The sequence below is a fragment of the Ipomoea triloba genome, chromosome 12 (assembly GCF_003576645.1).
Source record: "Ipomoea triloba cultivar NCNSP0323 chromosome 12, ASM357664v1".
NCBI classification, from domain to species: Eukaryota; Viridiplantae; Streptophyta; class Magnoliopsida; order Solanales; family Convolvulaceae; genus Ipomoea; species Ipomoea triloba.
Genome location: NC_044927.1, coordinates 1,501,638 through 1,623,533, shown reverse-complemented (window position 1 = coordinate 1,623,533; position 121,896 = coordinate 1,501,638). Strand labels below are relative to the sequence as shown.

Sequence of the window (121,896 nt, the reverse complement as noted above, 5' to 3'; positions counted from 1 at the left end):
ATTTACTCATTATCCATTTTGAGCATATAATATATCAAATTCATTATTCTCTCAAATAAAAGAATCTAAATCCACTTTGACATGACAACGTGTAAGTGGATGAGTGGATCTATTAAAATTATACCTCAAAATAACTACTTAAAATATTATTTTTAAATTAATTTTTAACAGTATTTTGAGATGCTTTTACGCGATTCTATTTATTTATTTTAATCACAACTTCTTAGATCTTATAGACTCCATGAAAATAATAATAATAATAATAATAATAATAATAATAATAATAATAATAATAATAATAAATAAATAAAAAGTGATTAAACGACTTTTGTTAGCTCAAAAAGTAACAATAATAAATAGATCTAGGACATGGTCTAAGTATATAAAAAGTCTCACTTAAAAAGACTTACTTCTAGTGGTATATTGGTATGATGTGACAAACATTGAGAGTTTTGATTTAGGATGTGTTCATTGAACTTAAAATTGTATAATTTTGTGTTGAATCTTAAAAATAGATTAGCTTGCTTTACCGCTTCATGAACCTAAGGCACATATTTGCTTTAACTTATGTGCTAGAATAATGTACATAATGAATTATAAAAATATATATTATAACGAGTTACGTGAAAAAAATTACACAAAACGACGTCATTTTTAAACATTGATCCACACAATAACTATTGGGTCATAATGGCCAATGTAAGTCTAGACGCGGCACCTCAAATTTTCCATCATGTCCACTTTCTGTTTTAAAATATCAATGCAAATAGTTGGAAGATACTTTATAGGGCACTAATTTGTTTTTATACTACTGATTTTTTTTTTTCGATCAGAGTATACTAAAATTCTACCGTCGAGATTAATCATGTTTGTACGGATAAAACAATACTAAAAGCAATGCTCCAACCTACCTAAATACTCTAGTAAGGGATTGTAAAGCTTTCGCAATTTCCAATACTAAAAGCAATACACTAGAGTTTTTTTTTTTTAGCAAATAGCAATACACTAGACTTATTCACGGTTTATACACGGTTGGATCTTAGCGCTACACTATATTTACTTCCCAATTGCTTTCTAGTGAATCACATCTTATGATTGCTGAGATATCTGGTTGTATGATTGCTTCCTAGTGGGTCACGACTGCTGAGATATTTGGTTGTCATATTCAGATATTGATAAGTAGGTGTAAGTCCAAGTGTCACATCCCGATCGAGCATTGAGTAAACTCGGCCAACCAGGCTGACACCCGACATACACTTGTTCTCTATGGTTTATGTTAGCCGATCTTTAACTTCTATAGTTGTATAACCAACCTAGATAGAGTTTGTTGTTTTTCTCTTTTTCTTGGGCAGAATCCTAGGAGTGAATAAACATGGGTTTTTACTTTTTACAGACATGATCATGATGGATGAAGTAATAGCTAATAAGTAACACATAACAAGGTTGATGAAGATGAAGAAATCAAGAGTGATTCAAGAATTATGTTCCATATTTTCAGCACTGCAGCATCCAATGACCAAAATATGGATCCATTTTAGGTATGTTTTTTTTACAGTATATGCAGAGGTAATTTTATTAATTTACTGTTCAGAAAAGACTGCCAAACCCCTTGGCTTTCTCCCTCAAAACAAACTTCTGTATCTTCCCTGTTGAAGTCTTGGGCAAATCCTCAAACACAACAGTCCTAGGTGCCATATAATGTGGCAAATGATCCCTGCAGAAACTGATAATCTCCTCACATTTAACCTCAAACCCCTCCTTCAACTTCACAAATGCACAAGGTGTCTGTCCCCAGTGGTTATCCGGCCTCGCCACCACCGCTGCTTCGAGAACCGCGGGGTGATCGTACAGCACTCTCTCGACCTCGACCGTGCATATGTTTTCGCCCCCCGATATTATGATGTCCTTGGACCGGTCTTTCACTTCGATGTACCCATCGGGGTGTTTTACAGCCAAATCGCCGCTCCTGAACCATCCATCTTTAAACGCTTCTTCTGTCGCCTTTCGGTCCTTCAAATATCCGCTCATGACGGTGTTCCCTCGGAACATAACTTCCCCCATTGTCTTACCATCGGCTGGGATACTTTGTGCGGTGACAGGATCTCGAACGTCAACGCCCTGCAGACAGAAATGCGGGATTCCCTGTCTCGCTTTCATCTTCTGCAGCTGTTCTTCGGGCAAAGAATCCCACTCGGTCCTCCACAGACAAAACGTGCTCGGGCCATAGGTCTCGGTTAGGCCATAGATGTGAATCAGCCCGAACCCCATCTGTTCCATCTTGCAGAGGACTTGGGGAGGCGGGGGAGAACCGCCTGTCATTATCTTAACCATATGAGGCAGTGGCTTTCGAGCGCTTGGTGGTGAGTTCAAAATCATGTTCAACACGGTTGGGGCAGCGCCCAAATGTGTGACCTTATGAACCGAAATGTTGTCAAATATGTCTTCGGGACTGAATCTCCTGAGGCATACATTAGTCCCACCCAATGCAGCCATGCCCCAAACCATATTCCATCCATTACAATGGAACATAGGAACGGTCCAAAGATAAACCGGCAAGAAACTCATCTGATGAACAAAAATCGTCGCTATAGTATTAAGATATGCACCTCGATGATTATACACAACCCCTTTCGGCCTGGAAGTCGTGCCAGAAGTATAATTCACACTGATTGGATCCCATTCGGTTCTCGGCCACTTGATCCCAAAATCGCCATCCCCATTCTCCAGGAGAGCCTCGTACTCGTACTGGGGCGGGCTAGAATTGGAAACCGGATTGGAAATCGGAGAGACATTCTCGGATTCTGAGATCAAAACCAGAAGGGGCGGTTTTGTTTTGCCATCTGCAAGAAGATTAAGGGCTCCTTGAGCAACTGGGAGAAGCTGATAGTCCACAAAAAGGACTTTGGCTTCTGAATGTCTCAGCAGGGTTGACACCATAGCCGAATCGTGGCGAGCGTTTAACGTACACAGAACTGCCCCTGCCATTGGCACCGCAAAATGCAGCTCTTGCACTGCTGGTACATTTGGAGCCAGGGTTGCCACCTGCATAAAAATGCAATGCTAAGACAAACAAGATAAAGCAAATCCCAATAGATACTCAAAATCCAATCTTTAATATCACTAAACAATCTCTCACGGATCCAATGTGTCCACTCTAGACTGCTCACAATCTAGACTCTCGTGGAACCCTTAAATTTAAGTATCATTCTACAATCTCTTGTAAAGTCGAGATATGATCGTATCCTTGCCATCTTGCTCTTCTATGGGTTTTTACCTAATAAACATTAAATTCCTAGCAAAATCTCTTACACGACCGGCTCACGGAACCTCTCGGAGCCAATGTGTCCACTCTAGACGGTTCACAATCCAGACTCTCGTAGAAACCTTAAATTTAAGTATCATTATGATCGTATCCTTGCCATCTTGCTCTTCTATGGGTTTTTACATAATGAACATTAAATTCCGAGCAAAATCTCTTATGCAGCGGCTCACGGATAAGCATCCGTGGGATGAATTGCATTTTTCATAAGTATTACATTTACACTCATAAATATTATAAATTTCCTCCTAAATAACTATTCAACACTAATTCCAGGAACAACCAATTCAAGCATGTGTTCCATCTCAACTAAAAGTCTAAGCTGACAATTAGATTGCACATTTATATTTATATATTATATGCTCAACACAGCCAAACTCAACAAGAACAATCATGGGAATTGAACAGGAACAATAATGAAATCGAATTACAGAAACAACTCAAGAATTGAATCAAAGAAATTGAAAAGTTGTTTGAATAAAGGGCTAACCACATCTCCACGAGAAATGCCGAGATGGGTGAGGGCAGAGGCGAGTTTGAGACATCTATGGTAGGTCTGCTCCCAGGTAAACCTAACAGAACAACCAAACAGAACCGATGTTCTGTCCGCGTAAACCACGGCAGCTCTTTCCAAGAAACTTATAGGGGTCAGAGGCGCATGATTCGCCGCGCACTTTAGCAGCCCCTCCATCGATTTCCATGACTCCGCTTCAAGCTCCCCGGAAAACCCGCACATCCGCCGCCGACTGTTCCTCACGCGCGGCCACAACCGCCGCGTCAGCGCCGCCGCCGAATTCCTGAACAAGTGATTCATAGCGGCGGAGGAGCAAATTCTCTTACGAACTTTCGTGGCATCAATGGCTTCTTCGCTGCAAAATCACAACTTTTTATGCTATGGTGGGGCCGACACTGTACTCCCAGTAACCCATTTTTCTTCACTAAAAATTAAAATGGATTTTTGATGTTCATCATTTATCATTTTAATGTTAATGAATAGACAATATTACCTACCAGATCAGAAGTACATGGTCATGAAGTTGACATGTAGCATTATCTGCATGCAGATCATAACCTAGTCAATCACCAGTGAAACAAAGTTGTTGTTGTGATCTTATCCAATTCAGATCAATTCTAGCTAGACTACAATTATAATATTAACTTATGGTGATTATGCAATTTTAAATTTCTAAATTACTAATTATCATGTATTTTCGACTTCATGCAGCTGAAGGTGTGCATTATATAAATCATACTTTTTAATAATAACTCATAAATTACACATAAAAAGTAAATTGTATTAAAAAAATTATATATACGTGACAGTCTCACAAATCCAATCAAGAAAATATTGGTAATAATAGGACTATTTTTAGATTTTAAATACAAATTAAAATCATGATTCACCACTACTTGACAACTTTTTCGTGGTTGTGGTAAATTTTTGTATATATATTACACTTTTTTTTTGGCTAAAATGTTGTATAATAGAGAACTCGGGTTCGATTCTCATAAACGACGATTTTTTCTGGACCAGCTCTTTGCTTCTCGGAGTGAATATGGGTGGACTTGGACCGTTAAACAGACGGAAAAAGACCCCGTAAATTTGTCAAAATAAAAAAAACAGAGAACTTGGGAATGATTGGAACGTAACCCCATCCATTATTATATGTTAAGGCCTGCGTCATAGAGCTCTCGATCACAAGACAAAATCTGACCCAAATCTGATCCACCTATGAACCCAAGGCGTTATTAGTATTTTATGAAAATTATATATATTATCTTGTAGACATGATATTGTTAAAAATGAAAAGAAATTTGATTTTGTCATGAATTCGTAGCATAAGATTTTCTTTCTATATATATATATATATATATATAGTTTATAAACTATTACACCGGAATATGATTTATCTTATACGTACATTCAAACAATGCAAGAGGCATTAAAAATGAAAATAAATACTCCGTAATAAAATAGATATATAATACTGATGGAGGAAATGTTCCTCAACTAACATTTTATACAAATTCTCGATTAATCCAATCTTATGTATAATTTATGAACTATTATGTATAAGCGAAATTTTTATATATAATACACACATTCAAGTAATCATTGTGTTTCTCTCATAACTCCACAAAAAAAAAAAAAAAAAAAAAAAAAAAAAAGGTGAACATAACCCCATCGCAATCTTTGGGTCAAGAAATTAAGTCCAAATCTTGCATAGCAGGTTTGGTATGTCAATGGATCAGTACCTAATTTGAGGCTTGCAGGGAATGCAGGCTAGGCTTTGTATGATATGGCAATGGATCAGCAAACATGGTCCATTGGGTGGTGTTGCTTTTACTAAACATATGGTATCTGGACTTTTAGCTACTAGGCCCTTAGCTTGTAGATAAAATGGCCATTGACCCAATAAGAGGTTATTCCTGTCGAGTTCCCATTTTGAATTAACGGTTGGATGTGATTGCAGGTAGATTTTAATTTTGAACCGGTGATTTTGGAAAATAACAAATCAGAACCAGAACCTTTTAGGAATATTTTGGTTCCGATTCTAGAGAATGACAAATCAGAATCGGAATGTTTTAGTAATATTTTGGTTCCAATTCTAAAATCCGCGATTCTAATTTGAACTGTCGGTTCGAACGTAACAGTATATTTACAAAACATTTCAGGGTTTATAAGTATTCAGGAAGTGAGGAAAATCTTTTATTCATTGTGACAATAAAACATTCTTAGGATGTTTGGTTCACGGAATAGGCAAAGAATGGCATAGCATTTCCAATAATAGCCTATTCCGTTGTTTGGTAGACATCTGTATTCCCAGGAACAATGTTTTTGTTCCTGGGAATGAGCTATTACCCTTGTAAAGGTAATAGCTATTACCAGCACCCCCTGGTATTAGCCTATTACTGGCCTATTAGGAATAGATATTTTATTTTATTTCCATTTTTACCCTTTTTGGTAACAAGATTTTCCTGACATATTATTAAAAAGATTATTATCATTATTAAAATAAATAAATAAATCAGATATGATCATGCAGCCTAATTATGTAGTAAAACTTAATAATAAATACATTAGATTTTTTTCATCTATAAACACCAAGGGAGCTCCCTCCATTGTAGATAGTTCAGCCACGCCCGATGCCATGAAATGATTGAGAACTACGACGGGGTCAAAATTCATTGGAGGGAAGATCTTTCTTGCTAATAAATAATAACAGAAATGTATGATGAGAGCACTGGATTCCATATTGCCCATAAGGTCTTTCCTACTTGTAAGGCACCATAACCTGCATAGAATCGATTTGACGCCTCCAAGTTAGGCTTCCTAAGTTGTCAAGCATGGCAAATCTAATGAGCAGAGAAGTGACTAGAAACTGTTTTTTTTTTTTACTTAATATGTAGTTATGTACAAGCATATTGTTGCAATGTTGGAGAAAAGCCACTTACCATGTCTATGCCAGCTAGAATGCCAGCCTCAACAGAATATGTGTAGTTTGAATGAGCAGGAGAAGTAATCCTGTCAATACCCTGCCAGTCTGATATAAAAAATCCCTGGTGGTTCATTATAATCCATTAGAAAATCCTTTGGATCTGATGATTAGAACAGTAAAAGCATACTTCGATTTAACAGAATCAATGAAATATGATTATAACAGACGAAAGCCAACATTAATTATAAACACAACACCTTACCTCTGAGTCTGAAAACAGCATCCACGTCTGCTTAGAATAAACCCATCACATTTTATAATAATATTAGAACTCTTAAATATCTAATTATTTGTTGCAGGAAGAATTTTTGAAATAAGGAGAGACACACATCTCAACCAACTTTTTGAATACTTAATCATTTTTTCTTCTGAATATTATTAAATGCTCTTTAAATTTGTTTGTTATTTATATGAATATTTTTTTACATAATTTATAGATTATTTTTTAATATTGTAATTCCTATAGAATAATATTATATAAAAATATTATATATTAGTAGTAGTAGTAGTAATAATAATAATAATAATAATAATAAAATTTGTACAAGGGCATTTATGTCTTTTAAATATATATTCCATTTCTATTCCTTCCGCGAACTAAACGCTGGAATACAATTCCCAAGTCTATTCCTTCCGCGAACCAAACGCCGGAGTACAATTTATATTCTATTCCTTACCTATTCCATTCCTTATGGAATAGTATTCCTATTCCCTTAAAATTAATTCCGCGAACCAAACGTGTTGTCAAGGTTATATAACTTATAAGCATCACATTTATAGACAAACTTAAAATTATATTTGTAAATTTACATTTGTACCATAGCGCGGGGAAGCTGCCCATCACCCTTGACCCACTCAACAAATTCAGTTTGGGTTCGAACCGCGAAAACAAGTTTTGTTGAATATACGATTTTGTTCATACTGAACCGTGATCATGTTTATCCCATCTCTAAAATAAAAAAGACTTGTGTTAGTACATACATGGTATAAGACAAGAATTTAAGCCCCCAAGCAAAGAAAAACCTTCCTGGATTAGGGCATAATTTCAATGTTTCATTAGGTCATCCTGCACGCCAGCAGCCTCCAGGCTCCAGTAGAGATGATAAGTTTCAAACTTTCAAAAGCAGAGTCTCAAACCTTAGACAAGACATTGAAATTCTGTGGGAAAGGACTGCATTATATTATCCTGTTGGCTGTCGTGTATGGCCTCATATAATATATTATGAAGAAGTGGAAAGATTATACCTGACAATTTATGACACGACTAGTTAATATGATGCGAAACAAGACATTAAAAGTAACATGTTAGGGTTTAGATTTAATGTATTATAAGTCATCAACATGTTAATCGGTACACTATACTAGTCCTAAGCTCCCATAGCCTCTAATCCTCTGTCTAAGAATTACCAAAAGTAAATCTTAAATTGTTCGATCAATCATCATTAATTTTTATCCCTATATATACACTTTGTGAACAACAGATTTTCATCTTCTCTGATCAAGGCCTCACAATGATCTATTAATAAGTTATTATGAGTAAAATTTTAATCCACATTAAGATTACAATTAGGGAGTATATTATTTCTTTGTTTTGTTCTTTTTTAAGGTGTTTTGTAGGTCTTGTTCCTGGACGCAGTTAAGGGCAGATACAATGCAGCATCCGTCGTGCAATACGCCAAAGCAATAGTGTTATTGTTGCTCCTTTATTTTGGGTGTCCTTCACGTGCGTCACAGAGTGCTATAGACAAGACAACCTAGGCCCGGCCGGCAAGTCACCAAAACGCATTGTCGGCGGCGGTGCTTTGTTCGATGATTACGCATGTTGAATTTCATCCACACCTTTCTTCTTCCTGAGCTTTTTAACTCTCACAATTGGAGCATGTGTTCAATCTCAATTAAAAGTTTAAACTGATAATTAGACTGGACTTTAATATCAGATTGAAACATGTGCTACATCTCAATTAAAAGTCTAAATTGATAGTTGGGCCATACATTTTATATTATATGCTCAACACTCACAATGATTACAGACTAATTGGCCTACCTAATAGAGGTGTCTACAATTCAGTCAAAAAATTAATCATTGTGTTTGACAGTAAAAACCATAAGTTACATTCAAAAAATACTCTCACAGTAATTAACCCTCTAAGATTATCTTTTATTTACATTTTTCAACTTTTACAAAAGATTAAAAATGTAATTCAGTCCAATGACTAAGATGTCGTATTTAAAAGTTTACTTTTCGGAATTAGACTCCCCAAGATGTGCCGGAGATGAGTTTCTCAAGGTGTGCATCAAAATACTTGATAAATAAAATTCCAATTCAAGCGCAATTTTCCTAATACTCATGTTCTTCTAAATGCTTTCTTAAGAGATTAAAAGTCTAAAGGTACTTGATTTTGGATTTATATATGTGGACTAACCTCTAATAAAATCAACATTGGTTTTGTTTGTGAGACAAAATAAAAATTTACATGTTCAATATTTGGCATTGCACGAACTTGATTTTGAATGACAAGAACAAAGAATGGTTGATCACAATTCGCATTATTAGCTTGCTAAGCTACTTCAAGCATTGCTTGCTTTCAAATAAAAACATATTTAGTTCTTATTCGATCATTGTTTAGCAGTTAACGAGTAATAATTAAACAATAATTTGTAATTTATTACTTCAAACATGTACAAAATCTTCAAGAAAGTAAGTTGGAAGGTACGTTCATAACTAGGAAATACCTGTAAATCACTAAATCTCATTTCAAACTTATTTTTCTTGAAATCGTGTTCTTACATACATTTCATGAGAACAACCTAAAGTCACTTTATTTTTGAGTTATGTTGAGTCGGCACTAGCACTAATCTAACAAAGAAATTGAGCTAGCGATGGACTACTCCTACCGTCAAAATTTCAATTGGACGAATAAGAGTTCAGTAGAAAGGATGCAATCAAAACAATTATTAAATTATTATAATCATATTATTATTATTATAACAGTTTTAATTTTACTGCTCTCTCAGAATAAATTTAAATAATATAGATTGATAACAAGTTGGAAGTCCCATCAACCTCTTCAAATGTAAATCTTGGTGCCATTTCTCTCTATGGCTTTTTACTTATTATCAAAGTGGATTTGGTAAGTTGCCATTTGGTAGCCACCAGGAATCTTTGTCCTCAACCTCAAACAAAAAGCAATAAAATAACTAATAAAATAAACATTCATATCTTAACCACAGAATATGTTTATCCCCCTAGACGACCGGACCCTACATAAATAATAATAATAATAATAATAATAATAATAATAATAGATGAAATTATAAGGTGATGTGAAAGAGTTAGCCACAAAATAGGAGATAAAAATGAGAACCATTGTGGATGAGTAATTTTTGTACCACATGATTTAAACCACATTTACAATAAGCAATTATTAAATATTTTCAAAATTTAATAATGGCAAATTGTTATATGTTCTTTTTTTTTTTTTAAAGAAATTGTTATATGTTCTTAGTTATCTAGTTATAATATATTGTTTGAAGTAGGAGAAAAATTAAAATATAAAATAAATAAAAACAATGAACAGATACCAACAAACAACAATAATTTTAAAATAGATACTTTCACTTGAATCCTTACGGTTTCCTATAATTCCATTGAAGACTCTTAACTTTTATTAATTACACCTAATCCTTGAGATTTAATTTGAATTAAAAATTAGATCAACTTCATTTATACTATATGAAAGTATTAGTGTGATTATCGCCAAAATAATTAAAGAAAATCGATAAAGAAACAAGAAATTGAATGAAGAAAAAATTTGATTATTGTATTTTAATTTTTATATATAAGGTATAACTGCGCATAACAATCATCAACAACAATTTTCAAAATTTTCAAAAATAATATCGTCCATAGATAAATGTAGTGTATCGAGTATTTTGAAAAGACTAATTGTGAACTTATGAGATAAATTGGACTGCACGGTGATATAAGACAAGCCCAACACGAATAATGAATCATGCCAATATATTTATTTTGTCATTATACTATAAAGAAACTCGAATTATATGTTGTGGTTTGAATAATGATCATTGTTTTTTTGGGGTGCTTCAGATGCCTTCAATCGAGAGTGCTATCTAATTTTGAGTTGCAGAGTGCTATGGGCGTTAACCCAAAGCAGGTTTTCTATGCCATTCGGGGCGTTATGAATAATATAGAGCCCCCAATCATTCGATTGCCCGAGGTTCGCAAGTCAATATGCACATTGGTTTCATTCTCTGTATACTACCATAAAGGGAAAAAAAAAGTACTAAAAAATCATGAAAGTTCTACAGTATTGAATAGAAAAAAATAATCTCGACCACCATACTTAGTATAAATAGCAAGCAGTCAAAATATTTCCGTAAATGTAATATTCCGTGATAAGTTTATTTTCACTATTTACAAAAATATCATCATTTTTTCTATTTATTAATGTAATCGTCATTTTTACTATATGGTATTAAAAAAATCATATTATGAAGAAATTACTCCGTAATAGAAATGTCCCGTCAAGCTAGCTCAAATTGTTAACCAATCAATGTTCAGTCTTGCTTCTAATAATTCGTGGTGATAAAACACTCTTGTGCGCAGAATTGTACATGCGGACAGGGACCTGAAATAATTTAGACAACTCTAATTTACATTTTTCTTGAGTCTTGGGGTGGATTCATTGGAATCTAAGATATAGTACGGTAAAGTCGAGAAACCTTGGTTATATAAAGAATAATAAATAAGTAGAAATATGGTGGCCCAAATGAATATTTCAAAAACATAGATGAGAGGTTGATATGGAAATACAGTAAAAGAATATGGTGCACCACATGATCCTTCATCATCATCATCTTCTACAAAAACCATTGCAACACAATCATCCACTCTCTCTTCCCACTTCATAATTGCATGCATATTCCCATGGCGAAACCCTAGGAGCTCATAGCAGCAAGGTAAATATTGGTTGGATGGCTTGTTTGAGCAACGACGCTCGCTTTACTCTGATCCAAATGCTCTCGACCCGGAACAAAGAGGAATCTCCTCCCGATAACTACGGGCCCAACCCGCCGGCGGCCATGGCTGAGTTCCGGCTGGAAAAAGTCTTCCCGGTTTACGCAGTCGGAGTTTCGGAGCCCGACCCGAACCTGGTAGTCTCGCTCGCCAATTCGGGTAGTGGAGTTGGCGACCCTATCTGGGATGCCGTTCGAGAAGAAGCCAAGTCAGAGGTACCTATTTTTGGTATCGTTTATGTAGTTCATAATTCCATTCAGTTAAATACTCCATGTAACGAACCTTTCTGCAATTTTGCTAGTTTTGATGGTGAAGAAGAGATAAGAAGCAAAGAGATTGCATTTTTTAAAGTTAAACTTCTTACTTTATTATACTGTAGTGTATTTAACTTAAGTTTTAGGTAAAGACTAGAATCAAATCAGGTTTACAGTAGTGGATTTGAAGCTTCTTTGGTACAACTGAGGAAAATGGATTCATTATAAGTTATAACAACAGTGGCCAGTGGTCATGCTGCTAAACCATAAAGTCTTTGGGTAACCTGGCTGTGTGGTTGAGTGGCAAGGGACTTATCCATCCTTAACAAAAGGGTTCGATCCTTGGTATTGGGTATGGAGCAGCCTTAAATCTCTAGGCTAGCTGTCCCACCAAAGAGGGGCCTAAGGGGCCTACAATTCCCAATTCAGCGAGGGGATTAGTCACTATATTCGTCGGCAGAAACCCTGGGTACACAAAAAAGAAGAAGAAGAAGAAGAAGTATTTGGGTGAGTACAGTAGGTTGCTGCTATCTTTGCCCAAAAAGGCTAAATCCCTCGGGCCCTCATACCCTGGCTCGACAGGATTTGTGGAGGTGATTTCATACCCTGGCTCGACAGGATTTGTGGAGGTGTTAAATCACGGTGACTCAGCGGTCTATTAGGGTGTTGGTGACATGGATTTAGCTAGAATTCATATGGAGTACTGTAAACTCAACCATGATCAGTTTGCTAGAAGGAAATAGCTTGAGTATTTTAGTGTAAGATAAAATTGAAAAGGGGATGATAAGAGATTAAAGAGTGAGATGAAAAAGTCATTTTTCCACAGTTCTGCTTCTAAGTAATAATATTATAAGCATCTTGGTATTTGAAATGTTCTTAAATAGTCAAGTTTAGAAAATTTGATATTTTGTTGATATAGGAAGGTTTTTCAGTAATTTTTTTTTTGGCTGTCAAATGTTTCAGGCAGATAAGGAGCCCATATTAAGTAGCTTTCTATATGCAAGTATTTTGTCGCACAATTGCCTGGAGCAGGCGTTAGGTTTTGTTCTTGCGAACCGGCTGCAAAATCCCACGCTTTTGGCAACACAGTTGTCGGACATATTCTGTGGTGTAATGTTGCATGATCGAGGGATCCAATGTTCCATTCGAATGGATATACAAGTATTTACATTTGCAAGATCTGTTGACCTTATTTATTAATTTGGCTTTCTATCTTAGTGATTTTGCATTTGTGTTCCACGCAGGCATTCAAAGATAGGGACCCCTCTTGTTTGTCATACTGTTCTGCTTTATTGTACCTTAAGGTAATGCTTTTCTTTCATTTCTCATTGATGGATAGCTTTTAGCATATTTCTTCTTCTGATACCATAGAATTGTTCTTAATAAGTACGTTGTAATGATTTTATTCTAAAAAAGGCCCATTCTTTATACCTTACATAATTTGGGAGCACAATTTTTTTGATTATACTATAGAAAGTACATAGAAGTTGATAGTACCCTGGCATATACAAATCTGGAGAATGAAAAATTGCATTTTTTTTCAATTTTATTTGAATAGGGTTACCATTCGTTGCAAACACATAGAGTTGCACATGCATTGTGGAATCAAGGGCGCAAAGTCCTGGCACTGGCATTGCAAAGTCGAGTCAGTGAGGTAGTGTTATATATATTTGCTCTGATTTGATGGTACTTCAACTTCAGCAGTGTTAGCCTTTTTCTGTTGTTTGATCTTAACATGGAAATGCTGCTAATTGCAGGTTTTTGGGGTTGACATTCATCCAGGTAATTCTGTCTTCAATTAACTGTCTTCAGTTTTATTACATTGGACCTATGTAGTCCTATGAATAGGTTGTCTTGTGTTGAATGTATTTCTATTATTGTGTTGCCTATATTGTCAACAGCTGCACAAATCGGAGAGGGCATCCTTCTCGATCATGCTACAGGTGTAGTCATTGGTGAAACTGCCGTCATTGCAAATAGAGTTTCAATAATGCAGGTACTTGGAACGCCATTTTTTCATTAATTTGTTGAATATGTGTGTTTGAGAGTGATCATGACCCAATAATGTTAAGTACAATCTTAACCGCTGCTTACATGGAACAACCAACTTCATTTTTTAATCCCGTCATTGTCTGCTACAATCCTTCTAGTTGCCTATCCCACCCTAGATCTACCCTGAATTAGATTTCAGTTATGGATAATCCAAAACGCACATGACAAACTTTATATTTTCCTAGTATCTGTATTGTGGATGCGCGTGTAAGTGGTTTTCTGCATGTAAGTATTTCCAGAATCTGCAATCGTGCAGGGTGTGACCTTGGGAGGCACTGGGAAAGAAATTGGCGATCGCCATCCAAAAATAGGCCAAGGTGCACTTATTGGAGCTAGTGCAACTATCCTTGGGAATATAAAAATAGGAGAAGGTGCGATGATAGCCGCCGGTTCACTTGTATTAAAAGACATTCCTCCCCACAGGTAGGATACTAGTCCTAGATATCTTTGTTGTATCCAAAATTGCATTACCTAGTTCACGATGTTAATTTGTCAATAACGATGTGGCTTCTAATGCTTTTCGGTTTTGACTTTTGAAGCATGGTGGCGGGAATTCCTGCAAAAGTGATTGGTTATGTAGAAGATCAAGATCCATCTTTGACAATGAAACATGGTATGTCAAACATGGAGGGCAAATGTAAATATCATATTGCTTTTCAATTTTTGGCCTTACTGAGCCAGAATTTTTTGCGGGAAAAAAAATAGTAGGTCTAAAGAAAGCTAGATATAGAAGGTATATATGAGGGTCAACATGACTTTAGTTTTGCAGGTAATGGTAAGTTTTGTCATTTACTATAGTCAAAATTACGACGGTTGATTTGATTTTGGCTTTAAACCTGAACTTATGTGGGCCAAACTATAAAAAACAGTGAAGAGTTAAAAAAGAAAATTCTTGTCGATCTATTTCAGTCACGGTCGTCCTGTAATTTCTAATACTTTGAAGAAAATCATTATCACATATTCACGTTTAGCAGTGGCGCTGTGTTTGCTAGAATCAACATTTTCCTGCTGTTTCTCAACTTTATCATTTTTTTTTAATTACTATTATGAATCTTTAATTGGTATTTGCAGATGCTAGCAAAGAATTTTTTGAACAAATTGCTGGACGGTTCCCTGCAATGTGATTCGACGGTGAGATTCATCATCCCATTCTAGGTCTACAATCTACTACGTGGGAGAGTATTTCTTTTATTTGGTTAGCTGCTACAAGTAAATGAAAGGGTCTGCTTTTAGAGAATGTTCTTAGTGAATTGATTATTCTAGTTGATCCAGCTGACCCGAAAACCTGACAATAAGGATAGATCTCTTTAGCAGTTGAACATGTTGCAATAGGGGCAGGTTTGATTGTTCGTTGATTCCCAACACGAAAAAAGCTTATGTAATCCGATTCGTGCGTTCTTTACAGGAAGTGTTGGGTCATATGCAGGCTAGGGAGGAAGGATTCATGAATGCAGATAACTGCATTTCCCTGCTCGCTTCAATGGGGGTGAAAATGATCTTGGGTTTTCACCTTGGTAAATATAGGGTGATGAAGAAAAATAAAAGAATAAAGGCTGTTACAGATTGGACACTGCACTAATCATTTGTATTTTCTGCAAAAGATGATGTACTTTTTATTCCAGTGGATAGCTGCACTTCTCCCTTTTCTGTAGTATAGTTGATGCAATGTTAATGGGCAAATTATTCTGTGGACTAAGGTCCAAAGTACACAATTTACATATTGAATGTTCACAAGTTATACACCAATTTGAGACTCTCATCATAGTGAAGCAAATAAATGTGCAAATTAGATGATAGGCAATCGCTTCCTCATCCCTCTTGGTTTACATGTGTTTGAGACTCTCCTGACTTGTCTAAAGTCGCTTCTTTCTATTGACCTTTGTAGACTCATAAGTCATAATAGCCTAGATATTTGTAAATTTTGTTTTGTTTTTATTCCCCCTACACCAAGGGGAAAAAAAAAGGAGTAAATTACATGATGTGGTCCATATGGGGGGAGGGGGGTTACACAGTTCATTCATGTCTGGTAGGAAATGTTTGTAGCCTGTTGGGATAGTTCAAGTGGTCGACTAATTACCATTTTCAGTAGTAAGTTGGAATTTGAACTTTATTGAAAACTGAGAAGTTATTGAGGGATTTTAATCAATCATTTAGACAATTTGAAATTACTTTATGTTCTTGAGAATTCAGAATATAGTCCGACATAATCAGGAAATTTGAGTTGTACTTCTATTGGGGGCCAACCTTATGCTACATTGGTTTTAGGGTTTTTCTTCCATCTTTTTCGCTTCTTTTCGGCTAAGTCGTATGATGAGAATATATATTCTTGAGAGTGGAAGTAATATTTTCATTATACTTGGACAAAGTAGTATCACTAAAAGTACCAAAAACATGAAGGAAAAAAAAGTGTCAACAAGTCCTGTACTAGACATGTAAGGTGCCAGTCCACTCAGCAACTGATGATGCTTCAAGAATCAAGATCATGATTCTCCACTTGACAGATTCGATGGATGGACGGATGGAGAAATACTGCCATTTTTGTCGAAGAATACACTGTAAAATCTGCATTTTATTGTGACATGGTCCCCACAATGTAAGAAAATATTGTGTGTCAGACCATTCAGAAATGCTGCCATTTTATAATGTTGTTTTGGCATCTTATGCCAAAATTAGAGTTAACCTCTCATCGTCTATAGTGTCAATTCATAAAGACACTTTCAAACAAAGTTTGTATATTAGAATGTCAAAGAATCAGTCTGGTGTTCAACAACCCAACAACCAAATTTTAATTAAAAGAACGGAAAGTGTTCCAATGGTTCATCAGTCACTTTCTGCATCAAATGGGGGAGTAAGGGATGGTTGGTGGATGATGGAAATGTTGCCTCTCATTAACCCACAAAACAGTCTTCTAATTCTTGATTTACCAAGCACAAATCACAGCTACGAACAATCTAGGCAGGTTGGTTTGATTTACCGAGCACAAATAATAGCTATGGGCAATCTAAGTATCTTATTTGAGTCGTCAGCTATGCACAATCTAAGTACCTGATTTGAGTTGTCAACTATGGGTAATCTAAGTACCTGATTTGAGTCGTCAGCTATAGGCAATCTAAATTCTTGGTTTGAGTCGTCAGCTATGGGCAATCTAAGCTGATTTACCTCCTTGTGGTCTTTTAATGACTAAGATCACAAGGTAGGCTTTAGCCAAAGCACACACATTCGGGTTACCAGACTTTCCTGTAAATCAAAGAAATGACAGCAACAACAGAAAATCTACAAATTCTTCATTTTTTTAACCTCAAACAACATCCGATTTGGGAGATAGTAACATTTAACAATAGTAAGCAGTGTAGAGCTATACCACACTGAAACTTATACCTTAACTCAAGCAAGCAAATGGTATACTGTTAACACAAAGTTATGCAAACCTGATGAATATCAAAGTTCTATCAATCACAAAGATGGTTGCAGATTCCTGTTTAAGAGCAGCAGCTGAATACCAGTGGAACTGTGGAAGTAGCAAAATTGACAGCAAAGGCAATATCTGTTTATAACATTTGCTAATAACTTCCATATCTCTTACTCTTAAACAAGGAAAAAGAACAGGATATGCATTCATTCTTATCATCAACTGTGTTTCCAGAGCTATAAGAGATTCTACCCAAATAGACCAACCAACATAACATCAAAAAAGAAGAATTACCAAACAACAATGCTAAGAAAAGAAAGTTAAAATCTTGAAACCAAAAAGCCAGATAGGAAAACAGGACCTTAACCATGCTTTGCCATGAAATCTTTCATGAAAGCAACCAGCTTTTCAACCCCAGCCAAAGGCATAGCATTGTAAATGGAAGCCCTCATTCCACCCACTGATCTGTGCCCCTTCAGCTGCACCATCTTCCCAGCAGCAGCCTCCTTAATAAACTCACCTTCCAGCTCTGATTTAGCCAATGTAAAGGGCACATTCATCAAAGACCTGACAGATTTCTCCACTGGGCACCTGTAAAACCCATTGCTTGAATCAATAGCCTCATACAAGACCTCAGCTTTCTTCTTGTTCTTCTTCTCAACCTCCCCCAATCCTCCTTGAGCCAATAGATCCTCGAAAACTAGCCCGCACATGTAAATCCCATAGCAAGGGGGCGTGTTGTAGAGCGAATTGTTATCAGCGTGGATCTTGTAATCCAGCATTACAGGAGTGATTGGTTGCGTATTGCCGATTAGATCTTTCCGGATTATCACGATCGTGACGCCGGAGGGGCCCACGTTCTTCTGCGCGCCGGCGTAGATGATTCCGAACTTGGTAACGTCGACGGGTTTGGAGCAGAAATTGGATGACATATCCGCGATAAGAAGGGAGGTTTTGTTTTTAGGCGTAGGGTAATCTTTGAATTCAACTCCGTGAATAGTTTCATTGGCGCATATATGCAAATACTTGGCGTGCGGGTTTTGTTCCAAGGAGTCAAAGCTCGGAATCTTAGTGTATTTCTCCGATTTTCCACTCCAGATCACATTAGGTTTGCAATACTTCCCGGCTTCCTTGTAGGCCTTGTCTCCCCACGATCCGGTGACGATGTAATCGACGGCGTCGTCAGGGGCGCAGAGGTTGAGCGGCACGGCGGCGAATTGGGTGGTGGCGCCGCCCTGGAGGAAGAGAACGGCGTAATCCTCGGGGATTTTGAGCAGAGCTCGCAGATCCGCCTCCGCTTTCTGGATAATCGACATGAATTCCTTCCCACGGTGGCTCATTTCCATCACGGACATCCCGGAGCCCCGCCAGTTCACGAGCTCCTCCTGCGCCTTCCTTAGGACATTCTCCGGGAGGGTGGCGGGGCCCGCCGCGAAATTGAACACGCGATCTGAGGAACCGCCGGCCGTCTGCTGAGCTTCGACGGCGGCGGAAGAAGCCGTGGCTGCCGACTTGCAGGTGATGGCCGTCCGTTTAACGGCGGCGGTTTTGGACGGGAGGGAGAGGGCGGCGGGGAAGGTGGCGACGTGCGCGGCGGAATTTAGATTGCGGTGGTGAACCGTTGTGGTGGGATTTCTAAGGGTAGCGGCGGCTGACATGGCGGCCATGTTTGATCTTCTTCAAGCTCCCGTAGAACTTAGAAGAAAATAGGTTTGTGCGTTAATGGAGTTTTTGCGTCAGGAGCACAAACAAGTTTCTATACAACATGCAGAGTGCAGACCAAACGGCAATTGCCTTCCTTCTTTATAGTGGGGCCCACGGAGGTAGGTGAAAACTCCTTAATAAAAATGTCTTTGATTGATCAACTATTTTATTTAATTTAAGATATTTTCTTATATAGAATAAAATTTTAATTAAAATATTCATTTAATTTCTATATTAGCATTGTATAATTCAATTACCTTGTTGTTTAGTGACACGATGTGATTGATATTAACTCTTTGTTATTCAGAAAATAGTTATGAACAGATTCTACATTATAACATAGTCCCTTATATATCAAAATGTAAAATTATTACTATACATTTTTCTTCAAAAATATTTAATTTTTCCTTATAAATAATAAAATTTTATTCTTAATTAGTATTACATTTGAGCATATGACATTTGCACATATAAGTATAGCATTTGCATGTTGATTCAACATGACCCGACCCGTCTCACAGATGTCTCACACAAGTGTGACCCGTGAACAAAAGTTGAATATTTTTTTTTGAATATTACTCACTCTATTACAATGCAGTATCTTCAACAAAAGTTGAATATGAGATTGAGAGTTTCTTTTTATATATATTTATATGTGAAGGGTTAAAATAATGACATAAAATTATTGAGTTAAAAAATAAAATATTTTGAAAATTTGTGAATTCCACTTGACTGAAACGTTGAAATATGAAGTTAATTTTAAGACAAAAAATTTTTTTTTTTTGAAAACAATTTTAAGACAAATTTAAGATACTAATTCATACGGAGTATTAGAAACAAGCAAACGACGTCGTGGTGTGAAATTTGTGCTACCAATGTCAAGATCTAGGGTTGGCGGCGCACTTATTTGTCCTCCACCAACCATGAACCAATCACAATTAAAAACTTAAAATCTCTACAATATTTAATTAATTATTACGGAGTATTTATTATTGGATTATTGAATCTGATTCGTTAATTTTGCTTTTATTTTTTTATTCTGACTTTTTTTTAGCTACTAAGAAAATTAGAATCATTATTCAAATATATACACTAAATTATGTATTGTAACCTTAGGAGTAGCTAATAAAAGACTATATAAGGAAGTAAATTAGCCTATAAGTGGCTTAAATCAAGAAGCTTAATAGGCCGCTCCCGTTATAAGTTAATTATAACTTTGTGGTTATCAAGTCAACAGTCTTACCAACTTGGAGTTAATTATAAAAGTTTTACATCAAGCTCTTCCAGTCTCCTTACCTATTAGAATTCTATTCAAGGAAGCGAGTCTCACCAATCCATTCTCATGTAAGAGAGAACATTCGGTTTATCCACTCTATTTTGCTCTCAGTAATTCTGAGTAAATACTAGATGAAGTGATGAACTGAGTTATTTATAATTTATTTATTTATTCATGTGTTTGCCTAAATGTTATTTTTATTGACAACAAGTTTTTTCATGTGTTTGCCTAAGTGGTGCTACTCATCCCCTCCTAAATTTACCTTATATATTCACCACCATTCGTATCTATACTCTGCCGTTTTTCACTAGGCCTAAAACATGTGTTTGCCTAAGTGGTGCTGCTCATCCCCTCCTAAATTTACCTTATATATTCACCACCATTCGTATCTATACTCCGCCGTTTTTCACTAGGCCTAACACCTTGTTTGTTTACCAAAACACAAAATCCACTTAGTTGGTTAAGCTAAAAAAAAATAGACAAAAATTCTGGATATGTTGAACAGAGTTGAGTTAGATATCAAACTAGGATGATGGTGAGTCGAGATGAATAAATATAAAAGAGAGTTAACAGTTGAAACAAACAACACTTATCATACCGGAGTAATATATAATAGAAGAACAATTTGTGAAATAAAAAAAAAAATCTCCAAATTGAATGTTCATCAACCATGGAAAGCAATCAAAACACCCTTCCCAACAACTCAAACCTGGGGGCAACTCAGACTGTTGCTTTTTCTAACTTATTTCTGTAAAAACACTATACTTAGACTCACCCCCTCCTTCCCCTCAAACTATAATCATCACTCAACCAAATCCATAATTGTAATTTGCAGAAAAAGCCATGTAAAACCCTCTCAACAAGTGACCTGTACATGCCTCTCTCTCTCTCTCTCTATTCTTGAATAAGCAGAAAAGTGGCTGGCTCACACTTTGCCACACCCCCAAATCTTGAAATGCTGTACTTCCTATACACCCCTGTAAGCTTCCCTGTTGCTGCCTTCTGGTGCAGACTCACCATCATTCTTGAGCTTTCCCTGCACAAAACAACCATTCATAGAGGTGTCAAATAGGTGGGGGCCAGGCTAACCCAACATCTGATCAGGTTCTAACTGTATGAGGCACCTTTAAGCCCTTATCATACTCAAACTAACTGGGCCGGCCAAATTAAGGGGCAAAATGCTGGTCAGGTTGATTTTTTCATACCAGAGGGGTTCAAACTCCTGACCTCTCTTAAGGGACAAGAGTGCACGACCACTCATGCTAACCAAGCTGGTTGCGACAACTTTAATTTAATGATAACTAACAGAAGCCAGTTATTATGGTGGGAGTACTTACAGAAGTTGATCTTCTGAGTAGCCAGTGTGCCATTCACAGGTTTGGTTCCATTGCCTCATACAGTGGAGTGAGCACTGTGCAGTGTAGACTGCAGCTGCAGCCAAAGTGGATGGTGCAAGTTTGAGCATTTTGTACTCCACCAGGCACAGCTCAATCAAGAAAAAAGACAACAACTCCAGCTGTTATAACCAGGTTCAATTATCAACCAATGTTAGCAAACTAATCAGAACAAGAAAACCCGAGAGACAGAAAAAAAAAAAAAACAGTTCATTCAAGTTCATACCTTCTTGTCAGCCTGTGTGGCCTTGAGGAATCTCCTCAGAAACACATAAGGAGTTGGGACTGACATGTTGAATTGCAATGTGTTGAGCATACAACTCTCCTGCAAAAACGAAAAACGAACGAGTGATGAGAACTCGAGAAAAGGGATCAAGAACTGCTACTGCTACTTCTGCTACTAACCATGTCAAGAACTTCTTGTTTTGTGTAAGCCTTGTCTGAAATGATCACCAAATCATCAACGATCGGGACAGCAACCTCCTCGTACTTGCAGGCTAGCAGCATCGCGACCAATCCAACGAGCTGCAGTTTTTTTCTCACGATGCCTTGTTTCTCTAAGAATCTATCTATAAGGTTGACAGTAAGGAACAAGGTCTCTTCCCGGAGTTCAAACTTGTGATGCACCTATTCCCGAATAACATTAATTCAGACGGTTTCACACAATGCCAACCAAAACAAGTTCAGCATGAACCCATCAAAGGAAACTACTTTTTCGTGTATGTATAGTATAGTACCTCAATAAGCCAGTCGATTAGTATCGCCCTCATCCTCTCATTGATGTCAGGCTGATTTGCCATGTAATCTGGGGATACACAGCTTGAGTTCTGCAAATGATGGTAATTATTAGCACAGATATTTGAAATCGAATTCTGACATCCAATAAATATACTGCCCAAGTGTAATAAATTCACTCTTAACAGTTAGTAATAGCATTTTGTTTGTGTCAGTGCCAGATGGGCATTGAAGAGGCAACATATTTGAATATTTCATGGCACAACTAGTACTACTGACATAAGTTTGAATAAAAGAATCTCAAAAAAACATTTTTTACCCTAAGGTAAGATTCCACATATAATCTCATGTGAGTTTGTTATCTAAAAGCATTGCCCATAAGGTGATTTCTCTTCAAATGGGACAAAGTCATCTCACATTTCAAAATGCAGATTTGAAATATGTCTACTGAAAACTAGCATTCAACAATGGCTACCATGGGCCCTTCATACTGAAACTAGCATTCAACAACAGCTATGGGGCAACTCCAGCCAAGTTGATCAGTAGACTTAGTAACCACAAAGTTACAAGTTCACCTCATAGCGGGAGCGGCTTATTGACCTTCTTGGTCTGAGCTGATAAGCTATAGACAATCTAGATTGATTTATCTATTTGTGATACTTTGCTGGCTAGGGTCACAAAGCCAGATTTATGCAGCACACCACCAGATAGTTACAACGTTTCCCTCGTCACCCAAAAAACTAGCATTCAACAATGTAGTAGTACAAGAATTTCTTTGTAAGACAAATGTTATTACCTCCATTTTTCTGTAATAGGCATAAAGATCTTCAATGTATTCAACAACTGCAAGAGGATTCCTGGCATCACCACTGTCAATGTCCAATACAGCATCCTCAAATATATCCTCCATTTCAACCTCCTCCTGCAAAACACATATGGATTTCATCTACCAATATAAATCCCATAAAGAAAATAAAGAAGATATGATTGTAAACATCAAACTGCTCTTACAATTTGAGTCTTTTCATTTGAAACCACTTCTGTATGCTCCAAAGCCATAGGAACTGGCTGGTCTTTATCAACACCTTCATCATCAACCAATACCCTCAATTCATCATCATCAGCCACAGTTCTTGGCTTCTTGTTTTCCTAATCAACATCATTAAGCCATATTCAGCCCTTAATTGAATATATTATTCCTAATCAACTCAGCAATCGCATACATATAAGACAAAAGTGAAATTGTACCTCATGACAATGTTGCTGCTGGGAGTCAGAAATTTGGGCAGCAAATTTTCTTTATTCAGAAAAAAAAATTGAAATTTTAAATAATCAGTCTACTGATATCATCAAGTTACACACTTTAGAAATCCCAGATAAAAATTGACAAGAAATTTTTTGAATCTCTCTTATCTGAACCTTGTGATTGGCCTATTAGCTGGTATACCAGGATTCTTGTCACCCACCCTAGTTCTTCTGGGCACAAGAACATAAATAAATAAACAATATTTAGCTTTTCCAAAACACACACACAGAGGGTAAAAAACAATTGAAAAAAAAGGACAAATCTTTAGATTTGAGATGAGAATTACTCTGATAATTCTTTCTTCCTAACAACACATGGGTATGGATGAGCTCCCAGATTCTGATTTATCACACTCAAAACTCTCCTGTTCTGCCTCCCCTCCATTCCAAACTTTCTTCCATCCATCTCTGCCCCACCTTCCATCCATCAAGAATGAAATCAATAAATAAATAATAACAGGGCAACCCAATCAAGTTGGTCAAACCGGTAACCACAATGTTACGATTCCCAACGAGAGTGACCTTTTGACCTACTAATCGATAGCAACCAAAGGTTTATCCTATGCACACCGTCTCGTCACCAAAAAAATAATAATAATAAAAACAAAAAGCCCCATTTTAGATTCATACGCTTGAATTCAAATTTTAAAAAAAAATAGCAATAAAATTGGGTTACCAAAACCCATTATACAACTTTCCTTCCGAAGGAAAATAATTCAGGAAAAAAATGGGAATTGAAAAAAGATTCAAACTTGACTGGCAAGTGACAGCTGCCCACATTCTCTCTAATCTTTTGTTACCTTGAACATTTCTGGGTTTAATCGAGGCGCCATTGTTCTCATCAGATACAACAACCATGTTTTCTTGATCCATCAAACCCCAAAGAACAATGTAACAAAAGAAAGCGAAAACAACCCTCCCCTTTCACCTCTTCAAGCCCCAAGATTCCAGTCTGGGAGCATCAATAGACCCAAGAATACGAAGAAATGGACGGAGAGAAAAATGGGTTCTTGTCTGAGTGATTGGGCAGACGGATTGGGGTGGTTTTTATTCAAATCCAACGGCTAGTAAAGGAAATTTTGGCCGCTGGGTCCGAGCGCTCAAAATGACTTTACGGCTATGGGCCACAACGGTCATTTGGGTTCTCAGCATGTGGCATGAGTTTGCGTGAGAGAGAGAGAGAGAGAGAGAGGGGAAGAAATGAAGAGAGAGAGAGAGGGAGAAGAGAGACGTTGCTTTCAAATTATGCTTAATTAGTGTGAAGTGTTTTAGTAAGACATTAATCACTTTCTAAATTTGATTAAATAAATGTTTAATAATGGTGATTAATTGAGTGATGGATTGAGTTTTAAATAAATGTATTCTATACTGCTATACCCACAACGCAACGTTTGACGCGCATTCCTTTTTTTTCTCGCGTATTATAAGATTTGACGCTACAAAAAGAATAATGATAACTCTACAGCATTAGAGGTTTGAATGCGCATCCGTTTTCTTGTTTGTGTATTACAAGATTCGACACTACAAAAAGGATAATGGTAACCCCACGACATGAGAGGTTTGAGTATCTGACTCTGTTACAATGTAGTAGTCACTTCGAGTCACTAGAGTACAAGGTCAGTTTAGGGTAAGATTAATCAATTCATAAACTGTTAAAAAATATAAAGAATTTTATTGTTACTTTATGAAGTAAATTTAATAGAAGAAAATAACATTTTATTTTTAAAAATATTATTTATTCTCTCAATATATACTTCTGTCGACTCACATTGATCGGTCAAAGAAAACGATATGCAGGTGGTCTCGTTAAGACCAATAAACAATTACTCCGTGACATGATTAATTAAAGAAGGAAAACACTAATTATATAGAGTTATACTTTGATTTGTGGAAAAATTTGTAATTATTACTCAAATGTGTTTTATGTGTGAAATTCACATTGTGATTCTAGCATGCAAAAAATCACAAAGTAAACCAATCTAAGCTCTTTATAGCTAACGGGTTCAAACTAAGTATATCAATAGACAATTTATATAGAAAGTTGAATTTAAAATTTTGTAATTACCAAATCAATTATCCAATTAACTTGGCTAAAAGATTATAATAAAATTATATTCCTGCAGCTCAGTTGATCATAGAAGGGAAGTTTAAAAGAAAGACTAAGGATCAACTTTCACGAAACTGTAAACAAATATCTAGTCTCTAGTAGACTGTTACAAGTAGTAAAATATAATATTGTGTTGATGGGATTTGGGGTTTGCACTTTTACGAGGTCATTGATTATGGATTAGGAAGCGCTCTTGCCCACTATGGTGTAGGGTAGAGTGGCCCATCTTGGTAGGGCACACCTAACATTGGCTCCTCCTTATGAGAATTTTGATTCTATAATTACCTTTTTAAAAAGATAGAAAATTTGGTTGTACCTTTGGAACATTTGGCCATTTGGTGTGAAATGTCTTTTTCTACGTTTTTTAGGATGGCATGCAGGAGAGCTTGGGTTTTACCGTGTTAGTATCATTGGTAAATCATGATTCCAACCTTGAAAAAATAAGGCTGATAAATGTATTCATTAATGGGAAAACAAAAAACATAAGTGTTGTTATAATTTTATCTCAACTAAGAGTTTGTTAAAAAGAATTGAACTTTTAATTTTTTTAATATGAGAATAATGTTTTATCTACTTAATCATTCATTTCGAGAATTTTAAAGACAGTTCGACGCTCAAAATTAGTACACTAACAATTTTTTGAGGAAAAATTTAACCTTGAATTTTAGGATGACATTTGAATGTTTTTTTTTTTTTTTTAATAAAAGACATTTGAATGCTAAAATTTTACTGTCTCATTTTATCCATTTAGCTTATTATTTATTAGTTAAATACTCAAATCAATAATTCTTTTTTCACTTATTTTTCTTTATCTTTTATTTTTTTATAAATTTTAAATTGTCACACACACACTTAATTACATATTACAGAAAAATAAATAAATTGTAAATAACTTGAATTAATCATTATTAATATTAAGTATAAAGGAAAAATGTCATTTTTTAAAGATAACAATGAGAGAGAAAAGAAATGTTCTCATATCAGTTTTGAATATACCTTCTCAGTTATCAAACGTTCACAAGTTTGCTTATAACGAAATGCAAGAGAGGCTCCATTATCTTTTTACTTTAATAGTTTTAAGGATAAATTTAGAGAAACTTGAGAAATTGGAGGACTGAATATGCAAATTTGGTATCAGAAGGGACTAATGCACACCCTCCGGAAAAGTTCAGTGGCTAAATGTAAAATATATCTCCTGATTGAATGTGGACACCTACTCCCTGACCTCCCAGAGGGCCAACAAAATAGGGAGGGGTTTGTAGTTAACTACAGACAACTAAAAACAAAAAAATACAGGGGTCGTTTACTTCATTTTTCTGTTTTTCCATCTCTAGTTTTCCATTTTTTCATTTTTCCAGTTTTCCTTCTCCATTTCTCTATTTCTCCAGTTTTCTATTTCTCCATTCCTCTAGTTTTTTATTTCTCTAATTTTTTTATTTTATTAAATACAATAATAATAATAATAATGACGACGACAACAACAACAAATCAGTGTGTAAAAGGAAGATGAAAAAAGGAAAAAGGAAAAAAGATAATAATAATAATAATAATAATTTAAAAATAATAAAAATCAAATAAGAAGAATTTAATAATAATAATAATGATAATAATAATTTATTATTATTATCATTATTATTATTATTATTTAACTATGCTTGAAGGTCAAATATGGTATTAGCTCATAATAATAATAATAAAATTAATACTAATAAATATGAAGGAAATAGAGAAGGAAAAGGATTAATACTAATAAATATGAAGGAAAAGGGAGCAGGAGAAAGGGGAAGGGAAATAGAGAAGGAAAAGGGACGCAAAGCGTAGATATACGCGTGCAAGCAGCCAGCAGGATTCGATGCCTTGACCCCAAGCTAGCACTGTTCACTCGTGTGTTGGCCATTCCTCCATTTGGAGAAGTTGAAAAAGTTGGATTTCAACTTCTCCAAAATCCTTAAGAAATATGGAGAATGGAGATAGAATAAGGAGTTGGAAGGATGAATTTAGTAAACAAGTTTTCCATTTTCCATTTTTCCACCCCTCTAATTTTTCATTTTTCCAGAAAATTTTCCATTTCTCCACTTTGCTAAACAACCCCACAATGTTCTGCAACTAAAACATACTAAGAATTAAAACTAAGAAATTTCAAGTTCAATCCTCATTCTTCAAAAATGTCAAAAACCAACATTGAAATGTGCCTACACTGCAAATAATTGCAAATGACCTAGAAGGCAAAAATTTCTAGCTTAGCTAGCATCAGAGTTGTTTAGGATACTATTTTGGGCATCTAACATACAGGAAACTAAAGTTAAACTCACTTGAAAAGATCGAAGAGGGTCTTCTTGCTCTTCTTTTGTTCAACCTTATCATCGGCTCCCAAACTTTTGCGGTGCAAATTAGGCTTTCTTTTTACCAATTCCTCACTGCTTTCTTGCTGTGTAAATTCAGACTCATCTACAGATTTCTTATGCTTAGTTGCACTTTCGTGCACCTTTTGCAAACACTTTGAATGGTCGAAAGCAGTCTGCTGATCTGCAGATTTCTTATGCTTAGTCACTGCTCCTTCCTCTGAAAGACTGTCACTTGTGTGAGTAGACTTCCGCTTCTTTGCTCTAGCTGGTTCGAATTCACCTCCCATCGGTGAGATGTTACACAGTTTATAGTCTTCTTGCTTCGTCTCCATTTGTGAATGGGAATTTTCCTTCACCTTCTGCAGGCCATCAATTTCATCGTACTCACTGTTCCTCCTTTTGCTCTCACCTTCTTCCAAGATGACCCCCCCTAAACCCAAAGTATCCAAGATTATTTTGCTTAGGAGATACCTTGTCTCATGGGCGATTCCATTTTCTTTTTTGTGGGCGGTTCCTTTTTGAGGTGATGGATTCTGTATCTTTAAGCTACATCTTTTTTCATTGAGAGATGTAACATCATTTGTCAAGATACCAAAAACCTCCTCAACAATCTTCTTTACCGTTTTATTGGATACAAAGACCTGGAAAACCAAATATCTTCATCACATCAAGGAAAAATCTACTCATTTAACAACTATAGTGATGCCAAGGATGTTAAAACCTAAGAGGTCTCAGATTCAATCCCCATTCTCATCATTCCAAAAAAGAAAAAAACTACGATGACGCGGCAATCACCATTGCAATACTGTATCCCTATGGCCTCTAAGCAAACAGTGTGTACAGGAAAAAGAAAACACACACACACACAAATAAAAACCCACCTACTATATGATGTATCACTCCCTAACCTCTCTTTTTTTTTGGTTTCCCCATACTCTCTCACACACACACACAATACCATAAACAAGAGAAGCTACTTTTAAACCTTGACTCATGAATTTAAGTTACGGTCAATTTCAAGCTTCAGTTCAAATAGCTCAAAATCCCCAGATGACGAGTCAAGTCGAATTTGAATTAATACTCAAGTAACTCACAAGCTTAATCAAGCTTGTATATTTTAAAATAAATTTTTTTATATAATATAAATAAATATGATATATTTATCACAAAGGGTCTTGTAATCCAGACTTAAGATTTACTTTACAAGAAATCTCAAATTCAATTTCCATTCTCTTCAAATGAAATATATATATATATATATATATATATATATATATATATATATATATATATTATTTATCTAATTACAATTTTAGCTTATTTTATTTATTTACCAAAAGTTCCTAATAAAAACTAGTTAAACGGCTCTCCAAACAAAGCCTATTCAAATTTCAAGCTGAAGCTCAAGCAACTCAAAGCTTGAGTAAGTCGAGCCCAGGCTCTAAAAATAGATTTGGGTCGAAGTCATGCCAAGATTCAAGCTTGCAAACTCAGGCTCAATTTCACTCGATTACACTGCTACTCTCTCACACACACACAAAACAAGGCATTTTTTTCTAGATAAATCTGGCCCTCTCCTAGTGTAACAGGCATTGCAGGCACCTGCAACTGTTAACTATTCTACTTTCATGGTCTTCTGACCAGGCCATCCTGCCAAGGACAGGTCAAAAAATTTAAACTTAACCTCATAATTATTGCATGCCTTCCATAGAGGCCGCTTCATACTTTAAAAGTGCAATAGGGGCGGGCCATTGTTTATTGTTTATAAAAATACAGACAGCATGATTTGGTGCTTTTTCTAATCACCATGTTAAATTGGAGAATCAACATCCTGGATGCTAAAATCAGAGAATATATACTTACCAAACCAGAGTGTGAAGAACCTGAGAACTTGGATGTCACTTCCCGGAGGTTGTCTGCATCAGTCAGCATATTCACTTGTACTGCCATATTCTCAACTCTTTTAGCAAGTTCATCTTCTGACATGGAGCCATCAGAATCTGAAATTTCAGGTACATATAAACTTGCTGCTTTAACATGTTGTCTTGCAAACTCAACACCTTGTTTCCACTTTCTATGATACATCACAGAGGCTAAAGTCAGGACCACGAACTTGGGCTGGGGGTTATTGACTAATGTTAGATGAAATGCCAGAAGTGCAACCCTGTCCAATACAAAATACTAAGCCAACAACCTCAGAAAAAAAAAAAAATAAAAAATTGAGAACCTTCAAATATACACAAAAATGTTTCCTGATAGACCCATCCTCTCAATGATGGTAACAATTCATGAAACACACAAAACTAGAAGAATAGAAATCAACAAAACTTCATAATACCAATTCTAACTGCTTTTTTTGAAGAAAGCAACTCACCACAAGCTCTCACGAGCAGGTCTCTCGCAAGATACCAATTGATCTAAACTGGAAAATAGTTTCTGCAAAAGATTACAACAACTACATTATACACTTGAAAAGACAGAAAATAACAACATATCTAAAAGGAAATGAAAATTTTGGTTGTGAGAATGTGGAAGCAATCATCTCTATCATAGGAAAAGAATGCATATAGGTATCGACGTATCCTATATATTTGGTAGAATGACTCGTTAAAATTTTCACAGGAAAATGTCGAAACAATCTATGATTTCATAGGAAATGGATGCAGATTAGAAAAAGGCATACCATCAGCATAGAAGTATCTCTGGATTGTTTGTTGGCCTGTTGAGTAAGGTATGCTGCCTGCAAATGATGGACACCTTTTGAACATACAGATACAGTCTAGAACAAAATGCACGAGATGGTTTTGGCAAACCAATAATGGAATGGGTAATAGGAACTCACATGAAATGGTAGCAGACCCTCAAGTAAGTTATATCTCTGAAGCAAGCAAAGAGAGGGCACAGCAGCCCCATAAGAAAGCATGTAATTGATTTCCATCATTAATCTGGACTGCCAAAAGAAATAATGGCATTTCACATAAAAGGGGGGAAAGTTAGTAAATTTTCTAGAAACACCACAAAAGTTGGTAATTTTGCATTATTTATTTTGTTCCCTTCTTTTTTCCCATTGCCCATAGAACAAATGAAATGTTATGAGTCACTCAGTTACTGCACCTTGTCTAGACTCATGACGGACGGTGACAGTTTCCTTATAGCAGTCTCAATTTCCATTGAGAACGAAAATTTAAGACGAGCTGCAAGTCTCAAACCCCGCAATATTCTTGCTGAATGAGACATGTAGAAAATTATTCATGTAGATTCAACAAATAAATAGAGAAACTGAGACACTAAGTCTAGTACTCTAGTGTTTAGGAGAACTTTTGCCAAGTAATAAATGAAAGATAAACTAACCACAATCCTCTTCAAATGACAGCTGAGCAGGTATTAATGTTCGTAGCTGAAGAAATGTTATGCAAAAAGTTGGTTAGTTTCCAATTGAAACACATAGCACAGACTAAAAGTAACAGTTTTACCTTCTGGGACTTTATATCTGCCATAGCATTTGCATAATCATAGATTTGATAGACAAAGGGATCATAAAACAAGCTGTTTCCACCATTTCACAAATACATTCAATGAGCTGACGAACATTAGATAAAGAGCAGGAAATATAAGATATTCCAAAAAATACCATTAACAAATAAAAATATCCTTCAGTGTGCTAGTTTGTTCGAATTATTCTACCTAAACTAATTCGAAGACTAAGAGTAATAAGTTAAATAACTATTTAGTAATTTATAAATAATTATTAAGTAGTTTCTTAATATCTAACCTACGCAATGTAATAGTAATAAAATAAGACTTCCTCAGCATATATCACAACCACATTACCAAAAGAATAACACTTTGCATTTACTATACTTTGCAGGAAAGTAGATCCTGAGTTGTGTGGCTTGGCAAGTGAAATATATCGTAGAGTAGTAAACCAGATGCTAGGCCAATGATTTCTCTTGTAATGTTCAAACTGCCAATTGACCAGCCAAACTATTCAATGTGTTCACAAATAGAGAATTAGAGATAACCAAAACTTGGCAACCAAACCAAATTGTCAGTTCTCAGCCAAACCATCCTCTTACTTAATGCTTGGCTTCAACCTCATACTTAGACTGAAGACAGCTTTTAGTTCCAACATTGCACACAAATAAAAAGTAAAAAGGGTAATACCTGTTTATAGTGAAGTCTCTGTGCAAGGAATTCCTCCAGCAAATGACATCATTCTCGTTACATCCCTTTGGCATTCTAGGAACAAAAGAATTCTTTCTTTTAGTTTCATCACCTTTATTTGCCACAGTGTCAAAACTGGATACCTGCAGGTAGAATATATGCCAAAGTATTAGCAAACTTTGACTATTATGTGAAAGACTGTAAAACGTCTGGTGAATCAAGCAAGACCCAATAAACCAGTTGCACAAAGATCCAGACTAATAAGTACATGTCCCACCAACCTCAACTATGGAACCTCTTATATGCACCCTGCATATAGGAAATCGCCGACCAACAATTTCAGCTCGATGAAACTGCTTCTTTATCTGCATGAAATATTAGCATAACATAACATATTGAACTATACCAGGATGTGCACAAACAGCAATACAGCATCCCAGGATTATTAATAATCAATAAAAGGGGATTTATGTTTAAGGAGTTGTAAACAGAATTGAGAACCTGATTAAGCCGTGCTGTTGTAATCACATCAAAATCTTTTGGTATTCTGTTAAGTATTAAATCCCTTACACATCCACCAACTAAGTAAGCTTTGAACCCTGAATATCAGAAATTTTACATAAGGTTGATTAAGAGCAGAAAAGGAACAAGTATGACTAGAAGAATAACAGATAGCAAAGCAAACAAAATGTGGAATGGCTAATGCTAGAAAATTAATAGTCTCACACTGTCCAAAAGCATTCCAGTGCCAACTAGTCCATCTGATCTTATGCTGCCTAATAGCAATACAGACTTTAGGACAGTTTTAAAGTATCATACTATCCACAATTTTCTTAGAATATACACTAGCAAAGCTTATTGCACTTTTGTGTTGAAGTATTTTGTATATTAGTTCATGGTGGGCCAACTCTTGAGATTATGGACAAAACACAACAACTGAGGCATGATAATTAAACAACTCATCATTTATATTAATAGAGATGATAATTTTGAACAGAGCCATGAAAGAAGATTATTTTGTTACAAATTAACAAACCAGATGGAGCCACAGTCAAATGTAGGAGGAAAAAAAAACCAGCACTCGTTGTGAATTTGTAAAAGTGTATTGAAATTTAAGATCTCAAATATGAGCTAAAAAATGCAGATTGAACCAAGTGTGTGACCTTTCTTTTTGAGAACATTCAAAACAATCCAAGAAGAAGATGATATCTTCGATCCAGTTATCCCAAAGCTCCTTGCGTCCAGCTTCCTCCAGTTCGAAAATTCATTTTGGCCTACACGGTAAACGAAGATTCAAACTACAAAGAAGCTACCAGCACTAACCACCCAAACATTTGTCGCACAACAAAATGAAGCATTTTATAAATGAGCTTTACACTTATCCGGCTGAAAGTTGGAGTCAGCAGCCCTATCTGTAGTGGACTCAAGCTGGACTCCATCTCCAGCTAATGTTTCATTAAACTTCTGCAACAGTGACATATACAGAGCAGTTACCAACTGTTCGACGAATTGTTCCACTGAAAAAAAAAATACAAGGTAGAACCATCGGCAAGAGCTTCGAACCTGAAGAGTGACGAGGGCTTTGAGGCGGGGGAGCAATAAGGTTCTTCTGGCGGGCTGAGATATGGCGGCCATCAAATTAGTGAAGCTACGAGCATGCTGTCAAGCAGTGGATTGAAGCATAGGCGGGCATTGCAGAGCGGGATCAAGAAGGCGCGCGACTATACCCAGCAAATATACCTACTCAAACAAATGCGTCACTGTTCTTGTGTTTTTTACTATAATAGCCTCTTGAGTGATATTCATAAGGCAATCAAAGTACCTGTAAGATCAGAAAGTACCTGTAAGATCAGAATTTTGTTTAATTTAGTTTAATTTAGTCATTGTAACTTAGTTTGATTTTGTCGCTATATTTGAAAAACTTTGAGAAAATGGTTAAATAAACCTTCAAACATTGCTCAAAAGTGGAATTAAGTCCTTCGATATTAAAAAAAGCTCAATTAAACATTTAAACTTGTCATTTTAATACATTTAAGCTCAAATAACCGGTTATTCACCGAAAATAACCAGTCATAAATTTACGGCAGTCGTCGAACTTCATTCTGGCAGCCATTTAACTCCATGCTACACGCGTACAGTATCTGCTTGTCTTCAACGGAGAAGACGGCTGTGCAGTGGTCTTTTCAGCGGTGGAGAACAATCGATGGCGACGACGGTCATCTTCAATGGAGAAGACATCTGCAAACTTCTATTTGTCGTATCCGTTGAGAAAATGAAGAGTAACGAAGAAAACGAACAGAAGTTTGCTCGTCTTCTCCCGAAGAAGAAGACTGCACTATTGTCTTCTCCAGTGAAGAAGATGACAGTGCAATTGTCTTCTCCATTGGAAAAGACGAATGGAGAAGACGAATAGTCTGTTCGTCTTCTCCGTGGGAAGACGAGCAAATGTTGAGCGCCAGTAGCATGAAGAAGTTCGACGGCCGCTAGCGGTGGAGAATGATCGGTGGTGGTCTTTACAGTGAAAGTGACCGTAAGTCAAGCGTTTGGGCGGTGAATAACCGGTAACCTATTGGTTACGGGTAAATATGATTTATTTGATTTATTTTAACAAGTTTGAGTGTTTAATTGAGTTTTTTTTTTTTAATGTTGGGAGGCTTAATTGCACTTTTGGATAATGTTTGAGGGCTTATTTGACTATTTTTCCAAAAAGTTATATAATTAAAGACAATAGTTAATGACATTAATATGATTGTTAATTTAGTTGACGAGGCGTTGACGTTATCTCAATCACATTAACATATATATGATACTCCCTCGTCTCATTTTATGTGTATGATTTAATTAACGATGCTTGACTATAGTTATTTACAATTCAAATTTCCATAATATTGCGTTTGGAATCAATATATAAAATTTATATATTTGAAAACTGCATTAAAAATACTACAGACTATTAAACACACACAAAAGAATACCAAATAAAATAAATACAATAGAAGTGCCTATAATCCAGCGAGATAGATAATTGTCCGCATGAACAGCTCAGTTGGTCATAGAGTGAAGTTTGAAACCAGCGACAATATGAAAACAACTTCTCAAAGTAATGAGTGGTCAACTGAGTTACCACGCAGACTTGAGATAGATATGAAACTATGATTGTGACGTAGACTTGAGATAGATATGAAACTATGACCGTGAAAAATGACGATGGCTAGCGTGATAAAGTTGACAATTGATATGCATTTAAGATAATAATAATAAAATTGAAAATTTAAGTATTTATATTTTATATTTGAACAATCTAGATAATATTTTGTTTATATAGATTTATATAAGTTTATCATTTTCTATTTATAACTTCTATAGTTTGTTTTTAACCCAAAGAAAAAATACACATTTTGCCCATTTAATTATTTATCATTTCAAAATGTAGTCCATTAGCTTTTAAGTGAATAAGTATGATTCATTAATTTTTACCTAAGTTGTTAGTTTGGTCCATCAATTACTGATCATTTCGTTAGTTGAAAGGACCAAGTTGAGAAAAATCTAACCAAGTTAGTAACTCCAATGTCACAAGTTCAACTCGTAAAGAGAGTAATATTTTACGCTCATTTACCAACTAGAATCACAATAGAAAATTTACCCAGTGCATAATTACACACTATCATCAGTGATTGCAGGTTTTCCTTTAACGCTTACAGAAAACCAAATTGACAAAGTTGGCAAACAAAAAAAGTTTTTGTTGTGGCAAATCCGTAAATATGATATAGTGAGGTGGTGTACGGTGTAATTACTGGAAGTACTTTTGTGTGTATTTCCAAATTCCAACGCACCGTATTTCTGCAACTCGTCTTCCGAAGGCTAGGGCATCGAGTGTGTTTCACTCCACTGATCAGCAGCTCAATTTCGCAGGATTCTCTCTCGATTTTCGCTAATTCAGATTGGAATCGTTGAAAAACCTCCCGGATTGTCAAGGGGAGGGGTTTGAGGATGGATGGCGGCGATGCTAGCGTTGCAGGAAACCGCGATGGCGGTGGTTCGGACAGCGAAAACAACGCCGAGGCGGGCGGTTGTAGCGGGACTCAAGTGGCCGTGTTTATCCGATCCTCAAACGGCTCCAAGTTCGTGGTGGAGGCGTCTCTCGGCATCACCGTCGGATCCTTCAAGTCCTTACTAGCTCAGCAGTGCGACATCCCCCCCGAGCAGCAGCGGTTGATCTACAAAGGCCGGATCCTGAAGGACGAGCAAACCTTAGAAAGCTATGGCAAGTCAATTATCGTCTATTTGTTCATTTTCATGTAGGGAATGCTTATACTCCGAGGGGAAAAATACTGGAAAACCTGATTATTTTTCCAATTTAAATGCCGGCAGCCTTTTTTCTTCGTCGCGTAGCCGATAGAGAGGTTTATGCACTTCGCTAATCGTTTTTTTTTTTTTGGTATTACCTTATTGCCAAATTTCATTTCATTGATTAAATTTCTTCCTGAAATACAAAAGTTCTTTTATATTCTCTTGTGTTAGTTGTGTTCGGGTGAGTACATTGATGTGACAATGCATGATTAACTGGAAGGATGTGGTACAATTTCTTCATCAGTTGCTGTAATAATGTAATCCTATATACGGAGTATTACTTAGCAAACCAATTAATCCATATTATTTTTTGTATGGTTGATAGGTTTGGCGGCCACTCACACTATTCATTTGGTTCGTGGCTTTGCTCCAGCTGCCTCTACAAATACCTCTACAAATACTGCAAGTGCAGGTAATCCTGCTGCTCCAAGTCCTAACCAAAATGCACCAAGGGATACTGGCCCAGATGTGAATGTAGGTGGAACATTTGATGGATCAGGTTTAGGAGCTTCATTGTTTCCTGGGCTTAATGTGAACAGACCTGGAAGTGGTGCAGGGTTATTTGGAGCTGGACTTCCAGATTTTGATCAGTTTCAGCAGCACATGAGTCAGAATCCCAACATGATGAGAGATATATTGAACATGCCTCTTTTTCAGAATCTAATGAATAACCCAGAAATTATCCGCAACTCAATCTTAAACAATCCTCAGATGCGAGATATTATGGATCGCAATCCAGAGCTTGCACACATACTAAATGATCCTGCTACTCTTCGCCAGACAATGGAGGCTGCAAGAAACCCTGAACTCATGCGTGAGTTGATGCGTAATACTGACAGGGCTATGAGTAATATTGAATCTTCACCAGAGGGATTTAACATGCTGAGGCGCATGTATGAAACAGTCCAAGAGCCATTCCTGAATGCGACCACCATGTCTGGAGATATGAGAAGTGATACGGGGTCAAACCCTTTTGCTGCACTTCTTGGAGGCCAAGGTGTGGGTCAAGGCCGGGATCAACTGAATAATCCTCCAACTACTGGTTCTGAAACATCTCCCACATCTCCTGCTCCTAATACTAATCCACTTCCTAATCCTTGGGCATCTGCTGGGAGTAAGCTATCTACTTTTAGCATTTCTATTTTAGCTTGTTTTTCAAGATATCTACTTTCAGTGCTTCAATCCCAGTTTGCTATTTGGGATTCTCCTGTAATTAGGATTGTGTTTTTCTCCCTTTGCTTCCAGAGGCTTGAATTCTAACATTTGAAATTAAAACCTGAGATACATGACATTTTTGCATGGAAATGTTATAAATTAGTAGTTGAGATGCATGACTTTAATGCTTAGAAAGCTGCATTGTTGACATGAAGTCAAGCACTATAAACCTGCTCAATCCATTTATACTAATAATCAGTCTTTCCCCATTGTGGGTAGTTTTCTTATGAAATCAAATATTTCAAGTTTGCAATTGAGATCTTAATTTCTAGATTGAAGATGCATAACTTGATGGCTAGTTTCTTGTGGAAAATAAAAGAAATATACCCACTGAAACTTAATGTCAGGCCTTGTCAGTTGTCAATCTAGTAAAAAGTTTGGTGCTATTGAAATATTTTCTGTATCTTTCTTTTCTTTGTTAGTTCTAAAACTTTATGTCTTGATTTAAAACACATGCATTTGATGGTTAGTTTCTCATGGGAAAGAGATATACATCGACTCCACTTTGAAGCCAGGCCTTCTCAGTGTACTAGAAATTTTTGTGATGTTGAAACACTGTCTATATCTTTCTTTTCTTTGTTAGTTCTGAAACTTTTCATTATTGATACTTTGATAGTATATATGTGCTAAATATTTTCATGTCAACCCAAACAATGTTTTCATTCATATTAGATTGCTTGGTTCCTAACTTCTTTCTTTATTTGGATCTTTCAGCTGCAGGCACACAAACAAATACCACTGCTAGGTCTAACCCTGCTGGGGATGCTAGGGCAGCACCGCAAGGTCGCTTAGGTCGACGTGGCTTACCTGATCTGCTCAGTGGCATGCCTGATGCCAACACAGTAAATCAGTTAATGCAGAATCCAGTTATCTCGCAGATGATGCAATCTGTTCTCTCCAATCCTCAGTACATGAACCAGGTTTAACTTATTTTGTCATGTTCTGCCCTTTTTTGCGTTGTCCCTTTCTCCCGTATTTCTCTTTTGATTGGAACCTTTTCACTCAAGTTTCTTTTTCTATTTCCTCTTTTCAGATTCTTGGCCTTAACCCGCAATTACGCAGCATGCTTGATTCCAATCCTCAACTTCGAGAGATGATGCAAAACCCTGATTTGCTTCGTCAATTGACTTCCCCTGAGACAATGCAGGTAGATCTCCACATGTGTGATATAATATGGTCTACGTGTTAGGGATGTGGCTGGCTTGGAGCACCATATCATCTGGGTTGAATTTGCATAGTCCTTGGTATCCAATATGCATATTCATGCTACAAAATTCACTGGGATTTGCGCACCACTTTTGCAACATAAACATACAAGGATTCCATGTATAAGTTAAGGGCATAATATAAAGGACAAATTTACGGGTTTGATAGGAAATCTTTGTATTAGGAGTTTAGGACATATGTTCATAGTTTTTTTTTTTTTTTTTTGAAAAGTGTGTTACTGGTTTTGTATTCTCTTCTTGTCTTTGTTTCTCATTTTTTCCCTAATTCACTTCCTGTTCCTTTCAGCAACTCATGAATTTTCAGCAATCACTCAGTTCACAACTTGGTAGAAATCGGACTAGTCGGTAAGTTGAACCTATCTTTTAGAGTTGGTTGTTTGGCAATGGCTCTTTTGAAGCTCTATTACCTATCCTGCATAACATTAACTGAGATTATCTCAAATCTCTGCTTCATGGCCGGAGATTCTGTTGATTTTGTGCAAAATATGCTTACATGTTAACCTTTAGGTAATTAGGTTATAACCTCTTTTACACTAGATGTAAAATGCTTGATAAGTCCAATCTTTTTATGCATGTCCAAAGGCAAAAGAAACTTATAATTAAGTAACGAAGAAATATGATATCTTTTGAACCTGAGTTGGGATAGTTTTGAGGAGTGACTTTTATATATTTTCATGTAAGAGATGCTTATTTTCTATCTTGGCTGACTAAGAGTTTGTCTGCTGCAGAGATCCAGGTCAAAATGGTGGAGCAGCAGGTATATTTGTGCACTTGAAAGTTAAAATTTTATTTTATTTTCCTTCCCTATGAAAGGAGCACATAATACTCTTGTAAAGTATACATCTAATTTGCCCGACAACCAACGGTGTTTTTTTTTTTTTGGTTTCCCTAAGTTTATCTATTGGAGAAGTCTTATGACCTATTCCATATATAACATTGAGATTTTATGAATGTGGTATAACTATATTCAGTAATTGGTAGTGTACTATTGACTAGTTGTTACTTGTTTACTTAGTTGACTCAAGCTCCTAGAGTGTATAACAAATGAATGTTTGATAACTTGACAGATCTTTTTCTTTTGCAGTTATCCAGAAATGTGTTTTACTTTGCTTGAAGCTAGATTGAGGTTATAGTAGAAAAGATAGATTGACATAAATAATTAAATTCTCATATACTCCACATGAATATGTGAACTCAAAAATCCGATGGGAATACGATATTCGCTGAAGGTGTAATTTGCTAGGATTCTGAGTCATGACTTTTGAGTTTTGAACAACCATATTCTTAAAATCTAGTGTTTGACTGAATGGGGATTCAATTGACACCTGACTGGGAGGTTTTGGAAAATGTTCAGAGTTGTTTTTTGTAAGAAATTAACTGATAAATCGAGTGTTGGATTTAAATCTTGCAGCTCCTCACCTCCCCTTTGAGTAGATTAAGGAATTGTAGAGAAGAAAACATTTTGTTTGATAAACAAAGCAGTGGGCATCATAATAAAATGTTTGGAGATAATGCACTCAGGTGCCCAGAGGAGTTATCTTGTCAGCTTTCATAGTTTATTGTTTGTCTCTTATTCCTTTCTGGTGATTAATTGCAGGGTCGCCCGACAATACAGGATTAGAAATGCTGATGAATATGTTTGGTGGACTTGGAACAGGGGGTTTTGGAGTTCCCAACCAACCCAATGGTTAGTAATTTCTTTTTACCTCCATATCATCTTCTTGCTTCATTTTATGATTTCTACTGTCTCTCTCATCATTGTCCCCACTGCAGTGCCACCTGAGGAACTATACGCCACTCAGCTTACACAGCTTCAGGAAATGGGTTTCTTTGATACACAAGAAAACATAAGGGCACTGATAGCCACTGCTGGGAATGTCCATGCTGCTGTGGAACGTCTTCTAGGAAACCCCGGTCAGTAGAATTCTATTCGATGTTACTATATAGCTTCTGTTGGGGATTCGATGTTTACTATATAGCTTCTGTTGGGGACAAGATGGAAACCGGCCAACTTGGACAAACCTGCATCAAATCTTTGTTTGGAAATAATTGGATTAGAGTGATTTTTTAAACTCTTTGGCCTGTCCCCATTCTCTATCTACATATAGACCAAACAAACAGGAAAAAGAACAAATTCTGGAGTTCCTTGTACATACAATGTTAAGATTTGTCAGCTTAAGTGTTGGTAATAAACGTTTGGTTCTCCAAGGTTTCTTGTATGATGATGTACCATATCCAAGTTCTTCTGCAATGTTGCATACATTTTATGTATATTTCAAATCCCTCTGAAAGAAGTTGTAGTTTCGAATTCCCAAATTGCATCTCGATGCTTTTGAAGCTTAGGGCAAGTTATACTGTGAATTATGATCCACACAAGGTGGATGATAAATGTTCATTTTTAATATAATGAATATTCATTTGTTAGTATATTAAGTTAGTATATTAAAAATGAATTTACAGTACATTAGAAATGAATTTTCAAAAAATAAACTTGTAATCTACAATGAATTTTTTATTATAATATAATAAAAATGAATCTGTATGTTAGTGGTCTAAATGTAAACTATGGTGCATAATATTAAAGTGAACATTGGACAGAGTATTCCAGAGATTTGTCAGAAAAAAAACATTCCTTATATCATATCTTCGACTAGTGATTTTGACGAAATAAACAGAAAGTCAAGGCTTCTACGTGGTATGAAAAATGGATTAAGGAAAAAACAGATTAATTGTTTGAGGTCGAAGTATTTCTTAGTTGATATATTAAATAGGAAAAATGTTCAAATTAATTACTAACTATACAAGAAAATATAATTAGGCTACTTTTTTTTTTTTTGTTTGTTTGTTTTTAAAGTGCAATTGGCCTCTAAATAAGTTAAAAGTGTGCAATTGAAGTGCAATTGGCCTCTCAATAAGTTAAAAGTGTGCAATTGAAGTGCAATTGACCTCTCAATAAGTTAAAAGTGTGCAATTGAAGTGTAATTGACCTCTCAATAACTTAAAAGTGTGCAATTGGCCTCTCAGTTGAACCAAATAACAGGTTTCCCAACTCACCAATAGGTCATCTTATTATTATATCTAATTATGTTTTTTTTTTTTTTTTTTTTTTTTTTTTTTTTTAGAATTACTAAAATTGTTATGCATCTAAGCATTTCTTCACTAAAAAATCTCAATCACAGCCATCATCAAAAAAATATATCATGGTTTCATCTCAATATAAGACGATCAAGCAGTAAGCTTCGTCTTTGTGATCCTCTAAACGAAGCATCATTCTTCCTCTTTGAAATCTTAGAGACAAAGCAACTTTGTCTTGGAGAGATGAAGATGAAGCATGTTGCTTCGTCTCCAAGATCCCAAAGATGAAGCATGTTGCTTTGTTTTATAGTCTCATAGACGAAGCTTGCTACTTTGTTCGTCTCATATCAAGATAAAACAATGATATCTTGACGATGATTGTGACTAGGATTTTTAATTAAAAAATCTTTAGATATATAATTAAAAAAAAACACATAATTAGATATAATAACTGTTGAGCATATATAATATATCAACATAAATGTGCAATCCAACTAGTAGCTTGGACTTTTAATTGGGATGGAGCACATGCTTCAATTTGGCATCAGAGCGAAACCCATGTAAAAGATCATGAGTTCAAATCTCCGCCCCACTCGATAAAAAAGAGAGTATGATCTACGTGAGGGATGGAACACATGGAATTCGCTACCCTCGGACCTCATCCATAAATGAAGGAGAAACTGTCCACCCCCACAATCAGACATGGAATTCGCTACCCTCGCTCAGACCTCAACAACACGTGAACTTTATTTGAAGGAGAAACTGTCCACATCCATTCCATAAACGAAGGAGAAATTCGCTACCCTCGGACCTCGACAACACGTGAACAACCCGCATCCATTCCATAAACGAAGGAGAAACTGTCTCGGACCTCGACAACACGTGAGCAACTTTATTTGATATCATTTAACAAAGCAAAAGTCCATTCCATAAACGAAGGATAAATTCGTTACTCTCGGACCTCGACAACACGTGAACAACTTTCTTCCTATTAAATATAACTAGAACTTCACCCGCACGTTGCACGGATTACATTTATAAGAATATATATATATATATATATATATATATATATATATATATATATATATATATATATATATAATGAATAAAAGTATAAAAAAGGAAAAAAAAATTAGCAAACAAATTATTAACACATGATTCAAAAATTCAAAAATTTAAAATATATAGAATTACAACCATAAATCTTCTTTACCAACCAATAATTTGTTAAGTGTGTGTTGTCCAATCAAATGACACAATCTTTTACTCAAATGTGTGTTTTAAGTGAAACTTGCATTATACCTTTAGTCCGCAAAGAATCACACAGCCTCCCATGAAGAGTAATTGAACTTTGTAGTTATAATAAAACCAATTATTTGACTAATTCTATTAAGGATGTGTTTGGAAATCCGGAAAATGATTTACAGAAATCATTTTCCGGGTTTCTCGTGTTTGATTGTGATTGGAAAACTCAGTCAACGGACAATGATTTCCGCTGACTGGGAAAAATAACATCATTTTGGCGGAAAATGACTTTCGTCCAAAAAGACCGGAAGTCATTTTTCGCCCAGGAAAACAGGCGCACATCCTCGACAGGTGGCCAACGCCCTCCACACTGCTCTGGTTTCCATTGCGGAAACCATTGCGTTTCTCTGGTTTCCGCTGGGAAATCGGAATTCTGGTTTCCGCAGCGGAAACCAGAGGGGGTGGGTTTTTTTTTTTTTTTTAAACTATATTATTTTTAATATGTAATATTTTTATAAATATTTTAATATTATAAATAAAATAATTAAAATATATAATTATATAATTTTAATTATTTTTCAAAAAAAAAAAAACCAAACACACAAAGACAATTTTTCAGGATGCAACCAAATACCGAAATGAAACTGTTTTCTGAAAAATGACTCATTTTTCAAAAAACATTTTATAGAAGTCATTTTCATGCTTTACAAACACACCCTAAAGCTGCCTTGACTAACTCAAACCAAGAGAATAATGCTCTTCATTATTGACATATATATAAGTGCTATATACATGCATTGCATTGTGTGCTAATTATATTAATGCTGAATTGCGACTTGCCACGTAATTAAAGTATTAATGAGTTCCTTTTTTGCAAATAATAATGATCTTTGAATATCTCATTTAAAGAAAATATTTACATTATTGTGCTAATAATTAATGCTGAATTGCAACTTGCCATGCCATTACAGTATTAATGAATTCCTTTTTGAAAATAATAATGATCTTTGATTAAGCTCATTTTGAAAAATAATTCAAACCAAAAACAACTTAACATTGTTTAATATTAATTTTTTAATTGAAAGTAATTATTATAAGTAACGTGAAAAGGTCACGAAACTCACCTGCGCTCCACGCTTTAGTTCATTACACTTCACTTCATCACATGCATAGTCACATAATGTCACAACTTAAAACCTAATCTATCACACCTCTCGTAAGTTACACAAAAGGTCACATAAATCACCATTGTTGCCTCCATGCTCTAACTCATGCATGACAACTCATTACACAGTTGTAAAATTTCATTCCTCAAAACCTAATCTATCACAACAAACTCATCATAAAGAATGTGAGAGGTTATAAAAGCTAGTGCCAATACTTTCACCCACATCGCCAATTATCACTAGTTAAAAACATATATATATAGTGACACCTCCATCCCCGACCAACCAGCAATATAGTGCAACGACACCTCTATTCTCCACCAATCAACAACGTAACGCTTCCATCCGGCCACCAACAATGACGCCAACTCGAAAGGTCAAATTTTGGAAACTAATGTTCAATTTATTTATCTAATTTCCTTATTTGTTACCTAATTTATCAGTATTATATTGTTAAAATGGTAAGTATATTTTATAGAAAAATAATACTTCAAAACACATTGGTATCTTTTTCCCTTTTTAATTTTGCAATAGGTTGAAACTTGAGAGGGGCGAGCTTGAAGCTAGAAGGGCATTTTAGTCTTTTCACAAGATTCAATTCAGCGGAAATCTCAACGGTCGTCACTTTCATTTCTTCCCGCCCGGCCACCGAAACCCTAATTTCACCATTCTCGAATCGAAGAAAGAGATCGAAGATGAGTTCCAGTTCAAGAGAAAGTTCATTATCGTCCGGGGGGAAGAGCTCAATCGAAACCGCGCAGCGAAGTCCTGGAAGCAATTCCGGCGGGTCAATTCCCCCGCCACGCGAGGGTGCGATGATTTGCTTGGTCTGCGGGGAGGGGTTTCCGAGCGTTAAGAGCATGTTTGGGCACATGAAGAACCACAAGAGTCGAGGATGGAAGGGCGCGTATCCTCCGCCGGCCTTCGACTACGAAACTGAATTCGCGGAGTATAAGCATCTGCTCGTGAAGCCGATGGATCAACAGGAAGAGGAAATTGAAGCCGCCGGCGAAGGAATTGCTGTGCAAGCGTCGGCGCCGGCTCCGGGAGGGCCAAGAGGCGTAACCGTGCCGGACTTGAACGCCTCGCCGGAAAAAGGGGAAGCGGCGGGAGAGTATCTCCTGCCGGATCTGAATTTCCCCCCCTCCAGATTCCTGTGATCGACTCCGTGCATGCATGAATGGAATGGTGTATTTTTTTTAAAGCATTTATTTATATGTGTTATGTGTTATTATTGCTCATGTTAAAATTTGTATTTTGTGTGACATCTTTTGTTTGTTCAATTAAATTTTATAATATTTTATTGTATTGGCCATACGAGATATGGATTTTTTTTTTTTTTTGAGTACTAGTATTTTTATTTTTATTTTTTGAAAACACTAACTTTCATTAAACTAGGAATACAAAACCGAGTTAATACATTCTCGATCTGGAGGGATAAGTTCCCAGATTTGCAGACCAATCTGTGAACCGACAACCTTTGCTAAAGTGTCGGCGCTACAGGGAACTGCATGGAAGGAAACATGTGACCTTCTATTTGGAAGAGGTGCACTAATCTCCTCGCTGAACTGTAGGCACATGTGTTTTTAAAAAAAGATAAAATGCATTCTTGATCTGGAGGGATAAGCTCCCAAGTTTGCAGACCAATCTGTGAACCGACAACCTTTGCTAAAGTGTCGGCGCTACAGGGAACTGCATGGAAGGAAACATGTGACCTTCTATTTGGAAGAGGTGCACTAATCTCCTCGCTGAACTGTAGGCACATGTGTTTTTAAAAAAAGATAAAATGCATTCTTGATCTGGAGGGATAAGCTCCCAAGTTTGCAGACCAATCTGTGAACCGACAACCTTTGCTAAAGTGTCGGCGCTACAGGGAACTGCATGGAAGGAAACATGTGACCTTCTATTTGGAAGAGGTGCACTAATCTCCTCGCTGAACTGTAGGCACATGTGTTTTTAAAAAAAGATAAAATGCATTCTTGATCTGGAGGGATAAGCTCCCAAGTTTGCAGACCAATCTGTGAACCGACAACCTTTGCTAAAGTGTCGGCGCTACAGGGAACTGCATGGAAGGAAACATGTGACCTTCTATTTGGAAGAGGAACTGCATGGAAGGAAACATGTGACCTTCTATTTGGAAGAGGTGCACTAATCTCCTCGCTGAACTGTAGGCACATGTGTTTTTAAAAAAAGATAAAATGCATTCTTGATCTGGAGGGATAAGCTCCCAAGTTTGCAGACCAATCTGTGAACCGACAACCTTTGCTAAAGTGTTTTGCAGACCAATCTGTGAACCGACAACCTTTGCTAAAGTGTGGGCGCTACAAGGAACTGCAGGGAAGGGAACACGTGACCTTCTATTTGGAAGAGGTGCACTAATCTCCTCTCCTCGCTGAATTGTAGGCACATGTGTTGTCCTCGTCCTTGCTGAATTGTAGGCATATGTGTTGTCCTCTCCTCGCTGAATTGTAGGACTCCTCTCCTCGCTAAATTGTAGGCACATGTGTTGTCCTCGTCCTCGCTGAATTGTAGGCACATGTGTTGTCCTCGTACTCCTCGCTGAATTGTAGGACTCCTCTCGTCCTTGCTGAATTGTAGGCACATGTGTTGTCCTCTCCTCGCTGAATTGTAGGACTCATCTCCTCGCTAAATTGTAGGCACATGTGTTGTCCTCGTACTCCTCGCTGAATTGTAGGACTCCTCTCCTCACTGAATTATAGGCACATGTGTTGTCCTCGTACTAATCTCTTCGCTGACTGACTTGGAGATTTAAGACTGCTAAAGTGTGGGCACTGCAGGGAAGGAAACATGTGACCTTCTATTTCGAAGATGTGCACTAATCTCCTCGCTGAATAGGAAACATGTGACCTTCTATTTGGAATTGGTGCACTAATCTCCTCGCTGAATTGTAGGCACATGTATTGTCCTCGTATTAATCTCCTCGCTGACTGGCTTGGAGATTTAAGACTGTTCCATACTCAAAGTCAATGGTCGAACTAACCCTTGACCTTTGGTTAAGGATGAATGAGTCATTTCCACTAAACCACACCCTAATAAGAAAAAATTATTTAAACTAAACTATTTTTATTGACCTTTATTTTTTTGAATGCTACTAACTCTATTACATTGTAATATATGTTTATAAACTATTTTTATTTACCCAATCACTAGAAAAATTAAATGTGCCAATGATTTTCTTTTCAAAGCTAATGAATCCGTAAGTATTAAATTTGACCATAAGTTGGCATACCTAGGGCTGATTTTAGGGCATGCAAGATGTGCAACAGCACAAAGTCCCAAAATTTCGGGGCCCCTAGTCCAGCCATTCCCTAATAATTAGTATATTTATTTGTGATTATATTGGCCTAAAATTAGGTGTTTTTTTTTTTTTTTTGCATTTTTTCTTTGCAATTTTTCTTCAATTCGCAATTATTTATACTTTGATAGGACCTCACTTATTTACCAGCATAGGGCCACGCAAATAAAAAAAAATCGGCCCTGGGCATACCTCATGAACTAGTCGAACATAAGTTTATGCATTTTAGTGATATAATTTATTTATTTTTTAGGTAACAAGAAAAATTGTACTAGTTGACCATAAGTAAAGGCATTTCAGTGATACATTTTATTGGGTAACAAGAAAAATGACTAATCGAAGATGTACATCGGGTAAATTTTACTTTCGTGTAATAGTTCACAAACTATACTTGAAAAATAAATTGTACTAGAAAATTATGTGTGACGGATTTGACCAATAAGATTTCTCAAGAATTAAATTTGTGACGTGATACAAAATTTTGATTCATATAGAATTATGTCCATATTGCTATGTACTCAAAAAAATGTCCATATTGCTATTACTACTATTAAAATAAAGTTGGAAAAAGTTAAGAAATTAACTTCGCCACATGTAAGAAGCGTGTGGATAATGGGCGACAATGCTAATTTATTTATTTACTTGTAATTGTAGAAAATATAAATTATTAATTTCGTAGTGAAATATTCTACAAATTATGTTGTTCACAAAAAATCAATAAATTAATAATTTCCTAGTTTTTATTGCGATATATATATATTTACTTATTTTCATTAAAAAAAAATAATTGTAGAAACAAATTAACGTACGTACGTAACCTTATCTAAACGTTGGAAGCAGCGAACAGTACAAGGCCACGTATACCTGCTAGATGCTGCCCTCAAAAGTCACAATTTTCTCATAATATTTACGACAAAAATTCACGGATATAAGTTGTACCCGTCACAAAAAATAAAATAATTATTATTTACGAAAAAGTGTATGGTGTGGAAAGGTATTGGTGCATTTTACACTGGTACAAAAAGCATCAATGCTGATAGGCATGATTGATTTGGATTTATGAGAAAATTTGGGTAAAGTTTGCTTTGTGACTTTAGTCGGTAAATGACCACAATAAAATCAATAAATTAGTATAAGTGCATTTTTGGGTGACGAGGAAACCTCGTAACCATTACTCAAAGGAAACTGAAATTGAAAATGTAACGAACAAAAGTTAAATAACATACATGCATCCTACTATCCTAGTTTGCAAAGGACCGCAAGAAAGCAAATCAACTTAGATTGCATATAATTGGTTAGCTTAAACTAATAAGGCTAATATACAGTCATATTCAGAGTCCAACTTAATTGAAATCTTGTAGTTACTAAACCAAACTATCCAACTAACTTAGTTGGAACAGTTTCCCTAAAATGCACCAATATAATACTGATTGTCATGATAGACTTTCTTTGTTATTTTATATATAATAATATAATATTACTTCCAATATTCCCAGCCTCAGTTTCATATATATGCACATAACAAGCATAATACCAAACAGTCACCTTCTTCCTAGACTTTTATCATCACTTTTTCTTATTTTTTGTGGTGAGAAGTTAGAGAGTGGGAATGTATATTTTTGTGGTCGGAAGTTGGACAGTTGGCCAACCAGATAACCGGAAAAGAGAAAGCCAACCAAATTGAAAATATAAAAAGCTCCACCATTCCCTCCCTTTGCTTATCCTTCCATTCATCTTCTTCTTCAATTCCTCCCTGCAACTACCACTCATGGATCCTTACAAGGTATATACTCATAGTGTGTATGTATGTATACGTTTTGGTTGTGTAGAACCCCCCTGCATGCATGCATGGGGTAGTTAGTTCTAGCTACCTTGTTTGCACTTTCGATCTCATAGTGTTGAAATCTAGTCTTTTAGTCGAGCCCGTTGCACTGTTGTACAAATTTTTTAGTGTAATTTGGGGGCTATTATATAAACATCAGGTTTAATTTACCTATCTAATCTGGTTATGACTGTTGGTTTTCTTAGTTACCCAAATAAATTTTGTTAGTATATAATATAATTTAGTATGTTGAGATTTTACTAATGTACGTCTTGGTTTCAGAACCGGCCATCAAGTGCCTTCAACTCCCCTTTCTTCACCACCAATTCCGGGGCCCCGGTGTGGAACAACAACAATTCCCTAACCGTTGGGTCTAGAGGCAAGTTGGATATGTTACTATATATATATAACTGAAAGTCGATTTCTGTATTCCTGCATCATGTTAAAGAGTTTTTGGTTGATGATATCATATCGTCAGGTCCGATACTGCTGGAAGACTACCATTTGGTGGAGAAGCTTTCGAATTTCGACAGGGAACGCATCCCGGAGCGTGTGGTGCACGCACGGGGAGCTAGCGCCAAAGGCTTCTTTGAAGTGACCCATGACATAACTCACCTTACCTGCGCCGACTTCCTACGCGCCCCCGGCGTCCAGACGCCCATCATCCTCCGCTTCTCCACCGTCATTCATGAGAGGGGCAGCCCTGAAACCCTCAGAGACCCTCGTGGTTTTGCTGTCAAATTCTACACTAGAGAGGTATGTAATAAGATGAAAATAACTACTTTTATAAATATTATAATGGTCAAGTTTACAAGTCATGCTAATTAGATATTAAACTTCCACTAAAAGTGAGTTTAACCAACACAAGCTGCAATTTATATCATGGATCCGGTCCCAGTGCGCTATGAGTCCTGATCTAATATATAAAATTTGACTTCATAACATACAGAATTTATGTTCATAATGCACAAAATTATAGGGACATATATAAACACTTAATATAATAAGCATACACATAAACATGATATTTATGTTAAGTGTTTATGTTAAATCCTATATATAAGACCAGAGTTCACAGTGAATTGTGGACCCTAGTCCGATTGGTTGTAGAGTTACATGTTTTCTAATCACCCAAACAATGGGATTTCAATAAATTTATGAAATTTTTACATTACATGAATATATCTCTTAATCTTCTCCCAAATATATCTCTTAATCATATAAATTAGTGGATGTCATTATGAATATTTCAGGGAAACTTTGACATGGTGGGAAACAATTTTCCGGTGTTCTTCATCCGCGACGGGATGAAGTTCCCGGACATGGTTCACGCGCTGAAGCCCAACCCCAAATCCCACATCCAAGAAAACTGGAGAATCCTGGACTTCTTCTCCCACCACCCAGAAAGCCTCCACATGTTCACTTTCCTGTTCGACGACATCGGCATTCCTCAGGACTACCGCCACATGGACGGCTCCGGCGTCAACACCTACACTCTCATCAACAAGGCCGGCAAGTCCCACTACGTCAAGTTCCACTGGAAACCCACCTGCGGCGTCAAGTCCTTGCTCGAAGACGAAGCCATCAAGGTCAAAAATTTAAACTTATAGTTAAATTGTACATTTATATTTATTTATTGTCAATGTTGCAGAAGGTATTAGACACTAATTGGGCACGGGGCGCTAGGCCGCCGCCCTGCTTCCTTCTTTTTCGGCTCGGCCTAGAGGCCCCTAGAACTAAGTTGCTGCCTAGGTCAATTTTTACAACACAAAGAGGTCAATACTGCCTCCACTGAGGCTCGATCTTATTTCCATATGAGATAGTCACTATATTATCAATGTTGCAAAAGGTATTAGACACTAATTGGGGCATGGCGCTAGGCAGCTGCCTTGCTACCTCCTTTCTTGGCTCGGCCTAAGGGCGCCCAGTACCAAATTGCTGCTTAGGTTGATTTTTACAACACAGAGTCAATACTTCCTCCACTGAAGCTTGATATTATTTCCATATGAAAAAATCACTATATTATCAAGGTTGCAGGAGACATTAGGCACTAATTGGGCGCCATGGCACTAGGGCCTAATTGAAAAAAAATTCCCTCAAAACCAGTTAAAAAAAGTTGCTGGCTAGACTAAGTTTGGAGTAGAGTTGGCGGACTAGCAACTGTCTATTTTCCTTTTAGCCTTGGTTTAGGGGCGCTTAGCATTTAAGGTGCAGCCTAAGCCCATTGTTACAACACTATATATTATATGCTTAATACATTCTTTAGGGCGAGAATACTTTTTAATAGGCTCTAAGCAGGATTATAGTAGTTCTCTAGATTGATTTTGATACCAGATTGAAATATGTGTGAATTGTGCATTTAATATACTTATGGGTGATATATATTTATGTGTTTACAGGTGGGCGGCGCGAACCACAGCCACGCCACACAGGATCTGTACGACTCCATCGCCGCTGGGAACTACCCGGAGTGGAAGCTTTTCATTCAGACCATCGACCCTGACATCGAAGACAGCTTCGATTTCGACCCGCTTGACGTGACGAAGACGTGGCCGGAGGATCTGGTGCCGATGCAGCCGGTGGGTCGCCTGGTTTTGAACAAGAACATCGACAATTTCTTCAACGAGAACGAGCAGCTGGCGTTTTGCCCGTCGATTGTGGTGCCCGGAATCTATTATTCCGACGATAAGCTGCTGCAGACCCGGATTTTCTCCTACTCTGATACTCAGAGGTACCGGCTCGGTCCCAACTATCTGCAGCTGCCGGCGAATGCTCCCAAGTGTTCCATGCACAACAATCACTATGATGGGTCCATGAATTTCATGCACAGAGACGAAGAGGTGAGGCTCAGTTCTTTAATTTGTCGCATTGTTTGCAGGATCAAGAATGTTCATATGCCCATTTTACAGTGTTTTATTGTGATTTGAATTGAATTGGTTTCAGATTGATTACTTCCCTTCGAGGTATGATCCTGTGAGGCACGCTGAGAGGTACCCAATTCCTGCTGCAGTCTGCACTGGCAAACGTGAGAAGGTATGTAATATAATGCACTACTAAAAATCTTGTTGATTCTTAGCAATAGTTGCAGTATGAGAATTATGGTCATTCAATAGTTATATGTGGATCAAGGCTCATGTGGACCCTCGTCCAAAACAACAGTATTAACCTTTGAGTTGATGAACATATATTGTCTAGTTTATAAATATTAATTTTTAAGTTTCTGAACGACATGTTGACATGTTATGAACATGTAACAAAGTGAATGTTCGACATGTTGACATGTTATGAACATGTAACAAAGTGAATGTTGTAGTGTCAGAATATAGTATCTAGTTTTTTAAAGTGAATGTTGTAGTGTCAGAATATAGTATCTAGTTTTTTAATATTAATCTTTGAGCTTCTGAGAGTTGATGAACATATATTGTCTAGTTTATAAATATTAATTTTTAAGTTTCTGAACGACATGTTGACATGTTATGAACATGTAACAAAGTGAATGTTCGACATGTTGACATGTTATGAACATGTAACAAAGTGAATGTTGTAGTGTCAGAATATAGTATCTAGTTTTTTAAAGTGAATGTTGTAGTGTCAGAATATAGTATCTAGTTTTTTTAATATTAATCTTTGAGCTTCTGAATTATAGGTTCAAAAATTCTTAATATTCAAAAATTAGACACTAATAGTGTCTAGTTTATGAACTGAACGGTGAACCAGATATAATTTGTGACACTCATTATGGCAGGTTCCTTGTGAGCACCAGACACTAATCATCCCACCTAGTGGACTGTTAAATTATTATAATTTACTCAGCATTATCTTGTTGGACTAGGGTGTCAATTGGGCTTGAGGGTGATGAAATTTCGTGTTGTGGGCAAAAATCTTGGAAATAGATTAAGATAATTCTTGTTTCTTGATAAACATGTTTCCTGTGACAGCGTGTGATTGAGAAGGAGAACAATTTCAAGCAACCTGGGGAGAGATACCGTTCATTCTCACCAGACAGGTATGTATATATATTCTACTGTACTTATTACTCCATATCCATTAAGAATTTCTGCTGATTAATGAAATACTAAGAGCCCATTAATTGCACGTTTAACCTTGTCTTTCATGTCTTCTTGTTCAGGCAGGAGAGGTTTATCTGCCGCTGGGTTGATGCCTTGTCTGATCCAAGAATTACCTATGAGATTCGCAGTATTTGGATCTCATACTGGTCTCAGGTTTGTATCCATCCTTACCTAATCTTCATATAATATATCACTTCGATCAGAAGTAGAGTCTTGGGTAACCCCAGTCGAGTTTGTTAGGTTGTTGGGTAATCACAATATTTCAAGTTCCACTATCAATAAAAACGACATATTAGCCTTCTTAGTTTGAGCTGATCAGCTAAGCTGGTTTACCTCCTTTGAAGCCCTTTGCTACCTCCCAGGTGCACTTTCGGGTAGCCCCAAGTCTTGAGAGTAACCCCAACTGAGTTGGTCAATTGTTGACTTGATAACCACAACATTTCAAGTTCAATTTTTAATAGGAACAGCCTATTGTCTATTGACTTTCTTGGTTTGAGCTGATAAACTAAACGGTTTTACCTCATTGAGGTCCTTTGTTAGCTCCAGAGTCACCTTCGAGTAGTCCCGGGATTTAGGATTGAAGTCTTAATGGGTGAAAACAAGATTCATTGATGCTATGTTGTGGTTGTGTATGCAGGCTGATAAATCCTTGGGACAGAAGATTGCTTCCAGGCTGAACATGAGGCCAAACATGTGAAGCTGTTGAAGGGGTTGATCTCTTCTGATTCTTGATTTTAGCTGCTAGCTTGTCTGTCTGTAATCCAGGCCGTCCATCACATTACAAGGACACATACATATATTTTTGGGTTTTCTTTTTTGCTTGAATACAATGTCCGATGATGATATGATGTTGAGTTTTGTGTAATAAGAGTGTTGAATTGTAATATGGAAGTCCCCACTGCAAACATATATACACCTTTCTTCTGCAGTTTTTCTTTCAATATTTCTCCAAGAAAGAAGTTTGTTACAATTGGACTATTGAGCTTAAAAGATGTGAATTAAATAATTAAACAAGTATAATATGTGCAATTGAGTTTTGTTTTCAATTTATTTAAGTGTAATTTGATTTGAATGCATTTCAATTTTCATCTCAATTAGTATAACCGAGAAAAATGCAATTGTCTGGGTAGCTCAACTGGTCATATGGGAGCAAAGACCAATGATTGAGTCTCACCAACGGCAGTGGTCATATGGGAGCAAAGACCAGACTGAGTCCTCACATGGGAGCAAAGAAGACCAGTGATTGAGTCTCACCAATGGCGGTGGTCATATGGGAGCAAATACCAGTGATCGAGTCTCACCCAGTGATCGAGTCTCACCAACGGCTTTCACCAACGGCAGTGATCATATGGGAGCAAAGACCAGGCAGTGAGGTAGTGGTCATATGGGAGCAAAGACCAATGATCGAGTCTCACCAACGACAGTGGTCATATGGGAGCAAAGACCAGTGATCGAGTCTCACCAACGACAGTGGTCGTATGGGAGCAAAGACCAGTGATCGAGTCTCACCAACGGCAGTGGTCATATGGGAGCAAAGACCAGTGATCGAATCTCACTAACGGCAGTGTGCAAAAGTCTAGCTTCTAACCCTTTTTTCCCCATAGAGACATTGAATCATGAGGATTATTATTTTTTTCCACTATAATTTTGAAAACCAACATTTAAATGTCCTTCAAAAGTCATTAAATAAATCCGAAACATATAACTAACCCTTTTTTCCCCATAGAGACATTGAATCAGGAGGGTTATTTTTTTTTTTCCACTATAATTTTGAAAACCCCCAAGCTAATTAAGAATTTAATCTTTTGACCAAAAAGGGATAGTCTAGCTTCTATGTTGTTCGTTTGAGTTACTATTTTGAAGGATCAAACCTGTGACTTCTCACTTGGGAGAACAACAACTATGCTGCTTGACCACAAAGCCTTTGGCATTCAACTTATTTAATAATGAATACCAATGTCTTTGTGGTTACGTGGCATATAGTGAGTCTCCCAAATAGAAGGTCATGAGATTGAACCTTGGATGTAATATTAACTTGCTTCAACAAATTGAGAAAAATATAGATGATCAAATACTACAATATAATAGAGTAAGTATTACTAAAAAAATAAAATAAAACATAGGTAGTGTGATGAGTGATGACTGTGCGAGATGTGTGGTAGGAGTTCGGTATTTCCGTTAATAGTCGGCGGCGTTTGCGGGTCTGCTCCTTCCTTCATTCAATGCCGTTGGGGTCTTTCCCCCCCAAAAAATAGTATACCAGTGGGCGTTGCACTACTTTCTCCGCCGTTTTCTGAGTTTTTCTGTGCATACATCACAATCCAATCCCCAGTGATCTATACTCGCTTGTTGCTTTGAATGATTATAAGCATCATTCATGCCTCGAATTCCGCCTTCAATATGAGATGTGAAGAGCACAGTTTACCAATCTACTTCTATTGTGTTTAGACTTCCAGCGGCGATCGATCAATCAATCAATCAATCGAGTTCTCGTAACGATGGAGAAGTCAAATCATGAACCGAAGTTGTATTCAAAGATGCGGCTCTGGGAGTTCCCAGATCAATACGTTATTGAGCCTTCCGATGGATCTTCCGGTTCGCGCTTGGCGATCAGCAGGACGGATGCGTCTATGAATTTAATCGGTTTGCTGATTACTGCTAATACTATATTGTATTTGATATTTGATATTCTCCTAGCTTTTGATTTGTTTTCATCAAACTAATTATGTATTTTACCTGCACTTTTGCTTCTTTAGATGAAATACCGCAGTGCAGTTCGCTCCGTGTTCCTAAAATTAAGAAAATCTTTGGTATTGTTGGTATGCTAAAGCTTGTTGCAGGTAAGTCAGTCATGTTCAGTATATAAAATCAATAAATATATACAGTTTCCATTTAATGAATATAGGTTTCTGATAGTGGACTTATTATTCTTTGCAATCCTTGTGTTTGTATTTATATTTGTAAGAGAAGAAAAGGTAATTTGATAAACATGAAATGAAAGAAGTATTTGAGATTGTCACAGCTTGAAATCTTACTGCATTGCACCTTTGAATGGTTTCAGGATCGTACTTAATAGTTATAACAGAACGCGAATGTGTTGGTTCTTACATTGGGCATCCTATTTATAAAGTCACATCGTTGAAGGTTTTACCTTGTGATCATTCTCTCAAGAATTCTCCGTTAGAACAGGTTGGTTTCTACTACTCCTTCCAACTACTTTTGTTGTCTTGAAGCTTCTTATAATGGTGCCTATCCTGTGTTCTGATATTGGCTTTCAATTTTTGGCAGAAAAAGATGGAGGCAGAATTTTATTCACTGCTAAATGTTGCGGAGAAGACTCATGGCCTGTACTTTTCTTATGATGTCAATATAACAATGAGGTGACTATTGCTTTGATATTTATAACTTATAAGGCCTCACTTTTTCCTTGATCTTTAAATTTTTGTTAGCTTTTGCCACTTGAAAGATTTCTGTATATCTATGTAGAGTTACAGAGTAATGCATGAGAGTGATTTATGAGTATCTTTCAACTAATGATGAATTAAGAACAATGATTTCGATTTTCATGAAGCTTTATATGTGGACAAATTTGTTTCACCCGAAACTAGCAATGTTGGCCAGGTTATTTGGGGCAAAGTGTTCACTCCCTGAAAGTTGTACCTTTGATAATTGAGCTAAGCATCTGCATATCTGACCTGTGCTCTAGGTCATGTAGAATTCTTAAGAAATTAGTGATTACATTAATTTCTTCTGGATAGTCATGTGATGTGACACATTCTTTTTTATATTCATCTTAATACTATTTGATGTCTAGTTATGGCGGATAAAAGGGAGCCAAGGCTTGAAGACTAAACCCTTATCTCATTCTTTGTTTAAGTTGCAGGTGTACTTAGTTATCATTTGTAAGAATAACTGAAAAGAAAGAATAATAAATAATTATGTTGACTCCTTTCAATAGTTCTATTTTGTAGCTCTTCTACTTTTTATTTAGTAGGACTGTTGTGATGTTTAAGTATTTGCTGGACAATACCTGTATGTGCTATTCATTACAGTCAGAAACTTGCAATTTGTATTGCAGTGCTCAGCGATTATATGATTTGGGTGAATCTAAAATGCTTCCTCTTTGGAGACAGGTTAGCCTTTTTGTTGTCACATGATTTTGATTCCTTAAACTATGTCATTCAATTTTGTGAAGTAGGCAGCATTATTTCTATTGCCATGTATCTATTTGATCCTTGGCCGCTTTGCTTGATGAGATTTCACCTGAAACCTTGATGTTGTGATATTGAATTCCAAATTCGTCTTTGGTGTATCACAGGCAGACCCTCGGTTTATTTGGAACAACTATATAATGGAGGCTCTTATAGATAGCAAGGTCAAATCATTCCCTTAACTGCACCAAATCCCCATCTATATCTGTAACTCACTGTATACACCATATTTCTTTTGCAGCTCGACCCCTTCTTGCTACCTGTTGTCCAGGGCAGTATCCATGTTTTCTAATTAAGTTTTGGTTCTTTATATAGCCTTATATTTCTGTCACTGTTCAGTATGGTGGGTTGTCATGTATTATTCTGTTCAAAGTTATGCCTTAACTTACCATCAGGTTTTAACAACTTTCAAGCAGCCATTGGAAAAGACATTATTGATATTACACTGATTGCACGAAGGTGCAATAGAAGAACTGGTATTTAAGAGCCTAAAATTTCTTTTTAATTCTTCTCCCTGCCTTTAAAATATAAATAAATGATGAAAGTGATAACACCAATGAGCTATGATACATAATCACTAGGCTGAAAATGATAGAAAGTGAAAGACATCTGCTTTCACAAAATAGCCATTGGCAAATTATTTATACTTCAATCACATGATTGGAATTATTGTTCAGTAAAGAGACAGTCTTGATTTCCTATATGAACCATTAATTTAGGCACACGGCTTTGGAGAAGAGGGGCTGATTCTGATGGATATGTTGCAAATTTTGTGGAAAGTGAACAAATCATGCAAATTAATGGATTCACAGCATCATCTGTCCAGGTAGACTTTCTCTATTGAAAATGCAACAGCTTTCAAGTTGGACTTATCATAAGTTGCAAGCTTCCTGTTATAAAAAGAACATGGTCCAGTATGCTTGCATATTGGAATTGTGATGTGGCAATCTTTCTGCTGTATCAGCAGCTAGAAATTTGAAACAACCTATGTCTAACTATAAAGTGCTAAATTATCTAGTCCTACGCCGCTTGAACTTGCATTAGTTCTGTCCATACAGATTATAGGCTTGTTCTTTAACAGATAATTCAGTGAAAAAATTTATTGCTGGTTAATTTTTCTAAAATTGCATGCATAGTTCATAGTTTGTTGAATCTATTAATAATCTCACATTATTGCATGTGACTCTACTCTTTGGATTTCCTTTTGTAGATCCGAGGGTCAATCCCTTTACTGTGGGATCAGATTGTTGATTTAACATATAAGCCGAAGTTTGAGTTAGTCAGACAAGAGGAAGTAGTGAGTAGCCGAATGTTGTCTCTTAATTTTTACTCATTAGTGACCTTTTCGTCTTAGTAATTTATTCTATACAAAACATGCAGCCTCGAGTGATTGAGCGGCACTTTACGGACCTGAGAAAGAAATATGGAAATGTTATAGCCATTGATCTTGTCAATAAGGTACATAATTATAATCTCTTACTCTTGCTATTGGCTTTTTGCCAATATGTTTGGCCTGGTTTCACCTTTTTAGTGGAGAATAGTAGTATTTAAATTTGCTCAGCCGACATGCTTTTTGTTTCATCTAGAACTATCTAGATGATCAATAGTATGCCCATACACATCAAACTTTCATCTGGTATAATTACATGAGGTTTAAGTGTGTTCTTGATCACGCTTAGTCATTTTCCATTCAGTCATTGTATTGATATTTAGGAACAGAAGAAGATGATGCAGTATTTGAGTGGGGAAAACAGAAAACGTTACAGTTGTTCAAACTCAAGGAAATGCAATACGACTTTTACTCCATCAGAATGATAAATCCGTATAACAGATCAAGGAAAACAGAAGGCAGTTCACTTGGAAAATGATTAAATGAATGGAACATGTCACTGATACTTGAAAATTCAGACTACATTTGAGCCTTTATTGTTTCTCTCCAGAAAAATAGAATGAATTTATTTAGCTGTCTGCCTTTTTTCAATTGTGAAACAGCATGGAGCAGAGGGACGCTTAAGTGAAAAGTTCAATGGCGCAATGCAGCATATTGCTAGTGATGAAGTGAAGTAGGACATCTTTCTAATGAGAGTTTAATTGTATGAAGTAACTTGCAGCAATCCATGCTAATACCATACAATCTTTGTAGATACTTGCACTTTGATTTTCATCACGTATGTGGACATGTTCATTTTGAGAACCTCTCCATACTTTATGATCAAATCGAGACTTTTATCACCAAAAACAGGTACATACTCTTCTCATATAAAAACTAATGTGCATATCTGAAACAATATTTAATCATTTCCAAGCACGCAGAAGCCTTAGTGCAGATCACCAATATATGATCTTTAACTATCCAACGGACTATATATGCTAGAGTATGCATGTAAAGCAGATCCTTCTCTGGAGTTTCTTGATTTTATATAGCCAGAGGCTCTTGCTATATTGACGCGTATGTGTATTTTTATATTAAGGTACTTTCTACTGAATGAAAAAGGTGAGAAACTTGAGGCGCAACTTGGAGTTGTGAGGACTAATTGCATAGATTGCTTAGATCGAACAAATGTCAGTCAGGTATGTTTTCTCCTTTGAAAAACACGATATCATCTTTTATGACGCCAAAATACAGAAGGTGATATACTGATATGTGAGTATTGTTATAATTATTATTATTATTTCCTTGACTCACAAACTGATTTCCATATATGTTTTTCCACAATCAATATCTTATTCTTGCACTTCCAATGTGGTGTTCCCTCAAGTTAAGCATACACCCTAATATGTAATCGCATTTATACTATTCAATTTATACAAGATCTTGAATCCTTGGGGGGGCACATTAACTCCTGCCATCTTTGAGATGTTCTTCTAGTTCACTTGATATATGTAGTTGAAATTCCAAGATATTTTCATGGTTAAGATCATGACTCTCTATCTCTCCTCAAAGAAAAGTTCTATAACCATGTTTGCAGAGCATGGTTGGTAGGAAATTGTTGGAATTCCAACTGAGAAGGCTTGGTGTTTTTAATGCTGAAGAAACCATTAGCACCCACCCCAACCTTGATGAGAACTTCAAAGTCTGTGAGTACTTATTGACTGCTGTTGTGACTAATGCTTTTTTCCAGTATGTAGATGCTGCTTTCCATCTGTTGCATATTCTTCTGTTTTACTTTTCACCCTCTAAATTTTGTCTTCAGTGTGGGCTAATCATGGCGATGATATAAGTACCCAATATTCTGGTACTCCTGCTTTAAAGGGAGATTTTGTCAGGTAACTAATTGTGTATCTTTCTATAGAAGTCTTGAACAGCCATACTTCAAGCTTGTACTTTCTTTAGTGAGGAAATATTAGAGCTAATGTTCTTTCAATATGTGCTGTTTGACTCGACTACGCATCATTAACGGAGTGTCTGATGAGCTTTCTTGCTAATTTACTCTATAAGCTTTGGAATTCTGATCCGAGGATATTCTTGTGCCTGTTCTTGTTATGGCTGAACCATTATAACTTGTATTTGTAACATACATGTTGGATATGCAGATTTGGTAAAAGAACTTTCCAAGGGATCCTCACTGATGGCTATAATGCCATGATGCGCTACTACTTGAACAACTTCCGGGATGGTACAAAACAGGTACATGGTTCATTTGTGCACACTCATAATGGCTGCTACTATATAGCTTTAAATACAGTTAGATGAACATCTAGTTGTTAAGAAGTGTATACATTAAAGAATATGTTTGGCTTTTTCACTTGTGGTCTGTATTTATGAATCTGGGTACTGATAATGTTTGCAATTTTTTCCACTCCAAAGGATGCAATTGATTTAGTGCAAGGACATTACATTGTCTCTGTTGCCCGCGACTCTCTGAAGGCATCTCAAAGAGCAGGCCTTCAAGCTGTTGCTGTGAGTACTTCTAATTTGTTGTTTTCAGAAACCCATCACAGTGTGCAGACATTTAATTAGGTTCATCTTCTACAGCTGCCAGAAATAATGTAGCAAACAACTGTTTCTGATATTTCCATGATCTTCCACAGTTCATGCAGATTCACCTAACACTTATCTTGCTCCATTGCAGTCATTTCCACTGGCTTTCGGGCTGATTATAACTGGGTTATTCTTCACCCTCTTGTCACTAAGGCGAGGTGAGTTTTCATGATTGGAAATATAGCAATATAGCAGCATTCATCCTGATACAATTTCTCATGTATCTGCAACATCAACAACAAATAACACCTTGCTTTCGTGCTTGTTTCCGTAGTTCGAGAGGATCCTTGGAACCTGCTGTTTTCAATGGTCTGGGCAGGCATAAGCATGGGAATAGCTGCATTTGTGAAAGCAAATGGCCGCGTTTTCTGTAACAGGCCACGCCTCCACCAGCCCAGACGCTGATTTGCAGGTTCTGCTGCATCATTACTCATATTAACTGCATACTTTTCATCTCTCTCTTTTAACCGAACAATGTTACCAATCATGCTCTTGACAAACAGCAGATACAAACAAACTGGCTGCTGGAAGTGTCATGGCTCAAGGGCCTGGCTGCTGAAAGTAAAAGGCACAAATGAACCAGCTCTGCTGAAACAAATCGACTTTTTTAAATATCTTAGTGTAAATCGAGCGATACTCTATGCAATTTAATTTGAATTTAACGATGTACAACATATGCTTCGAATTATTACAGTAACGAGCAAACAAACGAATCTACTAGTATGTAAGAACTTGCCAGTAATAGAAGGCCATAATTTAGTCTCAGGGCCTCTTCATTGCTTCAATCTGTTCCAATGTTTCCATAACTTGTTTCATGGAAGGCCTTTTCTTAGGTTCTTCATCTATGCATCTGAGCGTAAGCTCAGACGCATGTAAGGCTGCGCTGTAATGATACTGTCCTTCCATCCGAGCATCCATTATGGTTTTAAGCTTCTTTCTCTGAGACAGCATCGGTTTTGCCCATTCCACCAAGTTCTGTTGATCCGAGGGTCGTTGAGCATCAAATGCTCTCAATCCCGTCAACATTTCTAGCAGGACCACGCCAAAGCCATACACATCGCTTTCCACATATAGATGGCCTGTACATTTTAAAATGGCCACCATTGTATATGCCCGGGAGGTGTATTAAGTAAACAATTGAAGGACGCGTTTTGTCTCAACTAAAAGCTTACCTGTTGCAATGTACTCTGGTGCAGCATAGCCATATGTGCCCATTATTCGGGTTGTAATGTGTGAATTTCCAGCAGAAGGTCCCAGTTTAGCTAAGCCAAAATCCGAGATTTTTGCATTGTAATTCTATAAAGCAAAAAGAGCACAAGAATCACGACAACAAAGAGGACAAAGAATCACGATGACAACAAAAATATATGCATGCAGCCAACACTATATCCGTTCCTGAAACGAGTTCACAGAATCATACCCCGTCAAGAAGAATGTTGGAGGCCTTGAAGTCCCTGTAAATGACTTTTCTAGGCAAAGTGTGCAAAAATGCCAGAGCCTTTGCAGCTCCTATGGCAACTTTGAGCCGTATCTTCCAAGAAAGCGGTTCCATAGCTCCTGCAGGGGAAAAACGTTAGAGCAGTGCACCATTTTATTCATCAGTTCGGGTTTTGTGAAACGAAATTCCTTACTTCTGAAAAGATGGTTTTCTAAGCTTCCCTTCTGCATAAACTCATACACAAGTAGCAGTTCGTTATCGTCAAAACAGTACCCCAATAACTTAACCACATTAGGATGTGAAAGCCTTCCTAAGAAGTTTACTTCAGACTGCATTCCAGACCAAATAATTAAACACCATCATTCTCAACATCCAACAACAATCGCTAATGAAAGAAAAGGGATAGACAAAACTGTCACAAAATGTTTTTCATGTCACAAAGATCTATGATTACATCAGAGAAGTAAGAATGAACAAAATGGGGAATTGTAGTACCTGCCACTCCTCAAATCCTTGTGTACTTTCAGGGTTCATTTTCTTGATGGCAACAGTAATTCCAACGCCATTTCTAGACGGTGCAAGCGTGTTCTCATCAACCCATCCTTTAAACACTGTCCCAAAACCCCCTGTGCCCAGCACTGAATCAGGCCTAAAACTTCTAGTAGCAGACTTCAAATCAACAAAACTGTAAATTTTCAAATTTGCTGAGGCTAAAATCTCTCCATTTGCAGATGTACTGCCACTGCCCACTGTTGAAAGCCAGCTTGTTGAAGTCCCTATATGCAAAAATATTGACCATATCAGGTCATGACTCTCTCTCTCTCAATTTTGCCAAAAAAAAAAAAAACAAAAAGATGCAAATTCTTGAAATCCAGCCTACAAACTACAATCATCTCAAGAAAAGCTAACTTCGGGGGCAACTCCAGCGAGTTCGTTAGCCACAAGATTTCAAGTTCAACTCTCCATAGGAGCAGCCTATTGGTTTTCTTGGTTTAAACCGGTCACAGGTATGAGTAATCTAAACTAGTTTACCTCCTTGTGACCTGACTAGGGTCACACCTTCGGAATAGTGACTGCGGTTCATCAGCCAAAAAAAAGAAAAACTAACTTCGGGACAATTTTAGCCTTAATTGGAGAGTTGGCTTAATAACCACGAGATTTCAAGTTCAACTTGTCATGAGAACTACTTAGACTGGTTTAACCTCGTGATCCTTTGTCTAGAGTTTCATCCAAAGTGCCCAACCGGGCAACGACCATAGTCTTTTTCGTAAATCAAAGAAAAGCTAACTTAAAAGAGCTTCAAACCACACACCATCTCAGAAGTTTCCTTAACTATACATGTATGTATACAACAACCAAGAAACCATGGAAAAGCATGAAACTTTGAATACCCAGAATTAGGAAAACACCAAAAAGACATAAATTTTAGTAAGCAGAAGAAGAAAACCTGGAGTAGAAGGCCTGAGTGAAGAGGTATGGGGGGTAGTGGTGCTAGGATTAACAGAATCTGCAGTTTTCTTGTATCCAAAGCAATTCCCCATTTATTCTCACCACACTCTTCTGCTATTCCAACATCTTTCCTTCCCAACAGTGATCAAATTAAAGGCAGCTACATGAGCGGCGAAGAGGGTGTTCTTGAATTATAACTAAATTTGTTTTTATAAAAATCATAATAATAACAATAAAATGGGTAGACATGAAAGGCTTGGAAGCAGTCAACTTGAAAGTCATGAACTTTTTTTTTGCCGGGAAGTTTCCTCTTTATGCAATTTCATTTCTGCGGTAAAATTAAAAGGAAAAATACTAAATATCCTTATATGGTAAGAAACTAAGAACTAAGAAGTGGTTGTTTGCCAAAGGGTAAAACCAGAGCCCAGAGGTATGTAATATGGTCCAACAAATAATAATAATAATAATGGTCAAATGGTCAAACTATACGTGAAACAACAATTAAGTTATTTAATTAAAATGACATGTTCTCCAGGTCCATGGTTAACACAATACAATTTTATTTTTAAATTATTTTAATAAAAAGAATTATACATAAAAAAAAAAAAAAAAAAAAAAAAACCCCCCTCCATCCGCACTTTCATCTTTGTCCGGAGACAATAAAACCTCTTTCTTTGCCTTTAGCCGGAGACCCGGGCCGGGGAGGTTACGTTGGGTTTTCCTTTTTTAATTTTATTTTATTTAAAATTATTAAATTAAATATTTTTAGGAGAATAAAATATTTTTTTAAAAAATAATTTCTTAATGTGCTAATCACAACATCAATAGGAATCGAGAGAACATGTCACTTTTTAATTGCATGATTTTATATTGTTAAGGAACTCCATGCATTTGTTACATAGGATGGTCTAATAGCAATTTTATTAATAATTCAATGACTTATTAAACCCTTGGGGGCGTTTGGTTCACGGAATCTTGGATTACCTCAGGTAATAGGATTACCTCCAGGAAGGTAATGCGAGATTTTGAGAATGTAAGATTACCTGATATGTTTGGTTTGGATTGTGAAATATAATATTACTTTGCTTGGTTAAGGGTTATATTTTAGGTTATATGAATCAATTTACTATAATGTCCTTTATATATATATATATATATATAATATATATGTGTGTGTGTGTGTATTTATTTATTTATATGTATGAATGTATCGATGCTTAATATTAAAAAAATAAATATATAAATATACACACATGTATATTTGATTATATAAACATGTATTTATTTTATATATGTTATTGCGTTGTTGTTGTTGTTGTTATTATTATTATTATTATTATTATTACTAGTATTTTCGCCAGTGCGTTGCACGGAATTAATTTGTTATAATATTTTAAGAATATTTGGATCGATATACAATTATATAAATTATAACATCGAATATTATATAGCGCAATTGATGAAATTTGTTGGATTGATTATGTTTTCTGATGTTTTCTTTGCTTGAATTAGAGCAAATAATTGTCCAATTACCCGTGTGATTCACGGATAAATTTTTGTATTATTTATTTAGATAATAAAATTAAAGATAAAATTATTTTAAAAAAATATAATATTGAACATGTACATTTATTTGATTATAATATTAGTGCAAAAGTATCACTCAATTAATTGAATACTATATGACTTGTTTGTTTACCATTATCTTAAAAAGATCTATATTTAATATAACTTAAGTAATTATATTATTACAAAAATAAATATGGAAAAATGAGAAATAATTTAACTTTAATTATTACAGAGTATAAAAATAAATTCAACGACCAATATTTAGCTTAATTACGATAATAATTATTAGGCAATTATTATTAGTCAATTACACTAAATTAATTATTTTTCGTTAATAAAAATATCAATTCGTATATACAAAAATTATTATTATTATATATTAAATATGTTCGACCTTTTGCAGTGTTCATGTCACACGTGTACAAATTAATTTGATCAACGACATCTAAAGTTGGTGAGGGGATTGCTCAACCTTCTAGTTAATAAATATTAATTATTATGGAGTACTATTTATTAATATAATTAATAATTAATATAATTAATTAATTAATATTTAATTTATATAATTATAATAATATAATTTGCCAATTATATTTTCAATGAAATATTAATATATTCATTTTATTTTTTCAAATATTTTAATTTCCTTTTGAATATATTCATTTCCTTTTTCCTTTATAATTAGAATTATTTATTGTCATTCATTTTTCCTTCATAATTTTTTCCTAATATTTCATTTGTTGGTTAGTAATTCTTTTGTAGGGAAAGCTATGGTATATTTCCAGTGAAATATTAATATATTCATTTCGTTTTTCCAAATATTTTATTTCCTTTTAAATATATTCATTTCATTTTTCCTTCGTAAAAAGAATTAATATTGATCTCCATTCCTTTTTTCCTTCATATTTTTTTTTTTCTAATATTTCATTTGTTGGTTACTAATTTTTTCATATGGAAAGTTGTGTCATATTTCCAGTGAAATATTAATATATTTCTTTCGTTTTTCCTAATATTTCATTTCCTTTTAAATATATTCATTTCTATTTTCCTTCATAAAAAAATTATTATTCATTCCCATTTTTTTTCTTCATAATTTTTTCCTAATATTTCATTTGTTGGTTAGTAACTTGTTTATAGAGAAAACTATGTTATATTTCCAGTGAAATATTAATATGTTCATTTCGTTTTTTCTAATATTTTATTTCCTTTTGAATATATTTATTTCCTTTTTCCTTCATAAAAAGAATTAATATTATTTTACATTCCTTTTTCCTTTATAATTTTTTCCTAGTCATTCATTTGGTGGTTACTATTTTTTTCGTAGTGAAAAGTTGTGTTATATTTCCAGTGAAATATTAATATATTATTTTAGTTTTCATAATATTCCATTTTCTTTTTAGTATATTCATTTCTCTTTTCCTTCATCAAAAGAATTAATATTGCTTTCCATCCATTCCTTTTTACTCATAATAATTGCCAATTAATTGGCCTGATTCCTTGCCAATTAGTAAGAAAATATTAATAACAGATTCCCGTATAATATTTATTTTCTTCTCATTCATAAAAATTTATTATAATTTTTTAATATATTTTCAGTGAAATATTAATAAATTCATTTTGTTTTCATTCTAAATAATTAATATAATTATAATTATAATATAATTTTCGATTATATTTCCAGTGAAATATGAATATATTCATTTCCTTTTCCTTTTTCCTTCATATATTCATTTCCATTTCTTTTTCCTTCATAATTTTTTGCTAATATTTCATTTGGTGGTTACTAATTTTTGCATAGGGAAAGCTATGTTATATTTATAGTGAATTTTTATTATTAATCTCCTTTTTCATTTGGCCTAATTCCTGTACCAATTAGTAACATTAGTAACATAATATTAATAACAGATTTCCGTGTGTAATATTTATTTCCTCTTTCATTCATAAAAAGATTTTAATATTCATTTCCATATAATTAATAAGTAATATAATTATAAAAATATAAAAATATAATTGCCAATTATATTTCCAATGAAATATTAATATATTCATTTTCTTTTTCCTTCATAAATATTAATATAATTAATATAATTATAATAATTTAATTGTCAAAATAAATTCAATTCCTTTTTTGTTCAATTTTCAATCAAATATTAATATTAATTTACTTTTTAAAATGGACTAAATTTCGTGCCGTTTAATTTCCAATTAATTATTTTTTAAATATTCTTTTTTTTTGAACTATAATTTCACCTCTGAACATGGTATGAATAAACAAATAAAACAACTACATATTCAAATGAATGTAAAACCATGAAATGTTAAGATTTAAAAAAATTACACAAATTTAAAATTTGAAATATTTAATGTCCAAAACATAAAATGTCTATGATTTCAACAGGAAAATATTTTATTAATTGCTTCTCAACTTTCACATCCATCTCTTAACATATCCATTATCCTTTGCATCACATTGCTTATTAGGCTCCAAATATCTGCATTTATAATTAAAGAATCAAGAGAGCTGTAAATATAAGATTTCAAATATAAAAGAATAGTAATAGAGTTAGTAGTATTAAAAAAAAAAAGAATAGTTAAAAAATCAATTAAAAAAGAATAGTTAATACTTAGAATAAAAGTTGTAGTTATTTGACAAATTAGCTTACCTTTCGACAATTGAAGCTACCAACAATTAACCCCAGCGCTTGTGATTGTAAAATATAAGAACCTACAATGAAGGTAACCAAAAAAAAAAAAAGATAAGATAAGAACAGTAAAAAAAGCAGTAAATATGTCACATTTTTATGGAGAAGGGTGGTTCTTCCTATGTACATTGATGTTTTCACAAACGAAAAAAACAGAACTAAGAGAGATTAAAATTGGTGGTGGTGGTGGACTGAGTTTCTTCTTGTATTTATAGCCATAAAGAGAAAGATGCAGAGCTATTATTGTTAATTGGTAATAATTGGTAATTGGTAATTGGTAATTCATTTGATTACCATTCATATGTTTTGACCATTAACATAATAATAACATATCTTTTGGTAATAATTGCTAATTTGGTAATAAATAAATGGAATTGTAAACAAATAGGTATTGGAATATAATATATATGGAATTCAATTATAATTAATAGAATTCCATACAATTATAACTAATATATTTTTATATATTATTATATAGATATGGATATAGATATAGATTCTTATTCTACCATAATAAATAAATAAATAAATCTATGTCATAAACATTTGTCAGTGGTATTACATTAATGCATGTATATATATTAATCTATATGAAATACAAATATATTATCATAATAAATAATTACCATAAACAATTTTAAGTGGTATTACATTAATGCACGTATATGTATTAATCTATAAAATATAAATATACTATCATAATAATTAATTACCATAAACATTTTTCAGTGGTATTACAATAATGCACGTATATGTATTAATCTATAAAATACAAATATACTATCATAATAATTACCATAATTACTAATAAGGAATTACCATAATTACTAATAACTAATTACCAATCTATACTATATATAATATATTATGATTACCATAATTACTAATATTATAATAGAATAATATTAATTAATTATAATTAGAATAATAATAACCATATTACTAAAATGCCCCTACGTTTGGGCGGGAAATTTTGGAGGAGAATAATGTTTTTATATATAGTATAGATTATAATATAAGGATTAGTTAACAAGGGCAAAGTTGGACAATTCAATGTAATCTAAGATTACCTAAAAAAAACGAGGGTAATCACATTATCTTGAAACATTACCGTCACATCAACGTTGAGATAATATAACATTACCAGGTAATCTCATAACTTGAACCAAACAAGGTAATATAACATTACCAGACTGAGATTACCTAGGTAATCTCAGATGACCTGAACCAAACGGCCCCTTAGTTTTATGTATAGTTTGATGATCTCTTAAATTTCAGAACATTTGTCTATGGATAAAAAATCTCATTTAAAACTTCCTTTTAGCGACATGGTGGATATTTCATTATTGCCATGAACATTGGGTCTTGTACGTTTAAAGGTGTGGCACCATCTCTTTATTGTATGACATTAATAATAATAATTATTATTATTATTGTTGTTGTTGTTGTAGTAAAAACAATGATAATAATAATAATAATTTTTTAAAATAAATTATTTTAAAATATATATTTAAAACACAAAATAAGAATTGCTATGCCCATAATACTCGCCAAATTTTCAACCATTTCTTACTATACTCCATTTGACGCGTTAGTGACCTGTAATAGCAGGTAAATTTAATGTCATTTTTATTTTTGCATAAAATTTGTCAAATAGACCATCGAACTTTATCTGAAAAATCAATTAGGCACTCAAACCTATTAAAATTGCAAGTAGGTACATAAATATGTCAATTTATTTATAAGGCATAATTACTTGTTAGTGACCTGTAATACCAGGTAAATTTAAATGTCACTTTTTTTTTTGCGTAAAATGTGTCAAATAGGCATCAATTAGGCTCCCAAAATATTTAAAGATGCAATTTGGTACATAAACATGCAAATTTAGTTCATCAAGGCATAATTACCTGTTAGTGACCTTTAATAGCAAGTAATTGTAGGTGTCACTTTTTTTGCATAAAATGTGTCAAATAGACCATCGAACTTTATCTGAAAAATAATTAGGCACTCAAACCTGTTAAAATTGCAATTAGGTACATAAACATGGCAATTTAGTTTATAAGGCATAATTACCTATTAGTGACCTATAAATTTAGATGTCACATTTTTTGCATAAAATGTGTCAAATAGATAATCTAACTTTAACTTAAAAATTAATAAGGCACTCAAACTTTTAAAATTGCAATTAGGTGCATGAACATCTCAATTTAGTTTATAAGACATATTTACCTATTAGTGACCTGTAATACCAGGTAAATTTAAATGTCACTTTTTTTTGCATAAAATGTGTCAAATAGGCATCAACTAGGCTCTCAAACTTTTCAAAGTTACAATTAAGTACGTAAACATGTCAATTTCGTTCATCAATGCATAATTACCTGTTACTGACCTGTAATAACAGCTAAATGTAAATGTCACTTTTTTAGCATAAAATGTGTCAAATAGAACTTTCAATAAAAAATCAATTAGGCCCTCAAAATTTCTAATGTTGCAATTAGGTGCATAAACATGTCAATTTAGTTCATCAAAGCGGAATTACTAGTTAGTGACCTGTAATAGCAGGTAAATTTAATGACACTTTTTTTTTTTGCATAAAATTTGTCAAATAGACCATCGAACTTTATCTGAAAAATCAATTAGACACTCAAACCTATTAAAATTGCAAATAGGTACATAAATATGTCAATTTATTTATAAGGCATAATTACTTGTTAGTGACCTGTAATACCAGGTAAATTTAAATGTCACTTTTTTTTTTTGCATAAAATGTGTCAAATAGGCTTCAATTAGGCTCTCAAAATATTTAAATTTGCAATTTGGTACATAAACATGCAAATTTAGTGACCTGTTAGTGACCTGTACATAAAATGTGTCAAATAGATCATCTAACTTTATCTGAAAAATCAATAAGGCACTCAAACCTTTTAAAATTGCAATTAGGTGCATGAACATCTCAATTTAGTTTATAAGGCATAATTACCTGTTAGTGACCTGTAATACCAGGTAAATTTAAATTTCACTTTTTTTGCATAAAATGTGTCAAATAGGCTTCAATTAGGCTCTCAAAATATTTAAAGTTGCAATTTGGTACATAAACATGCCAATTTAGTTCATCAAGGCATAATTACCTGTTAGTGACCTGTAATAGCAGGTAATTGTAGGTGTCACTTTTTTTGCATAAAATGTGTCAAATAAACCATCGAACTTTATCTGAAAAATAATTAGACACTCAAACCTATTAAAATTGCAATTACGTACATAAACATGACAATTTAGTTTATAAGGCATAATTATCTGTTAGTGACCTGTAATACCAGGTCAATTTAATTGTCACTTTCTTTGTATAAAATGTGTCAAATACGCATCAACTATGCTCTCAAACTTTTTAGAGTTGCAATTAAGTACGTAAACATGTTAATTTAGTTCATAAAGGCATAATTACCTGTTAGCGACCTGTAATAACAGGTAAATGTAAATGTCACTTTTTTAGCATAAAATATGTCAAAGTGGTCATCGAACTTTACCTGAAAAATCAATTAGGCCCTCAAAATTTTTAATGTTGCAATTAGGTTCATAAACATGTCAATTTAGTTCATCAAGGCGTAATTACCTGTTAGTGACATGTAATACTAGATAAATGTAAATGTCATTTTTTTTTTGGATAAAATATGTCAAATAGACCATCGAACTTTATTAAAAAATTCAATTAGGCATTCAAACCTTTTAAAATTGCAATAAGGTACATAAACATGTCAATTTAGTTTATAAGCCATAATTACTTGTTAGTGACCTGTAATACCATGTAATTTAAATGTTACTTTTTTGCATAAAATGTGTCAAATAGGCATCAATTACGCTATCAAAATATTTATAGTTGCAATTTGGTACATAAACATGCCAATTTAGTTCATCAAGACATAATTACATGTTAGTAACATGTACTACCAGGTAATTGTAGGTGTCACTTTTTTTGCATAAAATGTGTCAAATAGATCATCTAACTTTATCTGAAAAATCAATAAAGCACTCAAACCTTTTAAAATTGCAAGTAGGTGCATAAACATCTCGATTTAGTTTATAAGGCATAATTACCTGTTAGTGACCTGTAATACCAGGCAAATTTAAATGTCACTTTTTTTGCATAAAATGTGTCAAATAGACCATCGAACTTCATCTGACAATCAATAAGGCACTCAAACCTTTTAAAATTGCAATTAGGTACATAAACATGTCAATTTTATTTATAAGGCATAATTATTTGTTAGTGACCTGTAATACCAGGTAAATTTAAATGTCACTTTTTTTTGCATAAAATGTGTCACATAGGCATCAATTAGACTCTCAAAATATTTAAAGATGCAATTTGGAACATAAAATGCCAATTTAGTTCATCAAAACATAATTACCTGTTAGTGCCTTGTAATAGCAGGTAATTGTAGGTGTCACTTTTTTTTGCATAAAATGTGTCAAATAGACCATCGAACTTTATCTGAAAAATTATTAGGCACTCAAACATGTTAAAATTGCAATTAGGTACATAAACATGGCAATTTAGTTTATAAGGCATAATTACATGTTAGTGACCTGTAATACCAGGTAAATTTTAAATATCACATTTTCTGCATAAAATGTGTCAAATAGATCATCTAACTTTATCTGAAAAATCAATAAGGCACTCAAACTTTTAAAATTGCAATTAGGTGCATGAACATCTCAATTTAGTTTATAAGACATAATTACCTGTTAGTGACCTGTAATACCAGGTAAATTTAAATGTCACTTTTTTTGCATAAAATGTGTCAAATAGGCATCAACTAGGCTCTCAAACTATTTAAAGTTGCAATTAAGTACATAAACATGTCAATTTAGTTCATCAAGGCATAATTACCTGTTAGTAACCTGTAATAACAGGTAAATGTAATGTCACATTTTTAGCATAAAATATGTCAAATAGACCATCGAACTTTCAATATAAAATCAATTAGGCCCTCAAAGTTTCTAATGTTGCAATTAGGTGCATAAACATGTCAATTTAATTAATCAAGGCGTAATTACCAGTTAGTGACCTTTAATAACAAGTAAATGTAAATGTCACTTTTTTTTGGATAAAATGTGTCAAATGGACCATCGAGCTTTATCTTAAAAATCAATTAGGCACTCAAACCTTTTAAAATTGCAATTATAGACATAAACATGTCAATTTAGTTTATAAGGCATAATTATTTGTTAATGACCTGTAATACCAGTTAAATTTAAATGTCTCTCTTTTTGCATAAAATGTGTCAAATAGGCATCAATTAGGCTCTCAAAATATTTATAGTTGCAATTTGGTACATAAACATGCCAATTTAGTTCATCAAGACATAATTACTTGTTAGTGACATGTACTACCAGAAAATTGTAGGTGTCACTTTTTTTCATAAAATATGTCAAATAGATCATATAACTTTATCTGAAAAATCAATAAGGCACTCAAACCTTTTAAAATTGCAATTAGGTGCATAAACATCTCAATTTAGTTTATAAGGCATAATTACCTGTTAGTGACTTAAAATACAAGGTAATTTAAATGTCACTTTTTTTGCATAAAATGTGTCAAATAGACCATCGAACTTTATCTGAAAAATCAATTAGGCACTCAAACCTTTTAAAATTGCAATTAGATACATAAACATGTCAATTTAGTTTATAAGGCATAATTACCTGTTAGTGACCTGTAATACCAGGTAAATTTAAATGTCACATTTTTTGCATAAAATGTGTCAAATAGGGGTCTATTAGGCTCTCAAATTTTTAAAGTTGCAATTTGGTACATGAACATGCCAATTTAGTTCATCAAGACATAATTACCTGTTAGTGACCTGTAATTGCAGTTAATTGTGGTATCACTTTTTTTTGCATAAAATGTGTCAAATAGATCATCTAAATTTATCTGAAAAATCAATAAGGCACTCAAACCTTTTAAAATTGCAATTAGGTGCATAAACATGTCAATTTAGTTTATAAGGCATAATTACCTGTTAGTGACCTGTAATACCAGGTAAATTTAAATGTCACTTTTTTTGCATAAAATGTGTCAAATAAGCATCAACTAGGCTCTCAAACTTTTTAAAGTTGCAATTAAGTACGTAAACATGTCAATTTAGTTCATCAATGCATAATTACCTGTTACTGACCTGTAATAACAGGTAAATGTAAATGTCACTTTTTTAGCATAAAATGTGTCAATTAGAACTTTCAATAAAAAATCAATTAGGCCTTCAAAATTTCTAATGTTGCCATTAGGTGCATAAACATGTCAATTTAGTTCATTAAAGCGTAATTACTAGTTAGTGATCTGTAATAGCAGGTAAATGTAAATGTCACTTTTTTTTTTGCATAAAATTTGTCAAATAGACCATCAAACTTTATCTGAAAAATCAATTCGGCACTCAAACCTATTAAAATTGAAAGAAGGTACATAAGCATGTCAATTTATTTATAAGGCATCAACTAGGCTCTCAAACTTTTTAAAGTTGCAATTAAGTAAGTAAACATGTCAATTTAGTTCATCAACGCATAATTACCTGTTAGTGACCTGTAATAACAGGTAAATGTAAATGTCACTTTTTTAGCATAAAATGTGTCAAATAGGTCATCGAACTTTACCTGAAAAATCAATTACGCCCTCAAAATTTTTAATGTTGCAATTAGGTGCATAAACATGTTCAATTTAGTTCATCTAGGCGTAATTACCTATTAATGACCAGTAATACTAGATAAATGTAAATGTCATTTTTTTGAATAAAATATGTCGAATAGACCATCGAACTTTATTAAAAAATTTAATTAGGCACTCAAACCTTTTAAAATTGCAATAAGGTACATAAACATGTCAATTTAGTTTATAAGGCATAATTACTTGTTAGTAACCTGTAATACCATGTAAATTTAAATGTCACTTTTTTTGCATAAAATGTGTCAAATAGGCATCAATTAGGCTCTCAAAATATTTATAGTTTCAATTTGGTACATAAACATGCCAATTTAGTTCATCAAGACATAATTACATGTTAATGACCTGTAATACCAGGTAATTGTAGGTGTCACTTTTTTTTTCATAAAATGTATCAAATAGATCATCTAACTTTATCTGAAAAATCAATAAGGCACTCAAACTTTTAAAATTGCAATTAGTTGCATAAACATGTCAATTTAGTTTATAACGCATAATTACCCGTTACTGACCTTTAATACCAGGTAAATTTAAATGTCACATTTTTTGCATAAAATGTGTCAAATAGGCATAAACTAGACTCTCAAACTTTATAAAGTTGCAATTAAGTACGTAATATGCAATTTAGTTCATCAAGACATAATTAAATGTTAGTGACCTAAAATAACACGTAAATCTAAATGTCACTTTTTTAGCATAAAATGTGTCAAATAGGCCATCGAACTTTACCTAAAAATCAATTAGGCCCTCAAAATTTCTAATGTTGCACCTAAGTGCATAAACATGTCAATTTAGTTCATTAAGGCATAATTACTAGTTAGTGACCTGTAATAGCAGGTAATCTAAATGTCACTTTTTTTTGCATAAAATGTGTCAAATAGACCATCGAACGTTATCTGAAAAATCAATTAGGCACTCAAATCTATTAAAATTGCAATTAGGTACATAAAATGTCAATTTATTTATAAGGCATAATTACTTGTTAGTGACCTGTAATACCAGGTAAATTTAAATGTCACTTTTTTTTGCATAAATTGTGTCAAATAGGCATCAATTAGGCTCTCAAAATATTTAAAGTTGCAATTTGGTACATAAACATGGCAATTTAGTTTATCAAGGCAAAATTACCTGTTAGTGACCTGTAATAGCAGGTAATTGTAGGTGTCACTTTTTTTACATAAAATGTGTCAAATAGACCATCGAACTTTATCTGAGAAATCAATTAGGCACTCAAACCTTTTAAAATTGCAATTAGGTACATAAACATGTCAATTTAGTTTATAAGGCATAATTACCTGTTAGTGACCTGTAATAGCAGGTAATTGTAGGTGTCACTTTTTTTACATAAAATGTGTCAAATAGGGGTCTATTAGGCTCTCAAATATTTAAAGTTGCAATTTGGTACATAAACATGCCAATTTAGTTTATAAGGCATAATTACCTGTTAGTGACCTGTAATAGCAGGTAATTGTAGGTGTCACTTTTTTTACATAAAATGTGTCAAATAGACCATCGAACGTTATCTGAAAAATCAATTAGGCACTCAAACCTTTTAAAATTGCAATTAGGTACATAAACATGTCAATTTAGTTTATAAGGCATAATTACCTGTTAGTGACCTGTAATAACAAGTAAATTTAAATGTCACTTTTTTGCATAAAATGTGTCAAATAGGGGTCTATTAGGCTCTCAAATATTTAAAGTTGCAATTTGGTACATGAACATGCCAATTTAGTTCATCAAGACATAATTACCTGTTAGTTACCTGTAATTGCAGGTAATTGTAGGTATCACTTTTTTTGCATAAAATGTATCAAATAGATCATCTAACTTTATCTGAAAAATCAATAAGGCACTCAAACCTTTTAAAATTGCAATTAGGTACATAAACATCTCAATTTAGTTTATAAGGCATAATTACCTGTTACTGACCTGTAATACCAGGTAAATTTAAATGTCACATTTTTTGCAGAAAATGTGTCAATTAGGCATCAACTAGACTCTCAAACTTTTTAAAGTTGCAATTAAGTACGTAACATGTCAACTTAATTCATCAAGACATAATTAAATGTTAGTGACCTGAAATAACACGTAAATGTAAATGTCCCTTTTTTAGCATAAAATGTGTCAAATAGGCCATTGAACTTTACCTAAAAATCAATTAGGCCCTCAAAATTTCTAATGTTGCAATTAGATGCATAAACATGTCAATTTAGTTTATTAAGGCGTAATTACTAGTTAGTAACCTGTAATAGCAGATAATGTAAATGTCATTTTTTTTTGTATAAAATGTGTCAAATAGACCATCAAACTTTATCTGAAAAATAAATTAGGCACTCAAACCTAATAAAATTTCAATTAGGTACATAAACATTTCAATTTATTTATAAGGCATAATTACTTGTTAGTGACCTGTAATACCAGGTAAATTTAAATGTCACTTTTTTTGCATAAAATGTGTCAAATAGGCATCAACTAGGCTCTCAAAATATTTAAATTTGCAATTTGGTACATAAACATGGCAATTTAGTTCATCAAGGCATAGTTACCTGTTAGTGGCCTGTAATAGCAGGTAATTGTAGGTCTCACTTTTTTTTGCATAAAATGTGTCAAATAGACCGTCGAACTTTCAATAAAAAATCAATTAGGCCCTCAGAATTTCTAATGTTGCAATTAGGTGCATAAACATGTCAATTTAGTTCATCAAAGCATAATTACTAGTTAGTGACCTGTAATAGCAGGTAAATGTAAATGTCACTTTTTTTTTTGCATAAAATGTGTCAAATAGACCATCGAACTTTATCTGAAAAATTAATTGGCACTCAAACCTATTAAAATTGCAATTAGATACATAAACATGTCAATTTAGTTTATCAAGCCGTAATTACCTAATAATGACCTGTAATACTAGATAAATGTAAATGTCATTTTTTTGAATAAAATATGTCAAATAGACCATCGAACTTTATTAAAAAATTCAATCAGGCACTCAAACCTTTTAAAATTGCAATAAAGTACATAAACATGTCAATTTAGTTTATAAGGCATAATTACTTGTTAATGACCTGTAATACCATGTAAATTTAAATGTCACTTTTTTGCATAAAATGTATCAAATAGGCATCAATTAGGCTCTCAAAATATTTATAGTTTCAATTTGGTACATAAACATGCCAATTTAGTTCATCAAGACATAATTACCTGTTAATGACCTGTAATACCAGGTAATTGTAGGTGTCACTTTTTTTTCATAAAATGTGTCAAATAGACCATCGAACTTTTTCTGAAAAATCAATTAGGCACTCAAAATTTTTAAAATTGCAATTAGGTACATAAACATGTCAATTTATTTATAAGGCATAATTACTTGTTTGTGACCTGTAATACCAGGTAAATTATAATGTCATTTTTTTGCATAAAATGTGTCACATAGGCATCAATTAGGCTCTCAAAATAGTTAAAGATGCAATTTGTTACATAAACATGCCAATTTAGTTCATCAAGGCATAATTACCTGTTAGTAACCTGTAATAGCAGGTAATTGTAGGTGTCACTTTTTTTGCATAAAATGTGTCAAATAGACCATCGAACTTTATCTGAAAAATAATTAGGCACTCAAACCTGTTAAAATTGCAATTTGGTACATAAACATGGCAATTTAGTTTATAAGGCATAATTACCTGTTACTGACCTGTAATACCAGGTAAATTTAAATGTCACATTTTTTGCATAAAATGTGTCAAATAGATCATCTAACTATATCTGAAAAATCAATAAGGCACTCAAACTTTTAAAATTGCAATTAGGTGCATGAACATCTCAATTTAGTTTATATGGCATAATTACCTGTTAGTAACCTGTAATACAAAGTAAATTTAAATGTCACTTTTTTTTGCATAAAATGTGTCAAATAGGCATCAACTAGGCTCTCAAACATTTTAAAATTGCAATTAAGTACGTAAACATGTCAATTTGGTTCATCAATGCATAATTACCTGTTACTGACCTGTAATGACAGGTAAATGTAAATGTCACTTTTTAAGTATAAAATGTGTCAAATAGACCATCGAACTTTCAATAAAAAATCAATTAGGCCCTCAGAATTTCTAATGTTGCAATTAGGTGCATAAACATGTCAATTTAGTTCATCAAAGCATAATTACTAGTTAGTGACCTGTAATAGCAGGTAAATATAAATGTCACCTTTTTTTTTTTTGCATAAAATGTGTCAAATAGACCATCGAACTTTATCTGAAAAATCAATTGGGCACTCAAACCTATTAAAATGGCAATTAGGTACATAAACATGTCAATTTATTTATAAGGCATAATTAATTGTTGGTGACCTGTAATAACAGATAAATTTAAATGTCACTTTTTTGCATAAAATGTGTCAAATAGGCATCAATTAGGCTCTCAAAATATTTAAAGATGCAATTTGGTACATAAACATAGCAATTTAGTTCATCAACGCATAATTACCTGTTAGTTACCTGTAATAGCACGTAATTGTAGGTGTCACTTTTTTTGCATAAAATGTGTCAAATAGACCATCGAACTTTATCTGAAAAATAATTAGGCACTCAAACCAGTTAAAATTGCAATTAGGTACATAAACATGGCAATTTAGTTTATAAGGCATAATTACTTGTTAGTGACCTGTAATAACAGGTAAATTAAAATGTCACTTTTTTTGCATAAAATGTGTCACATAGGCATCAATTAGGCTCTCAAAATATTTAAAGATGAAATTTGGTACATCAACATGCCTATTTAGTTCATCAAGACATAATTACCTGTTAGTAACCTGTAATAGCACGTAATTGTAGGTGTCACTTTTTTTGCATAAAATGTGTCAAATAGACTATCGAACCTTATCTGAAAAATAATTAGGCACTCAAACCAGTTAAAATTGCAATTAGGTACATAAACATGGCAATTTAGTTTATAAGGCATAATTACCTGTTAGTGACCTGTAATACCAGGTAAATTTAAATGTCACATTTTTTTGCATAAAATGTGTCAAATAGATCATCTAACTTTATCTGAAAAATCAATAAGGCACTCAAACTTTTAAAATTGCAATTAGGTGCATGAACATCTCAATTTAGTTTATATGGCATAATTACCTGTTAGTGACCTGTAATACCAGGTAAATTTAAATGTCACTTTTTTGCATAAAATGTGTCAAATAGGCATCAAATAGGCTCTCAAACTTTTTAAAATTGCAATTAAGTACGTAAACATGTCAATTTGGTTCATCAATGCATAATTACCTGTTACTGACCTGTAATAACAGGTAAATGTAAATGTTACTTTTTAAGCATAACATGTGTCAAATAGACCATCGAACTTTCAATAAAAAATCAATTAGGCCCTCAAATTTTCTAATGTTGCAATTAGGTGCATAAACATGTCAATTTAGTTCATCAAAGCGTAATTACTAGTTAGTGACCTGTAATAATAGGTAAATGTAAATGTCACTTTTTTTTTGCATAAAATGTGTCAAATAGACCATCGAACTTTATCCGAAAAATCAATTAGGCACTCTAACCTATTAAAATTGCAATTAGGTACATAAAATGTCAATTTATTTATAAGGCATAATTACTTGTTAGTGACCTGTAATACCAGGTAAATTTAAATGTCACTTTTTTGCATAAAATGTGTCAAATAGGCATCAATTAGGCTCTCAAAATATTTAAAGATGCAATTTCGTACATAAACATGTCAATTTAGTTCATCAAGGCATAATTACCTGTTAGTGACCTGTAATAGCAGGTAATTGTAGGTGTCACTTTTTTTGCATAAAATGTGTCAAATAGACCATCGAACTTTATCTGAAAAATCAATTAGGCACTCAAACCTAATAAAATTTCAATTAGGTACATAAACATTTCAATTTATTTATAAGGCATAATTACTTGTTAGTGACCTGTAATACTAGGTAATTTAAATGTCACGTTTTTTGCATAAAATGTGTCAAATAGATCATCTAACTTTATCTGAAAAATCAATAAGGCACTCAAACATTTAAAATATCAATTAGGTGCATGAACATCTCAATTTAGTTTATAAGGCATAACTACCTGTTAGTGACCTGTAATACCAGGTAAATTTAAATGTCCCTTTTTTTGCATAAAATGTGTCAAATAGGCATCAACTAGGCTCTCAAACGTTTTAAAGTTGCAATTAAGTACGTAAACCTGTTAATTTCGTTCATCAAGGCATAATTACCTGTTAGTAACCTGCAATAACATGTAAATGTAAATGTCACATTTTTAGCATAAAATATGTCAAATAGACCATCGAACTTTAATTATAAAATCAATTAGGCCCTCAAAATTTCTAATGTTGCAATTAGGTGCATAAAGATGTCAATTTAGTTAATCAAGGCGTAATTACCAGTTAGTGACCTATAATAACAAGTAAATGTAAATGTCATTTTTTTTTGCATAAAATGTGTCAAATAGACCATCGAGCTTTATCTGAAAAATCAATTAGGCACTCAAACCTTTTAAAATTGCAATTATGTATATAAACATGTCAATTTAGTTTATAAGGCATAATTACTTGTTCGTGACCTGTAATACCAGGTAATTTAAATGTCACGTTTTTTGCATAAAATGTGTCAAATAGGCATCAATTAGGCTCTCAAAATATTTAAAGTTGCAGTTTGGTACATAAACATACCAATTTAGTTTATCAAGGCATAATTACCTGTTAGTGACCTGTAATAGCAGGTAATTGTAGGTCTCACTTTTTTTTATTCATAAAATGTGTCAAATTGACCATCGAACTTTATCTGAAAAATCAATTAGGCACTCAAACCTTTTAAAATTGCAATTAGGTACATAAAAATGACAATTTAGTTTATAAGGCATAATTACCTTTTAGTGACCTGTAATACCAGGTCAATTTAATTGTCACTTTCTTTGTATAAAATGTGTCAAATAGGCATCAACTAGGCTCTCAAACTTTTTAAAGTTGCAATTAAGTACGTAAACATGTCAATTTAGTTCATCAAGGCATAATTACCTGTTAGTGACCTGTAATAACAGGTAATGTAAATGTCACTTTTTTAGCATAAAATGTGTCAAATAGGTCATCAAACTTTACCTGAAAAATCAATTAGGCCCTCAAAATTTTTAATGTTGCAATTGGGTGCATAAACATGTCAATTTAGTTCATCAAGGCGTAATTACCTGTTAGTGACCTGTAATACTAGGTAAATGTAAATGTCATTTTTTTTGCATAAAATATGTCAAATAGACCATCGAACTTTATTAAAAAATTCAATTCAGCACTCAAACCTTTTAAAATTGCAATAAGGTACATAAACATGTCAATTTAGTTTATGAGGCATAATTACTTGTTCGTGACCTGTAATACCAGGTAAATTTAAATGTCACTTTTTTTTGCATAAAATGTGTCAAATAGGCATCAATTAGGCTCTCAAAATATTTAAAGTTGCAGTTTGGTACATAAACATGCCAATTTAATTTATCAAGGCATAATTACCTGTTAGTGACCTGTAATAGCAGGTAATTGTAGGTCTCACTTTTTTTTATTCATAAAATGTGTCAAATAGACCATCGAACTTTATTAAAAAATTCAATTCGGCACTCAAACCTTTTAAAATTGCAATAAGGTACATAAACATGTCAATTTAGTTTATGAGGCATAATTACTTGTTAATGACCTGTAATACCAGGTAAATTTAAATGTCACTTTTTGTGCATAAAATTTGTCAAATAGGCATCAATTAGGCTCTCAAAATATTTATAGTTGCAATTTGGTACATAAACATGCCTATTTAGTTCATCAAGACATAATTACCTGTTAGTGACCTGTACTACCACGTAATTGTAGGTGGCACTTTTTTTGCATAAAATGTGTCAAATAGATCATCTAATTTTATCTGAAAAATCAATAAGGCACTCAAACCTTTTAAAATTGCAATTAGGTGCATAAAGATCTCAATTTAGTTTATAAGGCATAATTACCTGTTAGTGACCTGTAATACCAAGTAAATTTAAATGTCACTTTTTTTGCATAAAATGTGTCAAATAGACCATCGAACTTTATCTGACAAATCAATAAGGCACTCAAACCTTTTAAAATTGCAATTAGGTACATAAACATGTCAATTTAGTTTATAAGACATAATTACCTGTTAGTGACCTGTAATACCAATTAAATTTAAATGTCACTTTTTTTTTTGCATAAAATGTGTCAAATAGGCATCAACTAGGCTCTCAAACTTTCTAAAGTTGCAATTAACTATGTAAACATGTCAATTTAGTTCATCAAGTCATAATTACCTGTTAGTGACCTGTAATAACAGGTAAATGTAAATGTCACTTTTTTAGCATAAAATGTGTCAAATAGATCATCGAACTTTACTTAAAAAATCAATTAGGCCCTCAAAATTTCTAATGTTGCAATTAGGTGCATAAACATGTCAATTTAGTTCATCATGGCGTAATTACCTGTTAGTGACCTGTAATACCAGGTAAATTTAAATGTCACTTTTTTTGTATAAATGTGTCAAATATGCATCAATTAGGCTCTCAAAATATTTAAAGTTGCAATTTGGTACATAAACATGCCAATTTAGTTCATCAAGGCATAGTGACCTGTTAGTGACCTGTAATAACAAGTAAATGTAAATGTCACTTTTAAGCATAAAATGTGTCAAATAGGCCATCGAACTTTACCTGAAAAATCAATTAGGCCCTTAAAGTTTTTAAAGTTGTAATTAGGTACATAAACATATCAATTTAGTTAATCTAAGCGTAATTACCTGTTAGTAACCTGTAATACCAGGGAAATTTAAATGTCACTTTTTTTTGCATAAAATGTGTTAAATAGGTATCAATTAGGCTCTCAAACTTTTTAAAGTTGCAATTAGGTGCATAAACATGTCAATTTTGTTCATCAAGCGTAATTACCTGTTAGTGACATCTACTATCAGGTCACTAAAATTTCGACAGTTGTCCAACAAAAAAAAATCGACGACAGAGACCAATGCTTCACCTTATCCGTCAAAGCGATGGTGACTAACCAATCGCCATCTCCAATCGACTCTGGTTTACGTCTATTGTATGGTTTAAAAGTGAAGATTTCTTGAAAAATATATAATGGAACTCAAAATCTTACTTGCACAAGTATTAAACTCTTTATAAGACTTTACAAAATCCATCCCCTTGTAGGTAAAATAATACTCCGTAACATACTACAATTTGTTTTTGACTAAAAACTAATTAATTCAAATAATATTTTTAGTTTTTACAAATTAGTCAAAACTCAAAAGTTTAGAAGAGGCGTACGGAGTAAAAATTAGTCCAATCTCTCTTTTAAAAAAAACAACAAAAAAGAAAAAGAAAAAAGACCAGGCTATTTATTTTTGACGTCAACGACGGGGACAACCTTGACCTTTGCGAAAGAGTCCCTTTTTAGTTTTGAAGTGAAATGTAATACGCACATGAATTCAATAAATTAGGTTTTGAATATTCAAAACCGGCAATATGCAATTATTTTGCACCTTCCAATTATTTGTAAAAATATATATATTATCAATCAATCTTACATTCTATTAAAGTTACGATATTCAGTAAATCGAAGAACTTAATATCACCAATTCACACATTAAGGACATTCTATTAAAGTTACGATATTCAGTAAGTCGAATAACTTAATATCACCAATTCACGCATTAACGAAAACTCAAACTCTCGTAATCCAACCACTTAGCACAACAAGACAAAAACTAACAATTTGTGTCGTATAAGAAGGGGCCCAACGCACAAAGATCACCTTAACTTTTTTTTTTTGTGCTAGCAGTTTTTAAAGAGCAGCTCTGGTGTGAAATCATGAAATTGTAGTTATTTTAACTAAAATATAATACTTTTCATAGGTCCATAGAAAAATTTTATAAAGTATATTTTAATAAAAAAAGTATTACAGATCTCTCCTGAGATTGTGTTACACAAAACTTACTCTTAAAAAAAAACAAAACAAAAAAAAAAAAAAAACAAACAAAATTTTAACTGAACATCTTATCCATTCATCCAAACATACTACACAAATATGAAACAAATGCACAAAACAGGACATCCATAAATACTAGAAGAAGAAAACACAAGAAAATGAAAGGAAAAAAGAATAAGAGACATCAGAAAGAACTCACAACTTCTGCTCCACAAACATTCACCAGTAGATGAAAGCTTGAAGAATGAAGCTCAATCTTATGACAATGACAAAGTTGCGTTATTCCGGTTCTGGCTCTCCCTCTCGAGAATTCTGGCTTTGTGCTTTCTCTTGAAAACGTCTTGTCTAAACTTCTTGGTTTCTTCTCGTATGTCCATCGAGGGCTTCTTCTCTATCCTTTTCTTCTCGAATTCTATCATTCGTTTCTTCTTAGACACTGCCATGGCTGTAGCCTCGTCCTCCTCCTGTTGCTGCTGCATCTCTTCCTGCAGATTTTCATGCATTTCATGAATTGTAAAACGAGACAGATTACAGGAGTAATGGTGAACTAACTAAACCCGAAGAGAACAGACCTGTAGGTTACTAATGAGTCTATCCAGAGACTTGATCTTTCTGTGTGGCCACCGAGGGATACCAAATTCTCTGCACTTCTTCTTCAGTACTGTAAGCCCGACTTTCAGGCTTTTTGAAGCTTCGGTGATTGGTAGGTCAAAATATTTGGCAAGATCTTCCAAAGCAATCCTTGCTATATCTTCGGGTGCTGCCCTTCGTTTCTTAGGTTCTACACAAGTCATAATCAACAATCTCACATGTTTAGCCTCGTTCACATACAGTTAAAACGTGTACACTACAGAACGGTTATGCAAATCATGGTATTTGCAAACTATACAAGGACACTAAGATCAATACATAGTAATGCTCTTGAATTAGCCTAGCAGATAAGAAACTCGTAGTTCAATATATTGCAGGTCAGTATTTAAACATCAGTTTCTAAACAATGGAAAGTACTTTCACAATTTAGGAGATAAACATCGAATCTCATCATTCTCGACTTTTTTTTTCTAAATCAAGTACTTACTAATGCCAGCATGAGATCATATCGCTGCATAATATAAGCAAATAAGGGAAACTATTTAGATATAAATGATCCAGAATTTAACGAGCATTTTCTGACATCAAAGTTTACCTGATATGCCATTATTCTCGTCAGCATCGGAGTCTGGTATAGAGTTTAGATCCAGAAAACGAACACTGGTTGTCATTTCCATTGGGTGCTTACTAAAATTCTTGCTACTACGTGCTTCGGTGATGAGACTATTTTCTGAATCTGTAGTTTCCGCACTCCGAGCAAGCTTTGATATGGTATGCAGATCATTAACCAAATCATGGAAAACCAATCTACAATTTCTAGAGACAAAAATTTAGGAATGGCGTCAGAAATTAGAGCATGGAGTTGAAACGAAGGCTATGAAATTTAAAGTTGAATTTGAGTTAGCAAGGATTTGGAATGGGTTTATCCCCAAATGAAAAAATTAAAGACGTTGTAGAAAATCCATCAAGAATCAGGATGCACAAAGACGTCGTATATATATATATATATATATATGTGTATATATATATATATATGCGAGTGCAATATGGAACAATGTTGTAGAAGGCCCGGGCCCCTGCTTAGCGCCTAGGAGGGCGAGTAATAATAATAAAACACATTGCACACCCAAGAAAAAAAAAAAAAAAAACTTGCCCGAGTTGGCCGACTCGGACACCTAGGCCGCCTAGTCAACCGACTAATGCCTGCCTAAGGGTAAAATCCCCTTAGCCTAGGGGCACTTAGGCAGCCACCTAGGCCGATTTTTACAACACTGAATAATCAAGCTAATATGGTATAGAGTGGGATAAACACGGATTAGATACTTCAAAAGAAGCCTTTAGATATACCATAGGTCCACAACTATTGCTTGCTATTTTGAGAACTACCCATCTACCTCCTTTATTAGCAATGCAAGGTATATCTCTTCATTCTTCAGAAATATCAAATCGAACATGCAAATATATGAATTCTTAGCAAGCATCCATTAATGAAGCTTTATGTAATTTATACTCATCACTTACAGGATTTAGGACAATCGAGCAAGATTGGCCTACTATAGTAACAATTTTAATCACGCAATGCAAGGTAGCATACGAACTAGAATGAGAGAAGGCTACACATCTTTCCTTTTTGCTTTGGTGGCACTCCACACGTTACAACCAATGCATATACGCACTATACATTACAAATAACTCAACCATCAACAAATCATAGATAGCTACATCGCTCCAGTTACACAATCAGATAAATATAAGGAGTAATTTTTCTGTCATGGTTGGGATAGGGGAGAATGGGAGACGGGATTTGACTCACATTTTGCATAGAAAGGGCTATGCTCACCATTAACTAAACCTTGAACCCTAAAACTAACTACATTATGCCTCATGGTTTTTGTTTCGTTGGCATCGCCATCATAACCAAACTGGACATACATGCATCAACAATACAATAAAGATAACACACGCCACCAATTTTACTCCTATATTATAGCTGCATAAAAATAAGAGATGTAAGGGGGAAACCTCAACCAAGTTGGTTAGGCTGTTGACTTAGTAACCACAAGGTTACAAGTTCAACTCCCGACGGGAAAAGCCTATTGGCATTACCATCGTTATACCATGTGCGTGCCCTACCAAAGTAGGGCTCGGTACAAAACACATGCTCACTCAGCATAGATATTAAAGGTGTTTTTTCTTTCCTGGCCCACACCTCAGCCCCAGGGCTCCCCAACAGAATAGTGAAAGATCACAGTGATTCAGCGAGCGAGTAAGTGGGGAGTCCCATGCTTAATGCCTACAAAGAACCCACCACATTCGGTGAAACTACCACATTGCAACTACCATGCCAGGTCATGTGTCCTTCCCCACAATCTACCACCCAGTTTTTTCTTTCCTTCTTTATTACAAGTGACAGAAAGGGAAATGTATTCAAATAAAACAAGAAAAAGGCAAAAGATTTCAACTTCAATAAACACACATTATCCCCTTCCTTCACTGTGATTAGTGATTACTATCCATACAGACTTCAAATTCACAGCCAAATTAAAACAAATAAAGCAAAAAACACAAAACTATGAACATCAAAAAGTTAATAAACAATAACTATCCAACACAAAAAAGTTGAGTTCAGCTTACTGAGAAATCGGAATCCATTCGTCACAGAAATCAACAACCGGAGATTGGCTGCGGAGAGAGTCGAACACATAGACGCATTTCCAGACGCCATTGTTAACCCCCGCGCGCTGCTCCGAAACATCGAATCCGTACAATGTTAGCACTCTGGACCCTCCATTTTCCCCAAACCTCTTATCTTTCCGATTGCTGCTGAGCACGTATTCTTTCTCCTCTGTTTCTTCTTCACTCCCTCCGCTTATCCGGTAAACACGCACCGCCCGGAACATCTCTGCGCGCAAAACAACACAAATTCAACGAATAAAACCAATCATTCAGCTGGTAAAACTAAAAAGCAGCGAGTAATTTCGGTTATTTGTTATGAATTTCGACGCAGACCCGATCCAAGGTTTTGCAGTTAATGAAGGGAGGAAGAGGAAAAGGCGTTACCTTTGTACATGGAATTGATGTAAACGACAAGAGCTCGGAGAATGCGAGTCTGAGGTGGAGCCATGGAGATTTTGGATTTACATACATAAGAAGATAGGGGGAGTTTAGTGAAAGAGGGAAATGCGGGAGAGGGGAGTAAAGGGGAGAAGAAATGGAGAGAATCTATGGGAGATTTTGGGTTTGCATGAGAGAGGGAGTCTCAGTTGTCACTTCCCCGAGAGAGGGAGAGAGAAAGTGTATTTATTGTCTCTTTTCTCTCTCTCTCTTTTATGTGACTAGTTTTTGACCTATTTGCTCTCAGTTTGACTTTTAGAATGTCATCGGATAACACCCAACGCCGGTTTGATTTATGGAAAAAAAAATTGAATAAATATTCTTACAAATCTAGTAAGTAATAAATTATAAAGTTAATATTCAAAATGTTCCATTAACAATAGCGAAATTCATAAATTGGTCCTTAATTATCAAGTTTAACAAATTAAGTCATTAAATATTCAATCCTTACTCAATAAGATCCTCAACTATTCAATTCTTACTCGATAAAATCCCCAACTATTCAATTCTTACTGAATAAAGTCCTCAACGAATGATTTATTTGTGAATTATTTAGTTCCAGCTGAGACAAGCTTAAAGCTTAACCAATTTTGGACCAAAATTCACAAATGCAAAATGGACACTAATTCATAGTATGACAATGAGTAAATACCATTGGAGGTCTCCCGACTTTGATGGCACCGCCACTTTTAGTCCTCAACTTTTAAATTAACCACTTTTAGTCCTCCGACTTTGATGGCACCGCCACTTTTAGTCCTCAACTTTTAAATTAACCACTTTTAGTCTTCCGACTTTGATGGCACCGCCACTTTTAGTCCTCAACTTTTAAATCAACCACTTTTAGTCCTTTTACTTTTTGTTTATAGCCACCTATGGTCCTTCCTTTACAATTGGACATCTAATGTCATTTTCTCAAAGCAAATTCAGTCATTTCATAATTAATGTATTAAGTATTATGTTTCCTCATCAGAATAATTGAAGAAACCCTATTCTCCACTCTCCTTTGTTAACACTAAATTGTAGACCAAATGATTGAATTGCCCTTGAGAAAATAACATTAAATGTCCAATTGTAAATGAAGGACCATAGGTGTCTAGAAACAAAAAGTAAGAAGACTAAAAATAATTGATTTAAAAGTTGAGAACTAAAGTGACATCGCCATCAAAATTGGAGGACTAAAAGTGATTAATTTAAAAGTTGAGAACTAAAAGTGACGGTGCCATCAAAGTCGAAGGACCTCCACTGGTATTTACTCTATAACAATTGATATAAGAATTAGACAAATTCTTTATTGGCATTGTATTGGATTGTGAACTGCAATGGACTATTATTCTACATTGGCATTAGGGCCCATTAACGGAGGCCCAACGTACAAATACTTTCTATGCACTTTCCCCGCTTCACCCGCCATTGATGAAACGAAGCTTAAACGGGTCCAGCAATGTCGAATCCCCTCTCACTTCTCCTTCATCACCTCTTTGTGTAAGCTCAATCTCTACCTCTCGTTTTCTCTCTCATTACACGCATTCAATCATCTAATCATCATCTACTCCTTGTATCCATGCCAGACTATCAGAACGAATCGGAGATTTTCTCTCCTCAGCAACCTACACTCCTCCGGAAGGCTCCAATGTCAACATCAAGTCCACACTCGAGTCCCTTCTTCCTCGCCGGAGCTCTCCTCCGGACTCCGAGATCTCCGACGTCGAAATCAAAGCCAAAATCAGTGATTTTGTGCTGTGCTGTGCGGCGTTGGCTGCCGCCTCGGAGTCCACTTACGGTGAGCTCCTGTGGGTCCCGAATTCACTATCTGTCGCCGCTGTCACGGCCTTCAGGGAGCTTTCGGAAGCCTATTCGAGGTGTTTTGGTGCGACAGAGTCTATGAAAGTTGGGGAATTCGAGTTTGATTTGAAGTTTATGCCGAATGACGTGAGGTTACTGGTTGAGTTAATGCCTCGGATTTTGCCTTCGCTTAAGGATAGAATTAAGGAGAGTGCGATTGATAAGTCGATTGATACCGATGAGTTTTCGGCTGCTAGCGCCAGAACTCCGGTTGCTTATGCAATTGTTGCCGCTCACCAGTTCAAATGGTTTGTTACACAGGTTTGTCTCTCTCAAAATTTTGATTTCTCTCTCTTATCATTACCCAATTTTCATTTGAATTAGTTGAAAGCCCTGTTACCAAGGTTAGTCTTTCTAAAATTAATGATTTTTTATTTTTTTTGGTTTGTTTTCTAATTAATCCCCATTTCTGATTTGAATTTGTTTAAAGGCTTGTGACAATGTTTATAGGTGAACTATCCATATTTGGGAAAGGTTTGCTCTTTGGTGATTCCTTGTGGACTGACGACTCTTGATCACTGGTCACAACAAGTTAAAGTGAGATTTTTTTTAATCTCTTTGATAGTATTATTTGACCTGTAAAATTGTTGGTTACCCTTTGAAGTATAAATGCTAGTTTGATGTATTAGAAAATAATGTAAAAGAGAGGAAGCATGCAGTGGGCAACAGAAATAGAATCTGAGAATTTTATGGAGAGAACTAAATTTTATAAAGGCATGTGTTTTGAGTCACTGCTTTCCTAGCTCTCCACTTTCTGGGGTTGTTTTTTCCTCTATCCTTTGGTTCCAAAAGTACTTCAAAAATGAGTGTAATCAGTCTCAGGCTCGAATTAACCATTTGAATTTCATATTATTTTACTGGTACTAATTTGGTGTATACTATGTGCTATTTTCAGGCATTCATTAATGATATACTCATCAATATTTTCTCAATGATATTCAATGCAGTTTGTATCAACTTCTTGTTTCAGGGGCAGGGCATGATTAGCTTCATCCATCTCTCAAAAAATGTGAATGCTGCTGAGATCAGTTTGTTTGATGACGTAATTCTTGATGCTTGCTGCCAAAATATTGCTTCATCAGATGATGAAATATGGCAATATGTGGTTGAAATGTCAGTGCTCATGGTGACTTCCACCCAGAAAAGTAATCCTCGGAGCATATGGTAGAGTTTTTGTACCTAGGTTGTGCTATATGAATACATATTTATATTTGTATCAAAGTTGCACGCATTTTCAAATTTCAGATGCCTCTCATCATACCATGGTGGATTAGAAGATTTAGCTCTGTAGTTTATCTTATTTCATTTTCATATTTTATAAAGGTATGAAAAGCTACTGAATGAGATGTTGGGTCATTTGGAAAGGCAGCCTAAAAATAAGGAGCGTCGTATTGCGTGGCTTAGACATATTGAGCCACTGTTCAATGGGGTTGGTCTTGTACTGCTATCTCATTTCAGGCGTCTTTTTCCTCTGTTCTTTCGATGGATGCATGCCAACGATGATGACACTGTTCTACTGGTAAGAAGTCATTGCATTTATTCGAACAATAGCAGTTAGGCATGATCACTTTTCATTAGTAATACTGTAATAGACTGAGAGTAAATATATGACTTGCAAGATCTGAACATATTATAGATCTCCGTCATCTTTATTAAGGTGTATATGTCAATGCTAATTTTGGTCCTTTGCTTTCAGGTTCTGGAACGTATCAAAACTGTTCTGAGATTGACATGGATAAGGAATTCACCATACACTGAAAGGTTAAATTTAATAATCACTATTAATCTTTGGCATTTAGATACGTTATTTCAACATTATTTTGTAGGAAAACAATTTCCACAATCATAATTTTGGCTTGAAGAATGCTTTACTCATATTTTAGCCTGTCAACAAAAAGAGAATTTCTGTTTAAGTTCAACTCGGTGATGTAGATAGTTTGGTAATATGAAAAGATGATAGATAATTGTTTTCTTGTTATCTAGGTATACAAAGTTTTAATATATATGTTTCTTGTCTTCAATTATATTTCCATTATCTTGGATATATGTTGTGGTATGCTATTATTTTTTATACTAAATACGCCAAATACATCACTCCCATATATTTTCACACATAAGGTGCACAATTTGGTGAATGCAGACTTCCTTCTCAAATTTATTACAGAGGTAATTATTGAACTATTTTATTAATGGTCATGACGTGTGGCTTGCAGATTGGTGGATGAGCTTGTCGCACTATACAAGGAAGCAGCAATGAGAACTGCTCGTGAAGATATCAGATCACTTATTATTCAGATACTAACATTGATGCATCAGTACTTACTGGCATCTCCCTACGCTTTTCACATCTATATTATGCTTTGCCATGTTCTTTAATTCATACTTGCTGTGCTTCTCTTTTTCCTTTTTCCTTTTTTATTTATTTATTTATTTTTTATTTTCTTTGTTCCCCCTGGCTCCAAAGATCTAAGGGTTCACAGTTTGAAGCGGCTTGGGACAAGCACAAGACTGATCCAGATTTGACTGCTTTCCACCATTCCTTTACTGGAAGACATAATGGAATGGTAAACTCCCCCCAAATAGAAATTCTTTGGATACAAATATACAATCGAGTTTTCTTTTTCATGTTTCATCACAGCATTGACAGCCTAAATATCCATTTTACACTTGGATAATTTGTTGTTCTCCCTCCCTCCCTCTGACCTGCAGCTTGCTTTTGTAATTACAGGCTGATGTTCAATGACCCAAAAATTGTTTCACCTTTTCAACGGTGAACGTGGTAGCTAAAAAGATTGAAGATCACACACACGGACGGGTCAATTCAAGTGCTACAAGAAAAACACTCGTTTAAGCGTTTCATAGAAACAAACTCTAACCACATTCATTGTCAAGACTCATCATCCACCAGACAATTTTGTACATGGAGTAAGGAACACAGGCTTGTATTGCATTCTAGTTTCACACACCTAGCTTGTAATATCAAATTTCGCACTTCATGTCCCATAACTGTACATCGAGTATTTATGTACTACTTAGTAGTCCCTTCTCAGTTCTCACTACGCGATTTCTCATTCCTTTTGTGCAATGTGTTCTTTGAAGTGAAAGTTGTGAGGTGCAAGCAACTATGCAAGTTACATTAGCATTAGGGACAGAAGGAAACGGATTGTATTGGTTTCTCTGCTCTGTAGAAAGAGGTTTTACTTTAGTTACTTTATGGAGCTCTGAAAAGCGAGTCAACGCAGTCCAGTTATTTGATTAGGATAAAATGACAATTTTTCATCTTGAATTATATGCTAATGGCACTTTTTATTCTTTGAGTTATTCATGTATTTACATTTGCGTTCTCAGTGATGATTTTTTTCATCTTTTAAGTTAAATGGACATATAATTTAATTTAATTTTGATAAAAATATTTAGTTAATGAATACTCTGTATAATTTATTAAATTAACAAAATTTGTATTATATATTACGTTCCAATGTTTAATTATAATGAAATAATAGAGTTCATAATTTTTTTTGGTGAGGAAATAGAGTTCATAATGTTTATATGTGAGTATGTGAGGGGACATTTTGATATATTTCATGTTACTTTTTTAGTCGTTTGGCTAATTTTGTTGTTCATTAATTTCATTCTATAGCTAGAGTTTCGGATTATTAGTTGAGTTACGAAGTTTCTCCCTTTATTATTGATGCGTTTGCTTCAAATTAATGAGCATTTTCTTTTATCTTAAAAAAATATATAATATTTATTGACTATGAATTAGTTATTCATTCCGGAGCTTTAAAAAAATTACTATATAATAATTTTTAAAAATGGAGATTTAAAAAAATTATATAATATTTTTTTTTAAAAAAAATTAAAAATAAAAATCTACCCAAACTTCTAACGGTTTTACCTACCTTAGCAGAGGTCAAAGGTAAGCATACAATCTATTCATCATTCATGTGTACTATGTAGAGAAAAGGTAGGAAACTTGATCGCATTAACGCCGCCGAAGTAAAATGCTTCGCCGGCCGGCGGTCAAACTAATCACCCAAACTTGCCACACTTTAGCCCAGCCGGAGCCCATTTTTCTGCTGCTCCAAAAACACTCAAAGTCCAAATCAATCACGCTCTGTAAACAAATCCACGCTAATCTACTCAAGGCGCACGCCAATCCTCAAGTCCACATATCAAACACTCTGTTGAGTTTCTACTCAGAATGTGGAGATTTGTGCAGTGCCCACCGAGTGTTCGCTCAAATGCCTCACAGAAACGTGGTTACGTGGACGTCATTGATCTCATCTTGCATTCGCTACGGTGCTCCTGAAGAAGCGTTGGGTTTATTCAAAGAAATGCTCGAGGCAAATGAGAGTCCAAACCCGTACACGTTTTCGGTCGTGGTCCGGGCTTGTACCAGTGGTGGTTTGATTGAATTGGGGCAGCAAGTTCATGGTCTGATTGTTAAGTATGAGCTTGCTGATAATGAGTATACAGGGAGCAGTCTTGTGGACTTGTATAGAAAAGTGATAGGCAGTTTGAGTGATGCATTTTATGTGTTTGATAGGCTGTCAGTGAGGGACCTTGTGCTATGGAATGTAATGATCTCTGGGTTTGCACAGGCTGGGGATGTTAACAATGTCTTGAGGTTGTTTTCAGAGATGAGGGAGGTGGATGAGTTGAGGCCAAATGATTTTACATTAACAAGTCTGCTCAAGTGTTGTTGTTTGCTAGAAGATGTGGAGCAAATTCATGGTCTTGCTTTGAAGTTTGGATTCGACAGGGACGTTGTAGTGGGCAGTGCTTTGGTGGATCTGTATGGTAAGTGTGGGGATCTTTGCTCTGGGAAGAAGATCTTTGATTCAATGGAAGTAAAGGATGGATATTCATGGAGTTCAATGGTGACTGGCAATGTGAGAAGTGGGAGAGAGAAGAATGCTGTTTTGCTGTTCAAGAGCATGCTTTCTCAAGGTGTGAAACCGGATCAGCATGTTTTGTCGAGTACTTTAAGAGCTTGCAGAGAGATCGGTGAGCTTGAAACCGGCATTCAAATCCATTCGCAAACAATCAAGAACGGTTATCAGAAGGACTGTTTCGTGGGCAGTGGCCTCATCAATCTGTATGCAGGTGCCAACGAGATATGCGAGGTTGAGAAGCTATTTAGAGGAATGGTGAACAAAGATATTGTGGCATGGAATACAATGATTATGTGTTATGCTCAAATGGAAGAAGGGAGCGCTTCCCTGTGCATCAGCCTGTTACGAGAACTGAATCATAGCGTGTTAGCTCCCGATGAAGCAACTTTCGTCGCTGTTATAAACTCCTGCAAGAGCGCCTCGGATCTAGCCATGGGCGTGCAGGTTCATTGCTCGATAGTGAAATTACGCCAAGGCTACGAGACATCCATAGGGAATGCTCTCGTTAGAATGTACTCCGACTGTCAGAACATTGAGAGTGCTCGTAAAGCCTTCACGGGCATTGCTCACAAGGACGAAGTTTCATGGAGTTCCCTGATTGGAATTTACCATCAGAACGGGTTTGATCTCGAAGCTCTCAGAATTTTCAAAGAGATGTTAGCGGATGGTAAACCCCCAACGCGTTTCAGCCTTCCATTAGGCATCACTGCCTGTGCAAAGATCGCGGCAGTTGATATGGGAAAGCAGTTCCATTCTCTTATTTGTAAGTTAGGTTATAACAGAGATGTATACGTCGGGAGTTCTGTTGTGGACATGTATGCCAAATGTGGAAGCGTGGATGACGCTGAGAAGGCTTTCGAGGAGCAGGGAGAGCCAAACGAGGTAGCGCTTAACTCCCTGATCTCTGGATTTGCACGAGATGGAAACGCCCACAAGGCGATCCAACTCTTCCGAGAGATGGAAAGTATGAGATTTGCCCCGAATTCAATCACCTTCCTAACAGTTCTATCAGCCTGCAGTCATGCCGGTCTGGTAGAAGAGAGTTTGTTTTTCTTCAACCTGATGATGAATCAGAGGTATAATATGAAACCGGAATCTGAGCATTATGCCTGCTTGATTGATGTGCTTGGTCGTGTGGGAAGGCTCGAGGAGGCGTATGAACTAGTACAGAATGGTGGGTGTGTTTTCGCGTGGAAAACATTACTGAATGCTTGTAGGAATTATGAAAATGTCAAGATTGCAGAAAAATGTGCTGGGAAAGTAGCAGAAATTGATCCCAGTGATCATTCTCCATACATCATTCTATCTAATATGTATTCTAGAGAGGGGAAATGGGAAGAGGCATCTAAGTTGAGGCAGAAAATGGTGCATATTGGAATGCAGAAGAATCCAGGTAGCAGTTGGTTAATGTAGAATGCCCCAACTGCATAACATATGGTTTTTGTTTTCATTATCCAAAGCATCCGATATCAGTGGATGGAGTATGATTCAGTCTTCCTAATACGATTTTATCATTGTCTGATTTGCGGGCTATAATTTACTTAGTGCACAATAGTGCACATTCTCGGATAGCAATGACAACGGATGGAGTATAATTCAATCTTCCTAATACAATTTTATCAATCTCTGATTTGCAGGCAATAAATTACCTAGTGCAGGCGATAATTTACTTAGTGCACATTCTCGAATAGTGGTTATAACCTTTTCACCCAAAAAAAAAAAACACCTATCATCATTGAAACAAATTATCTTCTCCTGCTCTGAGTTCTATGGTTTCTCAGGAATGTGAGATTAACAGGGTACAAAACTGACCAGTGTAAAGGGGTTTCATATTGAAACATCAAAGATTTAAGTAGTGCAAATGAACTATGGAGATCAAGGGTGTCAAATCCTCATATTGACAGGGAAGAAAGGATGCCAATGGATAAAAATTAAAGTGGAGAAACACAGCAAAGCTGCAGCAACTTAACAAAACCTACACATCCAGGAGTTCACTGAATTTTCTATAAATACTACACTTGTCTTTAGGAAATACAGTAATAAAATCCACTAAACATGGGAATGGTAAATTTTTAACAAATGCTGGAAGGTCAGCCCCAAAAAGAAAGCACTAAATGGCTTTGAGCAATATAAAGGTTTCATATTACTCCATCGAGAGACCTCGGCATTACTGTCTATACCTGGACTCAGCTCTCCTTGCTTCATCCTGACTTGAAGGAAATAGCTCGATGTATCTTGATCCGATCATCATATTGTCCTTGCACATGGCATTCTTGGCCTCCTCAGATGAGGGAAATTCTACATATGCCTCTCCAGTAGCCTTCCCATCAGGTCGGTATGCAAGGTGAACTTTGTCGTCTTTCAAATCGAAATCCCCACCGAAAAACTTGATAATATCTGATTTCTTTACAGAGAATGGAAGCCCACGCAACTTCAATATCTCAGTATACTCCATCTGATCCTTGTTCTGGGTCCTCTTAGGTCGATGTGGAGGGGAAGAACCGTGGTAATCATATTCAACACCTGTGTCCTTCACCTCAGCAGATATAGCTTGATAGTAATCCTGTTTCTTGCACCTGAAAACTTCAACATACCTCCTCCCCATGTTCTGACGATCTCTCTGAAGGGCATGCTCAGCTTGCATGTGTCCAGCAAAGACAACAAAAGCCTCCCCAGAAAACCGTCCATTCTTGTTGACCAGGAAGACATCCACAATGTCAAGACCAGCGAAGAACTTATAAATGTCAAATTCTGCACAATTGAAAGGAAGGCCCCTCAGACGAACCACAGGAAATGCTGAGGGCGGATATCCACTTCCATAGCTGTAAGCTTGACGATAACCACTTGAACCGCTGCTCACTGCAAAGTAGGGATTTGATTCCATCATTCTTGGTCTCTTTGAGCCGATCTCGTACCCGTCCGAAACCCCCCCGCTCCCCAACATGGCCCTTCAATTATTCATACACAAAAGGACAAAATCCCCCACTCAACCTTGTTAATAAAACCAAACCCAACCCATATGATTCCTAAAACCTAGTCTCTAACTTCTATATCTCAAAAACATAAAAGTTCCATGCAAGTAAAACCACCAATAAAAACATAAAGATACATTAAATAAATAAATAGAGCACTGAGAACAAGAATCATTTACAAATCATAATGCTTTATATGCACACTGAATCACTGATACCTGATCATATCATGATGCATCCAGAACCTCTACTGATGACAAGAATTGCATGCAAAATAAGTAAAATACCAAGTAATGAAGGGAATCATAATACACACTTCAACAAAACCATCTGAAATTCCATTTTTCTTTAAATTAATATCATCCATGATCCAGCAGCATTTCACAAAGAGAACTCTACCATGGCCATGCATACTAAAAGCACATTGTTAGCCCCTGATTAGGCTTTAGATGACATAATAGTTACAGATAGAACCCCTATAGAATTTAAATACACACCTCAAAAACTTTTCGAACCCATATGGCCATATATGTGAACTGAAAACCATTGTTGAATCATGTTTAGATCAATAAGCATTTAAAAAGAAGAATCTTTTCATGCATAAATGTTATAGTAAACTTATTTTAAACAACAAAAACAAAACACCCAAAAAATAAAAATAAAAATAAAATCTAGTACTTGTGACCCTTTCCACCCTTTATGGAATCCAACATCTATGCTTATATAATCTAATAACCACATAAATTGCACAATCAAATCTCCATCTCCAGGGTCTAAAATTCATAGTTTTCCAAGGAAAACTGCGATTTCTGCTATTCAATTAAACAAGTCAGCTATTTGAAATTTAAAAACTCAGAGAAAATTCAAAAAATTATCCCGAGATCAATTAAACAATTCTGTAACCAACAATGGAACATAATAAATCTAGCAATTAAAAAAAACGAATGAAAATCAAAGGGATAATTCCCCAAAAGAAACCCACAAGAGATACAAAATCGCGTTCGTTTCACCAATAACCACAGCAGAAATTTAACTAAACACACAAAACACAATCATTTAATTTGGAAATTCAAACCCTAATGTATTAAAACAGAATCGGTTTCGGGTTTCAACGTACCCTCTTGATCCGTACATAGTGTAAAGCTTCGGTACAGATGCCTTAAAGCTGCGACAAAGACAAAAAAAAATAAGTGAATTCGAAAGCTTCAGAACGTAGTGAACGCCTTAGCCGAGAGAGAAAGAGAAACCCTAATCACGGGTCAGGTAATGCACGAGCAGTAGCGTAACATTGTGGAGTCGCTCGTTATTTATTTGGCGTGGTTAATTTGTAGTTACTTAAAATTACACAAACGCCCACGGTTTTCGGCTTTTCGCAACGTAAGCTGCTTGGTTGAGGTCAGTTTTGGAAGGTTACTTTGTCATTTTATCATGTTACACTCGGCATGCTCGGACGAAAAAGACATAATCAATAAAAACCCGAAACAAAATAACATAATGGATGGAATATGATTTTCGTATCTCATGAGTTTAATTATTGTCTAACACTATTTTAATTGAGTTCGTCGTAAAGCAATCATAATAATGAAGTTTTTTGCTTTGATTTTTAAGCTTACGATGGGGTTTATTCCTCGGACAATGCACCCGTTCGATGGTCAGTCCCAAAAGCCTGATACGTACCGAGCTCGTTCCAGTCTGGATCAGTTATCCGGTCATCCGGCAACCCCGAATTAAAGTGGTGATTTCGTATTTGAGTCTTCAAGTAATGATCGGTCAGGGCTCCGTGCGTAATGAACCCCTTATGACATTGACCAGACGGCTCTAGCAACTTGGCCCTCATCGTGTGGACCCCTAACTGGCCCAGTGCATGGCCCCACGCGGCACCCATGCCCAAGGCCCGATAACTGTCCCCTAACACACCTATAAATAGCGCACTTATTGTTTGAAAGAGGACTTTTAAGTGTTTTCTCTTAAATAGCTAATTAACTCGGAAACCTTTAGCCCATTGCCACGTTAATCGGGCTAGCATCTAGAGATATAACATTCTTGTATCTGATTTGTACATATTAAAATACAGTTAATCGTATTTTGACTATACGTCCTTGTGTATTTACGTTATCACTTACAATTAGTGAACGAGAGAGAAAGGGAGAAGGGAGTGGGAAGAAAAAGAAGAAAAAAAAAACCATGACAAAACAATATATATATATATATATATATATATATGTGTGTGTGTGTGTGTGTGTGTGTAACTATATATACTCCATATATTTTTTTATTTACGCGGGGCAAATTTTTTATTTTTCTTCCTCCTTCAGGCTCACAAAAATCCTTCACTTAAATTATTTTTATGTCAAATGGCTTAGTTAAACTACTAACTCATATAACTAGATTAACAAAGGTATTGATAATGTGAGTTTGACATTCGAATCACTGTTGTACGATAAAATATAAAAGTTTGTGATGATAGAGAAAAGTAGCACGAGGACATTACAAAAGTTTGTGACGGTGAAAGAAGGTAGCATGAGGACAACTATAAAATATTACTTCGTATCATTTTATTTTTTCTTATCAAAATATATATATATATATATATATATATTATGTGTATTCTCAAAACTTTTGACTCTTTATAAAGGACTTTTGACCATTTATTATTTTCCACCCTTGCTTCCCTTTGGCAGTAAGTAGGGAAGAAAAGCTACTTTCAAGTTTCAACTATTTATTGTATAAAAAAAACTTATTATTTGGAAAAAAAAAAGGAAAAAAAAGAAGAAGAAGAAGAAGAAGTAAGGCATAGCATTCTTAAAACATAATTTCTCCATTATTTTGGACAGCAAGGGAAACCTACAATAACACTACTTGATGGTATACATTGAATTTTCATGTAATAGCTCGTAAACCACACTAAAAAAATCACACTAGACAGACATGTCGAGAATCACGCTCTATCCATTAGATCACCAATTTTGGACCTTATTTCTTCGTATTTCTTTCTCCATATTCATGCTTAGCTAATTTATTAGGCCAAATATTATTATCAAACACATCCGTTCCTTAAACTAAACCAATAGCAACATTTGACTAAAATATATTGGGTCAAAATAAGTAAATTTAACACCTCTAACACAATAACACATTTGGTCACCATTAACTTTTATATTATATAGCCATCTCAAGCCATTCCACATTCTATATAAATTCAAACTAAATACGTAGTATATTTTAATAATCACATTCAATAATGTTATATTATTTCAAAACATCCATTGAACAAAATACCCGACACCTAAAATACATGCAACCACATTCATCTCTCATTTTTTGTCAACAATTCACCGCCTATACTATGAGTCTATGACCTACCTCCACCTCTAATGGCTGCTTTCTTCCAACATATGACCGTCGACAGAAAATACCCAAGTAGAACATCCCAATTTGTTGGATTTTTGGGCGCCAACAAGGAGAGACAAGAGGGGAAAAACATAAAAGAAAAAATATATATATATGTAGACTTTTAATGGACTCGCTGGGGAAATTGACACCAAAAATGGTTACACTCCAGAGCCAGCGCCGTGGATTGTTTTCTTCTCTACTTTATTACTCTTTTGAGCAAGAATCTGCTGGCCTTACTAGACATGAATATCCATGGAATAATCCCAATCTGCAATTCAGAATTACAAAATTGCGTTAAAATGACTGTTTCTTTGCAGAAGTTTAGCATAACGAGTAGATTATATTTTTTGATTTACGAGAAAATTTGCAATCGCCAAAAGTGCGCTCACAAGTAGATAAACAAGCCTAAGTTAGTAATAACTAACTGGCTCAAACTAAGAATTCTAATAAATTGTTCCCGGGTAGAGTCAAACTTAAAATCTTGTGATTACCAAACTAGATGTCCGATCAACTTGGTTAGAATTGTCTTTACTATATTATATTATGACTGTACAATGATAGGGAAACAGGAAAGAGAATGCCGATGAGATGACACAACCGTTTGGTTTAGTATTTGATGCTGTTATGATAATTAAGTGATGAACAACAAGAGCACACATACTAATAGCCATTCCTTACACAGAAATTACGGCAACTATGTTTACTTCAATTCTCCATTTTTTATTTTTTTTTCAGTTTTCTATTTCTCCAAAAAAAAAATACGGAGTCGAAAGATTCTCTGGTTAGTAAAAGTACCAGCTTTTCTAACATCCTGAATCTCATAGTAAACGGATCACGATTACACTAGAATTTACTTATAACCACCTCCTTTATCTATTTCGCTATTCCAAAATTACTAAAACCTTTTTCTGCATAAAGTTTTCAGAATATGTTAGAGCCAAAAAGTGTGCCCACAAGATGAATTGGACATTTGATAAACTGATGCTAGGAATGCAAAGAAATAAATTATAGTATTATACAAACGAAGAAATTTTGATCAATGAGTACCGTGGTATAGTTGGGTGCATCGCCACCAGATAGCCAAGATAACACTATACCTGCAAAAGGAGACAAATATATATCAGCTAAACATGAGGTGAGCTACTTTATATACTCATCGCTTATGAGTTTCGAAAACCATGTCAAAAGCTCTATAGTTGTGACACACACACACATATATATATGTAATGAGGCAAGGAGAAATAGAATAAATAGATTATAGATTACAAGAGCAATCATACAAGTGGCAACATTAATAAAAACTTAAAAAGAATCCAATCATAAATTACAAAAGTGTGATGGGTAGTAGTCATTACCAAAAGGTAGTACAAGCTGCTGAGATATGAAACCCAAAGGCACTCGCCAAAAACATAAAACAAGCAGAAGGTATGTGCAGACCTGCATGACATAGATGAGTAAAGTTTATAAGATAATATAAAGCACGTGACCCTAACAAGCATCAAATTCTCCATGCATTCATTAGTCATTACCTTTAAAAATAATAGGCCTTTTGTATACATATCAAATGACATGCTTATCTCCTTACCGTGAGTCTCAAGGCCTGCACAAGTATATGGAAACCATTAGTATAAGTGATTCAAAAAAAATTTTAAACAGTGGACACCAGATAAGTTCTTGACAGCAGCATCAACCACAAATTATTAATCACCAGATAACTTTAGTGCAGAATAAATATACTTTTTGCAAGTTCCTTCTCCTTAGCTGCCGCGATCCTCCTTAGCTTTGCAGCTTGTGCAAATGTTGAAGGCCTGAAATCAATAAGAAAACAGACTTGAGTGTTCTATACCTGACTACAACTCTTTACAAACCTGCATATTGTAGAAACTGCAAAAGAATACCAATCTCTAAGTGACTTCTTTTCATTAAATAAAAATGATAGATCCTATTGGCTTTCAATCCTATAACAATGCATGCAAATGTAATTAACAACAAACGAATCCTAAATCAGGTATTGATAGCAGCTTAAATAGAAATTAATCCTAGAATAATTAGAATCCCTCACTGTGATAGGGCAGCCGCCTCTCTTAGGAGCCTCTTAATTTCTGCCTTGAGCCGTACATCGTCCGCGGACATGGTTGCTCTCTGCAAAAACTCGTGTTAGGGGAGAAAATCAATTTTGTGTATACGTCAGAAATTTCAGCATGAGTTTGCAATGACACTGTTGTTTCCATTCCATCTCCAATTCCAAATCAATATTATGGAAATTCGTGAAGATTGAACAAATTCATAACATGCATCCAACAGAAGAAGAAAACCAGATGATGAATCAAACACGAGATAAAAGCATTCGATATTGAAACGGCATTAGAAAATATAAAAATAAAAACCTTCTTATTGACTTCGATGTATCGATTGATAAACTGGATAATAGATACCAAAATGAATATCATTGGTGCTGCCATTGAAATATCGAGTTTCTCCAGAGATTCTAAGATATTTTCTTCCATATTTTCTGACATTTTCGTATTATATTTTTCCTTTTTCTCTTTGCGATTTCGTGTTTAAACTAGCTCGGATAGTTTCTATCTTTCTGATTTCTGGATCAATACCGTCGTTGTTTATTAGGGAATTTTTGTGTATTCGTTTTTAAGTGCATATCGAAAGACAAGCTCCTTGCCTAGCTCTGTTTTTTTTTTTTTTTTTTTTTAAATTTTTTTTGTATATTTAGTTTTTTTTTTTTTTATATAAGAGTTGGTTTAATTTAAATTGTGGTAATCTTAATTGAATAATTGGATAGTTAATTTGACGAATAACAATATTTTAATTATTTTAAATTTGACTCTATGTGATAGATGTTTAAAGTTTATAATGAATATGTGTAATGGGCACTAATTAATTGTTGAATAATAATAATTAAGTTTAACAACGTACATTTAATCCTATTACAAAGTGCTAATTGAGCATAAAGTGTTGGACAAAAAAAAAAAAAAAAAAAAACTCCGTATTTGATTAACACGAGAAAGTGGGTTAGGTAATGTACTTTCCTTCTTCTAATTTTTTTTTAAACATAATTCTTTACAATATATATAGTATATATTCTATAATCTTTCAAATTTTTTCAGCTCAAAGAACCAATGCCCTCATGCATAATTTTTTATAATGTAGTGTCTATTATTTATTATTATAATAATTATTATTATTGTTAATATTATAAATTAAAATAATTTATTATATAATTACAAAAAAAATTATTTCAACTTTAGATTTTGTATTTTATGTTTAATTTAAATAATTAATTTACGCTTTTTATGTTTAGTTTTTATGTTTTTTTTTTATCAATTTGAAAACTGTTTTCAAAATAATTTGAAATAACATATCAATACTTAATTGTAATCAGCCAACAAATCCTCGACCAATTTTTTTAGTACTACTGACTTTGTTACAATGTTGTATATGTTCATAACTACCATCATTGACTAATTTAAATGATAATTTAATTATGATCACACATAAAAATGGTCGTTAATAGAGAACGAGGATCATATTTGCGGCTCTTTATGTCGAAAATGAGGCCTAATGCTATATTGGATTACTTTCGAATGTTATGAGTAGGGATGAAAATATACTAGGTCGGGGCGAGCATTGAAAATTAGGCCTGGACTAGTTAGGAGAATTTGAAGTCTGTGTCTGTGTGTAGGTTCTTTTTATGCCCAAGCAAGAGCCTAGCATAGCCTAAAACATTTTTAAATGCCTATTTAATGCAAATTATTATGTAGACTCGAGTCTAAAATACACATTTTACATACTAAATGTTCACAACTTGTTAAAATTGAAATAAATTCAAATTACCGGTAAATTTGACGACAAACGAATGGCCGTCGATCACCTTCTGCGACCACTGATCGCCCTCTTCGTCGGAGAGGGAGACCCATGGTCGCCTTCTCCATGCGACCATTTGGTTGCCATCCCCGCCAGAGATTGCGACTGGCGACCGTCACCCGTCGCGAAGCATCATCGGTGTCGAGTTACATGCTATTATAGGTCAATTACTGATTTTGGGGTTTCAATGCACAAAAATGACTTGTTCATGAGCTTAATTGCACTTTCAAAAAGTTAATAGTCATAATTGTATTTTGGTGTAAAAGTAGGGGATCTAATTGACCATTTTCCCTATTTGTAATTACATGAAAAATGACAACACAAGATATTATGTGATCTTTTGGGGTTAAATATTATGTGATTTAATTCAGAGAGAACATAACAAATTTGGTACCATATTATAGAGTGATATAAATAATGAAAATTCAAGGGGTGGAAGTATAATTGTTAATATAGGTTTACAACTTACCATAGTTTTTTTTTTTTTTTTTTTTTTTTTTTTTTGGGAGTACAAAGAGTAAAGAGAGCCACAACTATGCCGCTTGGTTGCAATGTCTTCGGCAATTTCACATAGTTATTAAACTATAATGTAGTTTTTTTTATTAATAAATATATTTAATATTTAATTAGATGATAATTACACTTTGATCCAACTTAAGCAATCTTTTATTTTGGTCAAAGCATTCACTATAGTAAAATATAAATTGCTAAAATGGTATTCTATATATTAGTTGTTGTGAATTTATATATTTTCTTCCGTATGAATTATTGTGTCGTTGTTGTTTTAGACGTTTAGATACAATCGATATGAAAATAATAGAATAAATTGCGAAAAATAATCATGGAGAAATACGAATATAAATGAGATATATTTTATTAATATTTAGACTATTCACTATACATATAAATCTCTCCTCTTTCTTTCTTTCTTTCTTTTTCTTTTTATTTTTATTTTTATAGGAAAATATCATTCAATTAATTCAAAAGTTGAATAATCAATTGAATTAACATGATATAATCATTTATTGAATTTATTTGATTAACGGCTAATTAAAACCATTTCAATTAACTGGATATTCCTTCTCCTCGGATATTTCTAATTAAACTTGAGACCACCTACAAGATCTCTAATGACAACATCATTCCCCCCCTCCAAAAAAAAAAAAACAAAAAACTAAGCATATATAAAATAAATAAATATGGAAGCAATATAAAAGATGTGAACAATGGTTGATCTAATCAAAACTTTTCCAAAAATATTTTTTTTTATACCAAACAATCAAAACACGCTAGAAATAAATGTGTAGATTTCAACGTGTTTCGTTTAATACATATTTAAAATTATTTTGTAATAAAAAAACTAGATATTTGACCATTAAAATTAGTTTACATTTCATTTTGTTACGTTTGTAAAATTAATCCATGTTCGGTTGAGTGGTGTTGGTAGAATTTCACACATACTCTCACATTTGTAATTACATTTACAATTTGCTTATCAATATACTTCATTTGTCTTATTTAACATGTAAGATTAACTATTCACTTGTCAAATTAAATATTCTTTATTCACTTATTTTCTTTAAAGTTCATTTAGAAGTTTTGGATTTAACTTTCCTTTTTGTATTGAATAATGTCTTTGAAATAGTTTTTAATTATATGATAACAGTAAACTAAATATTACAAAAAATAAATGGTGAATAACTTGTGTCAAATTTATTAATGACCTATACGCATAATAAAATGAGTCGGAAAAAGTATTTTTATTACTTAATTAATTTTTGTTTATTAGTTTTTAGTGCACCTTGTAATATAATAATGTGAAATTTTATAATATGTATATATAGTAATATATATTTTAAAATATAAGAATAATTTAGCCAGTAGCCTAATATTGTGGAGAAGAGAGGACGCAAGATTCTTTAAACGCTGTAAATTTACCTTATTGGCCCTACAACCCGAGATCCACGAAATCATATCGCGTCATTTTGTCGATAATTCCATAGTAGGGCTAAACGGTCCCATAATAAATCCCATATAACATCCGAAGGTTAACGTTGTCATTACAGCACTAAGGCCCAACGCGGCTGGGTCAATTTACATAAACACCCCGACTCACAGGATCCCGCCACGTTAGCGGACTGCTTCATCAGCAGGCGATCCAAGGGCCACGATCCCTCCGCGAGGAAACACAGGAAAAACACAAAGCCGAGAGCACCCTAAACCGGTTGTTTCAGCGGGGCATTCAGCCAATGGGAGGAGAGCGCACGGATGGGTGACGTGGCGAGAGAATTCCGAATTCCCGCCAAAACCCCGGACTTGAAATTTCATTCTCAGGATTCAATTTTTTTTGCCACTTGCGAATTTTTCTTTTTCCCTTTCCTTTCTATCAAACCCTCCCTCGCTCGCTCTTCTTATCTCTCTCCCCATCAGCCCACTCACCACACAACGCACAAAACCAAAGCATATCTCTCTATAGTACTCTTCTCTGTCTCAACCCTAGAGAGGTAAACTCCCAACCCCTGCGCCGCTCTCTTACAGAGTTCCATCGATTTTCGCCGCTTCCCGTCCGATTCTCACCGGTTTTCATCGTTTTTTCGCAGGTTTCGCCATGAAAGGAGGTAAATCTAAGGTCAAGTCCGATAACAAGTGAGTTCTATTCCTCCTTTTGTTTCCTATCGATTTTTTACTTGGTTAACTGTTCCGATCTGCGATTTTGATTTTAATTGTATGTGATGTAAACATAGATGATTTTGCTGGATTTGGCTTTAATTTTTGTTTGCTTTTGTAATTTTTTTTTTACAGGCTCGCTGTGAAGAAACAGGCTGCGGAGACTAAGAAATCGAAAAAGGCCGCCAAGGATCCTAATAAGCCGAAAAGGCCTCCTAGTGCATTCTTCGTTTTCATGTACGCTCTTTGACTTTCTATCTATTTCAGATCAATAAGCATCTGTACGCAGTTCTTTTTGCGGCGATTAGTCGTTAAGTATTAACACTTTTTTGCTGGATTTATTTTGTGAACGAAAGGGAGGAGTTCCGGAAGACGTACAAGGAGAAGCATCCAAACAACAAATCTGTGGCCGTTGTAAGTATTTCTTCAGATTCGTGCTAAATAGTTCCGATTGAGCCGCCGATTCCAAAGCTATCTACGTTTGGAATTTAAATATTTGAATTTTAAATGTTTAAATTTAAAATTATCAGGTCGGTAAGGCTGGAGGAGACAAATGGAAACAACTCTCTGCCTCTGTAAGTGTTTGATTGTTTTGTTAGATTAATTTGTGATCAGTTGATGTCGGTTGCTTATTGTTATTGCTATTGTCAATATTTATTTAGGAGAAAGCTCCTTACATCTCCAAGGCGGAGAAAAGGAAGCAGGAGTACGAGAAGAACATGCAGGCGTACAATAAGAAACAGGCTGCTGGAGCCGCAGAAGAGGAGGAATCTGACAAGTCAAGGTCCGAAGTGAACGATGATGATGAGGATCAGGACGGCAGTGGAGAGGTTTGAATTCGCATATAAAGTTCTGATTAAGTTTGAATTATAGGAACGTTTAATCTGACATTGTGTGGTTGTTTGTTGACAGGATGACAGTGAAGATGACGATTAAAGCATTGATTCGAAGTGATTTGAATGCGATGAAGGATTTGCCGAATATATTCTGACCCTTTGGAATATTGCCTGATGGATAGTTTACTTTTGCTTTTTATTAATTTGGTAGTTTATGTGATATGCTTAAACAGACACTAAGCAAAATGGGTTCCTAGTCTTTCTATGTACTTCAGTTTTTCCATCCCAACTTAATGATAATTCTAATGTAGAAAATTGTCTTTCTTTTGCAAGTTTTAGCCTTCTTTGATCTCACCATTTTCTCCTCTGTACAATATAATGTTTTGTTTTGGTTAGTAGTTCAAGGCCTTTAATCTAATTTGGTAGAAATGTTGAAATATCTTTGTGTGTGATGTGGAGTTCTGGGATAGGGATTGGGTTGCTATCTCTTTAACCTTTGAATGAGTTTTGTAATGGTGGTGGGGATCAAGTGTCTTTTCTTGTGATCGGTTGAGTGCAAAAATATCTTTAGGTTTACTTTGTCTGTCTGCGTCAACTGTTGAAAGTGGGGTCTCCTTTTTTGTGATTTTGGTGAACAAATCCACGCAGGACAGAGCCATCTGTTCCAGCGTTGAACGCTTTGCTTAAAGTTTTGATTGGCGCGTTATTGTCTTCATGTGAAGTAGAACCTTTCTAGAGTAATAATACCACAAGGGATTCAACACTGCTATTATAATTTATTATTTTATTATTAGAGAAAATCTTTTATATTTTCTCCCTATAAATGCATACCTTCCATGGTTAAACTACACAGTTTCTGGTATCAATTGAGAACGTGGTGCGAACAAGATGCATCTTCGCTGTTTCATCTTCTCCCGAAAGGCAATTAAGAAAATAATTGCTGTTGGGAGAAGGAGAAGAAAATAATTGCTTACCAGATCTACTTTGCTATTATCAGGAAGTACAAAGACAACATCTACCCCAAAGAAAAAAGTCAAAAAAGCTTAACTTAGTGGTTTAATAGACCGTATTTGGGAGAAAAGACTGATGTTCAAAACTCGGCAATGGTAGCACCGACATTGATCCCGTTTGTTGAGCTACTAAATTTTGCCATTGGGTTGAGAATTTTACATTTTGCTAGATGAAAATACACAAGAATATGATAAAGGTGGAAATTTGTCCAATATCGGAAGCTTATGAAGCATCCATAATGCCATATAGAAAAGAAGTAGGTAAAAAATTTTAAAAAAGTTTTTTTTTTGAAATAAAAACAAAAATTAGGGTGGTTGATAACCTAGATGTGCCCATAGATGATTTCAATGGGGTTATTCTTAATTGAACATGATTTTATTCTTCATAGGCATGATGTGTGATGGTATAGGCCCAAAAAAGATATGGGAAGATAGAGTATAACATTATTTTTTTTAAAAAAAAAATTTAAGTTATTTCAGTTTTGTGAGATTAATTTTAAGTTCATAGTACTTTATTTCTAGAGCCACTATGTAGGTTAATCACGAGACGACAAACCAGCTACCTTAAGTCCATTGCAAGTAAAGTATACTTTCATCCCTTTCTATTTTTAAGTCATTTAATTCACTTTCTATTTTTATTATAAAATGGCATAATGCCATTGGCTTGGCTCCGACCACCATGTCAAATTATTGATCAAAACAATTTTGACATTTAGCAGAGAATTATTGGGCGTGGCCGACTGAAACTAGTAAACAACCATCATCTTCGTTTCTCCGACAGGAGTCCAATTTCCAGCGTGTCCAGAAGAACCCAGCAGCTCCCTGATTTCACGGAATCTTTGTCCCTTTCCTTAATATTATTCTTGAACCAAGATTAAAATTTTGAATCTGATTCTTGGAGTTTCCAGGTTTACTAGCAATGGCGAAGTGTTTCAGCTTCACGTTATCAAGAGACCAATGTTTCAGATACTCTTTCAGAAACGCCGGCCTGAAATCCTCCACTCAAGACTTGGGAGATGGGACCATTGTGCACTGTTGGATCCCCAAAACCCCCAAACCCCAAAAACCCACTCTTCTCCTCATCCACGGGATCGGAGCCAATGCCATGTGGCAATGGAACGATTTCATCTCCCCCTTGGCTTCAAAGTTCAATGTTTATGTCCCGGACCTGCTCTTCTTTGGGGAATCCTACACTTCCAGGCCTGAGAGAACAGAGGGGTTTCAAGCCCAGTGTGTGATGAGGGCCATGGAGGGTCATGGGGTGAAGAGGATGAGTGTGGTGGGCCTGAGCTATGGTGGGTTTGTGGCGTATAGCATGGCGGCGCAGTTCCCCGAGGCGGTGGAGAAGGTGGTTCTGGGTTGTGCTGGGGTGTGCTTGGAGGAGAAGGATATGGAAAATGGGATGTTTATAGTGAAGAGTGTGGAGGAGGCTGTTGATATCTTGTTGCCTCAGAGCCCTCAGAAACTCAAGGAGTTGATGAGGTTTTCGTTTTATAAGCCTGCTAAGATTGCTGTCCCTTCTTGTTTCCTGGCTGATTTCATTGATGTGAGTGCTTTGATTCCCATTTCCCTCTCCCAATTCCTCAATTCATTAAGCATAAAAGATTGAATCTTTGATTATGAGTTCAGACATTTACTATCTAAATGCTTGTTTTCCTTGTTTATGTTTGTTGGTAATGAGAACTGATGTGATCGGGGCAACCCCAGACAAGTTGGCCGGATATGTTGATTTAATAACCATAAGGTTGCAAGTTCTATCCCGGGGTTTACCCCATAGCATTAGGCTTCGTTTCTTTATTCACAGTATCCATCCCTTTACTAGCATTAGTTTTGGTTTCTTTATCAACAGTATCAGTGCACAGTTGTCAGTTGCACAAACTTGAGTAGTGGCTGTGGTTTCTTTCATTACTCAGAAGAAGAAAAAAAGAACTGATGTGATCTTCTACTTGGCTTATTCTATAGACTACAAGGCTTTGGCTTATTAAAAATTTAGTGTTATTACCAGTCTGAAATGAAAAATTGAAGGTTAAAGAACAAAACAGTCTTCACTATATTTTTAGTAGGATTCTTATATCCCTTTATTGTCACATTGGTAGATGCTTGCTGAACCATATGATTTTTCTTTGCTATATTATGCTTGGAATGTGATTTTAGATCTATTTAAGGATTACTAGATTTATTACAGCCAAAGGATTGATTGCTTTTTACCCACAATTGGTATTTGGCCTAAATGCCAAGATATCTCCTTCTAGCCACTAAACATTTCTGAAAGATAAGTATTTTATTTGCTGTTTATAAACCGTGTAATGATGCTTAACGATTAGTTCATGGGGTTACGAGCATGATGATGGATCGTTGTGTGCTGCATTTGGCCGAACTTAAACTTTACAGTTTGTCTTTTGACTTCACCAGACATTCGATGAGTTTGAGAGTAGCCAGTTGTTTGCCAGAGTGTGATATTAGTCGTCTTTGATATTCTAGCTTCAATGACATATATATGCAGATGGAAAATTTACTCGGTTTCTTAGTTCAGATGAACTTTTTTTTTTCCGGTCATTAAAACACCATTTGATCTTGTTTACTACATCTTATGCCCTTTGTCTGACATAGCTGGTGTAGAAAAGTTTCGTGAAGATAAGCCAAACAACCCCGAGCTTTTCAATCGTGCCTTTCTGATCGCTTTTGGAATGATCATTATCTTGGATTCTTGGAATGGTTTAAAATCACAAGGAATATTACAGAACTTTTGTCTGATTTTGAAACTAGTTCACTCGTACATAAGGTGTTCGTTTTGATTGTCTATGCCTGTTATGCTTGAAACCAATACAGTTAATTTCTTATACTCGATTACAGGTGATGTGCACTGTGAATCGCCAAGAGAGAAAGGAGCTTATCGAGGCATTATACAAAGACAGAAAGTTGTCTGATCTTCCTAAGATTACTCAGGTCAGTTATCAAAGGTTGCCATAGCTTTACCACTAAAGTGTTCTTGTTCCTTCTTTTTTTATTTTTATTTTTATTTTTATTTTTTACATATGAGTTTATAAAGTCATGTGTTAGACTAATTAATGATTGGATTCAATCTTTGTTGATGCAGCCCACATTGATCATCTGGGGAGAAAACGATCAGGTATTTCCACCAGAATTAGCGCACCGATTGAAAAGGTTGATACCTTCAAAAGAAGAGCCTTTCCATTTTCCAGTATGAAAATATTCTGCAACAAAACTGAGACTCCACTTATGTGAATGCTCAATCTGAATGATTTATGCAGGCATTTGGGAGACAACGCGCAGCTAGTGATGCTCAAGAACGCGGGGCATGCAATCAATCTGGAGAAACCGAAGCAACTGTACAGCCATTTGAAAGCGTTTCTTATGGATTCTTGCTCTCCTCCCCAGCAGGATGGCAACAACAGGAACACAGAGTAGAGGCATGAAAAATGGCAAAAGTTAAGTATGTGTATATATACATACCAAAAAATATGCAGAAATGCTGTTGAGATCAACAAGTGATATCCGTTTTGATTAATTGAGTGAGATATTTAATCTCTTTTCTATTTTTATTACATTCTTTTCCTGGTTGGGTTGTCAAGTTCCACCAATTGGTATTCATTTTATTCTTTAATGATTCAATTATCCTAGGACCATATTAAGCAGTTACAGGATAAAGTGTAGGAAAGGAAAAAATCCGACCTGCCGGATTCGAACCAGCGACCTAAGGATTTGCTGCTATAGTCAAATGCCTACTACAGTCCTCCGCTCTACCAACTGAGCTAAGGTCGGATAATATTAAAATGTTAATTCATTCGAATTTGTTTAATCTGTGGAAGCTTAGGTCTTCTTTGCGGGAAGAGATAAAAAATACGGGGCGAGAGAGGTTCGAACTCTCGACCTCAAGATAACTCAGAATCTTTGAGACCTACGCGCTAGCCAACTGCGCCACCACCCCTTGATGTTTGCAAAGCTTCAACTTAATAAATAAAACAGATTTCATAACGAAGAAGGTTCAGATTAAAACTCTTACTTTTTGTTGATCTTGTTAGAATAATATAATCAAGAATGATCTCCTTACATTTTTCTTTCCACATATATATATATATATATATATATATTATAGTAAACCTAATGATATAAAGTTGATAATTGCTTTCTTTTTGCCCACAACATAATTCAATCTCTATATACTAAAAATGTTTTTTTTTCTGAACCAAAGCAAAATGATATGGTTATCACTTAAAAACAAAGGTGTGATACAATTCGATGGTAAACCAACACAGTTTAACTTGACAATCTAAAAGTTCGCGGCCTTTGCTGGCGTATAGGCTACCAAATTCGCTGTTCACCTCACATGTATAACTACTAACCCACTACTAACCCGCTAAGAGAGCTAACCAAAGACGTGCTCAGTAATTATGCTACCAGTATGAGAAAGTCATGTACCTAATAGTATAGTATAAATTGACCTCAAGAGCTTATGAATCAAATTGACAAAAACTTTACTTTAATGTCAGAAGTTTTAACAAGAAAAATATGAAGAGAACTTTATGTCTATAACTTATAATTAATGAATTCTTGAATTTAAAAAGATGTAAAACCCTTAATTAATCTTTCCTGCTTTGCTTCCTTCTCCAATGGTTCATTAATCAAAACCCAGGCATTCTGCAACAGAGCCAAACTATTGTTACCACACTTCTGTTCCAGTTCACTTCAACAGGACCAGCCACAATGGTGCATAATATCCTTCTTGTTCTAATAGTCTTACTACTTCATGGAAACCACATCTTGAAGCAGCAACTCTAAGTCCTTCAGTCTGCAAATTGACACCAGAAAACATATAGGATGAGAACTACAAGTCACTAGAATGTTGTTAACAATTGAGTGCTGCTGCTTGTACCTAACATCACTCAAGTCGGGATATTTTGCAATGGCTTCTTTGAAATCCTGTGATAAAAATAGGTCATGAAATAGTGTGGTCAGATCCACAAATTGCATACTGGGTGCCTGGAGGTCCTGTTTCCAGCTTTGGCCACAAGATCCCGATTAACAACTATGGAGACTGTAGTAACTAATGGCCTCACCTGATTAGCAGTGGATGATGTATATGAGATCACACACGACATCCCCGCACTTGTTGCAGCCTAAAGAAGTTGAGCAGCATATAGAGTTTGCATCATTAAATTATTAACCAAACCTCATAATTGAAAGGATGACTGGCAGGCAAGCAATCACAGGTTATATGAAAATCCACACTCAAGGGTTCTGCTAATTAACAGTTTACTCTTTTTCTTTCTCAAGTTATTGGGCAGAGGCTTGAAGGGCCAATTATAGTACCAGGTAGGGGGGGGGGGGGGGGGGGGGAATTGTTGGCCGAAGGCCTGAAGAGTCAAATCTAGCACTCTGCTAATGTAGTGCTAGTTGCTATGCAAGTATTAGTTATAGATTTTAGCGTAATGGTAAGCACTTTATCCTAACATAGGCCTTGATACCTATGGAGTATGCTTTTGAAAAAGAGGATACCTGCAGTCCAATGACACTATCCTCTACCACCAAACAATTTCTCTCTGACACGCCAAGCTTCTGTAAATAAAATAATAAATCGTCAGTGTATTCAAATGGCATTAAGGGTTGAAACTTTGAAATCAGTGGATTGCAATTGGAAGTTTCATAAATTGGTAACCTTGGCAGCTGTTATGTATATTGAAGGATCAGGCTTTTTTTCCTTCACATCGTCGCCTATAAAAGATGGAGACACCTTTAGATTAGACTACCCAAACATTCATGTTCCAAATGTCAGCAGAAGTTATTTGTTTGATAAGCTTTCTATTTCATTATTACTATTTCTATTCCTTGATATGCAACAACTATTACATCATAAGTAAAAGGAGAACTGAATTCCCAGAAAAATGAAACATACCTGCAAGAAAGCAGTCAAGGCCATGGAATCGTTCCTAAACGAACAAAAGTTTGCACAAAAATTGAATCCATATATGTTGTTAAAAGAAAGTTGAAAGCTTCAGCTAACTAATGGGCTTACCAGTCCAATCAGATTTTCCAGACAAAGTATGACTGAACTTTTAGTTGCAGCAGAGCAAACAGCCAGTTTCTTGCCCTGTCATAGAATAGGGAGGAATGCAACAAATGTCACATTTAAGATATAACACTACAAGTTCTCAAAAAAAGATATAACACTACAACAAACTGAAATCTAAACAGGCAGACAGAATTTGAAAAGAACCAAGTGTTTAATGATAACAGATAATCAAATTTATCCATAGAAAAGCAATGCATGAAATGACCCAAGTATCATGACCCGGTTTGTATATTGCAAAGTTATAAAATAACTATATATCTTACAGCAGCCTTGGTTTCATCCATCAATCTCAAAACTCCTGGTCTAGGCTTAACCTGCCAAAGTAATAATCATATAGTTAATTACCTCACTAAGCAAGATTATTCAAGGCATAGGTTGACTTGGTAATCACAAGTTCTGACTCCCGGCAGGAGCAGCCTATTGGCCTTTTTGATTTGATCATAACCTAGGTTAGTTTACTGCCGGCTAAGGTCATGCGTCTACCTGGTGTACACCCCGAGTGGCTGCTCATCACCAAAAAAGAAAAGAAAAAAAAAAGGAAATAAAGGTTTAAATGAATTAGTTTATTCTCTCTCTTACAGTTCCAGATTTGATAATCTGTTTGTATCTTTCAGTCTTCCAATCCTACAAAAACGAAGAACCTGGAATTACAACTGGTAACACCACCGGTGGTAACAGATTAGAAAAAGAAGCTCAAAATTGGTACTTGAAGAATGTCAATTAGATTGGATCTATCGGCATCGTCTTCCGGAGGCTTATCAGAGATTGTAGACGTCGGCCATCCGTGCTCCTTAAAATACCTAATTCATTCCAATTCCGGACACCAAACTCCAACAAATGCATTCAAATTAATCACATACATTTATGAATAATAAACACAATATACACTAAATCGAGAGAAAAAGAGGGAGAGACCATCGCATTTTAGGTTTTCCACCGCCGATTCGGTTCTGGAGATCATCGTAGAATTCGATACCCCAATTCAGCGTCTCAGAAGAAGGGGAAGACGGGCAGCGGACATTGAAGTGAGAGAAAGCGTCGTTATAGGCTTGCCGGTGGAGGTGCTCCGACTCCAATATAACGCCGTCGCAGTCGAAGATCAGAGCGTCTAGCGCACGCCCCGAAGAAGCCGAAGCCGAAACCGACAGGCGTTTTACGCGGGAAGAGAGCGGCTGGGTTCTGAGGCCGGAAGCCCTCGCGACTGGAGTAGAGAAGAAGAGAGAGTTGGAAGAAGACGAGAGTGATGGAGGAGAGAGAAGCGCCGTACACGCCGCCATAGCTGCGACTGTCCACTCACCACGACGACGGCGGCGACGGTTTGGGGATTTGGCGGGTATGGTTTGAGTGGCTATGCGCAAATTGCGTTTTTACACGCGCGATTTGTAACGGATATAACGACCTATCTCTCTTCCCCATCAGGCTATAACAGTAATTTACAACGCAGTAGAGTTGGGCTTCTGCAGTGTATCACTGATGATGAACAAAAAGGTCCAGGCCCAAGCCGAAGCAATATATGTTAAATAAAACAGGCTTACGGCCCATACATTTTCATTAAAAAATGGCAGGCCTAGTCCATGAAATTATATGCTCATAATTAATATATATATATATATATATATATATATATATATATATATATATAAGGTTTTCTAATTTATACCGGACTAACCCTAAATTCTTAGTTGAAAGATGTAAATCGTGAGTCGTCCTGTCAGCTGGAAGGTTCTCATCTCTTGCCTATACACTCTGCACACAAGGAGTTTTCATCACTTTTGATCGATTAAGGTTTTCCAATGACCTCCCAAGTTCCTAGTGAGATTTGAACCATCACAATGTCATTGAAACAAAACTTAAGAATGATGGGTCAAACCAATTAGAAAGAAACACGCTAAAGCTTACATAAAATAAGGTCACACAACTCTCATATAATCTTGGTTAAGAGAGGATGAACGTTGGGTCGGAGGATCAAGAAACTCATGAAAGCCTAACTCCATATTCCAACCATTGGGTGACAACTTGGAAAATCGAGTCCAACATTCTGCTATTAAATCATGACGTTAAGTCGTTAACTGCTACGTTAATATAAGAAAATAAAGTTATATCTTTGCTACTAACTATAATTTTTAATGTAATGATAAGCACTTATTTAAGAATATCATAATGAGGCTAAAAAATGGGACAAAGGGGATGTATAAGAAAAGTTGAATCTATGTTATTAATGTAAAATATTCTAATAAGCTAACTTCATGTGATTTTTGTCATATCTCTCAAAAGATGGAGTTGATTTGGATAACTAGTAACAAAAATGGGACTTAGGGAAAGTTAAAGAAGAGTTGAATCTAGGTTATTAATATAAAATATTCTAATAAGTTAACTTCAAATATTGGGATCTTTACGATTTTACTGAAATATTAACATAAAATAGAAACAAATCAAAAAGTAAATGTTTTAGTAAGACATATTATATTTTTCTACTTTATATTATTCATTATGAACTCTATTAATTTGTGATTGGATCAACAAATTCATATGTGGAACAAAAATAAAGAGTTGAAAAATATTTAAAAAGCATTTGTGTATAGGTTGAAAAATATTATAAAAAATTGAATTAAAAATAATTTTAGTCCAAATTCGTTAATCGAAATAGACAAATAAAATGAGACAGAGAGAGTAAATAGTAATAACGGATTTATTTCATGATTTGAAACAATATTTGAAAAGTAAAGTTAATACTAGTTGGGGTCCTCCAAGTATAGTGTCATTGCAACGTTTAGCCTTAGGCTTTGTTTGGCTACCCTTCAACTTTCAAATTGTCCTTCAACTTTTAAATTAATCACCAATATTTCTTTTAACTTTCAAAATTTTAACCATCCTTATCTTAACTTGCCCTTACTTAAATTAACGGAAGAACCACAGGTGGTTAAATTTGAAAGTTTGAAACACTACTAGTAATTAAATTGAAAGTTTAAAACTAAACGTGATGCTGTGATTGCTGTCACTGTACTCGAAGGACCCTACTGGTTTTAATTCTTGAAAAGGACTTGTCATTCTTATGAATAACAGTTACCGAAACACGGCTAACCGAACAAGTTGAGTTGTTGAAGTTAACCAACTTGAACACTGTAAAAAAATTCGTGGGGGGTTTGGTTTCTGGATTCTGCCCAAGTGAAGTCACTCTCCCATCACTTTCAATCAACGCTCACCTTTTGTGCACTGTACCTATGCGATGCAGACTTCCTTCATACGCCTTCACAACTCCAAACCCCACGTTAAAAAATCCTGTAAAGATCACATTTTTCGTTTCACTGTATATTCTCCAGAGAAATTTATGCCACCAGAAAAAAAAATAACAAAGAAAAAGGCAAAAAAAAAAAAACACCCACCCTTTTAACCCCACAAAAAGGGGGAATGGTCTGAGCTTCTCTTTTGCGTGACTGTGTCTGTGTATCAATCCTTCATTTTAGCCTTTTAGGCGGATAAACCGGTGTGCTCTCACGGATCCAAAGGGGTATGAGTTTTTAGACTGGGTAATTTTCTGCCTTTTTTTCCCCTTTCTTCCTCTCTGTTTTCTCTTCCTTTTTTTTCTGACACAGGGTTCCGTTTTGGACATTTCTTGGGTTTACTCCAACCTGAAAATAATAGTTTAGTCCTTACATTTCTTGGGCTGAGCTGAAACATGCCTCAAAATGCAAAATTTTGTGCAAAATTTACTTGGGTTTTCTTGAAGACTTTCCATTTTGTGGATGTTGTCATGTTTTCTTGCTTGTGGAGCTAGGTTTGGTTTAGCTTCTCTCTCAGCTGGGTATTTTGGATCCATGAAGCTAGCTTTCATTCACTGTACTCATTTTTTATGCCTTAATACAGGGTTTGGGGTTTGATTTGTCTGTATTGGACATATTTGTGTAAAGATAGTGGCTTTGAATCCTTTTGATACTTGTATTTGATGTGTGTTTACTGATGGTGGTATATAGTCCTTTTCTTTAATATTTCTTCACAGTTCATCATTTTCTGTCAATTTTGTGAAAATCATTACTTTTCTGGTTGAAAATTGCACCTGAATCTGGTTTAGCATGCTAGGAAAAGATGGGAGGTGTGATAAAACAGAAGTTTATAGCAATCCTGATTGAAAGTCTTGATTGAACTGTCAATTACAGGACTTTAAAAAGATTGGAATCTGAGAAGTTAACTAAAGGGTGTTCTATTGAGCTTAATATGAATTTGGTTTCTAGCAGTGCTTTTTATGGCAAAGAATTTCCTTTTGGTGTTCTTGTTGCATTTCAAACACAGTAGTTATGCAGTATTTTCTTTGCCCCCGAGTTGTTGTTCTGAATGTATCTCTGTTTTGGCAGAAAAGGGAGGAGTTAAAATGGGCGAGGGATGTGATGTTCGACGGTGGGATGAGTTACTACCGGACACGCTTGGCCTAGTTTTCAAAAACCTTTCACTGCAGGAGG

The 121,896-nt window shown here is 35.0% G+C and overlaps 19 protein-coding genes and 2 non-coding genes across 28 annotated transcripts in view; 10 read left to right on the top strand and 11 right to left on the bottom strand.

Annotated features, from left to right (window-relative positions):
* Positions 1 to 1,447: 1,447 nt before the first annotated feature.
* Positions 1,448 to 4,264, bottom strand: LOC115999659 (probable acyl-activating enzyme 1, peroxisomal). Its single transcript, XM_031239507.1, has 2 exons — positions 3,810 to 4,264; positions 1,448 to 3,042 (listed from the first exon to the last, which is right to left on the bottom strand). The coding sequence occupies exons 1-2, from the start codon at positions 4,131 to 4,133 to the stop codon at positions 1,588 to 1,590; spliced, it is 1,779 nt and encodes a 592-aa protein (XP_031095367.1). The 5' UTR covers positions 4,134 to 4,264; the 3' UTR covers positions 1,448 to 1,587.
* Positions 4,265 to 11,632: 7,368 nt separating this feature from the next.
* LOC116000175 (serine acetyltransferase 2-like) lies at positions 11,633 to 15,957 on the top strand. Its single transcript, XM_031240209.1, has 10 exons — positions 11,633 to 12,072; positions 13,075 to 13,272; positions 13,356 to 13,415; positions 13,670 to 13,765; positions 13,869 to 13,893; positions 14,013 to 14,107; positions 14,420 to 14,586; positions 14,703 to 14,776; positions 15,235 to 15,294; positions 15,569 to 15,957. The coding sequence occupies exons 1-9, from the start codon at positions 11,815 to 11,817 to the stop codon at positions 15,285 to 15,287; spliced, it is 1,026 nt and encodes a 341-aa protein (XP_031096069.1). The 5' UTR covers positions 11,633 to 11,814; the 3' UTR covers positions 15,288 to 15,294; positions 15,569 to 15,957.
* A 1,703-nt stretch (positions 15,958 to 17,660) lies between these two features.
* LOC115999093 (phosphoserine aminotransferase 2, chloroplastic-like) lies at positions 17,661 to 19,346 on the bottom strand. The gene has a single exon (XM_031238854.1). The coding sequence runs from the start codon at positions 19,237 to 19,239 to the stop codon at positions 17,935 to 17,937; it is 1,305 nt and encodes a 434-aa protein (XP_031094714.1). The 5' UTR covers positions 19,240 to 19,346; the 3' UTR covers positions 17,661 to 17,934.
* Positions 19,347 to 21,106: 1,760 nt separating this feature from the next.
* Positions 21,107 to 24,995, bottom strand: LOC115999091 (G2/mitotic-specific cyclin-2-like). The gene is made up of 11 exons (XM_031238853.1): positions 24,787 to 24,995; positions 24,274 to 24,403; positions 24,101 to 24,157; positions 23,930 to 23,978; positions 23,693 to 23,830; positions 23,478 to 23,603; positions 22,684 to 22,773; positions 22,352 to 22,573; positions 22,173 to 22,271; positions 21,890 to 22,068; positions 21,107 to 21,588 (listed from the first exon to the last, which is right to left on the bottom strand). Exons 1-11 carry the CDS (start codon positions 24,857 to 24,859, stop codon positions 21,447 to 21,449), a joined length of 1,305 nt encoding a protein of 434 aa, XP_031094713.1. The 5' UTR covers positions 24,860 to 24,995; the 3' UTR covers positions 21,107 to 21,446.
* A 3,221-nt stretch (positions 24,996 to 28,216) lies between these two features.
* On the bottom strand, positions 28,217 to 34,363 carry LOC115998243. 2 transcript variants are annotated; one of them, XM_031237744.1, is made up of 14 exons: positions 34,166 to 34,363; positions 33,979 to 34,066; positions 33,766 to 33,876; positions 33,104 to 33,201; positions 32,884 to 32,967; positions 32,603 to 32,745; positions 31,912 to 31,984; positions 31,790 to 31,835; positions 31,553 to 31,662; positions 31,281 to 31,388; positions 31,122 to 31,178; positions 30,813 to 30,874; positions 30,302 to 30,602; positions 28,217 to 29,079 (listed from the first exon to the last, which is right to left on the bottom strand). In XM_031237744.1, the coding sequence occupies exons 1-14, from the start codon at positions 34,235 to 34,237 to the stop codon at positions 28,402 to 28,404; spliced, it is 2,031 nt and encodes a 676-aa protein (XP_031093604.1). In that variant the 5' UTR covers positions 34,238 to 34,363; the 3' UTR covers positions 28,217 to 28,401. The 2 variants fall into 2 exon arrangements, with proteins under 2 accessions (XP_031093604.1, XP_031093605.1); XM_031237745.1 differs by having other exon boundaries at positions 33,985 to 34,066.
* Positions 34,364 to 36,442: 2,079 nt separating this feature from the next.
* Positions 36,443 to 41,709, top strand: LOC115999118 (ubiquitin domain-containing protein DSK2a-like). Its single transcript, XM_031238892.1, has 8 exons — positions 36,443 to 36,866; positions 37,278 to 38,066; positions 38,882 to 39,087; positions 39,201 to 39,314; positions 39,680 to 39,738; positions 40,122 to 40,150; positions 40,991 to 41,080; positions 41,167 to 41,709. The coding sequence occupies exons 1-8, from the start codon at positions 36,593 to 36,595 to the stop codon at positions 41,313 to 41,315; spliced, it is 1,710 nt and encodes a 569-aa protein (XP_031094752.1). The 5' UTR covers positions 36,443 to 36,592; the 3' UTR covers positions 41,316 to 41,709.
* Positions 41,710 to 44,986: 3,277 nt separating this feature from the next.
* Positions 44,987 to 46,165, top strand: LOC116000425 (zinc finger protein ZAT3-like). Its single transcript, XM_031240507.1, has 2 exons — positions 44,987 to 45,258; positions 45,417 to 46,165. The coding sequence occupies exon 2, from the start codon at positions 45,578 to 45,580 to the stop codon at positions 46,040 to 46,042; it is 465 nt and encodes a 154-aa protein (XP_031096367.1). The 5' UTR covers positions 44,987 to 45,258; positions 45,417 to 45,577; the 3' UTR covers positions 46,043 to 46,165.
* A 3,667-nt stretch (positions 46,166 to 49,832) lies between these two features.
* On the top strand, positions 49,833 to 55,060 carry LOC115998617 (catalase isozyme 1). The gene is made up of 9 exons (XM_031238224.1): positions 49,833 to 49,981; positions 50,303 to 50,399; positions 50,499 to 50,776; positions 51,274 to 51,609; positions 52,420 to 52,860; positions 52,964 to 53,053; positions 53,959 to 54,026; positions 54,150 to 54,243; positions 54,728 to 55,060. Exons 1-9 carry the CDS (start codon positions 49,967 to 49,969, stop codon positions 54,785 to 54,787), a joined length of 1,479 nt encoding a protein of 492 aa, XP_031094084.1. The 5' UTR covers positions 49,833 to 49,966; the 3' UTR covers positions 54,788 to 55,060.
* A 1,203-nt stretch (positions 55,061 to 56,263) lies between these two features.
* LOC115999192 (phosphoinositide phosphatase SAC6-like) lies at positions 56,264 to 63,068 on the top strand. Of its 2 annotated transcripts, none has more exons than XM_031238994.1 (21): positions 56,264 to 56,733; positions 56,847 to 56,930; positions 57,152 to 57,279; positions 57,379 to 57,470; positions 58,169 to 58,223; positions 58,409 to 58,465; positions 58,543 to 58,576; positions 58,697 to 58,777; positions 59,021 to 59,127; positions 59,512 to 59,598; positions 59,682 to 59,759; positions 60,294 to 60,364; positions 60,445 to 60,543; positions 60,773 to 60,872; positions 61,271 to 61,379; positions 61,496 to 61,568; positions 61,836 to 61,929; positions 62,110 to 62,202; positions 62,375 to 62,441; positions 62,558 to 62,695; positions 62,790 to 63,068. In XM_031238994.1, exons 1-20 carry the CDS (start codon positions 56,589 to 56,591, stop codon positions 62,686 to 62,688), a joined length of 1,785 nt encoding a protein of 594 aa, XP_031094854.1. In that variant the 5' UTR covers positions 56,264 to 56,588; the 3' UTR covers positions 62,689 to 62,695; positions 62,790 to 63,068. The 2 variants fall into 2 exon arrangements, with proteins under 2 accessions (XP_031094854.1, XP_031094852.1); XM_031238992.1 differs by having other exon boundaries at positions 62,787 to 63,068.
* LOC115999193 (probable serine/threonine-protein kinase PIX13) lies at positions 61,959 to 65,386 on the bottom strand. 2 transcript variants are annotated; one of them, XM_031238996.1, is made up of 7 exons: positions 65,169 to 65,386; positions 64,217 to 64,497; positions 63,915 to 64,050; positions 63,704 to 63,840; positions 63,456 to 63,579; positions 63,020 to 63,362; positions 61,959 to 62,868 (listed from the first exon to the last, which is right to left on the bottom strand). In XM_031238996.1, exons 1-6 carry the CDS (start codon positions 65,260 to 65,262, stop codon positions 63,046 to 63,048), a joined length of 1,089 nt encoding a protein of 362 aa, XP_031094856.1. In that variant the 5' UTR covers positions 65,263 to 65,386; the 3' UTR covers positions 61,959 to 62,868; positions 63,020 to 63,045. The 2 variants fall into 2 exon arrangements, with proteins under 2 accessions (XP_031094856.1, XP_031094855.1); XM_031238995.1 differs by lacking the exon at positions 61,959 to 62,868 and having other exon boundaries at positions 62,870 to 63,362; positions 65,169 to 65,385.
* A 20,795-nt stretch (positions 65,387 to 86,181) lies between these two features.
* Positions 86,182 to 90,127, bottom strand: LOC115997930 (protein RKD5-like). The gene is made up of 5 exons (XM_031237353.1): positions 89,801 to 90,127; positions 89,375 to 89,642; positions 87,336 to 87,556; positions 86,722 to 86,930; positions 86,182 to 86,634 (listed from the first exon to the last, which is right to left on the bottom strand). The coding sequence occupies exons 1-5, from the start codon at positions 89,862 to 89,864 to the stop codon at positions 86,407 to 86,409; spliced, it is 990 nt and encodes a 329-aa protein (XP_031093213.1). The 5' UTR covers positions 89,865 to 90,127; the 3' UTR covers positions 86,182 to 86,406.
* A 1,129-nt stretch (positions 90,128 to 91,256) lies between these two features.
* On the top strand, positions 91,257 to 95,013 carry LOC115997929 (uncharacterized protein At2g39910). Its single transcript, XM_031237352.1, has 9 exons — positions 91,257 to 91,336; positions 91,423 to 91,957; positions 92,147 to 92,233; positions 92,667 to 92,860; positions 93,020 to 93,215; positions 93,393 to 93,457; positions 93,910 to 94,011; positions 94,161 to 94,260; positions 94,425 to 95,013. The coding sequence occupies exons 1-9, from the start codon at positions 91,296 to 91,298 to the stop codon at positions 94,437 to 94,439; spliced, it is 1,335 nt and encodes a 444-aa protein (XP_031093212.1). The 5' UTR covers positions 91,257 to 91,295; the 3' UTR covers positions 94,440 to 95,013.
* A 651-nt stretch (positions 95,014 to 95,664) lies between these two features.
* LOC115998696 (pentatricopeptide repeat-containing protein At4g39530-like) lies at positions 95,665 to 98,205 on the top strand. Of its 2 annotated transcripts, XM_031238331.1 has the most exons (2): positions 95,665 to 97,476; positions 97,614 to 97,800. In XM_031238331.1, exons 1-2 carry the CDS (start codon positions 95,701 to 95,703, stop codon positions 97,674 to 97,676), a joined length of 1,839 nt encoding a protein of 612 aa, XP_031094191.1. In that variant the 5' UTR covers positions 95,665 to 95,700; the 3' UTR covers positions 97,677 to 97,800. The 2 variants fall into 2 exon arrangements, with proteins under 2 accessions (XP_031094191.1, XP_031094190.1); XM_031238330.1 differs by having other exon boundaries at positions 95,665 to 98,205.
* Positions 98,206 to 98,491: 286 nt separating this feature from the next.
* LOC115999656 (heterogeneous nuclear ribonucleoprotein H2) lies at positions 98,492 to 100,851 on the bottom strand. The gene is made up of 2 exons (XM_031239504.1): positions 100,684 to 100,851; positions 98,492 to 99,542 (listed from the first exon to the last, which is right to left on the bottom strand). The coding sequence occupies exons 1-2, from the start codon at positions 100,698 to 100,700 to the stop codon at positions 98,762 to 98,764; spliced, it is 798 nt and encodes a 265-aa protein (XP_031095364.1). The 5' UTR covers positions 100,701 to 100,851; the 3' UTR covers positions 98,492 to 98,761.
* Positions 100,852 to 102,760: 1,909 nt separating this feature from the next.
* On the bottom strand, positions 102,761 to 105,553 carry LOC115997910. The gene is made up of 7 exons (XM_031237329.1): positions 105,347 to 105,553; positions 105,022 to 105,101; positions 104,697 to 104,767; positions 104,489 to 104,559; positions 104,315 to 104,396; positions 104,007 to 104,056; positions 102,761 to 103,227 (listed from the first exon to the last, which is right to left on the bottom strand). The coding sequence occupies exons 1-7, from the start codon at positions 105,476 to 105,478 to the stop codon at positions 103,156 to 103,158; spliced, it is 558 nt and encodes a 185-aa protein (XP_031093189.1). The 5' UTR covers positions 105,479 to 105,553; the 3' UTR covers positions 102,761 to 103,155.
* A 3,640-nt stretch (positions 105,554 to 109,193) lies between these two features.
* On the top strand, positions 109,194 to 110,673 carry LOC115998191 (HMG1/2-like protein). The gene is made up of 7 exons (XM_031237685.1): positions 109,194 to 109,342; positions 109,439 to 109,484; positions 109,641 to 109,742; positions 109,862 to 109,919; positions 110,036 to 110,080; positions 110,168 to 110,335; positions 110,418 to 110,673. Exons 2-7 carry the CDS (start codon positions 109,447 to 109,449, stop codon positions 110,439 to 110,441), a joined length of 435 nt encoding a protein of 144 aa, XP_031093545.1. The 5' UTR covers positions 109,194 to 109,342; positions 109,439 to 109,446; the 3' UTR covers positions 110,442 to 110,673.
* A 1,350-nt stretch (positions 110,674 to 112,023) lies between these two features.
* LOC115998507 (lipase 3-like) lies at positions 112,024 to 114,917 on the top strand. The gene is made up of 4 exons (XM_031238090.1): positions 112,024 to 112,897; positions 114,205 to 114,297; positions 114,449 to 114,516; positions 114,624 to 114,917. The coding sequence occupies exons 1-4, from the start codon at positions 112,271 to 112,273 to the stop codon at positions 114,778 to 114,780; spliced, it is 945 nt and encodes a 314-aa protein (XP_031093950.1). The 5' UTR covers positions 112,024 to 112,270; the 3' UTR covers positions 114,781 to 114,917.
* A 121-nt stretch (positions 114,918 to 115,038) lies between these two features.
* On the bottom strand, positions 115,039 to 115,134 carry TRNAY-GUA. The gene is made up of 2 exons: positions 115,098 to 115,134; positions 115,039 to 115,074 (listed from the first exon to the last, which is right to left on the bottom strand). It is a non-coding gene; the product is annotated as a tRNA-Tyr (tRNA).
* An 81-nt stretch (positions 115,135 to 115,215) lies between these two features.
* Positions 115,216 to 115,300, bottom strand: TRNAL-CAA. The gene is given in 2 exon segments: positions 115,216 to 115,251; positions 115,263 to 115,300. It is a non-coding gene; the product is annotated as a tRNA-Leu (tRNA).
* Positions 115,301 to 115,823: 523 nt separating this feature from the next.
* Positions 115,824 to 118,809, bottom strand: LOC115997940 (haloacid dehalogenase-like hydrolase domain-containing protein At4g39970). Its single transcript, XM_031237362.1, has 11 exons — positions 118,358 to 118,809; positions 118,149 to 118,242; positions 118,022 to 118,066; positions 117,706 to 117,756; positions 117,386 to 117,460; positions 117,266 to 117,299; positions 117,029 to 117,084; positions 116,869 to 116,928; positions 116,430 to 116,489; positions 116,246 to 116,292; positions 115,824 to 116,161 (listed from the first exon to the last, which is right to left on the bottom strand). The coding sequence occupies exons 1-11, from the start codon at positions 118,717 to 118,719 to the stop codon at positions 116,113 to 116,115; spliced, it is 933 nt and encodes a 310-aa protein (XP_031093222.1). The 5' UTR covers positions 118,720 to 118,809; the 3' UTR covers positions 115,824 to 116,112.
* Positions 118,810 to 120,814: 2,005 nt separating this feature from the next.
* Positions 120,815 to 121,896, top strand: part of LOC115998147 (F-box protein FBW2-like) — a 2,458-nt gene continuing 1,376 nt past the window's right edge. Inside the window, exons 1-2 of one of the 4 annotated variants that reach the window (XM_031237631.1) lie at positions 120,815 to 120,969; positions 121,792 to 121,896. The exon at positions 121,792 to 121,896 is cut by the window's right edge and continues 220 nt beyond it. In XM_031237631.1, coding sequence (XP_031093491.1) covers positions 121,809 to 121,896 — 88 coding nt within the window. In that variant the 5' untranslated portion in view covers positions 120,815 to 120,969; positions 121,792 to 121,808. Of the gene's footprint in view, positions 120,970 to 121,024; positions 121,245 to 121,791 lie in introns of those variants that run through there. The other 3 variants (XM_031237632.1, XM_031237633.1, XM_031237634.1) reach the window with 3 other exon arrangements.

Excerpts from the sequence above, each read along its gene's own strand:
- LOC115999192 (XM_031238994.1), top strand. The coding sequence starts at position 56,589 with ATGGAGAAGTCAAATCATGAACCGAAGTTGTATTCAAAGATGCGGCTC. Across the intron at positions 57,471-58,168 it reads GATGTCAATATAACAATGAG|TGCTCAGCGATTATATGATT; the intron begins GTGACTATTGCT and ends TTTGTATTGCAG. Across the intron at positions 59,128-59,511 it reads TCACAGCATCATCTGTCCAG|ATCCGAGGGTCAATCCCTTT; the intron begins GTAGACTTTCTC and ends TTCCTTTTGTAG.
- LOC115998243 (XM_031237744.1), bottom strand. The coding sequence starts at position 34,237 with ATGGCCGCCATATCTCAGCCCGCCAGAAGAACCTTATTGCTCCCCCGC. Across the intron at positions 31,663-31,789 it reads GTCATTTGAAGAGGATTGTG|CAAGAATATTGCGGGGTTTG; the intron begins GTTAGTTTATCT and ends TGTCTCATTCAG. Across the intron at positions 30,875-31,121 it reads GAGATACTTCTATGCTGATG|AAACTATTTTCCAGTTTAGA; the intron begins GTATGCCTTTTT and ends AATCTTTTGCAG.
- LOC115997930 (XM_031237353.1), bottom strand. The coding sequence starts at position 89,864 with ATGGCTCCACCTCAGACTCGCATTCTCCGAGCTCTTGTCGTTTACATC. Across the intron at positions 86,931-87,335 it reads CGAGAATAATGGCATATCAG|AACCTAAGAAACGAAGGGCA; the intron begins GTAAACTTTGAT and ends TGACTTGTGTAG. Across the intron at positions 86,635-86,721 it reads GACTCATTAGTAACCTACAG|GAAGAGATGCAGCAGCAACA; the intron begins GTCTGTTCTCTT and ends GAAAATCTGCAG.
- LOC115999091 (XM_031238853.1), bottom strand. The coding sequence starts at position 24,859 with ATGGATCAAGAAAACATGGTTGTTGTATCTGATGAGAACAATGGCGCC. Across the intron at positions 24,404-24,786 it reads TAAACCCAGAAATGTTCAAG|GTGGGGCAGAGATGGATGGA; the intron begins GTAACAAAAGAT and ends GATGGATGGAAG. Across the intron at positions 22,774-23,477 it reads CCTATTACAGAAAAATGGAG|AACTCAAGCTGTGTATCCCC; the intron begins GTAATAACATTT and ends CATCATTTGCAG.
- LOC116000425 (XM_031240507.1), top strand. The coding sequence starts at position 45,578 with ATGAGTTCCAGTTCAAGAGAAAGTTCATTATCGTCCGGGGGGAAGAGC.
- LOC115998696 (XM_031238330.1), top strand. The coding sequence starts at position 95,701 with ATGCTTCGCCGGCCGGCGGTCAAACTAATCACCCAAACTTGCCACACT.
- LOC115997940 (XM_031237362.1), bottom strand. The coding sequence starts at position 118,719 with ATGGCGGCGTGTACGGCGCTTCTCTCTCCTCCATCACTCTCGTCTTCT. Across the intron at positions 117,085-117,265 it reads CCTTGACTGCTTTCTTGCAG|GCGACGATGTGAAGGAAAAA; the intron begins GTATGTTTCATT and ends CATCTTTTATAG. Across the intron at positions 116,929-117,028 it reads TATACATAACAGCTGCCAAG|AAGCTTGGCGTGTCAGAGAG; the intron begins GTTACCAATTTA and ends TTTTATTTACAG.
- LOC115998617 (XM_031238224.1), top strand. Across the intron at positions 50,400-50,498 it reads CCTAACCGTTGGGTCTAGAG|GTCCGATACTGCTGGAAGAC; the intron begins GCAAGTTGGATA and ends TCATATCGTCAG. Across the intron at positions 53,054-53,958 it reads GCACTGGCAAACGTGAGAAG|CGTGTGATTGAGAAGGAGAA; the intron begins GTATGTAATATA and ends TTCCTGTGACAG.
- LOC115999118 (XM_031238892.1), top strand. The coding sequence starts at position 36,593 with ATGGATGGCGGCGATGCTAGCGTTGCAGGAAACCGCGATGGCGGTGGT. Across the intron at positions 36,867-37,277 it reads GCAAACCTTAGAAAGCTATG|GTTTGGCGGCCACTCACACT; the intron begins GCAAGTCAATTA and ends TATGGTTGATAG. Across the intron at positions 38,067-38,881 it reads TCCTTGGGCATCTGCTGGGA|CTGCAGGCACACAAACAAAT; the intron begins GTAAGCTATCTA and ends TGGATCTTTCAG.
- LOC115997910 (XM_031237329.1), bottom strand. The coding sequence starts at position 105,478 with ATGTCAGAAAATATGGAAGAAAATATCTTAGAATCTCTGGAGAAACTC. Across the intron at positions 104,560-104,696 it reads GGAGAAGGAACTTGCAAAAA|GCCTTGAGACTCACGGTAAG; the intron begins GTATATTTATTC and ends ATACTTGTGCAG. Across the intron at positions 103,228-104,006 it reads ATGCACCCAACTATACCACG|ATTGGGATTATTCCATGGAT; the intron begins GTACTCATTGAT and ends TCTGAATTGCAG.
- LOC115999659 (XM_031239507.1), bottom strand. The coding sequence starts at position 4,133 with ATGAATCACTTGTTCAGGAATTCGGCGGCGGCGCTGACGCGGCGGTTG. Across the intron at positions 3,043-3,809 it reads GCATTTCTCGTGGAGATGTG|GTGGCAACCCTGGCTCCAAA; the intron begins GTTAGCCCTTTA and ends ATTTTTATGCAG.
- LOC115997929 (XM_031237352.1), top strand. The coding sequence starts at position 91,296 with ATGTCGAATCCCCTCTCACTTCTCCTTCATCACCTCTTTGT. Across the intron at positions 93,216-93,392 it reads ATGATGACACTGTTCTACTG|GTTCTGGAACGTATCAAAAC; the intron begins GTAAGAAGTCAT and ends CTTTGCTTTCAG. Across the intron at positions 94,012-94,160 it reads ATACTAACATTGATGCATCA|ATCTAAGGGTTCACAGTTTG; the intron begins GTACTTACTGGC and ends CTGGCTCCAAAG.
- LOC115998191 (XM_031237685.1), top strand. The coding sequence starts at position 109,447 with ATGAAAGGAGGTAAATCTAAGGTCAAGTCCGATAACAA. Across the intron at positions 109,920-110,035 it reads ACAACAAATCTGTGGCCGTT|GTCGGTAAGGCTGGAGGAGA; the intron begins GTAAGTATTTCT and ends TAAAATTATCAG. Across the intron at positions 110,336-110,417 it reads ATCAGGACGGCAGTGGAGAG|GATGACAGTGAAGATGACGA; the intron begins GTTTGAATTCGC and ends GTTTGTTGACAG.
- LOC116000175 (XM_031240209.1), top strand. The coding sequence starts at position 11,815 with ATGGCTTGTTTGAGCAACGACGCTCGCTTTACTCTGATCCAAATGCTC. Across the intron at positions 13,273-13,355 it reads CCATTCGAATGGATATACAA|GCATTCAAAGATAGGGACCC; the intron begins GTATTTACATTT and ends TGTTCCACGCAG. Across the intron at positions 13,416-13,669 it reads CTGCTTTATTGTACCTTAAG|GGTTACCATTCGTTGCAAAC; the intron begins GTAATGCTTTTC and ends TTATTTGAATAG.
- LOC115999093 (XM_031238854.1), bottom strand. The coding sequence starts at position 19,239 with ATGGCCGCCATGTCAGCCGCCGCTACCCTTAGAAATCCCACCACAACG.
- LOC115999193 (XM_031238996.1), bottom strand. The coding sequence starts at position 65,262 with ATGGGGAATTGCTTTGGATACAAGAAAACTGCAGATTCTGTTAATCCT. Across the intron at positions 64,051-64,216 it reads AAGGATTTGAGGAGTGGCAG|TCTGAAGTAAACTTCTTAGG; the intron begins GTACTACAATTC and ends TCTGGAATGCAG. Across the intron at positions 63,580-63,703 it reads CCAACATTCTTCTTGACGGG|AATTACAATGCAAAAATCTC; the intron begins GTATGATTCTGT and ends TTTGCTTTATAG.
- LOC115998507 (XM_031238090.1), top strand. The coding sequence starts at position 112,271 with ATGGCGAAGTGTTTCAGCTTCACGTTATCAAGAGACCAATGTTTCAGA. Across the intron at positions 112,898-114,204 it reads TCCTGGCTGATTTCATTGAT|GTGATGTGCACTGTGAATCG; the intron begins GTGAGTGCTTTG and ends ACTCGATTACAG. Across the intron at positions 114,517-114,623 it reads TTAGCGCACCGATTGAAAAG|GCATTTGGGAGACAACGCGC; the intron begins GTTGATACCTTC and ends TGATTTATGCAG.